The sequence below is a fragment of the Taudactylus pleione genome, unplaced genomic scaffold (genome assembly GCF_031769625.1).
Source record: "Taudactylus pleione unplaced genomic scaffold, aTauple2 ptg000242l, whole genome shotgun sequence".
In the NCBI taxonomy this organism is placed as follows: Eukaryota; Metazoa; Chordata; class Amphibia; order Anura; family Myobatrachidae; genus Taudactylus; species Taudactylus pleione.
In genome coordinates, this window is record NW_028284644.1 from 7,816,872 (window position 1) to 7,938,767 (window position 121,896).

A 121,896-nucleotide genomic window follows, 5' to 3' on the forward strand; every position below is an offset into this window, starting at 1 on the left:
CAAACATATTTATGTTAATAGAATAGTATACCACAATGTAAAATGTTGTGGGGTGCAACAATATATATTACTTGTAAGCATAATATTGTAGAAACATATTTTGCAATCACAACACGTAATTATTGGTGGTAATAGTAAATGTCACCAAAATTTAAGAAATGTACTAATTTTAAATAATTTTCTCCTTTTATGAAGTGGAATCGAAGAGGAAACATCAGGGTATTTCCATGCATAGCAACCATGCATGCAGAGACCATGCCTGGGAGCTGGTTGGTGGTGTGCTGCTGACAGATGTACTAATATGGTTCAGTTATGCAAGCTACAATTTGTGATCCTAAAGACACTATAATATTGTTTAGCTCCCTCAGAGCATTTATTTGTGACTCTTGCATTCTAAGGACAGCATTTGATTGGGATTCTTGCAATCTAATGATAGCAAATGTTTATTGTCTATGGCTGTACACAACCTCTGTAAGCTGTTCTTTATATGACACTAGCTGGAGTACCCGGCGTTGTCCGGGATTTTAAGAATGTTTGTTTACACATTATCCTCCAACCAACCTCTCCTTAGACAGGCCTCATGAAAAGTGTGATAAACTTCCCCATCAACAGTCCTAAGGTCTTCGAAGGAAGTAGGACCTGTAACGGTGTAAAGCAAACTTCGGAGATAGAAGCATATCCAAATTTTGTAGGATGTACAGTGTAAACACAGGCAAGAGCTTCTGTTGCTCTGATACCAGGATGACCATCTACAGCTTAAAAACTTTTTGAGAAGCATTCCATGTGTAATATTTTGGCAGCTCACAGTACAGCAGCAAAGTCATCATTTTGTCACAGTTGGAAGAAAGAAGTGAATGTTGTTGCATAATTTGGTATGGTCAGAGAGCTCAGAATGCTGGCAAAGTCTGCTAAAACTCTCTTCAAAAATAAACATTAAGATCATGACAACACAAAGCACTTGATCCGAGGCCCTACCCATATGCCGTGAGGCCCCACAATGAGCATCCAGGCAAAATTGTGTTTTTTAATTAATTATAAATGAACAGTAATTAATTTCCATTTAAAAAAAATTTTAGTTGCCTCCATCTTGTTTTAATACGCTCGTATATAAAATGTCACAATCTTCGCTTGTAAACTGTGGATTTGTATAGAGAGACAGAAGGACAAATTTTCACTTTTATATAGTAGAGAAGATAGAAAAGAAAAAATAGCAGATAAGCTAAATCCTTTTCTAATTCCGTACCTGACCTGCAGAGAGTGAATGGTATTCAAAAATTGTGGTTTTTAATTAATTAAAAATTAACAGTAATTAACTTCGATTTAGTAGAGAAGATAGAAAAGAAAAAATAGTAGATAAGCTAAATCCTTTTGTAATTCAGTACCTGACCTGTAGAGGGCAAATGCTATGCCAACATTTTTTAGTTGCCTCTGTCATGTTTTAATACGCTCGTATGTAAAATTTCACAATCATGGCTTGTAAACTGTGGATTTGTATAGAAAGACAGAAGGACAAATTTTCGCTTTTGTATAGTAGAATAACATATAAAGTACCCTCCTTATCTGCCTGAACATTTGTTTATTTTGCATCATTTGTGTTCTCAAAAATCCACCTGTGTTCTTTCAAAGGCAACTATGCCCTGAATAATGTCTGCCACTGGATCTCTTGCAGATGTCATTTGTGCGGCAGGTGTAGAGTGAGCTGCTCCTCCATATGGCTGTTGTGCAGGTGGCAAGTCAGGCAAGAAGTGCAAAGTATTATTATTATTACCAGTTATTTATATAGCGCACACATATTCCACAGCGCTTTACAGAGAATATTTGGCTACTCACATCAATCCCTGCCCAAGTGTAGCTTACAATCTATATTCCCCATCACATGCGCACACACATACACACTAGGGTTAATTTTGTGTTGGGAGCCAATTAACCTACCAGTATATTTTTTGGAGTGTGGGAGGAAACCAGAGCACTCAGAGGAAATCCACGTAAGCACAGGGAGAATATACAAACGCTGCACAGGTAGGTGGGAATCTAACCCATGACTTCAGTGCTGTGAGGCAGTAAAACTAAACAACAACACCATCTATACTCCCCAAGTAATCATGATTCCCTCTTCTGTCTCATCAGACCTTTCCTCCTGTTGTAGAAAGCTCATCATGGTGCAATATATCACTTTGTTGAAGTACACAGGTATTAATGTTTATGCTGTAAATATTATGTTCTAACTCTATTGCTACAATGTTAGCTGTAATGTTATCAGTTATCCACAATACCTTTTGTCCTGGGTAGTGTTTGAAGTAAAAATAGCAATCACATTATGACCAAAAATAGCATGAAATCCCCGGATTTGATTAAAAACTTATGTTAAAAATTAAATTTATTAAAAATATTTTGATTTGTTGTGGGAACCTTGACATACCATATGGCTGTACAGGAGCTGTAGATGAATCCTGGACCATTTGCACAGCACAGGAGTGGACATCTGATTTTGGGTTCTCGCGGAGCAAGCACAGGATGACATTACAATTACCCATAATTGACCTTGGAGATAAGGAGAAATTATTGAACTATTTTTTTATCTCTTGAAAACAAAAAATAAAATATACCCGGAACTTCATCATCACAATTTCTGTGGCCCTGGCTTATTTTTTAGGTGGTGATATAAACAAACAATATTTACAATATAATAAATGTGTACTTATTATAATTGGATTGTGTGTGCCTAACTTTATCCTGAATACTTATCAAGGCACATATATTTATTCAGGATTTGTAGGTAAATTTACCCTCGCCCGGCTGTGGTGGCTGTGGGTGGGAATCGCCATCATGCACATTGAAGCTATCTCAGATGGTTTTATCCCCAAATTGGCTCCTCGTATTCCAGGTGCTCCTCGGACAGCTTAACTTTCACCTCTCTCTTGATATCGGAGAAACACTTCCTGCAGTAATCCCCAGTAAACTTGTAATGGCCCACATTGTTCACAGCCTGCACTGCTGCTGCCTGTAACTGCCTTTTCCTCCTTTCTGAGGTCTTTGCTGCCTGCCTGCCTCCCAAACTGAACTTAATAATTAGGAAAAATAAGAGTTATGGTAGATTTACCATTGATAACTCTTTTTCTTCAAGGCCCATAGGGATACCATGGGGATAATGTGATTGGAGTGATCCAGGCACCAACCATCAGTTAAAGCTTTCAACTCCCAGGATGCCTCTGGTCCTCCTCCACATGGCCACAGGCACTCAGTTTTGTAAACAAGCCCAAGGCAGGAGAAAGAGGAGAAGAAAGAACAATCGTACACCAGAAAGAGAGAATCCGTAACCGGAAGAAAGATTACCCAATGCAGCCAGGTGCGTCAGAGTGGGTGCCCTGTGGACACTATGGACCTCAAAGAAAAAAAAGAGAGTTATCCATGGTAAGTCTACCATAACTTTTATTTTCTTCTTCAGGTTCCATAGGGTTCCACAAGGATACCATGGGGATGTCCTAAAGCAGTACCCCTAAGGGTGGGGACATACCTGAGCAGAAAGGAGAACTCGTCGCCCAAAGGAAGCATCCTGAGGCAAAAGTATCAAAGGCGTAGAACCTGAGAAAAGTGTGAACAGAAGACCACATGGCTTCCTTGCACAATTGCTCAACAGAGGTACCACGACTAAACACCCATGATATTAAAGACTGAGTAGAATGTGCTGTCACCGTGTTTGGAACAGGGAGATAAGCCTGTGTGTATACCTGAGAGATAGTCATACATAACCATCTAGCCAGAGTCTGTTTGGTAGCTGGCCATCCTCGTTTGTGAAACCATATAACACAAAAAGTATCTGATTTTCTAAAAGAGTTTGTACAATCCACATAGATACGGAGAGCACGAACAACATCCAGGGAGGCTTCACCTACAGAAAGATCTGGAGACTGAAAATCTGGAACCACAATCTCTTCATTCACATGAAAATAGGACACTCCCTTGTGCGGAGAACAGCTCTATCCTGGTGAAAAATCTAAACTGGGGAGCGACAAGAGAGTGCTGCCAAATCAGAGACCCTGTGTGCAGAAGAGATAGCGAGAAAAAGGGTCCAGAGGTTCAAATGGGGGAGCTTGCAGCCCCTTAAAAACCAGACAAATCCCATGGTGCTACCGCTGGACAAAATAGGCTGTATGTAGAACCCCCTGAAAAACACATTCGAGAATCTGGTAAAGAAGCAATCTTTCTCTGGAACCAGACTGACATTGCAGAAACCTGCACTCTAAGTGGCCAAGCTGAGACCAAGGTCCAGTACAGCCTGGAGAAAAGCCAGTACACAGGAATCCCTAAAACACCTTAGGGTCATATTTTCTGTGGGAACGCCATTGACCAAAAGAATGCCATACTCTGTAATAGAGGAGGGCAGGGGAAGGCTTTCATGCCCTAAGCATTACTTGAATCACAGAGCTGGAGAAATCCTTGGCTCTTAAGATGGAAGACTCAAAAGCCAAGCCATCAAAGACAGGCGAGGTAAGCCCGGATGCAGGCAGGGGCCCTGCGCTAACAGATCCGACCATAGAGGAAGAAAGATAAGGACTGTCTATGGATAGATTCTGTATGTAGGTGAACCAATGATGTCTGGGCCAAGCAAGAGCCACTAGTATTACTGTTCTGCCTTCCTGCTTGAACTTCCTGAGAACCCTTGGGAGGAGGGAAATCGGTGGAAAGAGATATGCCAGCTTGAAGTCCCATCTTACTGCTAGTGCATCCACGAAGGGATCTCTGGTCCTGGACCCGTACCTGGGGACCATGTGGTTGTGACGTGATGCCATGAAGTCTATTCTGGTAGGCCCCATTTCTTCACCAGGAGTTGAAAAAACCCTGTGTGGAGAGACCATTCTCCGGCGTGTATGTCCTGACGACTTAGGAAATCCGCTTCCCAATTGAGGACTCCTGGGATGAATATTGCCGAGATCGCCGGAAGATGACGTTCTGCCCAAATCAGAATGTTTGTCACTTCCCTCATGGCTGTATGACTTTGTGGGCCTCCCTGATGATTGAGATAGGCTACTGTAGTCGCATTGTCAGACTGGATCTGGACCCGCCTGCCCTGGAGCAGGTCCTGTGCCACGATGAGTGCTTTGTATACTGCTCGAAGCTCCAGAATGTTTATGGGCAGATGACTTTCCTGATTTGTCCATCTTCCCTGAAAGGTGTGATGACCTGTCACTGCCCCCCATCCGCAAAGACAGGCGTCCGTAGTGAGAAGCACTCAATTTGGAATGCAGAATGGTCGACCTTTGTCCAGATGATCCTTTTGTAGCCACCTATCACAGCGCAGTCGAACCCGGGTGCCTCTTACCAGGTCCAGCGACGCTGGGGTTCGGGCTGGCAAAGGACAGTGGGCAGGAGATCCTCAGCAACTGCTGTCAGCTGCTCTGTCTCCTCCAGCAGCTCTGTGTGCAGTTGGCCGATTCCGTTTGACCCCTGGTACTGCATTTGATATCTGGTTCGGACCTTGGCTCCCCTGTGACCTGCCTACGTCTGCTCCTTGGTACCGTTTTACCCGTTGGTTCTGACCCGGCCTGTCAACTATGCTACAAGTCTTCTCCACTTCATCCAGAGTTCACCAGCACCTGTATAGGGGAACCTATTCTGAGGGCCGCGACCTGTGTGTCGGACGCAGCCAAGTCCATAGCTTTGTTGTAACGTAATAAAACCTCTATACGCTCCTACCTATACCTTCTAAAAGCCTGCCTATACCTTCTAATATTGACGCTATTTGCATACGCAGTCATACAGTAAAATAAAGACTTTAGACCTTGAACATGTTTCCAAAGCACAAAGTATTATTCAAGTAAAGTACAGTCAGTTACACACTGTGATCTAAGTACAATTTAGTGCAAAGAATTATACAGACCCAAGATACAGTTATACATACGCACGCGCTCTGGACCAGATACCGGCATCAGCAAGAAACCTCCGTCAATCAGCAATCAGCAAGAAGACTCCAGACTCAGGTCACAACACACACATTACAGAAACAGACAACACAATAGAGAGGTTTGTTGCTGATCCCATTGGTTCCCCATCACAGTGAGTTTAAAAGAGCAGATTTCTTACCATTGTTCATTCAGTCAAATTCAAGTGTCTGGGCCATATTACAATTGCCACAGCTACACCTGTCCACATGTGGGGTCTCCTGGTATATTGTTTTTTTTCTAATTCCTTTTCTCAGGAAGATGTTTTTCTAGTTGCTAACTGATACTGTTTGTTTTGGTATATTTCTATGCAAGGTTGTCCCCAGAATGGGCCTGTCATGGCTTCTAAAGGAATTACCAAAAACATTGCCATCTGTACTTAGCTCGTGAGTTGTAACTTAAAATGGCATCGTGCAGATTCTTATTTTTAAGATGGAGTCTGGTTGCCATTCGCAAGATGGCGTCGCTCCAACCCAATTTTACATTGATTCTGTCTCAGCCACTAAACCTGCTTCAACACCTTCTTGCGAGGGTGAATACCGCTGGCACATTATACTCCGCACCTCAGAAATAGGTCACGCCAATCCCTAAATACAGGTTGCATCCTATCTACCCGAGACTTTGTGACACCACCACAAGAGAGAGACGAACCTCTGGAGTGAGAAGGATCCTCTTGGACCTTATTAGATGATACTGTCTGTTCCACCTGGAGCAAATCAATTCTTGCAGAGGCTGGAATGGAACTGAGCATATCCCAACATGCCAAAGGTGGATACCATTGACCCCAGGACCTGCATCGCTGATAAAATAGATACCCTTCGCTTGTGTATTCACAATGATAGGGCCACAATCTTGTCCAATGGCAGAAATACCCTTTGTGTCTGAGAATCCAGAAGTGTCCCCAGATGTACTATCTGCTGTGTTGGAGAAAGAGGATTTCTTCCAATTGATGATCCAACCAAGCTTCTGTAGGCAGGCAATAGTCAGTTGGAGATGGTGTTGTAATACAGCTGGAGACTGTGCTAATATCAGAAGGTCATCCAGATATGGTAGTATTCTGATTCCCTGATGCCTGAGGTAGGCCATCATAATCACCATTATTTTGTTAAAGACCCGAGAGGCCGTTGATATATTGATAGACTAAAGGGTAGTGCCTGAAATTGGTAATGTTGTTGCAGGACAGCAAATCAGAGAAATTGTTGGTGGAATGGTGTAATAGGCACATACAGATACGCATCATGAATGTCCAAGGAAACCATAAAATCCGCAGGCTACATTGGCAAAATAATTGACCGAAGAGTTTCCATACAAAACTTGGGTACAAGGATAAACTTGTTGAGGGTTTTTAGATTTAGAATAGGACAATGAGACCCATTTGGTTTCTGAACCAAAAATTGATTGGAATAATAACCACTTCCTTGCTGAAACACAGGAACTGGGATTAACACCCCTATCTGCAGCAAGTAGTAAATGGCCTCCTGAAGAGCCAAGGCCTTGATCGCATCTGATGGGGGATTTGTACAAAAAAAACTTCTGGGGAAGATGCCTCCGGAAGGTGAGGGCATACCCCTGATAGACCACTTCTCGTATCCAGGCATCTGTTGTTGTTTGATGCCAGTAATCTGCAAATTGAAGAAATCGGCCTCCCACCCTGGGATCCCCCAGGAGGAGGCCCGCTCCATTAGGCAGAAGGTTTGTCGTCCGGCTTAGAAGCTGGACATCTGGCCGGCCCAGAGCTCTTAGTTTGTCGCCTGGTTGTCCTGCAAAAACTAGACTGCCTGGAAGAAGACTTTATCCTTTGCTTATTCCTGGGGACAAAAGGACCGAAAAGAAAACTGCCTAGACTTTAATGTAGCCGTAGATGGCAGACCTGCAGATTTTGAAACCGCCAGAGTAGCTATTATCTTATCTAACTCTGCTCCAAAAAGTATATTTCCATAGAAAGGTAAGGATTCCAGAGCCTTCTTTGACCCTGTATCAGCTTTCCAGGACCTTAACCAAAAGGACCCTATGAGCGACCAATGAGGCTGCTGATGCTTTAGAAGCTAAGAGTCCCGCATCTGTTGCACCTCCTCCCAAATAGGAGGCCGCTTCCCGTATGTGGGAGATATATGTGAGCTGTTTTTTGGTAGCATCTGGTAGAGAATCCACTAATGCCCCCCGTCCATTCTTCAACCGCTTTGGCTACCCAGCCCCCAGCCATAGCTGGACAAGTAACAGCTCCAGATGATGAAAATATTTCCTTAAGACATGTTTAAATTTTCCTGTCTGTAGGATCCTTAAGAGAAGATGCTGACTGAATAGGCAACGTAGCATTCCTGACTAAGTGTGTCAAATGAGCATCCACAGTAGGAGGGATTTGCCACTTAGCACATTCAAAAGCTGTGAAAGGATACAATGATCCTAATCTTTTAGCAATATAAAACAGTTTATACGGGTTACTCCATGCCTCTTCCATGTTCAGTGAGCTGCTTGGATTTAGGAAACTCAGCTTTTACCACCTTCTGGTGTTTAAACCCTGGAGCCTTCTTACTAGGAGCTGGTTCATTATCCAGTATATCTAGGATTGATTTCACTACCCTCACCAAAGAAGGAACATCCACTGTAGAAGGATGGTCCTCTGCCCTGTTAGACCCCATAGAAGAACCCTGCACATCATCTGATTCCTCCGATGATGCGCCTGAATCCATATGCTGAACAGACCGATAAAAAGATAACTTCCATTTAGGTGCCTTAGTGACTACCGGTCTGCTCGCAACAGCTGACTGACTTGAGTGGGCATAAGCATCCATCCAGGAAGGATGTATAGGAAGTGCAAACGTAGCATGCTGTGGGTACCCCATACAAGGAGACAGCGTGGGAGTAGCCAGATGATCCACAAACTGCTTCATTACAGGAGACAAGGAGGACACCCAAGATGGCTCCTGTACAGGGACTGCTATACTGGACTGGTGAGGTGGCTTCTTATAACAGACAGCACACAAACCATCCTTTATAAAGTCCTGAGAGGACAAGCCCGCCAAACAGGATTTACATGAAACCAGTCCAGGGGCCTCCCCCTCCTGAATCCCTTTATTTTTTGACATATCAATTCTAAAGGTAACAATGCAAACTAATGTAATGTGACAACATTTACTTGTTATTTGTGAAGGCTAAGTATAAAGAAAAAAAAATACATACCCCATATACCTGCAACAAAGGGATGAGGAGAAAAACAGTGATAGTCATAACTGACAGTCAGAAATAAAAGGCAGTATCAACACAGCAAACAGCAACTAGCAAACAGTCACATGCAATGCATATGCAATTTAGTTGCAATAGGCCCTGAATCAACTACTCAAAACACGATGCTTGGTAGGATACAGAGCATTATAGATCTGACCCATGGGAGAGGTATACAGGGAGACTGACCCAAAACCTCCTGAGACCAACAGTTACAGCAGCGCACTGATCGTGGACTGTGAGCGTCTCATATACACGAGGCAGGTAGGAAAAGGGACCCAGATGCGTGAAAACCTTTGAAGGAACTGCGTCTGGGTTGGGCATGGAGCTGCCGGGGGAGAGCCTACCTCCCCTAAGCTGCATCAACCAGCTGGGTACGCTGGCCTCATGGCAGCAAAAGCAGCAGCTGCCAATCCCCGGCGTCAGACAATAAGGCCCCGGTGGTTTATTGAGGACGCGGACGCTCCAGGGCCCTCACTGCAGCGGCTTCCGGTGAGTCTCCTGTGTCGGAAGCAAGGACTGCCGCACGTGATTCCCCGTAAGTGAGGAATAGCCTTACCTGACATTTCCGTGCATCTGGTTGCAGTCCGGGCCCCAGCATCGCTGCTAACAAGCTCTGCTGTTACCCGCCGAAATCACCAGAGAGGTTACTTGTGTCGCAGCGGCAGTAGACAGAGTCGCAGTGTATGCGTCTTAATTCAGACGCTCAGCATTGCTAACTCAAAAACATAGAAAATAAAATAAAACCTAAAATAAAAGCTTAGGACTGCCTGAGCAGTCCTGTTACAACAGTGCGTCCGAATCCTGCAGCACCAAACGAACAACTGAATGCCTGTGGCCAGGGGCGGAGTATATGTGGAGGAAGACCAGAGGCATCCTGGGAGCTGAAAGCTTTATCTGTTTGGTGAGAGATACCATGGGGATAATGTGGTTGAAGGATCACTTCAACCACATTAACCCCATGGTATCTCTGAATACCTATGGAACCTGAAGAAGAAAAGCGCATTGACCAAGGCTACATTCTCCTCCAATGAGAAGCGGACATTCTTTCCAGATTGTTTTCCCTGATTCCGGCTCCTCCTCTGACTCCACCTACGGTACTTCCTTCCCTGGGTCCCTATCCTCTTCTTTGCTCCATCTGCACTCACCCTCCACATTAACAAATAACAAAAAAGACAGAAAAGGCAAACACTGGGGAAAAAACCTTACACTAATACTATACACTGCGCAAGCACACCACATACACAAAAATAAACACTGACATGACAGAAATAATGAGACACCAGACAAAAAATAAATAAAAATAGGACAAGCTTTAGAAGGACACAAAGCTACAAGAAAATTCACGAGGAAACTTTCAACATTTGCTTAAATAACTCTAGACTTATATCTCCCTCTCCAACGACCATCTAACTACACCTTAACGCCGCTTTGGTGCAGTTTGGGGCAGTTTAATAAGATATTTGTGATGTAAAAATAGCATGTGCTATGTTTACTTTTAACCAATAGAAAAGCACCTGGAAATAGTCTATGGTTTTTGGTAGATAATCCTACAGAGTTTTAGACAGCAAAAACTGATGGATTTCGACGTTGGATTTCTATTGACAGTCAAATCCGATGGTTAGTAAATCTTGTTTTGTTTTTTTTTAGACAGTAAGCCATCGGCACTTTGGGCGTTTTTTATTTTTATTTTTGGAGCGGCCTCCTGGCCGCTCGCATTGCTGTGGAATATCCACCCACAGCTATAGCGAGCGGCCAGGTTGATGATCGCGATGGTCAAGACCATCGGGCTTGCGACGAGACCCTTGTGGTAGGGTCTCGTGGCCGCAAGCCCAAGAGAGCTTCTGGCTCTAACAGAGCCGGAAGCTCTCCCACTGACATCACTGGTGATGTCAGTGGGGTCGCCCACAAATGGCAGGCGTTTGCTTGGGAACGCCTCAGTTGTGAAGCCACCCACCGGCCACGCCTACCAAACGGGGCGAGCTGTCAATCACCATCGACAGCTCGTCCCCTTTGGTGCGAGACCCGGAGCGACAGCGCATGCCAAAGCCGGAGCTGGCTCCGTCGTGCGCATGCCCAGTGGGCAAACATCAACCCAGTTGTGAGCGCTCAGCGCCTGCGACCGGGTCTGAATCAGGCCCTCTGTCTCCAATAGTTCAACTGCTCAGGTGCCCTCCTCCGTAATTGTAGTAAACATGCAAGCAATAATAGGCGGCACTCCGAGACTTGATTTAATAGGTAAAGCTGTATTTAAAGCATGTCACAGCATCCCAACGTTGCTAGAAAATAAATAACAGTTGTTGTAATTCAATCACAAATAAGAACACAAAACGAAACATACAGCATACAAAAGTACTATCTAATATAGTGGCCTATTCATGGGGGTGCTTTCTCTTTGCTTGTCGCTTGTACTCCTCTTCTGGGGCATCTCTTGTCACTGTCCAACAGTAGTGATTCACCTACCCTGATCTCTTTGTTCCATTGCTGAAATGTCTTGGTGGAATCACTCACTATGCTTGTCACTCAGCGCACCACAGTTATCTCGTGTGGGTAATCCCGTGAATCGCATGTATTTGAATAGGGGAGGGGACAAATAACTGATTCATTTAATTGGGTCATTAGGCCCCGCCCCCTCTGCGCGGAGCGCAGATTGCTGGTAAGATTCTCTCCATTCTGCCCACTTCACTAGGAATACCCCTACATCGTCATAAAAGGGCTATATCTCGGAACTCAGAGCTAACAGTTTTAAATGTCATTCATTCTTTGCATTCTGAAATCAATTAGAATTAACTATTTTCACATCGGAAACATTTTCATTGTTGTGCAGTGTTATCTCAGCCAGGGGGTCGCTTTTCAAGCCAGTCTCACAGCTTCTTGACATTATCCTTAAACCTTACATCCAAAAACAACCTACTTGTTTAAAATATACAACACATTTGTTAACACTCTTGAACAATACAATAGATATCCCGGAGGGGACATTATGTGTTGTAGACATATGCAGCCTCTATACTTATATTCCCTATTAAAGCGGCATGACAAGTATGGAGGAATTTCTCATTGCTAATGATGTAAATAGAGATGGAACATGCTTTGTTCCTACAGCTTCTTAATTTGACATTAAAGAAAAACTACTTCTTGTATAACAATAGTTACTATCTACAGAAGAAGGGATGTGCGATGGGGTTCAATGTGGCCCCATCGTACACCAATGTCTACATGTTCAGGAAGGAGAAACAATTATTCCTGAGCAAACCTGATATCGAAAAACATATCCGCATGTACAAGTGGTACATAGACGATTTGCTTATATTGTGGACAGGGCGTGAAGCTAAGTTCACAGAGGTGATGGAAGACATTAACAACTCTGACACGGAAATTAAATGCACATACCAGCACAGCATGACGGACATCAATTACTTAGATGTACATATTAATATTTGTGAAGGAAAGATTCAGACAGAGGTGTTCACCAAACCGACGGACAGAAATATAATGCTAGCAAAAACAAAGAAAAAGAAAAGATTTGCGTCTGGTGCACTTGAGGGATCCCAGTAGTTTAAATCAATTATTCTGATTTCCTAATAAAACTTAACTTTTATCATTATTACTTAAATTTAAGGTCCTAAAGAGTAAAAGGCGAAATAATTAAAATAATAGAATTAAACGTGATATGTATATATACATATATAAATACAAATAGGAGGAAAAAGTGATGCTTTAAAAATAACACCTGTCGTAGGTCTATTATACGCATAGATAATAATGATCGGGATATATATTGTGTACTGATCGTCTTTTATTTCCTTTATTTATTTCTTCAGTACACTACATATCATGAGGAATGTACTCCCAGGTACTGTCTGTGTTAGTATTAGGTTTCCAATAGCAATTAAACTAGTAACTTTTTATTAGCAGTTCATGTCTCAAAACACTGTAACAATTAAATAAGATATTAAATATTGTTAGTAAGTATCGTTCACAGAGTTGAACATGTATCGGTTCTCACATCTTCATATTCTATTCTACCCAATAGATTTAACAGTCACGTATTAGTTCTTCCTATTTTGAAGCCACTGTGCTGCAGTTATATCTCTGCCTCCAGTTGCTAACACATGTGCTGGATATGTTCCCAGGTTTCAGCTCCCCTTAAAATTAGCTGTGTTTTTATAATCACGGTACAGTTATATCAATGCTGGGGCAGCTGTTCTGTCTACATATCTCTATTGGTATTTAATTCATATATATACACACACGTTGCAGTTACCGATTTTAGCTCCCTTAGGAACTGACTGTATTATATTGTGAGATATTAAATGGTGTTAATTCACAGGTTCTGCTGTTAAATATCAAGTACTGCTATTGGTTACCTATATAGCTCCATATGCAAGCTGTCTATCAATATCAAACACTACTATTGATTACCTATGTAGCTCCGTGTACAAGGATATTGGGAGAGAAGATTGATGTCAGCTGGCGAAGATCAGATAATCTACAAAGAAGATTGGTGCATAGTCACTTTAGAAGAGAAGAAAATAAAATGACCAAAATCTCTGGATGCCACAAATGTGGTAATTGTACCACCTGCAAATATATAATACGGAAGGATAAAAATCACTGACAGATATGGCAAGGACATAGTGATTAGAGATTTTATCAATTGTAAGACCATAGGGGTGATAAATTGCCTCTTCTGTACATGTGGCCTAAATTATATTGGGATGACCAAAAGACAGATGAGGCAGAGAATATCAGAACATGGAAGAAACATAAAGAATGCAAAAGTGGATATTACCAAGTTTAAACCACTAACAACTGTGGCCAAACATTTCTTGAAAAAACATGACGGTAATCCCGATCACCTGAAGGCCTATGGTATAGAAAAAAATCAAACTAGTGATCAGATGAGGTGATATCAATAAAGAACTTCAGAAAAGGGAATCAAAAATGATATTCATGATGAATACTGTAGATCCATATGGTTTGAATGAGTTTAACCAATATGGAGCTTTTTTGTAAATTATTAGACATATGAAGTGGACATCTTTACATGCACAGATTCTTATTATAATATCCTGTGTGATATTAACACATGTACCTTTTATAGGGAATAGATCCCGTGGTAAAGAATCACTATCCCAACTATATGATGGATATATGATAAAAACAAGATACTATTATTAGAACATCTACCTGTTATATTTATTGAATGGGCTCTTTAAAATAATATTTATCTAATCAAAAATAATAAAAAATTCTAATTATTTTGGACATAACTTTCATATTGACAGTATTGCACTTCACTTTTTCACATTATGATTTTATTCACACTAAGGTTGTATGTACGGCACTTTGATTTTTCACATTTGATTACTGTTTAATAAAAAACATAACAATTGTCAATATAAACAGTAATCAAATGTGAAAAATCAAAGTGCCGTACATACAACCTTAGTGTGAATAAAATCATAATGTGAAAAAGTGAAGTGCAATACTGTCAATATGAAAGTTATGTCCAAGTTATGTCCAAAATAATTAGTATTTTTTATTATTTTTGATTAGATAAATATTATTTTAAAGAGCCCATTCAATAAATATAACAGGTAGATGTTCTAATAATAGTATCTTGTTTTTATCATATATCCATCATATAGTTGGGATAGTGATTCTTTACCACGGGATCTATTCCCTATAAAAGGTACATGTGTTAATATCACACAGGATATTATAATAAGAATCTGTGCATGTAAAGATGTCCACTTCATATGTCTAATAATTTACAAAAAAGCTCCATATTGGTTAAACTCATTCAAACCATATGGATCTACAGTATTCATCATGAATATCATTTTTGATTCCCTTTTCTGAAGTTCTTTATTGATATCACCTCATCTGATCACTAGTTTGATTTTTTTCTATACCATAGGCCTTCAGGTGATCGGGATTACCGTCATGTTTTTTCAAGAAATGTTTGGCCACAGTTGTTAGTGGTTTAAACTTGGTAATATCCACTTTTGCATTCTTTATGTTTCTTCCATGTTCTGATATTCTCTGCCTCATCTGTCTTTTGGTCATCCCAATAATTTAGGCCACATGTACAGAAGAGGCAATATATCACCCCTATGGTCTTACAGTTGATAAAATCTCTAATCACTATGTCCTTGCCATATCTGTCAGTGATTTTATCCTTCCGTATTATATATTTGCAGGTGGTACAATTACCACATTTGTGGCATCCAGAGATTTTGGTCATTTTATTTTCTTCTCTTCTAAAGTGACTATGCACCAATCTTCTTTGTAGATTATCTGATCTTCGCCAGCTGACATCAATCTTCTCTCCCAATATCCTTGTACACGGAGCTACATAGGTAATCAATAGTAACGTTTGATATTGATAGACAGCTTGCAGATGGGGCTATATAGGTAACCAATAGCAGTACTTGATATTTAACAGCAGAACCTGTGAATTAACACCATTTAATATCTCACAATATAATACAGTCAGTTCCTAAGGGAGCTAAAATCGGTAACCGCAACGTGTGTATATATATGAATTAAATACCAATAGAGATATGTAGACAGAACAGCTGCCCCAGCATTGATATAACTGTACCGTGATTATAAAAACACAGCTAATTTTAAGGGGAGCTGAAACCTGGGAACATATCCAGCACATGTGTTAGCAACTGGAGGCAGAGATATAACTGCAGCACAGTGGCTTCAAAATAGGAAGAACTAATACGTGACTGTTAAATCTATTGGGTAGAATAGAATATGAAGATGTGAGAACCGATACATGTTCAACTCTGTGAACGATACTTACTAACAATATTTAATATCTTATTTAATTGTTACAGTGTTTTGAGACATGAACTGCTAATAAAAAGTTACTAGTTTAATTGCTATTGGAAACCTAATACTAACACAGACAGTACCTGGGAGTACATTCCTCATGATATGTAGTGTACTGAAGAAATAAATAAAGGAAATAAAAGACGATCAGTACACAATATATATCCCGATCATTATTATCTATGCGTATAATAGACCTACGACAGGTGTTATTTTTAAAGCATCACTTTTTCCTCCTATTTGTATTTATATATGTATATATACATATGTATATACATATGACGTTTATCTAATTCTATTATTTTAATTATTTCGCATTTTACTCTTTAGGACCTTAAATTTAAGTAATAATAATAAAAGTTAAGTTTTATTAGGAAATCAGAATAATTGATTTAAGCTACTGGGATCCCTCAAGTGCACCAGACGCAAATCTTTTCTTTTTCTTTGTTTTTGCAAATTTATTCTTGTCAGGTAGCACCTTCATATATAAACATAACGTTGTCTGAGTAAATATGTATGAAGTGTTAGGGTATGGAAGAATAACCTTTATTCTATTTCAGTAGTGAAGAGACTAATAGATACGGTTGGTGCGAGATCTCATTTTGTGTGTCTTTTTTAGAAATACAATGCTCTGCGCATCAAGCCATCACCCTAGAGCATTAAAGATGGGACTGGCCAGGTCGCAGATGAGGATTTCGCGTATAACCAGCAAGAAGGAGAAACTGAATGAAAAACTGGATAAAGTCATCCATTAGTTCACACAGAGAGGATATGACCCCAGACAACTCACGTAACACAAGAAGGAAATCATGGGTATTCCGAGAGAAAAACAATTTACTTCTAAAAATAGAGAACAGCAAAAGATTATACCCTGGAAAAGTGAGTATACTACAGCCAGTCCAATTATCAACAGAGACACTAAGTCATTATGGCCTATAGTCGTAACAGATAATGATCCAACAGGCTTGAAATATAAAAAACTTCTACATTGTTTTACTAGGTGTAGAAACATCAGGGACATAGTAGTACGTACTGACATTTCAAGTCTCACAAAACCATACTAGGGGTATATATACTAAGCCACCAGGGTGTTACACCTGCCCAAGCTGCTTAACATGCAGATATATGGATACTGGATCGACTTTCAAGAATCCACATACTGGCCGCAAATATAAAATCAGACACACGTTGTCTTGTACCTCATCTTATGTGATATACATAATCATCTGCCTCTGCGGCCTTTATTACACTGGACAAACAACTAGATTGTTCAAGGAAAGAATGGGTCTACACCGCTCTGCCTTAAGAGCTGCGCTTGATGGAAAGAACATGGAACAACCCGTAGCTAGACACTTTCAGGAAACAGGACATACCTTGTCCGTGCTATATAAAGAAACTGTTAATAAATAAATAAAGGAGAATGCTATCTTCTAATATTTAGGGAATGAGGTAATATCTCCCATTAATATTAGTTCCACCTAGCAAACTGCAATTGACCAAGATTTATTATATTTAGTGCTGATGCTTGCATGTAGATTTACTGCTTTGTTAATGTTTTGAAAATATTTCACATATTTGTATTTTACTATACACATTGTGTAATCAACTCCTAGAAGGATCCACAAAGACGTGGTTACCTATTACCATGGTAACCAGCAACATTGTGGGATCCATGACATCATCCCCACCGGACACCGGCACATAGCGGGTGAGCGTCCAGGACCACAAGGTGGATAGCGTGGAGATGGTGGTGGGTGATATAAGATAAGACCTTTTTTATGTCTACATGTTACCTTGAAAAAAAGAGCACAGTGGTGCACTGAAACGTTGGGATGCTGTGACATGCTTTAAATGCAGCTTTACATATTAAATCAAGTGTTGGAGTGCTGCCTTTTATTGCTTGTATATATATTCACTATAGTTGAACAATTTGTTTCTGCTACTCACACTTCCACATTCTGTGTTTTAGTGGAATTTTGTCTTTAACTGGATGTATTAGTCACAAGGTATAGGTACTGTACTTTATTTTTGCCAAAACTCTTTTCACACTGAGGTGAGGGATCAGGAAAGCTCTGAGATTCTCTAAGTTGCTTTGAATTTGCAGTAAAAGCATATATAATGCTCTGCTGCTCTGTTAATGCAGTACAAATTGCAACACCTTAGCTCATGTGTACAAGCCTTAGTAGCTATTATCACTAAGTACTGGAAAGAAACTTCGCATGGATACATGCACACCATGGTAATAGAAAAGTCAACACAACATTGTTAAAGACAAACAATTAAGAGTATACAAAGTAACCACAATGGAAATGCTATCTTTTTGATTAAATAACAAAACTATGAGTCTATCACCTGTTAATATGATCTGCCAAGTACAACAGGAGGAGATGTCTGGAAATTTGACCTTGGTGAAAAATGTAGAACACTGCTAGAAAATCCAATAACTTTCACCCTAATAATTATTTTTGGGTTAATAGTACCCCAAATATATAGCACAATGTAAGTGGATAAAAATAAATATAAATGATGATTAGAGCTGCAGTTTCATAATGTTGAGCTTTTGAGCGCGCAAGAAAAAAAGAAAACTTGAACACTGCGCTAATGACTTAATGTAATGAGATGGTAGAAAATTCGTACAGTCAGCACTCAGTTATATATTCATTAAAATATGTATTTACAAATATGACTAAACATATTTTATAATAGATAATTCAATTAAGTATCTCTTATAAAATGACATACATTATAGATAACATTTTCTCTCTCTAAGATCATTAACGTGAAGTATACTGATTGGATCCAGCGTCCTATGGGCAAAAATAGTTGAATAGTTAGCAGTCCGAACATAAAATGCAGAAATTAATTGTCCGCTATATCTTGTCCCTTCTACCAGTACTTTACCGGCACATTGTGTATCCAAGGGGCACTTGATGAATCTATGTAAAGTATTCCACTGTGTGGTGACTTCCAAAATCATAGCTGTAAATGAAAAGTGAAGCCTGCCGTAACAGTGGTATATTAACTTCAGACAACGGGGATTATTCCAAAGAGTTAAACAGTTCTATGTGCATTTCACATGGTGAAAAATATACCAGGTGCTTAGCATAGGCTACACTGTAGCTAATGTGAAGATTTTCATTAAACCTTATGTTGGGTACAGATTGGGCGATATATCGCTTGTTATATCTATCAGCAATATGTCGCGAGTGCATTGACTGGTGTGTACACCAAATATTTCTGTGAACAACAAATTTAAAAGCCTATCCAATTGTGATGTCAGAACAGATACATCGAGCGGCCGATTGTTAAGGGTGTATAGCTTACCAAGTGCATAACGGTGGGTTTCGTTCTGATCGGAATGAAATAGTACACACATGTGACCAATATGAGTGAGTACAAATGAACACACTTTATTTACAAGTAACAAACAAACAATAAACAAACAACATACAAAGTATACAGTATACTCAACTTTTGTCTATGTATTCAGATGACACCGGTAATTCATCATCTCCAACATAAGATGTACTTCATCTTATCTTCTCTCTGGGGAGCCCTCGTTTTCCAACGCCCAGGTTATTCAATTTACATTGGCAGCATCCTACTGCAGTCTGAGATCTACCATGAGCTAATGGGTCCTTTGTGTACCTCTGGTTTATATACCCTAAAATGGGGTGTTGGCTTTCCGGATATTAAGCCCATATCAGTTACATACAGTGCTAGGTATCAAGCACTCATTGGTCCAGCAAAGCATTGACCAAACTTATCTCTCTTGCACATGCTCCGTAAGCACTAAGATATACTACCAGACAAAGAAATACATTAATGACGTATCCTAATGTCTGGAGATGAACTCTATTTCAAGGCTCCTTTGTATAGAGTCTGGACATCAGTTAATTACCCATAATGCTTAGCATCTCTACACAGCTTACAATGGAATGTAGCTAACTGATAAGAACATGTAGGCTATGAATGGCTCATTATACTTATAGTTGCAATAGAAATGACAGGTAGAGTAGGCCCCTCAAATTATGGCTTATTTGACCCCAAAAGGTCATTTGACCATTCTATGGAAAAACAGCAACTGTATTAAGACAATCTAATTTCAAACCTGAAGAGGCCTAGCAAGGGGTATATATGTGTGTTACAACTTACAATTTATATGCCTATGTAGAAATTAACTATTTAACCCACTGATTACATTCCACCCTTTGATTTCTACATATCAAATATAATGAACATAATCCCCATTGCATAATCTAAACCTCCATTGTACTTTCACTACTTATCCTAACACACTATGTAACAACATATAATATAACAAAGTTAATACTATGATTACATATAACAAGTAATATAAAGTCACTAAAGCAACATTTCCATTCAGGACTTGACCACTCTGGCTGTATTGCAGAATCCGTGAATAAGCATCACTGAACTCTTGTTTCATTTCTAACTCTCTACATATATATTCCTTTATATCATGTGAATATTCTAATAACACAGTGAATAATACATATGATTATATCAAATATATCGGTTACTTGTTATAAGATAATATCAGTAAAGTAAAGCAAAGTTCAGTTCAGTTCAATGAAATCTTGAAAAAGTCTTGAGAATATTGGTGTGTGTGGATCCAACCAATATAAGGCACAAGTTCAGTTTTGCACAATACACATAGATGTATGTAATGGCTGTGCTGTCAGATCTTATAACTCTTTTATCCTCTTGGACTCTCTCCTGTATAAGAAATCACTCTCAGGTCATCGTCATCTCAGGCACGCCTCCAGCGATGTTCTCTCACCTCCAGCGACGATCATCAACCTGTTGGCTTAAACAAATAAACAGTGTGAGATAAACCATAATAACAACACAAAATAAGCATTTACTTATCCTGCTGCAATTATCTATTACACCTGTCTATATTCTCTTCCTACTAAACATTTCTTCAACCTGATCATAAGTGTTTGTGTCTGTGCACCAGATATCTTAATTAAAAGTTCAACCTTTTACCACCCTCCGGTTATCAAAATATATATACTGTATACAGCCTGCTCTAAAAACCCAACATTGTATATATATGAACATTCCTGTTTCCTAAACAACACATCCAATCATTCAATCATACTGATGTCAGTTTTGTGAATGGTATGAAGCATAGAAAACCCAATATACTCCATGTTGTGTCTGTAGAATGGGTGTCTTTGTCTGCTTGAATGCTCTCAGACATCCCATAATATCAACAAATCAGTCTGTGTCACATCTTCAGGAAAGTCTCTTATCTTGTATCACTCTGCTTGAGACAACTTCACTCCTGAATGACAGTGTTTTGTAGCTGTTCAGTACACCACTCGTCCTCCATCTTCTTGGTGGCAAACGATGAATTCAAATTGCCAGACTTGTGCAGTCATTTCACAGTATATGAGGCCTTTATCAGTAACAAGCAAGGTAGGCCACATTTCCAGCTGTTGGCAAATGTAACAGGTTTTTGCAATGTCTCTGACCATGGTTTGGATATAAGGAATCCCTTTGATTTGAGCTTGCTCGAATGCAGCGTCAGCTCCGTCATGGCTTAACAGTTCTAGCACCGTCAGTGCTGTCTTTGCGGTGAATTGCACACCATGTTCTGTGCTCAGTTCACTTGTGCACACACCATTGAAGCTGTAGGTGTGTGTATCAGCATGTCCCACGTCGATCTTCCAGCTTTGGACAGCAGCACATATAGACTTTGTGTCAAATGTCAATTTCTCAGTGTGAAGACTTACAGGGCATCCAGTCTTGTCAGTGACTTGGAAAACAGTCATAGATGCAACAAGTTCGCTAGCCCCTTCTTCTGGCTGTCTGCTGTCAGCTTGTAAAGATAGCTGCTTTGCTTCAGCAATGGGCAACAAAAGTCCTGTGTGCGTGCAGAATGCACCATAGTCCATGAACCAATAGTGCTCTCTGTCTTGGAAATCTTCCCACCACCGTGGAGCTGTGATCATAAAGAAAACCAGTATGGACAGTTCAAACATTGGTTTAAATTTCACTCGGCCAGCAAGTAGTGCTTTGATCTCCTTAATTAGCATGAGAGTTTCTGCCGTTGTCGTTAGCAACTGTGTGTCTTTCAGCTGCTTCAAAACCTTTGGCTGGTAAGGCTTTGTAAGGAAATACACTGGGATGCGAATTTCATTACCAAACACAAAATCTGCAACTTTGTCACTACACAAACCCACAGTCAGTGTGTCTGTACTGCATGTATGCCCCTTGTGGTTAGTCAGTGTGTACCCACCAACCACTCCTTCACAATGAGCAAGTAAACCATGAACATCATTTGCAATGGATGTTTCATCAGAAAACACATCTTGTTCACTTTTTGCATTCTCAAACTCAACAATGACACGCTGATCATGCCATGTAAAAGTAATGTTGTCATGGGGGAAGTCTTCAGTCTCAGGGGCATGGTCTATAACTGCAATCCTGCCCATTTCCCACCCCTTGGCTTTGGGCAATGCCCATGTCTCATTGGGCAAGGCAAAAGGCATCATCACCACCCCTTCACTCAGCGACACCCCTTCGAATGGCCATGCAAACACATCTTTTTTTTCAATCAGTTCACAGTGTATAGCAAACGGGACAGTCCAAGACAATTCAAGCATGTTATCAGAAACCTCATTTGCATTCAATTTTGAATCTGATTTCTGGACATATTCCCTGCATTCATGGATTTCAACATTTTGTTCATATTTTATGAAATCATCAGAAATTGTAATCACACAATCACTGCTCTGATCAAATATATTTTCTGTAGTGTGAATACATTGTTTAATTTCTGTCTTAAGTTCTTTCTGCGTAACTTCACATACTTCTCTTTGTATTTCAAGCTCACTAATTTCTACACTTTCTGTGTGTAATAAATCAGCACTTATATCTGCGCTAGCTGGCATCTTCACTCTCGCTTGTGAGGATTCCCTCCCCCTCCCTATGGAATTTCTTAAAGGCAGACTGGCAGAATCAGAAACACGTAAAACTTCATCTGATTCGAAATCATTAGCTTTTAAAAATCTCACATCACTACATTGTAAAGGTGTCCCTAAACATGTTGGATTAATCCGAGATTTTTTAACATATTTCTGAAATTTCACCAACTTTTTCTGTAATCTACCCTTAGCATTTTTCACATGTTTCAAAAGTTTGTAAAACATTTTTCTCAATTTTCTTTCTTTTTTTTTAAAAGAAAAAGACAAAACAACATACAATGTGATTTAAGCTAAAAACAATTTTTTTTCTCATAGGAATGAGACAGAGAAAACATACACAATGCAATATACAGGTCAGCAGAGAAAAAGCAAAACATCATTTTGCACTTTTTTTTTTTTAACAGAATCAATCAATTGGTCACAAATTATTTAACCCTTCCGATCCCACTTCTCGACACCAAGTGCATAACGGTGGGTTTCGTTCTGATCGGAATGAAATAGTACACACATGTGACCAATATGAGTGAGTACAAATGAACACACTTTGTTTATTGTTTGTTTGTTACTTGTAAATAAACAACATACAAAGTATACAGTATACTCAACTTTTGTCTATGTATTCAGATGACACCGGTAATTCATCATCTCCAACATAAGATGTACTTCATCTTATCTTCTCTCTGGGGAGCCCTCGTTTTCCAACGCCCAGGTTATTCAATTTACATTGGCAGCATCCTACTGCAGTCTCAGATCTACCATGAGCTAATGGGTCCTTTGTGTACCTCTGGTTTATATACCCTAAAATGGGGTGTTGGCTTTCCGGATATTAAGCCCATATCAGTTACATACAGTGCTAGGTATCAAGCACTCATTGGTCCAGCAAAGCATTGACCAAACTTATCTCTCTTGCACATGCTCCGTAAGCACTAAGATATACTACCAAAGAAATACATTAATGACGTATCCTAATGTCTGGAGATGAACTCTATTTCAAGGCTCCTTTGTATAGAGTCTGGACATCAGTTAATTACCCATAATGCTTAGCATCTCTACACAGCTTACAATGGAATGTAGCTAACTGATAAGAACATGTAGGCTATGAATGGCTCATTATACTTATAGTTGCAATAGAAATGACAGGTAGAGTAGGCCCCTCAAATTATGGCTTATTTGACCCCAAAAGGTCATTTGACCATTCTATGGAAAAACAGCAACTGTATTAAGACAATCTAATTTCAAACCTGAAGAGGCCTAGCAAGGGGTATATATGTGTGTTACAACTTACAATTTATATGCCTATGTAGAAATTAACTATTTAACCCACTGATTACACCAATCGGCCACTCTGACGGCAGATCAACCTGCTGATTGATCAGTCGTCAAAGTGCGTACCCAGCTTTAGAGAGTTTCCTGAAAAGAATGACAAAGTATAAAATCTTGTATGACAAACTGGTAATGTATATGAGTGTCTCAGAATCACTTACTTCTGCTCAAGTGTTGAAATTCCAGTCCCACTCGCTTTAGGCAGTCCCAATGGAGTGAAGAGGTAGGGAAGTGAATCCAACTAGGGAACAATTACACTTACAGTAATTATGATTACATTTATTAAAACTTACAATATTCGGTTAAGAATCACAAGTTTAACTAATCACAATCCATCCAACATTACTTACAATAGTAACTTATTATCTTAGTTGATATGAAATAAAAAAAAAAAGTTATTGTACAGGAACTGGACAAGGGATCTTCAGTATTCAGATCAGCGTCAAATACCTGTGAAATAGGGAAGACTTCCTACTAGCTCTGCAATTTTTCTACAGCGCTTTAACTAAAAACTAACATCACTATCCCTAAAACTATTTTATTTACCTTACATATGAACCCTATTGTGTATAGACACTTTATATGCTCTTAAATACTAACTTAAGTAATATAACATTTCTTTCAACAAATACACCTTTTGTTTAGAGTCCCTTTTGTAATTTCCCTTCCCCTAGCATGCATGTTACATGTCACTGTCAATACTTTCAGTCTTGTCTTCATAGGTGGTGCACATATGGAACATTAACATAGGTTTCTACTGAGCACTATTACGTTGCCCGGGTTAACTTTGTCAAAGGAAACTTTCCTATTCAAACTCCAGTTCGAGTCCTCCTGGCTAGGCAAAAATATCTGCAAGCAGTGTATCTTTTTTATAAGTTTGTAGCCTTTAGCGGCCCATACTGGGTGCGATAAAGCAGCCAATCCGACTGATTGCACGTCCATCCGGGATGTTCGCGCTCCACAAGCTGGAGCTCTCGTCATATCCGGCTTGCGTGCATGGTCCGGATTGATTCTATTTACTTTGTGTCCGTTTACACATCTGAGCTATACTGGTTAGTACTGTTTATTTAATAACTACAGAGCGCTCAATATGTGTATATGATCAGGAGTTGTGTCAATCTTTTTCCATTACATCCTTGGCCATTCATTGGATTATTAGTGGGCGTGGCCTTTTTAATTAGATGGGCTATTTCAGTCGGCTTCAGATGATGTGGGTTATGGGTGCTGTTGGCGGTAGCCTTGCTATGGTTGTACTGTCTTGACAAAGGACCTTTGTGGTCCCAAACGTTGACTTGGTTATGGAAATTTTGTGAGTAAAATATCAATTTTCTACTGAATGGTGAGTGCCTATCTCTTGTTTGCTATACACAGGACTTCAGTGTCTCTAATGGAGCACCCCAATTTTTTGTCTGGATTTATCAGTGAGTGCAGTCTTTTTGGATCTCTGGATTTTGGGACAATTTTTTTGTACCTCTAGACTGGCACCTAAGTATTGATTGACATCTATGTGTTTGGAGTAACCTGGATAAAGGTTTGCAAAAGCATTTTAGCAACCCAGCAATGGACACCATGCACCCATCTATCACAGGTGGACATTTCACTACATGGTGTTTTATTATTTGATAAATTTTGGTTAAATGCAATAAAATATTTTTTCATATATCTAGAGTTTTTCTAGGGTACCAACATTTAGGTGCTATCCTTTTTGTATCAGGGCTGTTGATTTATGATATGTGGGGACTCTGAGCAATATATTTTATGTGCTTGCTATTTCTCTGCATAGTGATTTAGGGCCTGATTCAGACCCACTCGCAAGTGGCTGTCCGCTCGCAAGTGGGTCGATGTTGTGGTCTGTGCATGCGCACGACGGCGGGAGCTCCGTCATGCGCATGCGCCAGACATGACGAGCGAAGGACTTTCCTTCGCTCGTTGTGTCTGATCAAAGGGGGCGTGCTGTCGATGTTGATTGACAGCACGCCCCCTTTGGTGGGCGTGCCAGGGGCGTGCCTCCCTGACGGGGGCGTTCCCACGGGAACGCCTCCCGTCAGAAGCCGGCCCACTGACATCACTAGTGATGTCAGTGGGAGTGATTTTGGCTCTGATAGAGCCAAAATCACTCCGGGGCTTGCGGTTGAAAACCTCAACCGCAGGCTCTGGCTCGCAGTTTCGATGGTCGCGATGGTCAAGACCATCGCGGCCATCAAACTGCACGCTCGTATAGGCTGTGGGTGGTGAACCACAGCTATATGAGCGTCCAGGAGGACGCTCCATTTTTATGGAGGGCGGCCCTCATTCAGAGCGTGCGCTCTGCTCAGAGCGTACGGCTCTGAATGAGGGCCTTAGATACAATATATCCAAGGGTGTGTGATTATGGCTAATGAACATGCCCCTATGGTTGATGAAGCCACTTTTGAATTGGCTCAGAATATATTTGTATCATTAACCGATGATGATGATGCCGATAAAGTTTTATTTGATCACACAGAATTTGCAAGCTTACCAGAGGAATCCAATATTGATTTGTATCATAAATTACTGCGACTTAGAAAGCGTGAAGTTGATTTAACTTTACATGGGCAGTTCCTTTCAGACTATTATCGTAATAAACGTATTCCACGTGGGTTTAGGGTCAACAATACTCCCACCATTGGGCGCAATAACTCGGCATTCTGTGCTAGATGATGTGGAGTGTTGAATAAGTGCTCTTTGGATTTGCTTTTGCTTGTGATTGAGGAAGTGGGGGTGGAGTTGGTTAAGGTCCGTGAGGAGATTAAATTGTTTAACTCAGGCTACCTCAACTCCTTAACAGTTGATACCTCTGAAAGTTGGCTCGTGAAGCTACAAGAGCAGATCAATACCTACCAGCGTGATTTGATTACGTTCAAACGGAAAAACTTGCTATAGTTAATTCTGATTATAGCAACCATAACGTATACAGGTGGTTAAGAGGTGATAACTTTCCATGCCGTGGGGCGGGTTTTCCACGATCAAGACCCCCTAACCCAGTTTGATAAATCCTCCTCACAGTCCAACTCGGAGGGTGAGTCTAGTAGCCAGAGACCACCCAGTGGTTCTACTTTTTTAGGCAAAGGTTTGGAATCAAGCCACAGACGAGCCCCAAATACCCAAGCAGACGTGGTGGCAAAAACCGTAGGAAGGGGAAAGGACCGCCCCAAGAGGTAGATTCTATTTACAACTTATCTAGTAAATTCCTCTCGACTGCCGAATGTGAAGTGCTCTCACTCAGCTTATCAATTGTACCTACGGTTCCATTGAATAAATTTCAGTGGTCAATTGACCATTTTAAAATTGGGCGCAAATTGCGTTTACGCCAGTTTTTTGCCAATTCTAAAGATATGATTACTACAACCAGATTTAGGAATCCTAGCCTCTTTGATCCACAGTCTAACAATGCGAGTATCAAAACGTACCTCCGTCTGGTTGAGCATGATGTGTCCTCCAATCAGGTCTATAAGAAATATGATAATTTAACCAGGCCACAGAGGGCAGCATTAAAAAACTTGATGCATGATGATTCTATAGTAATACGCCAAGCTGACAAAGGTGGAGCAGTGGTTATACAGGACTGGCAAGCGTATGATCAAGAGGTTCATCGCCAATTGAATGATACGCATATCTATACAAAATTGGATTCAAATCCTATGCTTGAGGTGAAACGAGAGGTTGATGGGATTATCGACCGGGCTGTACTGCATGGGTGGATCGATGAAGGGATAGCGACATATCTTAAAGTGCAACACCCTGTATGTCCCATTATTTATTACCCAAGATCCATAAAACCCTTGTAGACCCACCCGGTCGACCAATTATATCCGCAAGAGGGTCAGTATTGCAACTGCTGGCCATCTTTGTGGATGAGTTTTTGCAACCGCATGTTAAATCAATGGGGAGCTACCTACGTGGCACCACTGACTTTCTTGACAAGGCCCTATTGGTTCATGATCTGACAGATGAACTGTGGCTTGCCACTATGGATGTGGCATCACTATATACTGTAATACCTCATGAAGCAGGGATCGAGTCAGTTAGATGTGTTTTGAGCAGTGGAGTTCACGTGGGTCCTCCTACTGAGTTTTTATGTGAGCTTATCTCAGTGATACTTGGGTCTAATCATTTCATGTATAGCAGCAAGTACTATGTCCAACGATCTGGCACAGCGATGGGGTCCAATTTGGCCCAATCCTACGCTAATTTGTACATGTATCTATACGAGCAGAGATATATTTTGGTTCCCTTCGATGCGAATATTGTTTTTTTCAAGAGATACATTGATGACCTGTTCCTCATTTGGAACAGGTCTGATGTTGAGTTTTTTGCAATGGTCACAGCCCTGAACACTCTGGATAGCCCTCTACGCTTTCCGCATGTATTGACAATCTGTCAATTTTCTCAATTTTACTATTGCTCGAAAGGGTGATGGTTTAAGCTCCACCTTATTCCGTAAGGAGACTGATCGTAATACGCTATTACACGCAACCAGTCATCATGCTAGTAGTTTAAAGGAATCCTTGCCGATATCACAATTTATCAGAGTGCTACGTAATAATACCTCTGTGGAACAGGCCGAGGTACAGATCATTGAGATGTATGAGAGATTTAGTGCAAGAGGGTACTCACCATCAGTTATAGACAGATGTCTCGTTAAGGCACGACAGCGATTCTCGCATTCCACTTACAAGAAAAAAGTTGACCCTACACGGATGATTTATCCAACTACGTACGATTTGGCAGCCAAGACAACTAGCAAGGCTATTAAAAAACATTGGCCTATCATTACATCCGATCCCATGTTTGAGGGGATTAATAAATGACCACCTATGATGGCGTACCGTCGTGGTCCAAATTTGAGTCAACTGCTGATGCGCCCATTACAACATCCTTCAGAAGTGAAGACACATTGGCTTCGCAGTCGACAAATGGGGTGCTACAAATGTGCGGATTGCACAACTTGTCGTGGAATGTTGACAGGAACTCACTTTTCTCAACCTCATACGGGTAGGAAGATTGCGATTAGACATTGACTATATTGCACCCTGGATTATGTAATTTACATACTGATCTGTCCGTGCGGTCTCTATTATGTCGGTATGACTACAAGGGCATTTCGAGACCGCATGGCTAACCACCGGTCTACAATACGTGCGGCACTATCATCTAAATGTTCGGACAGGCCAGTGGCTAAACATTTCGCCACAATGGGACACCCGGCAGCTATGCTAAGGTGCATGCTTATTGATCACATCCCACAACCGATACGTGGTGGCGACAGAGAACGTCTATTGAAGAAGCGTGAGGCACAGTGGATATACCAACTGGACACTGTGGCACCTAGAGGCCTTAACGAGCATCATCCTTATAGTATTTTTTTACAATAAAATGAACACATAAAAAAATGTTTTCTTTTTTTTAATGTGGTGCTCGTCATGGAACCCTTTCCTTTTTTGTGTCACACGCCATAAATAGTAATAACATAGAAATATATAATACCTTTTTTGCGGTGTACTTAGCAATGTTGGTACCCTATTTGTACACAGGGTTTCTAGTGCCTGTGGCATATGTATTTGTTGATGTGATTTTTTATGTAATGTGTGTTTTATTTATATTTTTATTTTTTCATTTGCACTAATATCTATATTTGACTATGTGGGGTTTGTCTTCTGAAGCTGACTGTGATCGCCATTTTTACCAGTAAAAATTTTGTTTTTGTTATTTCCATGGCAACTAGATTGGGAATAGTTATATTACCATGGCAACCAATCTAAGCTTTTTGCATGCTGTATTGCACGGCGTTCTCAGGCAGCCGTGGCTGTGCTTTTGATTATGCCCTCTATGTTGGCTGGTTATTGTTGCTTCCGGCAGTGATGCGCTCCACGGGTTGGAGCGCATGACACTTCCTGGTGGCGCGTCTGTGCACGTCCATCCGGGATGTTTGCGCTCCACAAGCTGGAGCTCTTGTCATATCTGGCTTGCGTGCATGGTCCGGATTGATTCTATTTACTTTGTGTCCGTTTACACATCTGAGCTATACTGGTTAGTACTGTTTATTTAATAACTACTGATCATATACACATATTGAGCGCTCCGGAGTTGTGTCAATCTTTTTCCATTACATCCTTGGCCATTCATTGGATTATTGGTGGGCGTGGCCTTTTTAATTAGATGGGCTATTTCAGTCGGATTCAGATGATGTGGGTTATGGGTGCTGTTGGTGGTAGCCTTGCTATGGTTGTACTGTCTTGACAAAGGACCTTTGTGGTCCGAAACGTCGACTTGGTTATGGAAATTTTGTGAGTAAAATATCAATTTTCTACTGAATGGTGAGTGCCTATCTCTTGTTTGCTATACACAGGACTTCAGTGTCTCTAATTGAGCACCCCAATTTTTTGTCTGGATTTATCAGTGAGTGCAGTCTTTTTATATATATATATATATATATATATATATATATATATAAAATCTCTCTCTCTCTCTCTATATATATATATATATATATATATATATATATACACATATATATATATATAAAAAAAAACTCACTATGCCTATGAATTTAATGATAAATTACAACATCGCCTTTACATCACTGTAACCAAGCTCCTGAAGCTAATATGATACTCCCAGGTTCTGGGGTATCACTCTTGCAATATATAAAAAGCAAATAAACAAAACAAAAAAAATGCCTGGTATATGGTCATTGCTGTACTTGTTGCATTCACATAAATGTATTGAACAATGTGTGAATACGGATTCCAGTCTCCTTTGAATAAAAACCACGACAACATTCTGGGAGATGGCAGTGGAAACCAGTGTCCTAATTAAAAAGGAAAGAATAAGCATTATTTCAATACCCAGGAGTGCAACTAGGAAGGGCAGATGAAGCACGTGACAGTAGGAGGGAGGCGCCATCGGAAGTGCCAGACTTGTAGTTGCGATCCTGGAGAACAGGTGATCAGAGAGGGCAGTCAGCTAACACTGTTATCCCCTCCCAGGGCCCATGTGCTACAGCATTAAGGGATGGGTAGTATAGTTTATGGTAGGGAGCAGTAATATGAGGTAAATACTTTAATGGGGATAATTAAGATGAAGGCTTTTTTATGAAACTAAGGGGGTTAAATGTACCTAAATAGAATTATTTGAAGATGATGGGGATAATTAATGTGTATTACGTAGATAATTATTGTAATGCGTTTAATTATATTACATTGAATAGGGTTATTACCATGATGGTGAAGTAGTTAATGGATTGGATGAGGGAATGATATTGTAAGGTAATTAAAATACTCTATTAAATGGTGGTCACTGATGCGCTCTGTAATATATGGCGGTCACTGCAAAGCGGTCTGCATTATACTGCAGCACTGCAATGCTCTATGTATGGGGGCCACTGTATGTTCTCTGCGTTATATGATGGTCATATTGGTAGAGGGTGACTATCATCTGCTGGGAGAGGTAGGGGACTGAGTCTTTTGCATCAGGTGGCAGAAATCCTGCTCCTGTCAACACTTCAATCTAAAGCACAGGTTTTCAAACTTGGTCCTCAGAACCCCAAACAGTGCATGTTTTCCAGGTCTCTTCACAGAATCACAAGTGAAATAATTAGCTCCACCTGTGGATTTTTCAAAATGTGTCAGTGAGTAACAAATACACCTGTGCACCTGCTAGGTGACATGAAAAATGTGAACCACTGATAAGCAGCCCTCCAGCTGCTGTTGAACTACATATCCCAGCATGCCCTATCAGTTTTAGCATGCCCTAAATGCAAAACTGTGGCAGGGCATACTGGAATGTGTCATCCTACAGCAGAGCAGCTACTTGCCCACCCCTTTCTAAGCATGTTTAATATCTCACAGAACACCCCAACTGAGCTACACCTATTCTCCACTGCTTGCAAATGTAGAGTGGGTATCTGTACTATTTCCCCCACATCCATGAAGAATGCTTAAAGCAGTCCCATGCACCTGCAGGCGTTAATCCCAACTGCATAATGTCCATTCCCGCACTAAGGGAACACTGCTTCACTCATCCGTCTTATCATCAGATAGTGCTCAATTCTATTTGATGCCACCCAAGCAATTAAATTCAATCTACTGTATTTTAGGCTTATCTGTGCAATACAGTACAACAACCTTTCACAAACTTGCTTACTTCAACTAAACAGAGTACTTAAACTATCTCAAGTGTCTATGCTAATTTGACCATGCTGTGGTTCACGGCTGGCACAAAACACACCTGTAATGTATAAAAAAATTATTATTTTTTGACTGCATGGCAACCCAGACTATTAAAATAGTTGTATATTTCATGCGTCAGGCTTCTAATGATACTGTGATTTTGGCAACCAAGGAAAAATCTTCCACCACTGTAGCCAGAAAGCACATGGATGGCATATTAACAGTACAAGAATAGTTTGCACAGGTGTGCTCACATCCCCCATATATATTTTTTTTTTATCTTGGAGAGTGAAAGTACCAACCAATCAGCCCCTGTCATTTTACGGGCTGTGTTTGAAAAATTACAGACGCTGATTAGTTGGAACTTTATCACTCTCCAAGATAGGATAGGATTCTTCTTCTCCCTGTGAGGTAATGAGAGTGTTAATGATTATTAAATGAAATTAATTTATGATGCAGGGAGAAATTAATTATTAGGATGAAGGAGTTAATTAATGATGAAGGGATGCTTTGTGTGGCAACCAATAATGTTCTCTGCTTTGTATGGCACTTACTGCATGGGGATCACCAGGATGCTGTGTGTACTGTATGGCCATCAGTTCTGCCTGTGTTGCTTTATACTGTTTCTGTAGTGTGTGTGTGTGTGTGTGTGTGTGTGGGCAGAGGGGGGGCATTAGTGTAATATCAGGGGTACTTATTTATGTCATTTGGAAGTGCAAATAGTGCAATTAGATGTTGATATTTGAATTATGAAACATCTGGGCCTGGGGGGACTATTTTTCAAACTTCACTCTTCCTCGTATCAAAAGGGGGCTACGCAACTGCTGGCAGTAGTATAAGGTCTGCCTTACTTCTCACTGTACACTAAAGTAATGAGGTGTTAACGAATACTCCATGACTTAACCTCGCACTCCTTTGCAACTAAACACTTGTAATGAAATAATAAATTACAAAGTTAAAAGAACAGTGTAAATATTGGTGCTCCAAATTTTACCCAAGTTTTAATACATTTCAGCCAAAACTAATATTTGTATAACCTTCGTTCTTATATATTCTTTTTACGATAATATCTTAATGTTCTTTGAAGTTTACTTCCAAAAATGACGATACCTCAAAAAATTCTATAATAAATGTCAGTAAGTAAGTTTACTTCCTCATCTCAGGTTTACAAATGACAGTGATATCAAACACCAAACATATCGGTGACTCTCACCTCACCCAGTGATACTTTCACTATGAACAGTGATACGTCTTCCTTTCAGAACCATAAAAGGAAGAAAACATGCATAGTATAGTGGTAGGCAATCAAATAGTCACTCATGTCATTCACTCATGTCATTATACATTCAGAATGTGTCACTGGACCCAATAGTCACTATAGGCCTCACGACAGGATTTTACCAGGTTCTCAAACTGGCTACAGAAGTCTGTTGATAAGCGAGAATGCCACTGTGAAGACTCCATTTTGTCCCCCCAAGGAGGCTTCATTTCCTGTTCCAAGATGGCAGTCAAGGTTGGTACTGATGTGCGGTGCCATCTTGTTTTTACTGTGAGTGACCTCTTCCAATTAGTTTTGAAAGACCCTGCCTATTATCATGCAATTACTGCTGTTCCAGCATCCTACACCACTATCCGCAAGCTTTATACAGTCACCAGCTGGTGAGCTGTATTCTACCCCGCTACGTTCAAGCTCTGCTCCATCATAACCAGTGCATCACTGTAAGTACGGCTGTACCTCATATATCTTTCAATAAATCAAACTACTGGTTAAACAACTTGGCTGTCTGTAGTAATAAGGCATTCCTCTGTTGTGTACATAACTCTGCCATACCATCGCACCTGTACACATATATTTCCAACAATGACAGCGCTATGTCTTCAGGCTAATAGGTAGCATAATCTACCAGGCTCAAGATGTACTTCTTCCCTGACTTGAGTTTGTGTATGGAGGCTACTTTTTCGATGGATTGCTAATAAACGTCATGCATTGTAAGGATGTACATCAAAGAGGGCCCTTAAAATGCTGGTATACACTGTACATATCAGAGGAATTTCATGTAACCATCATCATGTTCTAGTCCCACTAACGGAGGAATGTTACCTTTGTCAGCCCTTGTGCATTTTAATAAAGTAGAATCTCTCTCCCCGTCTTCCCAATAGGGAAAATCTGGAAAAATCTCTCACCCTACTCATTCACAAGAAGACCCCACAGTTTTGGACAATCGGGTGTGGTATGAAAGGTCAACATTCAGAATGTTGACACCAGAGTGTCATCAGGTTCAGAATGTCAACATGGACTTTAGGTCGATGAGCAATATGTCGATATTCAAAAATGTCAACATGGTCATAATGTGGACATTGAACATGTCGACACCAGAATGTTGAGTTTTATGCTTATTTTTAGGGTTAGACTAAATTAAAATACAAACCTGTCAACATTCTGGCGTCAACATGTTCAATGTCCACATTATGACCATGTTGACATTTCTGAATGTCGACATATTGCTCATCGACCTAAAGTTCATCTTGACATTCTGACCATATTCCAGCCAATCATCTCCATCCACAAAGTCCCAGGCCCTTCATGTTGGCCTACACACCCAAGCACACAGCTCCAGGGCAAAATCGCAGAGATCCTCCAGAGCCAAATGCAGGACTTCTACATGGGGGTTTCCAAATGATTGATTTTAGAGCAAGTGTGGCCAACACAAGAAGAGGACATAATTAGCACTTAATAGCTTTGGTCTGCCTCATACAAAAAGTGCAGTTTATGTAAAGCTTTTGACATGTACTTGGACAGTGATCACAGTAAACTGTTAGATGCAGCAGCAGAACAAACTCAACTGAGTTGAATTTTTTATTTTTTAGGTTGTGGGCACCAGTCCACAATCCAAGTACTTTGGAGCAAATCCAGGAGTCTTGGGGAATGGCAAAACCTAGCACTAACACTGGACATACATGTACAAAAGTTAAACAAACAAGACATTCAGGTTCTGGAGGCCTGACTACAAAAATATCCGCTACCTATGTAATAACCTCAATAAATGTATCCAGGTTTGATACAACTGGATTATCTATAACATTTCCACACCTAAGGGCTTTCTGAACATTCTTTCCTGTACCATTGTTGGTTATGTCATTGGTTTGTTCTCTTTGACCATACTGACCAGATACATACATTAACTGCACACTGTACAATGTACACTTTTTTGTTTCACTCCTACTATTATATGTTTTAGTACCTCCTTATCCATCTTTATTTTGCTAGTTTTACGGCCTCTTAACCAGATTTTTCAATTGTATTTTGAAAACTTAAAATACATAAAAAAGGTATCATTTAAATCTAAAGCAGTAAAATATTAACATGATTCAACAAAGTATTATTTCTGTATTTCTTTATTCTTTATACACTCCAAGTGCACATTAAGACATTAGCTTTCTCCAGTTTCAAATCACTGGTCAGTTTTATTTTGCATTAATAACTTCATAGATGGAATATAAAGAGGTATGGAATGAAAAATGTTCCACATTGAGCCTGAAATGGAATTGCAACAGGAAGAGTATAAGAATCTTTTCTCCACCTGTGTCAGAAAAAGTCAATATTTAAAACGCACAACCACAGATAGGTACAACAGAGTCACATAATTTATCTGGGAACGCCCAGTGGGCCATTAATTCACACAAGTGATTGGAATAGAATAAAAAATAACGTAAAGAAAAGAATACACACATTTTAGGGAATATGAATGTACACTATTGCATAAATGCAACCACTAGAAAAAAAAAAAAAAAAAATCTTCAAATTCACAAGCCACTCACAAACCAAAACATTTGGTGTTGGTGCACGGTCCTTGTGCTTGCCTCATATGTCTTACACAATAGGTGGGGCACCTCTCCAACCCTTTTTACGGTTTGCTAGGATTTCACCAAAACCACATTTAGCTAGTATCTTGTACATTGTTATCATGCCCCAGGTTATTTATCTTATGGTGTGGATGACAATAAATTTGCCTCTGTACATTCTGAACATGTGGTGAAATTTTGTTTTACACTTTGCTCCAAAAACGCAATCAAAAGGACTCTTCAGTTACAATGCCATAAACCTAATATAATTATTATTAGAATACAGTGTTATGTAAAATTAATGCACAGTAGTTAGGTCTGTCTGAAAACATGTTGTTTAACCACGTCACTAGATACAAACTAAAAAAAAATGTGACAATGTTATAGTACCCCATAAAAAAAATTGTGTCTTTAGGACAAAGTGGAACAGAAATAGCCCAAGTAGTAAAAGGTCCTGCTCCATCTATACAACCCAATAGGATTTTAAAGCTTTTAACCCAAACATAACCAATTACCATATATTAAGTATTCCAATGTCCTTCTCGTAATACAAATGACAGAACAACAAATCAACATGGATAAGCTGCTTTTTCTTCTCCACACCTGAACATATGACACACAAGAGGCAATTGTACGATTCTCTAACAAATGAGTATAGAGTTTAAAATTACAGGTAATAGCATTTATGTAATTGCATTCTGTTCAACCTGTATCACCGAAGAATAATCTAATTCAGGGAGACACAACCGGAGGCTCTCAAGCTGCTGAAATAAAGCTCAGCGTTTAATAGCTGGACAGCCACATCAAGTCTAGCTCCGATTTAACAAACAATAAAAGGCTCAGATAGGTCTGGTGTAAAGTGCAACTAATACTGTGCTCCAGTAGGAAGAGACTCTTACACCCATTTAATCCCATAGTGGAAACAATTACAATATGGAGATTAACAGCTGCTCACAGCACACATAATTAAGTGTTATGTCACATTAACGTATAAGTACTGCATTAGCTTTCACATTTATAAGTTGCCAAACAAGTCCTACTTGAAACTACAACTTTTTCCCCATTTTTCATTTAAACTACGGCGCTACAGCTCCTGTTAAAGTGCAGATTGCCAGACGTGGTACAAGACATTAGCAGGGTGATACCATTCGGTTTGTAACAATTGTAATGGAAGAATACACTTGTACAATGACCATACCTGAATGAACACATTAATTTTGCCTGCACTGGTGAACTTGTTAAAGTATATATTATATAATATAGCAACAAGATCAAAAAATCAACCTTTGTAAAATGAAGTTGTGGAAAGAATTGTTTTTGGAACTTGTAAACACAATAACAAAGTAGTGTAACAGGATACAAACTGTCTTGACATCAGTGTAAACAGCCAGCAACAGACCATTTTACATACAAGTCCCTATAAGACAAGATTAACAAAATGGTGATCTATGCAGATATGTGTGACAGATAATAATAAAAAAAAAAAAAAAAAAACTTTTCCCACGGATACATACTAAACCTGAACCAGAATGGTCAGTACAAAATTAGTCAACAAATAAATGTAGCAGCATCTGCCGCTTCCAGTATACTACAATCTCAATAGTCCCGAAAAAAAGCGAATAAAAAACGAGGCTGCACCATAAAAGAAAAAAAAAAAAAAAAACTGTTGTAAACTTACATTTTCAACATAATGGTAATGATAGGGTTAATACATAGAGAAACCAACCTGCATTTTTATTTATGTATTTAGTGCTCCCCCTCAGTTTGGCTAGAAGTGCATATAGACAAGTGTAGTCGTAACGTTACCAAAAACAAAATTCCCCAAAGACTACGAGAAAAGTATGGATGAGCCATTGCCACAGTGCTTCATGCCTACTTGTCTCCTAGTATTTCAGGACGTTTTATGGTATATTATGGACAACCTGCCACAAGTTATCTTCTCTAGGTTAGTCCTTTAATTACACTTTATTAGGTATCCTACTGTCCTATGTAATGAATCATAGCTTGAATGACTGCCCTTTAGAAACATTGGTGCACAATGCTTACAAGTGTAAATTATAGAACTACCACGGCCTCCAGTGCTGTGTCAGCATGATTCACATTGGCCACACATTCCAGTTGTACTGTACGTACAGTTGGTAGATCTAAATAATGAGGAGTGACATTATCAATACACTATCCTAAGGAGATTGTGTGTGTAAAATATATATATATATAATATTTTACACACACACACATACATACACACGGGTATATTAAAATCTATATCTACCATGGCACAGGTTAAAATATTTGGCACTTTTCATTCAAGTAATGCATAAAACAGGCCTGTTGTGAAACTACAAGTGCCAGTGGCTGAGCATGCTGTGGCACATAGTTTCAAAACATGTGGAGGGCGAGAGGTTACCCCGGCCTGGCATAAAATATAGTCTCATTAATTCCCATAAATATCCTTCAGTATCTGAAAGTTGATAGCTTTCCCTCAAATATTTATATATATATAATTTTTTTTTTTATCTATATCAAAGGCCCATCATTTTTCAATATTAGCACCTACACACAACCTAGATTCTGCAAAAAATGCAATAAAGGGGTATGTACATTACTTCATGACACATGCTAATGTCCTGATGGTATCACAAGAGGTACAAGGTTCAAAATCAGTAATGTGCGTAGGTCAACAGAAGTGACCTTAAGCATCTGCTCTGATGCAGGACTGAACAATGATTCCTTAGGGCACAATATGGCATGGAATGTTTACAAAAATAAATAGAGAAAAAAATAAGTTAAATAAATTAATCAGCAAATGCAAAAATATTATCTACAAAAGTAAATAAAAGATCTAAATAAATAAGAAAAAAAAAAAAAAAAAAAAAAAGATGAAAATGTTTTTTTTGACACTGAGCGTTTTCAGCAAGATGCCCTCACGGCCATAGTTTTCAGTCAAGCATTTAATTGGCCATAGCTGCACAACAGTGTATTCTCTGTGGCTGTCACTCAATGTTTATCCTCCTGAAAAGCTAGCCTTCACATTCTATGCAGTGCAAGAAATTTTGCTCTGCAGGGGGCCATAAACAAATCTGGAGAGGCAAGTGTACAAGGAGGAGTCGCAAATGGAGAACAAAGAAAAGCCATGGTAAGAGCCGCAGAAATGGCTTTTGTAAAACAGAGAGAAATACAGGGTTAGAACAAGCAGCTTTACAGGGGAAGGTCTGTGCTGTTATGTCTGGTTTTTCTTGAGGTGCCATCGTCCCGGGGCATAGCTCTCTGTAGGCTGGACATAGCAGCTGTTTTTTTAAGGTCAATAACAGCATAAGAGTCTGCACGGCGAGCTGGGTGATTTGGTGCAGGGGTACAGGTGATTTGGGGAATCATCCTCCCTTTGCCTTCATTCTTACCCTCCAATTCCACCTGGATATAGTTGAGTTGCCTCTGCTCTGAGCGTGGGCGTCGGAAGTCAAAGCTGAACACATTGGTTGGGCAGCTTCTACGTGGCTGGCAGTCTGGACGATGGTGGTGGTACCCACCGCACGCATTGGCGCTGTCAGCATTCATGTAATTTTGCACAGGATCATCATGGTACCCATTAAGAGATGGTGTCATGGCATCAGTGGAATCCTCCTCTTCTTCATCATCCTCATCCTCTTCATCATGATGCAATGACTGGCACTCCCAAACAGGAGGTAGCGGGGGTAGATTCTCATAATGTAACATTGCCGTCCTGCGGTGTGAGCAGCTGTTGTATGGCAGACCTTCTGCTGACAGTTTGATGCCCCTGCTGGCAGTCCCCCTACGAAGAGCAATGCTTCCTGGTGGCACCAAGCCATTTATGTTCTCATAGGCACACTTGTGTGAACCCCACTGTTCCTTGCACTCATTATTATTGTTATGTGGTGGCAAAGGCTCGCGCTCTCCAGCACAGACATGGCCCTCACAGTCCCTGTGGTGCCGGCAGAAGCTATCTCCTCTCAGAGGCAGTCGTCTGTAGGCCGGTGCTGGGCCGAGCACAAACTTTACTTCCCCTGGCTGTAAAAAGACCTGGGGATTCCGCTCTTCCATGGAACACCCTGGGCCAAGCATGTGCCTTGGTGGATCATGGTATGACGCATGTGCCTCAGGCAAGGAGTGCATGCAATGCCGACCTCGCATTTCCTCTTCTCCACTGGCAGTATTCACATAGGTATGAGACTGAGAATACATAAGAAAATAAAAGAGATACTTGAAAGACATGATCTAAATAACAGATACATTTAAGATCATTCACCACTTAATTGACTACGCAACCCAGGCATTGTTCATTTTCACAAATAAATGTAAGATTAGTAAGTATATTACAAATATTTTGGTGCAGAACAAGGATATAAAGGGAAAGGAACATTTTGTGTACAAAGACATTATAGCATATTAGAAACCAGCAATATAATGCTTTGTAAAACAGTTCAGTGTAAAACATGATACTTGAATATTTTCTCAGTAGAAGTTATTTCTATTTAAAGCTTGTCCTATACAATATATAAAATAGCAAGAAACAGTGCACAAACAAGCAGACAGGAGTTAAACCAATTCTGCTCTAAAAATGCATCCTGGCAACAATAAGTCTTAAGTCGGGGACAATAAATGAGTGTGCTGCTTGTAGAGGAAGAAGGTGGGGGGCAAAGACTACCTGCTTGTTATTACACAGCAGAACTAGCATCTTCTATTTCATACATTTCCCATGTGTCCCTTAGTACTTTACCACTTCTCAAAATGCTATGTTATTTAAATTCTAAAATCATCAAGCCCACTGTCTCAATATATTTCTCCCCTTGTGAAACTGTAAGCTCTCATGCATGTGTTTTGTGGTTAGGCGTCTAATATATCTGCTTTTTACAATTGTCTTTGCGATACGCTGATATGAAATGCAGAACATGTCCACTACACTGCAGATTTTTGGGACATGTTATACTGTATGTAGCCAATAATAAGATCAACATATAACAAGTATTTTAAAGTACAAAAATGTTGTTTGCTGTAGTACCAATGTAGGCTGCAATTAAATTTTGTTTACTGGTGCATACACACAGTCAGATCTGTCAGACGAATGATAAACGACGAACGATTTCACCAACGATTTCATGATCTACGAACGATTTTGGACAGTATTAAAATGAATGCAGTCAGATTTGGTCGATTTTCAAACACATCAGATATAATTTTCTGACAAACGGGAACGCGCATCGTTCATCATTGCAGGGACACGTCAGTTTTTCTTTCAGATATGAAAGATTTTTAAAATAGTTAAGGTGCGTACACACGGGATGATGTGCGCCCTGAACGAACATCGTCCCGTGTGTCCCCGGCAGTTTGTGCTCAGTGTCGTTAACGACACTGAGCACAAACACTGAACGAAATCAAGATCGATTTCGTTCAGTGCCGGGCCCCCTCTTCATCCCCGAACATGTACAACTTGACAAAATCGTCAGGTTGTACAGCCAGATCAAACGATGAACGAAAACTACAAACGGGAGCGCGCATCTGTAGTTTTCGTTCATCGTTTTGGGGCAAATCCTGAATTATTTTTTTTGTACGATTTGTCGTTAACGACAAATCGTTCAACAAATCGTCCCGTGTGTACACACCATGCTTATCATAGTGTTGAAGGAGGATTTGATTGGGGGAAAATTATCAAAGGGCCGGCCTCTTATCGCATGCACTGTGTCAGAATAACTTCAATGATAAATAGACACGGTAATCAATCTTCTCTCTCTGTGATTAGCTGCAATAAATGATACAAATTGTGACATTAATAAATAGACCCCTAAATAACAGTGCCAGGGCAAATTGCAGTCAGTGGTGAACCTGCTGCTTAAGTTGTGCATACATGAGGCTCCCTATAACCCTGAAGAGAAAAAAAAGGTCAGCAAATAACTATTGTTGGGGAAAGTAAAGATACATACAGGTTGAGTCTCCGAGATCCAAAATACTTAGGACCAGGGGTATTTTGGATAACGGAATATTCCGTACTTTGGAATAATTGCATATCATAATTAAATATCTTGGGAATGGGACCCAAATATACACACAGAATGCATTTATGTGTTATATACAGCTTATACACACAGCCTGCAGGTAATTTATACAATATTTTTAATAATTTGTACCTTAGACAAAGTTGGTGTACATTGAACCATCAAAAACAAAAGGTTTCATTATCTCAGTCAAGCCGAAAAAATTCAGTATTTCGGAATATTTGGATATGGGAGACTCCGCAGTAAATATTTACATCATGCATTATAAGCATGACACTTGTGTTTTAATGTAAGCATCTATAGGTCTATATTTTGTAATATGAAGTACATTACTTGGTCATTTTTATACTATATGGTATTGTATACAGAACAAATTTCATTAACTGCACACACACACAATTATCTAGATCACTAGGTACCTGGTCATCTGGCGTTATTAAGCCATGTGTAGAATCCTCCCCAACAGAAGGGTGTCTAAGGTTTCCCATAGATGGGTGACGTACTGATGGGTAGGATGGTCCGTCACGCGGAAAATTGTGGAACCCGTTGGGAAAACCAGTATATCCTAAAGCTTCAATATGAGGAGATAAACATTAAATATATATTAAATAACAAATTAAAGATCAAATATATACAAGATCAAATAAATCCTAGAAGGAAAGTGCGGCTTCCTTCTAGGATTTATTTGATATTGACAAAGGTCCGCCTCAGGGCCAAAACGTCGACATTTTCTATTTTCAGTATGTTGCTGGTGAGTGCTCGCTAATTACCCATTGTTTCTACATTAAGGCTACCGGCTTTAGGTTGTCCTTGAGACACCGCACCTCAGCAAAATCTATCCCAGGAGTTTGTGAATGCTGTTCTTTATCTTGAAAAAAAAAAAAAAATATATATATATATATATATATATATAAAAAACAGGTGAAGCGCTTGTTCCTTGATGTGTATATAAGTTCTTTCATTGCCTCACAGTCCTCTGTAGCAAATTTCCAATATAATAAAATCTGTTTTTCACACTAGTGTCCTTTCTGTGGTTAGGACCGTTGCACCTTTAACCCCGTAGTCCTGCAGGTATTAGATCTGAAAATAGCAGGTGGATAAGAGGGCGCTCTATAGTGCATTAAACGTATTTATTGCATAAAATGGTAATCAACATACATCATGTACGATAAGACATGCACCGCTACCGCTCTCCTCTGTCTGATTCAGACCCTTGTATCCAGCCACCGATGGAAACTGTCTCGAGTTGGATCACGCCAGTCCGGATGCAGCACTAGAATCACCAAGGGGTTGTTGAATGTTTAAAGAACATGTAGCATTGAAAGAAATTAAGGTAACGTAAATTTGTTAAAAAGGCTCTTTTATAGTACAACTATGTTTTAAATATGATTTGTGGATTCAATCTTTTTAAAGGAATGGTACAGGTCACGAAAGCCAGCCCTCTGACGAAGACTCTGATGAAACGAGTTAGGGTGGGGCTTCTTGACGTGTCTATCTCGTGGCGTCCCTAGTGCTGCATCCGGAGTGGTGTGATCCAACTCGAGATAGCTTCCATCGACGGCTGGATACGAGAGTCTGAATCCGACAGAGGAGAGCGGTAGCGGTGCATGCCTTATGGGGTCTGTAAAGAACCATGTGGTAACCAGCCCACAACGTTTTTATTTAGGTATAAGCATTGACGTATCGTACATGATGTATGCGGATTACCATTTTAAGCAATACATAAGTTTAATGCACAATAGAGCGCCCTCTTGTCCACTTGCCATTTTCATATTCATGATAATAATATACAGTGCATCCGGAAAATATTCACAGCACTTCACTTTTTCCACATTTTATGTTACAGCCTTATTCCAAAATGGAATTAATTCATTTTTGTCCTCAAATTTCTACACACAATACCCCATAATGACAACATGTAAAAAGTTTTTTTGAGATTCTTGCAAATTTAATAAAAAAAAAAAACAAACAAAAAAAAACTAAGAAATTACACGTACATAAGTATTCACAGCCTTTGCTCAATACATTGTTGATGCAGCTTTGGCAGCAATTACAGCCTCAAGTCTTTTTGAAAATGATGCCACAAGCTTGGCACACCTATCTTTGGGCAGTTTCGCCCATTCCTCTTTGCAGCACCTCTCAAGCTCCATCAGGATGGATGGGAAGCGTCGGTGCACAGCCATTTTCAGATCTCTCCAGAGATGTTCAATTGGATTCAAGTCTGGGAGTTATCCTGAAGCCACTCCTTCGATATCTTGGCTGTGTGGTTAGGGTCGTTGTCCTGCTCATAGATGAACAGTCGCCCCAGTCTGAGGTCAAGAGTGCTCTGGAGCAGGTTTCATCCAGGATGTCTCTGTACATTGCTGCATTCATCTTTCCCTCTATCCTGACTAGTCTCCCAGTTCCTGCAGCTGAAAAACATCCCCACAGCATGATGCTGCCACCACCATGCTTCACTGTAGGAATGGTATTGGCCTGATGATGAGCGGTGCCTGGTTTGCTCCAAACATAACGCCTGGCATTCACGCCAAAGAGTTCAATCTTTGTCTCTTCAGACCAGAGAATTTTGTTTCTCATGGTCTGATAGTCCTTCAGGTGCATTTTTGGCAAACTCCAGGCAGGCTGCCATGTGCTTTTTACGAAGGAGTGGCTTCAGTCTGTCCACTCTACCATACAGGTCTGATTGGTGGATTGCTGCAGAGATAGTTGTCCTTCTAGAAGGTTCTCCTTTCTCCACAGAGGAATGCTGTAGCTCTAACAAAGTAACCATCGGGTTCTTGGTCACCTCCCTGACTAGGGCCCTTCTCTTCCGAATGCACAGTTTAGACGGCTGGCCTGTGCTCATTGGGACCTTCAAAATAGCATATATTTTTCTGTACCCTCCCCCAGATTTGTGCCTCGAAACAATCCTGTCTCACAGGTCTGCAGACAATTCCTTGGACTTCATGCTTGGTTTGTGCTCTGACATGCACTGTCAAGTGTGGGACCTTATATAGGACAGGTGTATACCTTTTAAAATCATGTCCAAATCAACTGAATTTACCACAGATGGACTCCAATTTAGCTGTAGGAACATCTCAAGGATGATCAGTGGATACGGGATGCACCTGAGCTCAATTTAGAGCTTCATGGCAAAGGCTGTGAATACTTATGTACATGTGATTTCTTAGTTTTTTCTTTAATTAAATTTGCAAAAATCTCAAAAAAACTTTACACGTTGTCATTATGGGGTATTGTGTGTAGAATTTTGAGGACAAAAATGTATTTATTCCATTCTGGAATAAGGCTGTTCCAGCACGTCTGCATACTCTGCCAGTATGAATGACCTAGTTGTTTAAAGGGAACATGAAAATTTGCTTCTAATCAAGTGTCCATATCATTTTCTAAGCAAATGTAACCATATGACAAGGACATATCCACATTTGTGCATTTCACCGAGTTGTAATTTAGAGTTTGTGTTGCCCAATATCAATCAAAAATGTTTTAAGTTAGTAAAATCAATATGCACACTTAGGGGTATATTTACTAAAGTGCGGGTTTCTAAAAGTGGAATTGTTGCTCATAGCAACCAATCAGATTCTACCTATTTATCTAGCACCTTCTAGAAGATGATAACTATAATCTGATTGGTTGCTATAGGCAACAACTACACTTCTAAAAACCCACACTTTAGTAAATATATCCCTCACAGCACAGCGCTTATGCTTATATTGAAAAGTCAAGCAAGCAAGAAAATTCCACTGGGCTGTGGTTCACCTGCCAAATGTAGTTTAGTGTGCAAAAATATCCTTCTACCCATCAGATACTTAACAAGCAACTTAGATTAATGTTTCTTGTCATATGTACAGATTACCCCTTGCCAATATATTTTAACTTGCAAGGCTGCCTGTACCTTGTTACAGCCTGCAGATGTCACTGTTACAACAGTCTAGTTAAAATATCTAATTAACATACAGGAAAAGTATCCACTTATGCTTCATACGGTTATGAACGTGCTGTGAGTGATCAGAGCTATAAACATCTGCAAACAGATGTATTCCTCAATAGGTTGGAAATAAAGATTTTTTTATGGGGGAATTGGTAATGGATTATCATATTAAATGAACAAAAACTATCTGCGTATCAATGAATGTAGAAGTCTAACGATTATGTCACTCCTCTTCTGATCTTTCTGTCATTGATATGTATGAAGCTTCTGTACAATAAATGTTATTGCTTACATACTTTTACCAGATGCTGTAATGCTTTACAAGTATAAGTTCTTTAGAAGTCTTCAAGCTTCTGTACTTCCACTGTTCAGTTTCTCAAAATGACTATGTCTGTGACAATAAAATTGGACTCTGTCCTGTCTCACCTCCAGGGGTCTGCGGGGTGCGGGGCAGGTCCAATTCTGCTGGATGGCCGGTCCTGGTGATCATGACTGGCTCTTCAACAACACTGATGCTGTTTTGTTGCATTAGTTCCTGCAGCAGGTTGAAGATTTCTTCAGCACGTGAGCATTTAAATGCGAAGATACCTGAGCAGAAAAAAAAAAGTTTAGAAATTAACAAGGAACCAAACTCTACTGGAAAAAGATGTCAGTAGGAACATAACAATCAGCATTCAATGAAAGCATTTTTCCTCCAATCACATACATGACTTACTGGTTTTCAGCTATCAGAAGATATACAATTTTATGTTTTTGGCTTCCATTTATGCATTTCAGTCTTACCCATTTAACTGAATATTACTGTTGCTATAGAGAAGCTTTGTATGGTTTCCAAGGGAAGCATAAATTTACAATTAAGTCAGATGATCTAGACATGTCTGAGGAGCACAGTATGGTGTCAAACCATGCCTAAAACATACTAAAATCAATAACAAAAAATGAAAGTTGTATTTCTGCAGAGCCCCTGGCATTATCCTGGTCATTATACTGCTTCTGACACATCCTTCTCTCTACTCCCACTTATCATCTAGGATCTGTAAAGGTCACTTGTTCAAACCTCTGCTTTTTGCTCTGTATAGCTCTTCTCACAGTACTTATGTGCTCCTTTGGTCTCCACTTACAAACACATGTGAAAAATACCCACTCACCTTCTCTTATCCTGTGCCTCTAAATGCCACCCATAAACATCACAATGTCCCTATGCTATGCAAAACTCAACATGTCCAAAACAGAGCTGCTTATCTTCCCACCTCTCAGTGTCCCGTTCTCTTCCCCATCTAGTCTCTATCACATCAAGCTAACCCCAGTTGCCCATGCTTGCTACTTTTGTGTCATTCTCAATTCTGTACTAGACTCCACACATCCAGTCTATCATATTGCTACAGTGTCTCATCTCCTCCTTTAAAACATTGCCAGAATACATCCCTCTTTCACTCTGGATATAAAAAGATCCTTAAACAATCTTGCATGATCTCCCATACTGACCACTGCAACCCTCCTTCTATCTACGCTTATTTTTAGCAGTCTATCCCTGCTACAATCTGATCTAAAACTCGTGGCAAGACTCTTCCTCTCACCACTACGCAAATCAATACACAGGATAGCCAAAATTTTTTAGAATGTTATGCAAATTACTCAACCTCACCAACAATTCCCCATAATACACATATGACATGCTCATCATTTGATCACCCCTCTGTTCCCTTAGATTGGCCTCTGACTCGCATCTTAACTCTACTCCTCAAGATAACCACCTCTCAGATTTCTCTTTTGCAGCTCCCTACCACTCCTGACCATAGACTCACTCATCTTGCTCACAAAAAAGCACTTCTTCACAATACTACCCACTCCTGACACTCCTACCTCTCGGTGTACTACCAACTACAGCTCACGTCTCCGTTCTAAGCCACACTAGCTTTAATTGCCTCAGCATTGTCCCCAGTGTCTAGACTGCAACCTCTAAGGCCCTCCCTACCCTCTGTCTTGTGTTTGCACTAGGGATGTGCAGGCTCGGATAGGTTCGAGTTTGCACGCCGAGTTCAGATTTTTCCCTCCAAAAAAACGGAACTCAGAAAAAGGCTAAACGTCATCTTGCATGGACAAACATCATCATTCCTGGACAAGGAAGGAAGGGAAAAATCCAAACTCGGCGTGCAAACTCGAACCTATCCGAGCCTGCACATCCCTAGTTTGCACCAACTTTAATCGACACTGTATGCACTTGCTCTGTTTTTCTGTACACTTTTTGTCTTATCAATTTATTTAACCAACTATAATGGTGGTAGAGGGGGATTGCAGTTAGTACTGACGCTCACCATCGCAAATACCATATACTGTATAGACCAGGGCTGTAAGAGGAAAGGAGAGGAAGGGGCACCTTAGTAAAAACATTTACTAGGTGGTAGTGCAGATTTAAAGGAGAACCACATGAACTATTATTTCATAAACAATACCCCTTTCCACCAACTAGAAAGGGTCATGGTGGCTCCAATTCCAGAACGGCCAATCATTGTACACTGTATGGTAACACCTGCCCCATTTGTCAATGAAAACCTGTATTTAACCAGTGTGTAAGAGAAGCTGACAGAGCAAGTCCGCATTGCATGTCCAAAATACATCAGCAGATAAGAACATCTTACTGCAAGCTCTTCTGTAACAAACAAATTTTACTAGAAGCCTCTAAGCCTGTTGCAAGGTGTCTTTTTTTTTTTTTTTTTTTTTTTAAGGGTAACGAAAGTATATTTTGCAGATGTATGTTACTCCTAAAGAAGAGAGAATACAATCCATACCCTGACCAGTCTGACAGCGCCGCCCGCTCTCAAAAGAAAAGAGGTTAGAGTCATATCCATAGCGGCGAAGACAGAGATAAGGCCATCTCACAGCATCACGCTTCCGAGTGTGTAGGACCAGATCAGTCTGTGTCAGCTCCATGATTCCTGAGCCCAGCTCCGTCCCCTCATCATCCACATTGGTGACCTGCAACCAATAGGATGTAGGGCTTCATTTTCAGTATAACTTATGTGTTAGTAGAGTCCATTAAAGGGGATTTCCACAATACTAATGTAACTGTAAACACCACTTAGTCAGAACTACCTTTGTGGGGGGTCTTTTCTCATCAGCCTTTGCAATTATCTACAAGTACTTTATTTGTAAAGTGGAAAATCTCTTTAATGTATGTTTAGAAAGATATAACTACCTACATAATATTATAGCCTTGTTTCAGTATGCAATAAGAAAAAAAAAAAAATTCAAACAATCTGCCATATAGCAGGAGAAACCAACAAAACGATATGCCTGCTATTATTCTATAATAAATATGAAGCTATAGCATCTGAAGTGCAACAAACAAGTGCACATTGCACACGCGGCACAGTTTGAACACTGGATGCAATGTAGTATTTTACTTTGAACTTGGTGGGATGATTGTCTGGGAGTCCGTCTCGACAGCTGCAGCAGCTTCCCATGATATTAGCACATCAGTTTTCCTCTGCAAAAAAAAAAAAAAGATATATACAGATGTATTGAAATAGGTTTTAAAATGCAAAAATACGAACTTTGTCTTATATTTTTATACACATGGGGCTCAATCTAATTAGGTGCGAATGGCGAGTTTGTTTTTTGAAACTCGCACACTTCGCAGCGAAGCACGCTCCCGAGAATTCTCCAATCCAATTGAAAATGCCTATTCGCAGCGGAGGGGTGCGAATTGACTGCCAAATGAGATTTGCGAGAAATGCATGAAAATGTGGGGAGACCATCCTGGACCTCCAAAATGGATAATTTCGTTAGCAGGACCATATAGAAGGCTGCTTGTGGGCATTAGGAAGGTACTGTAGGTTTTTAAACGGTGTCAAATGGCTGATTTGTGTTTTGTTTTATAATGCAAGAAAATGAAAAAAAAGAAAAAACTTTTTTTCGTTTAATCTCAAACAATTTAAACGAAAAAAAGGGTGATTTTGGGGTACTTTGAGGGCACCTTGAAATATTGAAAAAAAGTTATAAAGATAATTATTTTTCAACTAAAAAATGATTGTAATTAAATTTGGGTGCCTAAACTAACGAAAAAGTTGATTTTTGGGGTAATTTGAGAATTTTATTTTTTTACCCCCAAAAATGACATGTAATTATTGGATTAATTAAGAACTTCCAAATGCCCACTTAGTCTTAGGGGGGGAGGGGGGATTGTGTCCAAGGGGTTCAGCACGGTGTCCCGACATTTTGACCTTAAAATAAAGATTTTCCTTTCCATCTCTCACCCTCAGGGAGGTGCAAGTGGAAAGTTGTGAATTCAGTCTGACTGATTCAGTGCGAGTTGCTAATTGGATTGCAAAATGCATTCGCTATGCGAATTCGAAGTGAAAATAGCAACTCGCAATTTGCACCTAATAGGATTGACCCCATGGATTGAATAGTCAAAACTAATATAGTCTTCATTGATTCTAATGCTGATTAGATCATTACTCGGCGTGCTGTAACCCAATACGACTGGATAGATCAAATTGTTATATACAAATGTTCAGTTACCTTCCCAACCAAATTGCACGAGATATCCCGTGATCTAATTTCTTCTCTGCCAGACTTCAGCATAAGGGATCTGTGGAATACTGCTCACCACATTGGTTTGGTGATCAACTTCATATATTAACATGAGAGAGTATATCGAAGTTTAGAAAACCATTTCAATGTAATATTTTTTTATTTTTAAACATATAGGGCGGAATTCAATTCAACACGAATTGAATAGCGCCGGGACTTAACCTGGGTGTTTAGGCGCAGGAACCTGCATTCTCTGACTAAAGTGCCAGGCGCACGGCTGTTAGCGCCGCGCTAAGAAGGAAAACAGCTGCGCGCCCGGAACTTTTGTCGGATTTCTCCTTGCATCCCCAGGGAGGTACGAGAAGAAATCCTTAGTCCACCCAAACACCGCATTGAATAGCTTCGGGAGTTCTCTCTCACGGCTATTCAACATCGCTTTGAATTGAATACCCCCATACAGAGAGCGGAAGTTTAAAATTGGTAATAGAGCCCTATACACAAAAGTAAAAAAATAATTCTTAATGCAGGCAATACACTGGGCAATCCAGCTGCTCCTCTAGGCTAGAGCACCAAGCCAAAAGACCAGTTTCTAATGAGGCACCTGGATCCAGTGGCCAAATTGGACACATCCATTCAGTACTCAAGATCGTAGCAGAAACACAAGGGGTTCTGCTAGTACGTTTTACAGATATCATAGACACAGTAATCAGTGTTTCCACTTAAAAGTTTTTTTTTTTCCGGTTTACATGGAAATCAGACAATGTTAAGGTATAGGGTTTCTTCTTCTGGCTTTTTTTCCATGGTCACAAGGAAATATGAGTCTTGAAAGGTCTTTAAATCGGATAAAATTACCGTTTCAGTTTTGAATTTTTGTTATCTGTATCTAGTTTTGTTTGTGCTGCCAACCAAGTCAGCATTCATAGTCTAGAGCAGTGGTTCCCAAACTTTTTTGAATCACGGCGCCCTAGAGTATCAGTATTGTTTTCACGGCACCCCTAAGTATGTTATTGAGAAATTCAGAAAAAAAAAATGAAGTGAAGTAAATTGTACTTACCTGTCATCCTTAGGCTCAGTTATGTGGTGGTGGACAGGTTTGCACTTCTGTTTGCCCATAAATAATTTGATTTGGTGCTGGACCACCAACCTGAGGCACCCCAAGGTGCCACTGCGCACAGTTTGGGAACCACTGGGCTAGAGTATGTTGAACATCAGAGAAACCAATCAATTTCCTAATACTCACTTCCTATCATAGCTCCATACAGTACATGATACATAAGTGGTCAAACTGAATAAGATCTGTATTCTATCAGCATTCTGAAAAGATCTATAAAATTTATTTTGCTTAGCAGGCGATGATATTAAGGACTCTTGCTGGTTTTACCTTGCTGAGGCCATGGGTGAGGAATCTCCTATGTGCTCAAGGCCCATAAATGCCACTCTGCTGCATCACCTCCCTGCTTGTTAACAGGGAACCAGTTGGGCCACCAATTACTACATGACATCCATCTGCCCAAGTGTCACCTGTTATAGATAAAATAATCACAAGATCTAAATACAGGTCAATAAATTACCAGTTTACCAGAAAAACTGTCATTTAGGATAGAAACAAAGTCTATGAAAGAGCATACGCTGGGTGTTTATTTTCCTTTCCTTTTCTATAAACAGTCACACTGATAGCCATATGTCTCATTATAGATTAATACAGATATACAAGAGGGAGCTGCCAAATTGCTTGCTTGGCGAACACAAAAAGACATCTTTCCAAAAATTGCACCAAGGCACGCTGCTCTTCTGCAAACAACTACTTTTGAAACCATTACTTATTAAAAAAAGAACATTTTAGATTTTAGCTTAATGCTCTTTTTTTCACAAGTATTAAAAGGTCATTATGAGAACAGCATAATTTCTACAGCAAGAGCTGTCTTGTTAGTGCTTTACATAGAGGAGGGAAGGGGAGTACTGACAGATCACCTACAGCATAGCTGCATAAAGCACATACCATGTGTGTGTGTGTGTGTATATATATATATATATATATATATATATATATATATATATATATATATCACACACACGTTCATCCATCCATGTATGCGCGCAGGGAGTGAGGCATATAGACACATGAGGAAAGCACAGCCGCACAGATCTGTATCACGGCTATGTATACATACGTACATCCATACATGTCTGCCGTCATTTCCAGCTGTTTTTCCCCCTGCGGCTCCGTCTTCGACGGGTTCCCCCTGACTCACAGCTCTCATGGAGCCGCTTCCCCCCTCCTCGGGCACAGCCACAGATCACATTCCCGGAGCCCGTACTCCCCCCCCCTGCAGGACAGCGCAGGCCTACCCGCCGAGGTCAGAGGTTACAGACGGAGGACCAACAATACGAGCAAGGGATAGAGCGGCTCCACCTGGAGGACCGGCCGGAACGGGCTGCAGTGACGTCACTGTCCCCACTGCTCACACCTCCACTTGGCTGACGTCAGCAATGTTCCTCACATAGGTTGTATATATTGTAGATGGCTTCTAAGGTTGTACCCTGAACATATGGTCACTGGATTATTATTGCAGAGGTTGTGCTTCCTATACATTTCTACCTGTTTATTTTGCAGCTGTCAGAGAATTTTTTTTCAATGAGTTGCATATTTACAGATTTGCAAACAGATATTGGCTTAGGAACATTTCACTGTTATTTATTTGACATATATTGGAATACCTTGATTTTATTGCATTTTCACATGACTAGTGTAAATCATGTATATTTCTGTGTTGTAAAGCTCCCTATTTGTACAGGGTATTCCCTAACAACTGAGTTGCCAGGGAGATATGTCATAATAACAGTACCTCAACAAAGGCTCTCTATATGAACTGTATATTGAAAACATACGTCAGTTTTGATTTTTTTTATATTTATCCTAGTATATTGACTATGCCAATTTACTTATGTTAATTATTAACCACAGATGCTGCAATAAAGGTGATTGACACCGTATTTGTACGAAAGAATCCAAAAACGATCTTATGAATGAAAGCAATCCAATAAGAATCCACTGGGGAAATGGTTGTAAATCATACTTACCTACTTTTGGTACCTCATCTTCAGGAGTGGGGATATTATTATTATTATTTATTTGTAACATTCCCAAGTCAAATTATGGTATTGCTAGTTTAAACCAACAACCTCTTTGCATCTGGTGATGATAGAGGTGGATACAACATTATTAAGTGATTTGCTTATTTACTGCAATCACTGTCCAGGTTGCAGGCAGTAAGGGTATATTTACTAAAGTGTGGGTTTTTAGATGTTGAGTTGTTGCCCATAGGAACCAATCAGATTCTAGCTATTATCTTCTAGAAGGAGCTAGATAAATGATAAGTAGAATCTGATTGGTTGCTTTTGGCAACATCTCCACTTCTAAAAACCTGCACTTTAGTAAATATACCACTAAGCCCCTTTGTTGGAGAATTGCCAAGATGATCACAGATGACCACTACTGCCTGTGGTCACTTGAAAATTTTTCTGATAATATTAACATGCCCCTGTAACACTGAAAGAAATCTGGACCTCATTCAGAGTCGGTCGAATCGGCCACACGGTCGTACGGGAAAAGGGGCCGAATATTCAAATGATTCCCTCGCAAGTTGCGTCCCTAAGTTCGGATCGGTAGCTGGCCGACCAAGGGGAGGAAGCTGTCGGAATTCAAAAAAATACGCCCCCTTCTCGTACACATTGCACGTCATCTCCGGGCATATAAGGATTAATCGAGACCATCGGGAACCATCGGAACTGGTCGTAGAGCTTAAGGTTGACCATACCCTCTCTTAAGCTCTACGATCATGTCAGTGTAAAAACCTCCCATGTCACATGTGCCATGATGCTACTTTGTTAATTATGCACTCCCATAAACCGTATGCACTCCCATAAAACGCCGTTCGCATAATTAGGCACGCCTGCGTTCGGATCTCCACTCCCCCGTTTTCAAGCACTTTCCCTTGTTACCACCCACAAATGCCTCATTCTGTCACTCAAACTACCGACCTGGCTGTGTTCAAGGAGAGAGAAATTTCTGATCCTTGCGGCTAGTTTGCGCACGCGCATTGCGAACTTTACACATGCGCAGTATAGCGAACATCGGTGGCGTACGACCGTGCGGCCGCAACGACCGGCTCTGAATGAGGTCCTCTGTCTCTTTGATCTGAGGGCCCGATTCAGACCCGGTCACTAAGCCGTGGACGCACGCTATGGGCGATTATTACCCGTCTGCGCATGCGTATGCGGCAAAATACACATGCGTGAACCAGTCACTGCGTCCGGGAATCGTGCGCTCGTAGTACACAGACTGGACGCTACTTTGAGTGACAGAATGTGCCATTTGTGGGTGGTAATAGGGGAAGGTGCTTGTGAACGGGGGAGTGGTGCTGCAAACGCAGGCGTGTCTGGGCGTCAAAACAGAGTTTTATGGGTGCTCATAATTAGCATGGAAGCGTCATTGTACATGTCACTTGGTTGTATTTTAGTCTACAGTGATCACAGTGCTTGCGCGCGGGGTAGGGTCTACGTGAAGCGCTGCGTGCAGCTCCGATGGCTCTCGATGGTTCTGATTAATCATACACTTCCTGGAGATGACGGGTGTTGAGAAAGACAAGTGAGCATCTTTAGACCGGCGTGCGTTTGCTCTGCCGTCGCTCTCTAAGACATAGAGGGCGTCCTTACACCAGACAGTGCGATCGAGGAATTTGCATACCCGACCCCTTTTGGCTGCGAGAGAGCGCAGCTTAGCATCCAGTTCTGAATCGCCCCCTGAGTTCCAATCACCTTGTTAATCTGGGGTTCATGCACAACACTGACACATGAGTAGTAGTCCTTATTTAAATGATTTTAAGTATAGAACAAAGTTGCTGGTTTGTCAAAGGGCAAAAAGTCCTATTGCTGAAGAAAATGGGTGTTTTACAATGGTAGGACTTGTTTTATGCATCTTTCTGTATATTACTGGGGTCCAGAGGCGTAGCATGGGACCATGGCTCCTGCAGCAAGTACAAGCAATGGTGCCCCCATTCCTCCCCACCGTACTGAAGTGTGCCTTGTATTTGCATTACAATAAATGTTAAAAAAGTAATAAAGCATTTTAAAATTAATTTTAATCCTTTGTTAATAGAAGAGATATTTTGGCACTACAAGTACTGCCAATTCACATGAGGAAGCCTTCACTGAGGAGACTCTTACTGCCATCTGTGTTATTGTTGACGGTAAATTTGTTGGACCTATAGGGCAAAAAATATAAAAATATGAAGATTGCATTTACCTGCCATCTCTAACTTGGTCCATGTTGCTTCAGGTTGACAGCCAGCAGTATCCCAGCGACGTCAGCAGGTGTGGAAGGTAAGTTGTGAATAGGTACATTGGCAGAAAGGGGTGGTGGAAGAAGGTGCAGGGCATGAGGATAAGTGTGCTGGTTTAGGCACAGGGGAAAGCGTGCAGTGGATGATAGCTTGATGTAATAGGGGTCAAGGGATACTCATAGAAAGGTCAGGCACAAATAAATAGAAGACAGGGATATACAGTAAATGTATAGATGTAGTCGTTAATGTCTAACGACTACTATCCTTGTGCTAGGTTCACCTACCTAAGCTGCTGAAAGTCCAAATGGTCACTTACCAGCAAACATATATGTACATAGATAAACATATACACAGACGTGTACACATATACACCTGTACATATATATATATAGGACTGCGCCAAGGTGGTGAATATATGCATAAAAAAAAAAGTTGCGTGGGTGTAAAGGTATTGGTTGACTGATAACTTAATATAACAAGGCTTCTCTCAATAAAAGAATAGTATATTTAATATCAACATAATACACATGTAAAAAACACTCAACAAAAAAAAAACCAATACGATCCAATTGTTAAATATATGCAATGAGATAAAAATGATTGCTGGTAGCACTTGTGGTTCAGTGTGTATAAGTGGAATGATAATCCTTATTAGTCCAAGAAACCTTTGATCCTTAAAAGTGTTGAGAGTCTCTCATAATAAAAGATATAAAGGTATCACAAAGTTTCCAATCTGCTCATCGGCCGCGGTAGCCAAATAGTATTGTTCTCTTTCCCGTAAGTATACTTGTGAGTCTGTGTTATGGTGGGCTGAAACAGCCTGTGTGTACTCCGCACTGGGTAACCCAAGCTGGCTTTATACCATATGCTCTGTGCTCCTGTGTGCTGTGCGTCCTCTGGCAATGTGGAAAACCCCGGGCTGCAATGTAGGTAGATCTGATCCAGGTACACTGTGCTCTGCACGAGTAACGGGTGTCCTTGTAATTAGGCAGATTGATGGCACAGATTGGTAACTGAGCAGAAGGACTTGGACTCACACAAGTGGTTAGGGAGCGATATGGGGGCTCCCTAACCACTTGTGGGAGTCCAAGTCATACTTGCCGACATTCAGCTCCCTCCTTCCGGGAGGGAACGGAATGCCTGCACACAGTGGGGGGCATGGCCGGGCAATGGGTCCGTGTTGGGGGTGGGGCCAGGTGCGGAGCCTCACGATTGCGTCATCATGGCCCTGCCCCCTCCTCACAATGCCGAAAATAAAGGCATTGTGAAGCAGGGGGCGGAGAAACAATGACGCAATTCTAGTAGGTAGTCGGGGGGCAGGTGGCAGCCGGGAGGCTTGGCTGCCTTTCCAGGGGGTCGGAAGCGGCACCCTATATTTGGGAGACTCTTTACCAAATCGGGAGGGTAGCCAAGCCTGGTCCAAGTCCTTCTGCTCAGTTACCGATCTGTGACACTGATTTGCCTAATTACAAGGATTTCGAAAATGTCAGAGTTTACCAGTAAACTCGCCCAATGTAATAGAGTCCGAGAACAGGCAAACTTGCATATTTTTCAGACTCAAAAAACTCTCACGATTTAAACTCTCATCCAGATGGTTACCCACTTTAAAGATAAAACTCGACCAATGTGAGAGTTTACTGCTAAACTCTAAAATTTTCGAAACCCTCACCTGGGGGACCTTGGGGTGGAAGACCTGTTTCTGCTTTTTTCCGAAGTTTGGATTGTGACCATGACAGATGCCTGGGTCAGAGGTGTCGTTTCTCAAGGTTACACTGTGACTTCAGCCTGGGTCTTTTTCACTGATCTTCCAGCAGATCCGAAAAAGGCAGGAGCTTTTGAAGCATCAATTTTCTCTAACCAGGACTCCAGAGTCATCATCCCAGTGCCCTCAGTCTAAGAGAGGTGGCGCTGCAGAGCAACAAATATCACTGGGAAAATGGCAGTGGCCATTTTTACCAGTGACTTGCACATGCGCAGTTCTGCTATCCCCGGGCAAACGGCGCGGGCACCATTTTCCCGGAGGCCCGCACATGCACAGTAGATTCTGGCACTTAGCCAGAATCTACTGCACCCGCGGCCGCCACGGCACCGCCGGATAGGGGAGGGGCCCCATACTGAGTCTGCACACGGGCCCCCTCCTCTCTTAAAACGCCCCTGACTTTTACGGTAGATCTCCCTGCCCCTGCCGTGGTGACTGCCCATTTCACACGGTCAGTGGGAGCCTCTTGAAGGGCTCAACGTGGAGCATCTGCGGAACAGCTTTAAAAAGCTGCGATGTGGTCTTCCACCCACACTTTTGTTCACTTCTATGCATTTGATACCGTCGCATCTTCAGACGCAACCTTTGGGCAATGGTTTCTCAGTGCAGCCCAGGAGCATACCCTTCCATACCGAGGCAGGCTTGGAAAGTCCCAGAGTGATCCCTCTGCCCCCTAGTGGAGGTAGAAGAAAAGGAGATTCCTTTTTGGAGGGAACCTGGGTTCCCAGAATCTCCTCTCTTCAGGCTATACCCAGAGTGATCCCTGTGCCCCCTTTGGAGTCGAACAAAAGGATTTAACAGGTAAGAAAGAAATATCGACATTCATCATTCAACTCTGCTGAAATGTCGACACAATACCAGCTTGAGGAAGCAGACGTAGGATCTGAAAAATGCGTTACTAGCACTACATGTGGGAGAATTGAAGACCTCTCCTTAAAGACCAGCGTTGCATTTTGCAACCACCGCAGGACCACGGTGAAAATTGGGTCCAACGTCTATAACTCACTCTATATCTCACTTCTAAAGGATTGTTGAGCTGGGAGAAGCAGCTGTCTTGGCGAACACATCCCAAGTCTTGTCTTTCACAGCTGACTTACCGCACCTGAAAATCTTCCACAATATATATATGCAGTAGACGGCCCAGCAGAGCACTTGTGAAGCTCCTTTGAGAATGGAGGAAACGCTCCCAAAACGCGTTGGCCATGTGCAGGACTGACCACAAGAAGGAATTTTCCAGAGGGACCTCAACAAGGCTCCATATAGAGGTAGTCCGGAAACTTCCAACTAAACATCTACATGCTCTGTTTTAAGGGACTTCTGGTAATTCCCCATCTATTAAAAACTTGGATATACCTGAAAGTGTATAGTGTTTGCCACCGAAAGTACACAATTTTACTACATGTGTTTTGGATGTGAATAAATGTGTTTTGCTTTTATATGAAAATACTACACTATGGTTGTGACATTCATTTTTGTTTTTCATGTATTGGATGATTGCCATTTGTGAAAGAACCATCCACTCATAAGACAAACCATCTACTTCGTAAGGGAAGTATTTATTAGACACTAGCGCACTTTAGCGATCAATATCTGTCGTAATTTTAATGTTTCTAGGTTCTATGGGTAGAACCATTTTTTGATTGCTTATCTGCTGCTCAATCAGTGTTCACGTGCCCAAAGTTACTACTAAATTACATTTAATATACCTCCCAACCGTCCCAATGTTGGGACAGTTCCGCTTTTTGGATACTTCCCACCTCCCGCGATGGATGTGTGGGAGGTGGGAAGTGGTGAATAGATGCCATGCGCAAGCCCTCTTTTCACAGGAGAGAGAGACTGGGGGCATGCCCATGAAGCAACACCCTCTGTCATAAGGCCACGGCAATGTCCCACTTTCCATTTCAAAGCAGTTGGGAGGTATGATGATAGAATGTCGACAAACCTTCTCTGGAGATCTAGTAGTGTCTTACCTGGTCCCGACGGCAGGGGAGGCTTCTGAGTCACAGCGTTCAGAGTCAACTCATGCGCCAGTGCTTCGGTGACTACAGTCTCCCTATACCTAATCCCTACCCTTAACTCTAACCATGCCTATAGTGCCTAACCCTAACCTCCCAGTAGTCTAATCCTAACCTTAATTCCTGTCAACATTTCAACAATGTCGACATAATAACTATTGACATTGTGAATGTCAACCAACTGCATCACGGTAAAAGCATAGACATAAAAAGGGATATGTTTACTAAATAGTGGGGTTTCAAAGCTTGACTGCTGAATTTAAAACAGAAACAAGAGTAAGGGGCAAGGGGCATATTTATCAAAAAATATTTGAGGGATATCTCCTGGAAACACCCATTTTCAGGGGGTACCAGCAAATATTAAGTACTACCTGGATCATATTTGCCGACTATTTAATATTCCTCCCCGGGAGACGCCCAGGGAGGTGAAGCAGGTAGGAAGAGTTGGGGGCGGGGCTGGACGGATCGTGCCATTAAGACCCGCCTCTCACGGTACTTGCACTGTTAAGCCCTACCCCCTTGCGGGAATTCACTGTGATTATGCATATTTTAACTAGGGACGGGGCTAAATTACGTGATTCTCATAGAATCGCATCATTAGGCACTGCCCCCAACGCTCAGAACCGCCCATCCCCGCTAACGTTCTCCCCATTCTGCCCACTTCACTAGGAAGTGGGCAGAATGCGGGAGAAGTGCCTATCCTTCCGGGGGTGCGGGGGGTTACCCAAAAAATCGTGAGCCTCCCGCGAGAACTGGGAGGGTAGGCATGTATGACCTGGATGTACAGTATGTCAGGGGGACTGCAGAAGATTTGGGAGATATCTACAGCGATCCCTTTTTAGATTGCAAAAGCAGACCCCATAGGTTAATATAGGGGCTGATAAAGTGCCAAATTTACTAAGCTCAAGAACCCAGAAGTAAAGTTATCACATTGCTTTATTTTTTACACATTTTAAAGGAGCCCCTGTCACTGCATTTGAATGTTAATACATCCGGAGGAATACTTCATTTGTTATTGCGGCGATAAAAAAATATTATTATCGGGACCAAGTCCCAATAATTAATAAATATGCCCCTAAATCAGGCTTGTTTTTCATTTATTGTTATCATTTTAAAACCAGCTGTCAATGTCACTTTAAATAGCGGCTTTGAGAACCCGTTCTTTAGTAAACATACCCCATAGCTTTTGAGCAAAGAGTTTGACCTATGTAACCGTGTACTCAGACTTCCTGCAATATGATGTACTATGGGCCTGATTGGGAATAAAGCAAGAAAGAGCAAGTAATTGTGGGCCTGATTCAGAGATGGACGCTAATGTTATTGCAGCAATAATTTCTCACAGATCGCAATTGCAAAAATTTGCTAGTGACCCATTTGCCATCCAGTGTTTAGAGACGTCCACTGAAAGCATCTCACATCTGCTGCTCACGCACAAAACCAGAAACATCGCACACAGGCCAGGCAGCCATCAGACTTCTGAATAAGTCGCACGCATAGCGGGTCTCCAGACACGCAGAGGGCTCTCCTGCTGCGATTAGGAACGCCCAGAAAACAGTGTTTAAACGGTCCGACACGCCTGCATTTTTATAACCACCCCGTTACCTCCCCCCAATGCTGACTACCTGTCACTCACTTTGCCAATGGATCTTCTATGTGAGAGTAATTGTGATACAATTGCCGCGCGGTGCAGCTTTCACGAATGCGCAATGGCTAACAAACGCTCAAACTGCGTAAATATCGGCATTGCATGCAGATCAGAATCAGGCCCTGTGCACCCTAGAAAACCATGTTGCACTGCAGGTGGGGCAGATGTAAGATGTGCAGAGAGATATTGAATTGGGAGGGGTACGTCCAGTGTAAAAATAACGCTGTCCAGCATTTGTGGGCTACATGCAACAGCAGCCAGTATTTACCACACAGAAATGTATGTATTTGCACTGATTGCATTGCTACATGTTTTGGCCAGGTGTATAGTTACTTGCTCTTTTTTGCTTTATTCCCTATTTAAAATCAGGCCCTTTATACTTAATTAGTGTTCCTATAGAATTCCAATATATTGTACTGAGTAGTATTGCTCTGAATGTTACCACAACATTGATATTATCATTATCCTTTATTTATAAACTGCTGACATAGGGCCTTATTCAGCAGTGCACGCAAGTGACTTTACAATCTATTTTATATGAAGAATACTTGATACATACAGTGATAAAATAACAATTTTAGGTGATGAGTGTGCATTTGGCTTTTGTAAGTCAATAAACATAATGCAAACGCTTGTCTGAAAGTGTGTGCTTGTTCTTACAGGTCCATTCTTTCAGACGTGTTGAATGCATGAAATAAACACCTGTATATTCAAGCCTTACAGCTGCAGAAAATATTCTAACAATTCTTCCAGAAAAATGAACTTATATAATCCCGCATGTGCTCCTCCTTTGTCCCTTTCACATCTCAAACCCGGGTCCGACCAGGGATATTGAACCCGGGTCCGACCCGGGTCAAACCACTGCACTTTCGAACCGGGTTACTCCCGGGTTGGTCTATTTTCACTGCACTTTCGACCCGGGTTATTCCCGGTTTGGCCCTTTTCCAAAACTCCATGGATGTCATTTTAAATGGACTCTTAGGCTCAGAAAAATGAGGTGCCAGAATGGAACAAAAGGAGAGGGGTGGGGACAGGTTGGGTGGCAGAGCTGGCAGGTTGGGTGGCACATGCCTGGCTGCTTTCCTTGGCTGCAAGGCTGGAAGAAAGGCTTAACGGCGTGGTTAAAGCTGTGTACCCCAAAACACCAGCACAAAGGTCAAAAAATTCCCACTCAACCCTGGCTGCCACACTTTTATTTTTATTGCGGTCATGAATTTTTAGGTAGTTTTTCTTAAGTGATTTTAATTTATTTACTACCTGCTGCTGAGTCCTGTGACAGCAATTGTGCTATATTTTTATATAAAACAGAGGGCCTGATTCAGAGCCGGACGCTATTTGCACTCGCTCATTCAGAAAAAGGGGCCGGCTATTTAAATTGAGCGCTCGCTCTTTGCGGTCTGTTGACGCCTCTATGTCTGAGCGAGCGAATGAAACATTCTCTCACTATTTTGTAAAGACACCCTGGCCGCTCGCATCCTACGTCATCTCCGCTATTTATTAGATTAATCGAGTACATCGAAAGGCGTCTGAACTGCTCGCAGTGCTTGTGGTTGGATTTTCCTACCGCAATCATGCGAGCAGTTCAGGCTAAGAAACAACCAAGTGACGTGGTCGAGGACGCTGCTTTGTTAATTATGCACACCCTTAAAACGCCCGTTTTGACCGTTTGGCACGCCTGCGTTTGGATCTCCACTCCCCGTTTTCAAGCACCTTCCCCTGTTACCACCCACAAACGCCTCATCCTGTCACTCAAATTAGCAGGCACTCGCTATTTTGCGAGCGCTCGATTTCCGACCGCAATGACTGGTTGGCGCATGCGCATTACGACCCATACACATGCGCAGTTGTGCGCACATCGCTCAGAGCGAACGAGCGGCCGCTTACGAGCGACTCTGAATCAGGCCCTGAATCCGTTACAGTTCCTGTCAGCTGTCTGGCAATCTCTGCCTTACCCCTAATTCTCAGAAGCTGCTTCACCTCGTCAGTACTCCAATTTGCCATGGTGCTGAAAATCAGAGAGCTCACTCTTTCTGTGTAGTGTGCTGGCAGGGCTCAGGCTGCTGACATCATCAAGGCATAAAAAAAGCGGCCAATCAGCATTTTTCCCGAGTCCCAGGTTGAATAACCCGGGTCAGAAACTTTTAAGTGCACATAGACCCGAGTCCGACCCGTGTGTAAAACTGCTTGTAATCCGCTTTGAAATGCCGGGTTGCTTGACCTGGGTTATTCCAAAGTGGTGCTTTTAGACTGCACCTCGACCCGGGTCGAGCCGCCTCAACATGGCAATAACCCGGGTTATTTTGGAGATGTGAAAGGGACATAACTTTTACTCCCTAGAATGGCACCTAACCTTTGGTTGCTGCTGCCCTGCTGCTTATTGTAGTGTTATTATCACGGATGCAGCAATATTTATAAACCGGAATGTAATGCCGGCTGTCGGGATGCCTCCTGTCAGAATACCGACAGCATCATCCCGATGGCTGGTATCCCGACAGGGGTCGGGTAACTATACTTACCCTCATCCATTCCCCCCATACCCTATCCCTCCCTTATTGTAGCCTAACCCTCCCCGTTAGTGCCTAAAAATAACCCCCCCAGTGGTGCCTAACCCTGCCCCTAGGGGTGCCTAACCTAAACCTCCCCAAAACCTAACCCCGCTACACTCCCTAAAACTAACCCTCCCCCCCCCGGCTAACGCTAAAGGGCGCCCTGGACTTACCTCTTTCGGACTGGCGTCCTTCAGTGTTCACGCGTCGGGATTAAGATAGGTGTCGGCATTTCAACGCCTATCTTAAGTCCCTTGTCGGGATTTGGATGTCGGTATTGAGATCGGCGGCATCGGTCTCATAACTACATTCCTTAGAAACCATGTTCTTGTCCTGCATTGTTTTGTACTGTAAGGTGCTGTATTCTTGTTTTGTTCATTTGTAAGGCACTGTGGAACCCTTGTGGCGCCATAAAAATAGGATAATACAAATAATCTTAAACTGCACATTTAAAATTGTTAGTTTACCAAAAAAAAGTTGTGTATGGTATAGTCCAAATATATATTTTAATTATGCCTGAAATTTTTCTTTTAATCATTGGAATCTGGACTGTACCATGATAAACAAAACAGTGGGTGGGTCCAAATATAGAAAACTACAGGTTATATACTAAAAGTGCACATTTACTGCCAATGCGACCTGTTTGCGAAAGAGAAGAGAACCTATTCAGCAACATTCTAGTAATGTAGACTACACATTAGGGAGATATGAAAATGTTTTAGCAATGTAGACTTATCTAATCCTAAAACAGACCTCCTACAACATTCAATTCGAGGAATTGCTTTTTGGATTTTGCCATGAACTGCAAATCAAGTTGTGACTGTGTGCTAGTGACCTGTAACTCAAGGGTCAGTGCACTGTAATAAGGTGGATTGACTGCTCTAGTGAGCAGAAAGCAATAAGCTAAACTTCAGAGAGGCCCTAATCTTATTTACTAACTCTTTCATTACCTCACAACTTAACAACCAAAGTCAAATGACAACTTACATACTCAAGAGTGAAAATGCACAATGACTGACCTCTTTCTGACATGGTCATCACTGCACATCTACTGTACAGTGGTGCTTGAAAGTTTGTGAACCCTTCACAATTTTCTATATTTCTGCTGAAATTAAGCCTAAAACTACCTCAGATTTTCACACAAGTCCTAAAAGTAGATAACGAGAACCAAATCAAACCAATGAGAAAAGAAATTAGACGTCTTCATTTTTTTTAATTTATTTTTTTTAGGAAAATGATCCATTATCGTTTTAACTGAAGGCCTTTCTCTCATTAGCTAATGTTAATGTTCATGAGTCCACCAATCAGGACACTTAACAATAATGGTGTGCATGGCAGGATTTCAAGGAGAAAGCCACTGCTCTAAAAAGAACATTGCTGCCCGTCTGCAATTTGCTAAAAATCACGTGGACAAGCCAGAAGACTATTGGAACAATGTTTTGTGGACAGATGAGTCCAAAATAGAGCTTTTTGGTTTACATGAGGAGAAGCGTTCTGTTTGGAGAAAGGAGAACACTGCATTCCAGCATAAAAACCTCATACCATCTGTGAAACACGGTGGTGATGGTATCATAGTTTGGGCCTGTTTTGCTGCATCTGGCACGGGACGACTTGCCATCATTGATGGGATAATGAATTCTGAATTATACCAGAATATTCTAAAGGAAAATTTCAGGACATCTGTCCATGAGCTGCATCTCAAGAGAACGACCCAAGGCACATAAGTCATTCGACCAAAGAATGGTTAAAGAAGAATAAATTAAGTTTTGGAATGGCCAAATCAAAGTCCTGACCTTAAATCAATCAAAATGTTATGGAAGGACCTAAAGCGAGCAGTTCATGGGAGGAAACCCACCAACATAACAGAGTTTAAGCTGTTTTGTATGGAGGAATGGGGTAAAATTCCTCCAAGCCGATGTTCAGGACTAATCAACAATTACCGGAAACGTTTAGAAGCAGTTATTGCTGGACAAGGGAGTCATACCAAATACTGAAAACCACTCACAGATATGTGATATTTGATCATTTTCCCCAATAAAAAAATGAGCACGTCTAATTTTTTTTGTCTTATTTGTTTGATTTGGTTATCTTTATCTACTTTTAGGGCTTGTGTGAAAACCTGAGGTAGTTTTAGGCCAAATTTCAGCAGAAATATAGAAAATTCTGAAGGGTTCACAAACTTTCAAGCACCACTGTAAATGTAGTTTAATTCCAATTTAGTTACTCCGTTGAAGTAGGGATTGTCAATGAATGGTTCACCAATGATAACGGCATCAATACTTTACATCAGTGTCATCAACAGAATACCATGATGCTCATGTGCATCACTAGTTGGGGATACGTGACTGCGGCAGGCCAATCAAAGAAGGGGGGCTAAGTGGTGCGCAGTGTGTGGGAGGGCTAAGTGCCATGTGACTGAAAAAAAACATCCCCACGCCACCATTGGATCTCAGCCATTGATGGCAGAGAGACAACGATAGCAAAACCATCGAACATTGATGGCAATATACGGATGGTCAATAGCCATCTCTACACTGTAGCAGGGCCGGCTCGAGGCACATTCGACCAGTGCAGTCGAACAGTGCCGCCACCCCATAAAGGGCACACCCCTCCCAACCATTCCCAATTTCAGCGGGATAGTCCCGACTTTTGGGCACTGCCCCGCCGTTCCACCTGCCGGCCAAAGTGTCCCGCAGGTGGTCGGGAGGTTGGGCACCTCCACCGCCACAGCTGTGCGGCGGTGCCGGACCCCGGAGAAGAGAATGGATGCCATGCGCATGTCTGTGCCATCCATTCAGTGCAGGAAGAGGGCTGGGGGAAGCCCAACTACTGATGAAGTGCTGGGCTCGCCCCCCAGCATGACGTTAAACGGGAGGCGTGCCATACTGTCTCGGCATTGTGTAGCGGGGCGGGGCAAAAATGATGCAATCACGTGGCCACATCCCCGCTCCGTCCACAAACATCAGCCCTTCCCCCCCGATTTTGCCAATCTGGCTGCTCCCTCCTGGAAGAGGCAGCCAGAATGTCGGCATCTCTGGTACAGCATACCTCCCAACATTTGTCAAGGAGGATTCGGGATGCGCGCGCCCGAAAAGGGGGCATGGCCTGATAGTAAAGGGGGCGTGGCCTGATAACACGCCCCATTTACATCTTTAAGGGGCATGCCCAGCATCTCTGAGAAGCTGGGCTACCCCCAGGCTTTCCCCCATACTGTGAATAATATTCTCGCTCTGCATGCACGCTGCTCTGCTATGCAGAGCAGCGGTGTACGATTCCCCCAACTCCCCCCCCACTGCGGGACACTGCGGGACATTTGGGAGGGCATCGGTATGAAATACTGGTGGACCTATGTCCGGTGGTTGAAATCCTGACGCTGGAAGACTGGCAGCAGTGAAGATCCCGACAGATCAAAAGTTAAGTATAACTAACCCTACTTCCCCCCCCTAATCCTAACCCTCCTTTAAGGGTGCCTACCCCTAACTTCCCCCCTAGTGCCTAACCCTAACCCACCCCTAAGTGCCTAAATCTAACCCCCCTCGTCCCCGCAGCCTAAACCTAAGAATCCGGGGGGGGTGCCTAACCCTAACCTCCCCCCAGTCGTGCCTAACCCTAACCCCCCCTTCCCGTAGCCTAACCCCCCGAGGGGGGTACCTAACCCTAAGTTCCCCAGGGAGCCCCTACTCCCCCCTGTGGCTGTCCTCACCCGGCTTACCTTCGTTAGGTATAATGACGTCTGCCGGGTTTTGACAGCCGGATGCTGGTGGTCGGCATTTCGACCGTCGGCTTCTTGACTGCATCCCGTTGGGAGGTATGGGTACAGTAATGTTCATTTACATTTATTTTTATACCTTTAGAAACACTGCTGTAGATAATGCTTTTCAAGCCTTTGGACACTACACCTGAGTGCGTTGCGAGTTGGTGCCTGGTGTGTTGTGTACAATGCCATCCCTGGTATGTAGCACATAATGACAGCAGGGTGAAAGGTCAGGTCCCGCATGAGGATGCACTCCAGCCACACAATAGTGTAAGGGAAGAAGAGTGTGCTTTCCTGAATAAGCAGACAGCTGCAGCAGTACAGACGTGTTCGTATCTGGAGAGTAGACTGCAGACTCAGTAGGAGGAGGAGGAAATTAAGGAAATTGGGTAAGTAAACTACAATGGTTAAAGAGAATGTGGGGGTGTTTTTTTTTTTGGTACAGTATGTAAAAAAACGCTGACAGTGTGTTCTTTTGGTAGTTATAGAGGTGTTGCCGGGTTAGTGGTATTATTGGTGTTTTCAGAGCCAGCCCAAACCAATTTGGTGCCCCCTACAGGGTCGGCTTAAGGGGGGGGCGACAGGGCCGGTCATCCCTGGGTCCCCACACACGGAGGGCCCCTACTAGCAACGGTGCGCTGTCTGCCCCTGCCGCTAGTGTCCCCACCACTAGTGTAGTGTGGACCACAGGGAGTGCGGCCACACTACACAGTGACAAACACACAGCCGCCGGCGGCAGGCAGAGTCAGACAGACTCTCATTGACTGCTGCACAACGGAGGGAGCCGGCTGGAGCTCACTCATGAGCTCCGTCTTCCAGCTCCCCCCACAGCATGTGATGGGAGAGACATCATGACGCTGACGTCTCTACCATAGTGAAGGAGAAGAGCCAGGACCCAGAGCTGAATGCGGCGGTTGCGTCAGGAGCAGGGATTCAGGTAAGTTGTGATTTTTTTTTGTGTGTGTGTGTAAGGGGAACTGCATAGGGGGGGGGCGCTACAGAGGGCACTGCATAGGGGGGCCCGTTACAGGGGGCACTGCATAGGGGGGCACGCTACAGAGGGCACTACATAGGGGGGGCCACTTCATGGGGGCACTGGGGGGGCGCTACTAGGGTCAGTGCCTAAGGGGACTACTACTAGGGGCACTGTATAGGGGGACTACTACTGGGGGCAGTGCATAGGGGGGACTACTACTGGGGGCACTATATAGGGGGCACTGCATGGGGGGGACCACTACTGGGTCTGGGGGCACTATATAAGGGACAGTACTGGGGGACTGTATAGGGAGACCATTACTGGGGGCATTGTTGCTACATAAAAGGACCACTACAGGGGCACTGCATAGGGGGGGACCACTACTGGGTCTGTGGCACTATATAAGGACCACTACTGGGGACATTATATAAGGGGCACTGCATAGGGGGACCACTACTGGGGGCACTGCATAATGGGGCATTACTACAGATGGCACTGCATAGTGGGGACTACTACAGTGGGCACTGCATAAGGGGGACCATTACTGGGGGCACTGCATAAGGGGCACTACTACAGTGGGCATTGCAAGAGGGGCACTACTACTGAGGTGAATAAAAAGGAAAAAAGATGTTCCTAGGGTTACGAGAAACTGTGGTATATAGGGGCCCCCACAAGTTTGTTGCCCAGGGGCCCCCACAGACCTTAATCCGGCCCTGGCCTCCTATCAGATAATCCCACCAGCAAGCATAGTGCTCAAACCTTTTTCAAACATGACACTCTATTCACTTACCTCTTATGTGTTCCTCCCTTTTCTTTCTCCCTCTTCTTTCTTCCCTTAGGAGTCTGGCGGAGGACACAAAATTGTGATTAATTTATCCCCATTTTAACACCTCTCTCTCTCTCTACACACACACACACTATAAATAAATATTGACACATAGTTATATATCTAGATACTGTATATAGCTACATATACATATATAAATAATAACGCACACACACACATATATATGGGAGTAAAGAGGTTGTGAGATCCTTTATATGGATACACAATCGAACTCTGAACCCTAGAATAAGGGTGGAAGAATCTTATACTTTGAGTGTGGAACGTTTGCAAACAACTGTGATGTAATTTGTATTGTGAAAAGTGTGTTTTATAAAAATAAAAAATAAATATTTCAAATTGTAGTATTGGCTTTACAGCCCTATAGTATTATGTATTTTGGGTATAGCACCATTGGTATCTTGTTTGTTCAGGCAGGTTTGTAACTTCTAATCTAAACACTAGATATCCTCTAGAACAATTTAATCATTCACCAAAAAATCTTCAGATAATCAGCTAGGAAACAGAGAATACCAGTTCTATTGATATGCCCCCTTTAGTGGTTTGTTTGTGAATGCCATTTTGGTAGGCCCTCACTAACAGGGGTCTCACAGAGAGGTGCAGCTGACTTGTACATATAGGCATCGTAGGCAAAAAATTTGATTTGGAAAACATGCACTGCTATAGACCATCAATAGGGTTATAATAATACACTATCCAGTGCATGACAAGACCAATATGTACATATATGTCCAGGGCAGTACTAGGTTATTCTGCTGCTCCCCCAGACTTGGTCCAGTGCTCTGGAATGGAGCCCACATCTGAAATAAAAACATTCAGCTCAGACAGGATGGCCCTACTGCCGTATTTAATGGCTTACTGTGATCACTGGTCATGTATATGCTGGAATTATGGCATACAATACACTTTGTATGATGCATATAAAAGCTGCTAATTGTGCCCTCTTCATGGACTGGCTACACTGGCTGAAAAATCAAGCATTTGGAAACCCCCCTCTAGAAATCCTGCGTTTGCCACTGGGCTTACATGCCGACATTGTGGCTGCCTCCTCCTCCAGGAGGAGGAGGCAGCCACAATGTACAGCATAACTGTACAGCATGGGAGCATGGAGCTAATTTTGGGGCAGATTGGGGGCGTGGCTCAGTGACCGCATCATCACGGCCACGGCCCCTCCACACACGTCATCGGCTCCTCCGGACTGCCCACTTCAGCAGTTACATTTTGTGGATAGATAGATACATAGCACACACCCTGACCCAGTTACTGCCCACCTCACAGCGCTCACTGACCATCTTCACTGCTCTCCTCACAATACAGCACCCCTGTCAACACTCCTCCCCTTATCCAGCACCCCTCTCCCAACACAGCACTCCACATCCAACACCCCTTTCCCAACACAGTACCCCTCATCCAGCACAGCACCCCAGGCCCATCCAGCACCACTCTGCCAGCAAAGCACCCCTGGCCTCATCCAGCACCCCTTTCCCAGCACTGTACCCCTCATCTAGCACCCCTCTCCCAGCACAGCACCCCTGGCCTCATCCAGCAACCCTCTCCCAGCACAGCACCCTTGGCCTCATCCAACAACCCTTTACCAGCACAGCACCCTTGGCCTCATCCAGCAGCCCTTTCCCAGCACAGTCAGCACCCAGCACCTCTCAGTCAGATACCCAGTGCCCTCTCCAAGCTAACTTACTATGCTAGACAGACTCAATTTCGTCTGTCTCTTCTCTTCAGCCAGGCAGAGAGGCAGTCACAGGAAATATTCCAGCTCCTGGGACCGTCCCTGCTGCTGTACTTGATGGGTGCTGGGCAGCGGCGAGTGATGGGCGCGGAACCATGATTTGTGACTCACAACTCAGGCCCATGGGAGGAGTGGCTATGACTGGGCATGCGCAGCATGCCTTCCCATGGCCGTTTTACTTGTAGCCAGAGTGAGCTTCTGCACATGTGCAACAGCTCATTCTAAATGCTGCCCAACCACAGCTGAGCTCAGATTGCAGTAGTGGTGGGTAGCAGGTAGTCGTCGCGCCCGGCTGGCGCCGTCACTATGCCACACCTGCCGTTGAACCGTGGGATGTCCCTTAGGCATTGCAGATGTCCTAGGCATTTGCCTAGAATGCCTATGCCTATGTCCGGCTCTGGGTGTTATATGTAAAGAACTACTGGGAGAGTGTGCTTTACTCAGGTATTTCTAGCAGCTTTTAATACAATAATGTTAATTAACTTCTATTTTATATATTTTAAATTTTGTGTCACATAAATTATGTGGATGTCACTCTTCAGTGTGTCACGAGAGAAAAAAGTTTTGAGAAACACTGGTCCAGGTTTATGTGCTGCCTAAAACACTGAATTACGTCACTCATTCTGTGTTATTACTGTTCCTGTGACACCCCCACACTGAGCACTGGCCACTAACATGGAGTGGCTGTCACAGCCCAGCACCGCATTCCTCTGTTCCTATTATAGTGAGAATATTCCCCTTCATCTCCAATGGCGTAGGCATGGATATTTAATATTGATATATAGCAAATATTGATACTTAGGGGTAGATGTCAGGTTTACAAAGCCGCCTATATAATCGGCGGTTTTGACTGATGTTTTTCAATGGGCAATAGTAATTAATGCTAAACTACTCTGATTTAATATTAATTACTATTGCCCTTTAAAAAACATTGGTCAGTGGCCGCTATGTACATCTGACATTTAGTAAATCTACTCCTTGTAAATCTGACATTTAGTAAATCTACTCCTTAGGTGGGTACATATTAGGAGATATATTGGACAATATATTGTCCATGTCGCCCAGTGTGTACTCTCAATTGATTGTCCCAGGAATGTCTGATGTGTTGCATGTCACATGTGCCAACCACGCTGACGACAGCATGCAGGTGAATGCAAGATGGAAGGGTATATTGCGCGGTCATAAACTGGATCGTGTATTGTCTATGGCCGTCTGACATATCCTTCCATCAGACGCCGGGTCAGTTTGGGATATGCGTTGTTCTTAGCCTTAAGGTCCAATCTTGGCCCGATTTCCAGTTGATACAGGCAACATAAAAAGGGTCTCTTGTGTGCATGTGCAGAATAGCTTTACCCTGATGATAACTGTGTTGCACCGATGAACAAGCAGCACAGTCAAACTGCTCCAACAGATCGGTCCGTACCCTCCAATAATCGATCCTCTACAATGGAGGAGTAGAGGCTCAGCGCACAAATGAGACTTTCCACGTGCCCTGCTTTTATTAGGTTTAAAATGCACAAACTCACTAAGCTAGCAGCTAGAGACAAAGACCAGGAAAGTGTAAGAGTGATAAAGGCAGCATAGTGTGGATTACAGTTCAGGCACAGCAGGGTTACAGCCCTCAGCTGCTATTGGTTGGAGGATAAATACCGTCCCAGTGAGGAGGGAGTAGGGACTGGGCAGGTAAAGAGTTGTTCCTGCTCTCACAGATCCTGTTTTTCTTTCACTTACAGTTTGTGATAGCAGCCACACAGCCCTCCATTTCTGCTGTGTCATCTACTATTTCCAGTTTACAAATCAGGTCAGTAAATCTCACAAAAAAGACTTTTATACTGTGGCTTAGCATCAGAGAACAAAAGTGGGATATCTGTGCCTGTGGCTGTAATATAAATGGCACTAGGAAATGGTAGAGATGAGGGAGAGTTTCTGCTACAAGCAGTCACCTGAGGCTCTGGAGGTACTGTAGGGAAACCTATGAACATTTGCACTTTAGTTGTAACCAGCATACAGTACCAGGACGTTTTCTATCACTATAGTACTGTTACAGACATATGAGTAATATAGCCAACAAGGCATGGCACACACTTTGAGTGTGAAGTTTTTATGTTGCTTGTTGTTTGTTAAACTTTTGGCATTGTTTCTTAATATAAATACTTCCCAGAACTAAGATTATCATTATGGAAATATGTTGGTTCTGGATTTAATGATCATCTAAAAATGTGGATCAACTTGTTGAAAATATAGTTTGCTACATATATCACTGATGTCTGTACAGTTTTTTATATGCATTCAAGATAAGGACAATTTGTGAACATCCGACTAAATCTTAAATTGTTTGTAAGGGGACGTTAGGGATTTGTTTTGGTAGCATGTTGCTATTCCTATTGTAAGTGTCAATAATCAGTTTAATGACAATCAAACCACTAAAGTGACATTGCCAATCTAGCTTCAACGTATTGGGCAACAGCCGACCCAATATTGTATATACATCGGCTCAAAAGAGAGCTTGTCACAGACGTATCCTCCCAATATTGTATATACATCGGCTCAAAAGAGAGCCAGTCACAGACGTATGTGCATGCATACTGTGGTGGCAGCTATTTATTAGATTATTATTATGCTTTATTTATAAAGTGACAACATTATAGTAGTGCTGTTCAGTAGGTGGATAGTGCCAGCGACATATTACATAAAGTGATATGCATAAATAATTGCAGTCAGAACTCAGTTTAATGAGCGTTCATAGATAACATTTATACAATGTCAAATAATGTAATAACAAATCCCAAGTGTTATGATTCATTATGTTGCATAGAGCATTCGTACATTAACAATTTTGTATGTTGCTAAAATAGATGTGTCCAGGAGCATATTTGTCTAGGGCAACACGTCAAATGCACAGACTGTTCTAGTGTACCAAATTAAGGTGGGTACACACTAGAACGATATAGGGATGATTCACCGTATTGGAACGACAAACCGTCTACATCATCTAGTGTTTATGCACAATTGCGCGCTACCGCAGATGATATACAAGATCGTTTTATTGACCATTCTGCGCGGTCAAGCAAACAATATTGTGTGTGTGCATGGCATTGCATTTTAATGAAGGATAGAACGAGGTAATGTTTCATCATTCATTACATCGTCTAGTGTGTGCCGGCAGTCTGTGATGGTCCGGGGTGAAGGGAAATCGCCCCGAACATCTGCACGATTGCCGGTCATCCTAATGTGTATCCACCTTGAGTGTCATCAATTGATGATTATTACTGGGACTCCCATCTAGGTGAATGGATGTGTAACTCCATATACCAGCAAAAGATAACAGTAATAAAGTTAAAAGTTCAGAAACCGCTTTGGTAAAAAGGTTAGACTGTATTTTCTTTATTTAAATATAAATCATGAATGTTCTTCCTTGGTGGGCACCAGGGCTAGTATTGGATGAATAGAGGAGCACCAGTCCTTTGGATGATGTATTCATGTAAAAATTAGCCTTATTATTTGAAATATGTAAGCTGCAATCACTTTCCTGCTTTAAAGTTTAACTTACATTTTAAGAATACAGTTTATTTTTTTTACCTGTGACTAAATGGTTTCTGGAGTGCTGGCTTTCTTGTTCTTAAAAAAAAAGTAAAAAATGTACAAATAAACTGGACATAATCAAGTAGCACAAATTTCGTAGTAACAGAAACAAAGAACTAGTGTAAATTGTCAGTTGACTCTTTACAAAACATGGCATCAATTTAAAAAAGTAGCCAGTCTCCAGATATTTGTTTTTGTTTTCCAAAAAGAGCTTTCTGAGCTGTATTGAGGAGACGCTCAATATTTGTTATACCTGATAATAGGATCACAAGATTCTTTTTTAATGTTATACACTAGAGGGCATGGATGTTCCTATGGTAGATGTGGATCCATTCTTCTGGCCTTTGGACCACTGCTCAGACAACAGCTGAGCTGCCTTCTTGTAGGGTTTGGCATGGCCATTAAATGTAAGAATTGCAGCAAAAGCCATTTAGACTTATGTATTATATGATGCACTCAAAAACAATGCCAAAAAAAGAACATTCTGAATTCAGATAGACATTGAAAATGTTTTCCTATTGTTCTCTAATGTTCACTATACGATGTTGAACTATTTATATGTAAAGGTTGAATGAATTTTCACTCTCAACACAAAGATGAGAATAGTTTAAATGAATTTGTTAGACTTTGACGAAGAATGTTGTTAGTTGACTTTGTTGCTAAAAAAAGAAACACAAAATAATGCAACACAGAACCTACACAGAACTAAATAAAGTGTGCATATTGAAATTGCTCTGAGAGCACTTGGGCACTATTCTACCAATTATCAGGTCTTGACCTGAAAAGCTCTGTGGCGTAGGCTTGCTGATAACAAAAAGAACTATAATACTTGTTAATGTACACTTCCAAGAAAATGTATTTACTAAACATGAAACTAGTATGATATTAATATGTGATAATATTTTCTGAATTTTATATGTTTTAAATGAATGGACCACACTCACTGATTAACACTAAAATATTTTTGGTCCGCGAACATATGCTAATCAATGCATACGTACGGTAACCGCAGCATAAGATGCAGACGCCCAGCACTATATAATGCCGACCCCTTGACTCTCCGCTAACGTCCGTACTGATGTGCAAGGCTGAGAATATATCGGGAACATCAAGTAACATCGGATCCGCACGCAGACTAAAGGTAGACCTTACCCTGCCGCAGGAGTTGAGAGACTTCCTACACGCAGAGGGACGCCAGGCTGCGTCTGGCATCTCAGTGGCTAATTTATGCACACCCTGTAATGGCCTGCGTTCAGCCGACCACTCCCCATATCCACCCACAAACGGCACTTCCTGTCAATCACTTTTCCCTGGGTCTGAGTATCCACTGCGCTCGCTTTTGCGGACGCAATGAGTAGTTTCTACATGCGCATTGTGACCCAGACGCATGCGCAGACTGCGGACATCGGCTGGTTGCGTGCGTCTGCATCCATGCATTCCTTGCTGAATCAGACCCTACTGTGCCTTGCAGAAGTATTCACCCCCTTTGCTTTTTTCATGTTTTGATGCCTCACAATCTGGAAAGCCTTGCAGAAGTATTCACCCCCCTTTGCTTTTTTCATGTTTTGATGCCTCACAATCTGGAATTAAAATGGATTGTTTGAAGGTGTGTATCATTTAATTCACAGAACATGCCTACAACTGTGAAGTTGTGTGTTTTTTTATATTGTGAATCAAACAACATTTAGGACAACATAACAGAAAAGTTCAGCGTGCATAAATATTCACCCTCCTAAAGTCAGTACTTTGTCGAGCCACCTTTCACGGCAAATACAGCTGCAAGTCGCTTTGGATAAGTCTCTATGAGCTTGCCACATCTTGCCCCGGGGATTTTTGGCCATTCCTCAAGGCACAACTGTTCCAGCTCCTTCATGTTGGATGGTTTCCTCTTGTGAACAGCAATCTTCAAGTCTGACCACAGATTCTCAAATGGATTGAGATCTGGGCTTTGACTAGGCCATTCCAACACATTTAAATGTTTCCCCTTAAACCATTCGAGTGTAGCCCTAGCAGTATGCTTCGGGTCATTGTCCTGCTGGAAAGTGAACCTCCGTCCCAGTCTCAAATCACAGGCAGACTGAAACAGGTTTTGCTCAAGAATATCCCTGTATTTAGCACCATCCATTTTTCCTTCGACTCAAATCAGTTTCCCAATCCCTGCTGCAAAAAACATCCCCACAGCATGATGCTGCCACCACCATATTTCACTGTGGGGATGGTGTTCTTGGGGTGAAGGGATGTGTTGGGTTTGTGCTAGACATACTGTTTTCCTTGGTGGCCGAAAAGTAAAATTTTAGTCTCATCTGACCAGAGCACCTTCCTCCATACATTTGGGGAGTCGCCCACATGCCTTTTGGCAAACTCAAATCGTGTCTTCTTATTTTTTTTTTTAAATCGTTTATTAGTTTTATAGGACTAGATATATAAAACAGTATTACATCTCAATGGACATAGAATCTAGAGATAAACAATAAATCTCTAATACATAACAATTGTACATATCAAAAAATATAATAAACAACAAAAAAAGAAAGGTTCCTCTATGTTACAATAATTGAAAAAAAACAACCTCATAAATTGCAATAAAACTATAGTAGAATAACTGTGATATAGTAAAAGAAAAAGGTACAGAGATAAAGCAGGAAAATAGGGTGACTAAAAAAAGGGAAAAGATGGGGAAGGGAGAAAAATATAAGTATAAATATAAGCGAGCTGGGGGGACAGAATAATAACGGAAAAAAAGTAGATAAATCAAATAAAAAATAATGAATAAATAAAGAGAAAATAATGAAACCGGGTCAAAATTATGAATCATAGTTCACATGAGACCAGGAAGGGTAACCGCCTGAGAGGAGTACCAGGAGGACCAAATAGAGTGAAACTTCTCCACTGAGTTATTCAAAAGGCTGTTAGTGTACTCCATTTTAGATAAAAACCAAATTCTGTTCAAGAGTTCTTGACGAGTTGGAGTATCAGGTTTTTTCCAGTTACATGCTATTTGATATTTAGCTGCACATGAGATGCGAAGAATCAATTTGTTCGTATTTTTAGAAACCTGGTCTACCGAAGCACACAGTAACAGGTTGGCAGGTGATAGAGAGAAAGTTATATTTACAACTGATGATATAAGGGTACGGACCATGTTCCAGAATGGGATAATTTTTGGACATGTCGACCAAGTATGATAAAATGTGCCAATGTGCCAGCATTGTCTCCAACACTCGTAGCAAAATGTCGGAGTTGTAGATATTGGTAGTGACAGGAGTCAGGGATGTTATATGTCTGCTGAAAATCACCAAAGTTTTGTGGAGCAAATTGTCCCACAATATGATGGATGCGTGTGATACCTGCTGCAGACTAGATAGATGCCACAGCAGACAAGAGCCCCAGTGTAAAGGAAGGATTGTGCCACAGGGGGTCTGAGGAGAAGGGTACTTGGAAAGAGCAAATTTTTTGTTAAGAGTGTTCCATGTAGAGAGTGTTAAAGCTACTGCCGGGGCTGAAAGTAGGGACCTAGGTTGGTGTTTACATGGTAGCCAGGGTAAGTATGAAATTAAGTCCACCCCCACCAAAGCTCCCTCTAGGTCTACCCATCGTTTAGTGAAAATAGGGGCATGCCAAGCCACCACTTGGCTCAAACGAGAGGTGTTATAGTACCGTAGGAGCATTGGTAATCCTAGTCCCCCGTTCGATGATTGTCTAGCTAAGACTTCCCTTCTTATTCAAGGTTTTTTATAATTCCAGACGAAATCACAGTACAAAGATTGAAGCTGATAAAGAACTCGGGTCGGTACTGCGACCGGGAGCGTCTGAAACAAATACAACAACTTAGGTAAAACGTTCATTTTAATAGCGTTTATACGTCCAATCCATGATATAAATTAGGTCTTCCACTGTAGTAAGTCATGTTCAATAGACTTAAACAGTGGAGGATAATTAGTCTGATACATACGATCATATGTTTTAGTAATATTAACCCCAAGATATGACAAGGAGTTTTTTCTCCAATTGAATTCAAAATTCAGCTGTAGCAGTTGTCTCAGATCTCTCGGGAGATGAAGAGGAAGAGCTTCCGATTTGCTATTATTAATTTTGTAGCCTGATAAATCTCCATGGATAGATAGTTTACGAAACAAATTTGGTAGTGAGATAAGCGGTTTAGTCAAGGTAAGAAGGATATCGTCCGCAAATAATGAGAGTTTATATTGAGAGGTCCCAACAGTCACACCAGTAATATCGGGATTTATACGTATCCTTCTAGCAAGTGGTTCTATGATCAGCGCAAAAATAAGAGGCGACAATGGGCACCCTTGCCGCGTTCCATTGGTTATGGTGAATGGGTCTGAAAGCAGTCCCCCAGCAAGAACAGAAGCAGTAGGGTTATAATATAGGGCTTTAATGGCTTGTAAGAATTTACCTCTAAAACCAAAGGCGGAGAGCGTGTGTCTTCTTATTTTTATCACTAAAGGGGCCTATCCATTAGCAGATAAAATGAACGATTGAATGACATATCGTTCAATCATTTATTATATCTGCTAATGGATAAGCCCTGAACGATGACAGATGCACACTCCAGCAGCTGATAAATCGCATCTATCATCTCTCCAACATGTTGGTCAATTATCGCATATAGCTGTACGATATTAGCAATCTCGTGCAGTTTATATGTGGTAAACGACGAACGGTGAAAGATATTAGCAGCAGCTACAAAGCGCTGCAGAGAAAAAAATCCACTTCCTGAATGATGTCATGCGATATCGTTCATCGTTTGCCAAAATCTGTCATGTACATGACAGATATCGTTCAGCACAGCCACCAGTATTTTCAAGGGATATCTTTTGTCTTTCATCGCTCAGAAATACATCTGCTAATGGATAGGCCCCAGTCGTTTTTTTCTGAACACTCTTCCATAAAGCTCAGCTCTATGGAGTGTACGGCTTATTGTGGTCACATGCACAGATACACCAGTCTCTGCTGTGGAACTCTGCAGCTCCTTCAGGGTTACCTTTGGTCTCTGTGCTGTGTCTCTGATTAATGCCCTCCTTGCCCGGTCTGTGAGTTTTGGTGGGTGGCCCTCTCTTGGCAGGTTTGTTGTGGTGCCATGTTCATTCCATTTGATGATGATGGATTTGATGGTGCTCTGGGGGATCATCAAAGATTTGGATATATTTTCATAACCCAATCCAGAATTATACTTCTCAACAACTTTGTCCCTGACTTGTTTGGAGAGCTACTTGGTGTTCATGGTGTGATGCCTCTTGCTTAGTGGTGTTGCAGCCTCTGGGGCCTTTCAGAAAAGATGTGTTTATACTGACAGAACATGTGACACTTAGATTTCACACAGGTGGACTTCATTTCACTAATTATGTAACTTCTGAAGGTAATTAGTTGCACCAGAACTTTTGAGGGGCTTCATAGCAAAAGGGGTGATTACATATGCACATGCCAATTTTCAGAATTTTATTTATAAAGATTCTTTTTTAAATATATTTTTCTCATTTCACTACACCAAATTAGACTATTTTGTGCAGATCCATCACATAAAATTCAGATTAAAAAAAAAAAAAATTACAGGTTGTAATGTAACAAAAAAGGGAAAAAGCCAAGGGAGGTGAATACTTTTGCAAGGCACTGTATGTCTGTCAGTCACCAGAGAATAGGGACATGGCCTCCCACCAACTCTGTCTGTGCAACTGCTAGATGGACACATTAGCAGATTATATAATACATAACATTTCTGCCTAGCTGGTCTAAAGGTGCGTATCCACTAAGCGATTAAAATGAGTGATTGAACAATAACGACATCGTTATCGTTCAGTCGCTCATTAATCACTCGCAAAACAGGCATTAAAAATGTCGAATACGACCAGCAATGCACGCTCCCGCTGGTCATTTTCGACATCAATCATCTCCTGAACATGCCGGTCAATCTGCCGATAACGACAGATTGTGCATGTTCGGGGATGAGGGAGGGTGCCTGCACTGAACGACATATCGTTCAGTGTAGGCACTATACAGGATGAGGAACGACTGTACAATTACAATGTTGTCAAGTGGATACACACCTTAAGGCATTAGATACACTCTCTAGTAAAGTGTAGCTAACATGAATGTGAATTCTTGATCTCTGTATTTTAAAAAATTGCTTACTGTCCACCCTGGTGCCAGCATAATTTGACTGATGCCATAACATTATCCAGTGTTATGTAATGTTGAAAGTGAAATCCCATGACATCTGAAAAATGGTGTGGCTCTATGGAGAAACATTTTGGTAATACACTCTAATGGAAAATATATGTATTAATCTAGAGAAGCTAGGCAAGGAGCTTAATTCTGTCTGCTATATCACTATAGGAGTTTGAGTGACCGTGGAAAATGGGCAATGTGTGTATACAGTCAGGTGCATAAATATTGGGACATTGACAGAATTTTCATATTTTGGCCTCTATTCACCACCACAATGGCTTTGAAGTGAAATAAACAAGATGTGCTTTAACTGTAGACTTTCAGATTTAATTTGAGGGTAATTACATCCAAATCAGGTGAATGGTGTAGGAATTACAACGGTTTCTATATGTGCCTCCCACTTTTTAAGGGGCCAAAAGTAATGGGACTATCAACTCAAAAGCTATTTCATGGACAGGTGTGGGCTATTCCCTCATTATTTGATTATCAATTAAGCAGGTAAAAGGTCTGGAGTTGATTCTAGGTGTGACATTTGCATTTGGAATCAGTTGATGTCGACTCTCAATATGAGATCCAAAGAGCTGTCACTATCAGTGAAGCAAGCCATCATTAGGCTGAAAAATCAAAACAAACCCATCACAGAGATAGCAAAAACATTAGGTGTGGCCAAATCAACTGTTTGGAACATTCTTAAAAAGAAAGAACGCACCGGAGAGCTCAGCAAGACCAAAAGACCCGGAAGACCACGGAAAACAACTGTGGTGGATGACAGAAGAATTATTTCCCTGGTGAAGAAAAACCCCTTTACAACAGTTGGCCAAATCAAGAACACTCTCCAGGAGGTAGGTGTATATGTGTCAAAGTCAACAATCAAGAGAAGACTTCACAAGAGTGAATATAGAGGGTTCACCACAAGATGTAAACCATTGGTGAGCCACAAAAACAGGAAGACCAGATTAGAGTTTGCCAAACAACATCTAAAAAAGCCATTACAGTTCTAGAACAACATCCTATGGACAGATGAGACAAAGATCAACTTATAACAGAGTGATGGGAAGAGAAGAGTATGGAGAAGGAAAGGAACTGCTCATGATCCAAAACATTCCACCTCATCAGTGAAGCATGGTGGTGGTAGTGTCATGGCGTGGGCATGTATGGCTGCCAATGGAACTGGTTCCCTTGTATTTATTTATGATGTGACTGCTGACAAAAGTAGCAGAATGAATTCTGAAGTGTTTCGGGCAATATTATATGCTCATATTCAGTCAAATGCTTCAGAACTCATTGGACGGCGCTTCACAGTGCAGATGGACAATGACCTGAAGCATACTGCAAAAGCAACCAAAGAGTTTTTTAAGGCTAAAAAGTGGAATGTTATGCAAAGGCCAAGTCAATCCCTTGACCTGAATCCGATTGAGCATGCATTTCACTTGATGAAGACAAAACTGAAGGGAAAATGCCCCAAGAACAAGCAGGAACTGAAGACATTTGCAGTAGAGGCTTGGCAGAGCATCACCAGGGATGAAACCCAGCGTCTGGTGATGTCTATGTGTTCCAGACTTCAGGCTGTAATTGCCTGCAAAGGATTTGCAACAAAGTATTAAAAAGTGAAAGTTAGATTTAGGATTGTTTAGTTGGTCCCATTACTTTTGGCCCCTTAAAAAGTGGGAGGCACATATAGAAACCGTTGTAATTCCTACACCGTTCACCTTATTTGCATGTAATTACCCTCAAATTAAATCTGAAAGTCTGCAGTTAAAGCACATCTTGTTTGTTTAATTTCAAATCCATTGTGGTGGTGAAAAGAGGCCAAAATATGAAAATTCTGTCAATGTCCCAATAGTTATGCACCTGACTGTATGTTTATGGGAGCAATAATATACAAATATAACGATTGGTACTCTTCAACCCAGAATTGAAAATAGAGTGGCTAATTTAGATTTGCATGCACCTGTTTTGCAAAGGGAGCTTATGATTGTTTCTTAACCGGGCATATAGGGCTTGGAGCAACTACAGGCACTTTAGAAATGTAGTGATCTTATCCACCTTCCACTCATGGCTAAATGGCTGTAGATGGTTGGCAAATGGGCAGTCGCACATAGGCTGAGTGTTCTGAAGCTGTGTGGTTAGCATGTATGTGGTTGTTCAGGGTTGTGTGTACGCAGCAATTTATCTGATTTCAGACCGATTTATTGCACCATGTATAGGGCTGGTGCAAATGTTCCTCTGAGAGTGATAATGGCTACTTTCACAAGCGAATGGAAGGGGACGGTGCTGCTGCATAGTTATGACCAGCTCCTGCAGCATTGCATGCTTATTGGTTGATTGAATCAGAGTCTGATTATTCTGATGTTTCAGATTTTTTTTTTAGATCTTTTGTCCTTATTTATTGTATTATTTAATTTTGCTGAATTCTCAATAGCATGAATAATAATTTAAAATGGAACCAATTCAATTTTCTATAGGTGACAGAATCTACTACCTTTTTCATCCCAAATTAAGTTATAGGAACATTTTCTCACTTGTCCATTGTTTTGGGTCTATCAGAATTCAGAATTGGGGGAAAATAAGTATTCTCAGATAGATGTTTGAGGTGGAAAAAAAAAATTGGACTGTGCTGGGAAAAGCATCCCCTGGACTTTTATGGCTAAATCTCAGTTTGTTTTCCATTCACTGCAGGTTTTTATTCTGCCTTTAGATATCAGCAAGACTTAGATCGGTAAGGCATCCTGAGTCAGGAAGGAAGTGTGTGCTGTCAGCAAGGTATCGGAAAGGACACCCAGCAGAGAGAGTGGGCGAAGCAGCGGGAGGTGTATAGGCTGTTACACAGACAGAGCTAGCTCTGTAGTAGGAGATGTGTTGGCTGTATGTTGTTACACAGACAGGACTAGCTGATCTGTTGTAGGAGGTGTGTAGGCTGTATGTTGTCACGCAGACAGGACTAGCTGCTCTGTAGTAGGAGATGTGTAGGCTGTATGTTGTCACACAGACAGGACTAGCTGCTATGTAGTAGGAGGTGTGTAGGCTGTATGTTGTCACACAGACAGGACTAGCTGCTCTGTAGTAGGAGATGTGTAGGCTGTATGTTGTCACACAGACAGGACTAGCTGCTATGTAGTAGGAGGTGTGTAGGCTGCATGTTGTCACACAGACAGGACTAGCTGCTCTGTAGTAGGAGGTATGTTGTCACACAGACAGAGCTAGCTCTGTAGTAGGAGATGTGTAGGCTGTATGTTGTCACACAGACAGGACTAGCTGCTCTGTAGTAGGAGGTGTGTAGGCTGTATGTTGTCACACAGACAGGACTAGCTGCTCTGTAGTAGGAGATGTGTAGGCTGTATGTTGTCACACAGACAGAGCTAGCTCTGTAGTAGGGGGTGTGTAGGCTGTATGTTGTCACACAGACAGGACTAGCTGCTATGTAGTAGGAGGTGTGTAGGCTGTATGTTGTCACACAGACAGGACTAGCTGCTCTGTAGTAGGAGATGTGTAGGCTGTATGTTGTCACACAGACAGGACTAGCTGCTATGTAGTAGGAGGTGTGTAGGCTGCATGTTGTCACACAGACAGGACTAGCTGCTCTGTAGAAGGAGGTATGTTGTCACACAGACAGAGCTAGCTCTGTAGTAGGAGATGTGTAGGCTGTATGTTGTCACACAGACAGGACTAGCTGCTCTGTAGTAGGAGATGTGTAGGCTGTATGTTGTCACACAGACAGGACTAGCTGCTATGTAGTAGGAGGTGTGTAGGCTGTATGTTGTCACACAGACAGAGCTAGCTCTATAGTAGGAGGTGTGTAGGCTGTATGTTGTCACACAGACAGGGCTAGCTCTGTAGTAAGAGGTGTCGCATTTAGGATCAAAGTAAACTAATGACACATTAGCAAGTGAAATATAAACATGATTATTGCCTTTTTAGCTAACACTGTATTATGATAAGGGAAATGTAATGCATAAATATGTAAATAATAAATGTAAGAAAAGACATAAACATCATGTAATTGGGTTGCTAATATAACAGGAAAGCATACTGTTCTACATTTCCCTGTGGCTTTTTGTTTTAAACTACCATACTGCTGTTATATAACTACTGTCCCATGGAACTTACAATTAAATGATCATGTTTTAAGAATGGAAAGCTTTTAAGAAACATTAAACTATATGATTATCTATACTGACTAATGTAGGTAAGTAGTAAGGTCATGTTACAGATTAGCAAACTGAAGTTATTAATCTTTATTTGAAAGCTTGTGCATACCTATAGCAGTTGTGGCTGATCATTGTCTTCCACTGTTAATCTCTGTCTGCTTTGCAGCCGTTCCTTTCATTGGATGCCCTTCTGCGTTTTCCCCAATGGCACCAGATAGTCCAGCCCAGGGGGCTACTTCACTAGTGCACACAGCATCATCTGACAATGATTCAGGCTGTGCCTTGGAAGAGTACCTTGATCTTAAGGTGAGAGGAAAAGTCAATTTCTAGCATACAACCCTCCTTTTTTCAAGCCTCCATGGAAGGTTCATAATTGTGTTTTGAACACCGTAGTGATTGTGAAGAGGGACACTACAAACAGCTATGTGTAAAAGAGAAAGGCATTCAGTGCTTACTGTACATAGGGCCTGATTCACTACGGAACGCTATTGTGATTGCAGATGTGATTACGCACACAGACCCACTGCGATAATATGCTAATGTTTGCAATCGCTATGCCGTCGTAGCCCAACATAAGGGCGCACACTTCCCCTTTCTCACATCCATAATACTTTGCAAAACAGCAAAACCATTGGTAACATGGTTGGGGCCTGATTCGGTACTGATCGCAACTGCTATTGCAGCTGCAATTATGCATACAGTCTCACTGCAAAGATATGCTAATCCATTGCAATTGCTATGCCATCACAGCACAACACATCCTTAATGTTTAGCAAGACTGTGAAACCATCGGTACAATCGAGTGCCATCGCAGCCTCACCCACACTTGCACAAGGTCAGACCTTACTCAGAAATTGCTAACTTCAGCGAGTGCTATGAGCCCTCAACAGGGGCACAACAAGAGGTATGGGGGCCCCCATAGGTCTACTTATACAGTGCCCCTGTAGTTGTGCTAATTATGAAATACCCCCTGTAGTTGTGCCCCTTATGCAGTCCCCATTATGCAATGCCCCCTATATTTCTGCCATGTCCTACATCTGTCACATGCATGGCTCTGCCATGTCCTACTTCTGTCACATGCATGGCTCTGCCATTAACTACATCTGTCACATGCATGGCTTTGCCATGTCCAACATCTGTCACATGCATGCCTCTGCCATTTTCTCCACCTGTCACATGCATGGCTCTGCCATGTCCTACATCTGTCACATGCATGGCTCTGCCATGTCCAACATCTGTCACATGCATGCCTCTGCCATTTTCTCCACCTGTGAAATTCAAAACTGTATGTATTTAAAATACTCTGAGAATGTAGTCAGTTCAAGCAGAAGTGCTCCTGTCATTTTCAATGACTGATTCAGAGATGTACGCTGTTGGCACCGCAGCTGCAAACCTGTATGTAGCTACGGTGCGAATATATGCAAATGTTCCAGCCACCAAGATATGAATTGAATTGCCCACTGGCATCTTTGCAAATCCAAGCATCTGCATACAAAAGTCGCAGCATCGATCGATCAGCCGTCCTGAGTAACTCTATGGTTGCACAAAATGGCCGTGGAATAGATGCCGGGGCCATATTTCTTGTGTTCAGGATCGCAGACGCAGGATGTGACACATCCCTGAAACGGTTGCGGCACGCCTGCGTTTTTAGCCGACACTCTTAATTTCCACCACCAAACACTCCCTTACTGCGAATAAATCCTCAGCGTGAGCAACTATGGTAATGTACCTTGATGTATGCGCAGTGTGACTTAGACGCATGTGGAGATGGCCGATAATCGCTCAACTGCATAAACATCGACATAGCGTACATCTCTGTATCAGGCCCATAGTGCATTGGAGTTAAACATATAAAGGTAAAAACTGATGGGCTATTCCACGCTAATGATCTACAAAAAAGATCTTCTATGCAAACACAGTTAATGTTTCATTGATTGTAACTTATTTTTAATGTATTATGTTGCACTTTACAGAGAATATTTTGGTTATTGTTATCAGTCCTCTTGGAACTTACAATACTAAGGGCCAGATGCAGAGATGGACACCGCGCCGCCGCGTCTGCTATGCTATAAAATGCAAAAGCTTCAGACGGCTTCTTTAGTAATAAAACACTGACTTCTCTGATTCAATTCTGCATCCAGAGACCAACTGCGTGACCATCGGACATCTAAGTAACCCTCAGGGTATCCTGGAAAATCACGCTGCCGGGGCCAGTGAAGAGACGCAGCCACTGGCTTCTGCACCCCCAAAAAACGGGGCCGACACTCAACCATTTTCTGGGATGCTCTGTGTCGCCACCCCCAAATGCCAGCAGCATGTCAGTCATGCTGTTGATTTTTGGGGGGGCACTGCGAGCGTAATTGCAGCCACAGATCTGCACATCAGAGATGTGAGTAACATTGGATTTACGTACATCTCTGAATTAGGCCCTATGGGCCTGATTCAGAGCCGCTCGTAAGCGGCCGCTCGTTCGTTCCGAGCGATGTTTGCACAACTGCGCATGCATACGGATCGTAATACGCATGCGCGAACCAGTCAGTGTGGCCGAAAATCGTTTGTTCGCTAATTAGCGAATGCCTGCTATTTTGAGTGACAGGAGGAGGCGTATGTGGGTGGTAACAGGGGAAGGTGCTTGAAAACGGGGAGTGGAGATCAGAACGCAGGCGTGCTTAAAGGTCAAAACGGGCGTTTTATGGGTGTGCATAATTTAAACAGCAGCGTCATTGACCACGTCACTGGGTTATTTTATAGTCAGAACTGCTCGCAAGATTGCGGTAGGAAAAACCAACCACAAGCACTGCGAGCAGTTCATATGCTGGTCGATGTACTCGATTAATCTAATAAATAGCGGACATGACGTAGGATGAGAGCGGCAAGGGGGCGTAGCTTTCCAAAAAACGACCGCATGTTTTGTACGCTCGTTCAGACCTAGAGGCGTGAACAGACCGCAAAGAGCGAACGGTTCATTTGAATAGCCACCCATTTTTTCTGAATGAGCGAGCGCAAATAGCGTCCGGCTCTGAATCAGGCCCTATATTCCCTATCATGTACACAAATACTCACTGAGGTTATTTTTTTGTCAAAAGCCAATTTTACCAGTATGTTTTTAAAGTGGGAGGAGACTGGAGCACACGGAGGAAACTCCCCCACACACGGGGCGGGATGCATCATTGCAGATATTGCGGTCAATCCAAAATGAAGTTTTCAGAGCTTTGACCGCTCACCTGACCACATATGCACCAAGCTCTGGAATGCAATACATCCTGGTGCTTGGATGCAGTGGGCAACACCATCTATAGATGGCATTGCCCAACAGAAGCCTATAGGCTTCTATTCGCACCTCCCCCTGAGAGAGATCCAATCGGATCCCTCCCAGCACCCCCGTGGCGCATGCATCACTCTACACGACTATCACAAAGGACCAGGAGAGCTGTCCTTTGTTATATTATTCATGCATAACGGCGATATTTACGCCAGCATTGATGCGATGAGTGACAGGATGCATAGCTGTAAATGTGATGCTTAATGCATCCCACCTGCAGAGAGAATTGAACCTCAGAACTGTGAGAGAATAATGCTAACCACTGCTGCTATCTTAACATTGCCTTACAAATTAAGGGGTATATTTACTAAAGTACGGGTTTTTAGAAGTGTAGTTGTTGCCCAATCAGATTCTAGCTGTTATCTTATAAAAGGAGCTAGATAAATTATAGGTAGAATCTGATTGGTTGCTGTAGGCAACAACTCCACTTCTAAAAACCTGCAGCTTAGTAAATATCTATCTATCTATTTCATAGTTTAACCTTTGAAATAAGATGTTATGACCTCATCCAATTGAGGTACCAGTATCTCGGTTTGTCCCTCTGCCAGTTACAGTAGAAGCTTGTTGCTTACAGCAGATATCATTATCACCAATGATTTTTTGGCCATTTTAAGTATAGTTTAAATTATATGTTTTAATTTTTTGAAAAAAAAATACATTAGTATGGGTAAGTACCAATATAAAAAAAAAATCTATATATGTATATATATATATATATATGTATATATATATATATATTCTATATGTGCCTCCCTCTGTATTCACTCTTGTGAAGTCTTCTCTTGATTGTTGACTTTGACACATATACACCTACCTCCTGGAGAGTGTTCTTGATTTGGCCAACTGTTGTGAAGGGGTTTTTCTTCACCAGGGAAATAATTCTTCTGTCATCCACCACAGTTGTTTTCCGTGGTCTTCCGGGTCTTTTGATCTTGCTGAGCTCTCCGGTGCGTTCTTTCTTTTTAAGAATGTTCCAAACAGTTGATTTGGCCACACCTAATATTTTTGCTATCTCTGTGATGGGTTTGTTTTGATTTTTCAGCCTAATGATGGCTTGCTTCACTGATAGTGACAGCTCTTTGGATCTCATATTGAGAGTTGACAGCAACTGATTCCAAATGCAAATGTCACACCTAGAATCAACTCCAGACCTTTTACCTGCTTAATTGATAATGAAATAATGAGGGAATAGCCCACACCTGTCCATGTAATAGCTTTTGAGCTGATAGTCCCATTACTTTTGGCCCCTTAAAAAGTGGGAGGCACATATAGAAACCATTGTAATTCCTACACCGTTCACCTGATTTGGATGTAATTACCCTCAAATTAAAGCTGAAAGTCTGCAGTTAAAGCACATCTTGTTTATTTCACTTCAAAGCCATTGTGGTGGTGAATAGAGGCCAAAATATGAAAATTCTGTTAATGTCCCAATATTTATGCACCTGACTGTGTATATATATATATATATATATATATATGTTCCATATCGAGTGGCACTCCCAACACTACACACCAAAAAAGGCCCTGGTGCCCTCCGTCAGAGACCAACTCGAGAAGGTCCCAATATATCATCCACACCGGCGGCACTCAGGTACATAAAGGCGTCTCAACACAGGGGTATATACCGACGTTTCGGAGCCATTTATTGCTCCATCATCAAGGTCACAAATACAATACAAACATCACATATTTATACAAACACCTCACCTAAGTGGACCCACGTGTTCCCACGTCCGGTTCCGGGTCTCATCCGAGTGACGTCCACCAGCCACCGCCGGCACCCACGTGTCAGCCGCTGGAGAGAGGGGGCGTTCCCAGGATGAGTCACCGTTACCCAGACAACAAGCATAGGCCAAATGCCCATGCCCGATATCCGTCTAGGACAGACTCTAGTCCTGGCCACGTCATCCCACACCTCCAACATAACACACCCACGCGAGCACAATCAGCCGGAAATCTGGTTACACACATCTCAACGGACCTCATACCCAGATAACCAGGGAAACTATATCCACACACATATAAATATACATACATATAACATCATATCATAAAGAATACATACATTTATTAATAAACATCTATACAGAAAATACTAACTCATAGATAGTAGTTAGAACAAATTCCTGCTCGCAATTTAGTATATAATCCCCAGATACATTAACACATAAGCACATTAGCACAATCAAGGGACCCATCACTCTCAGCCCCATATACCAAATCTATTCAAGTATACATAGGTACCCAATAGATTCACCCAATCTATCATATATATATAACAAACTATGCCTGTATAACTAATGTGCCACTTAAATACCTACCACAAAGAACCTAGATATTACTCCATATCGCAACCCTAGTTGCAATAGGTCAATTATAGAAAGCAGTGGAGCCCAAGATTCTCATTTAGACCCCGTGGTGCCAAGGAATCCAACCTGTAGATCCACCGCGCCTCACACTGTAGAAGCTTAAGTGATCTATTGCCACCTCGAAGGGCTTTTGGCACATGATCAATGATCATATAACGTAACGACGACACATTGTGTCCACTTTTTGCGAAATGGCGTGCCACCGGTTGATCACTACTGCCAGAAGAAATGGCAGCACGGATCGCTGACCGGTGTAACGCCATTCGCTCTCTTAGTGTTCTATCGGTCTTTCCCACATATGTGAGTCCACAGGGACAGGTAATAAGATAAATAATAAACCTAGTAGTACAGGTTACTCTATGCCATATCGAATACTTATGGCCACTATAGGGGTGACAGAAGCTGCTACCTGTAGTCAATGAGCGACAAGTCAGGCAGTCTAAACACTTAAAACATCCCAGCTTAGGACGAAGAAAAACGATCAACATTAGTCAATCCTAATCCTGTAACATCAGTTCTCATCACCAAGTCACGAATATTGCGTCCCCTACTATAGCAAGACATGATACGAGTGTCCTGTAGATTTAAATCAGGGTCAGTACCCACAATAGTTCACAATTCCTTGGTAACATTACGGATCCTATTACTGTGAACATTGTAGTGGTTTACCCATGGTATGCATTGTTCAGTCTTATCTGTCACTTTCCGTGATTTAAGTAACTCAGCCCTAGGAATCGTAAGTGCTCTGTCTTTAGCCTGACAGAGACTCTCCTCCGAGTATCCTCGTTCTCTAAATTTTACCATCATCTGTTCTATTTCTTGAATGGCTATCGACTCATTGCTACAAATTCTGCGAGCACGCAGAAATTGCGAAAAGGGCAGACCATATTTTAGAGGTTTAGGGTGAAAACTCCCACTATGTAGAATAGTATTCCTGTCTGTGGGTTTACTGTATAGCCGAGTAGCAATCCTATTATCTACCAGTGTTACCTGAACATCCAAAAAATTAACACTACTATCATCAACAGAAAAGGTAAACTTAATGGGACTGTTAGATAAGTTATGCTGCTCAATGAAACTGAGTATTTCTAACCTAGTGCCCGTCCATATGAGAAAGATATCGTCTATGTATCTGGCATAAAACAGAATTCTGCCAGACACATAGACGTTCTGAAAAAAGATCTCATCTTCTGCCTGAAACATGTAAGCGTTGGCGTACGAAGGGGCCACATTTGACCCCATCGCCACGCCAACGAGCTGAAGATACAAGTCACCATCGTACATAAAAAAATTCCTAGTAAGAATCATTTCAAGCAGATCGATCACAAGGTTAACATCTGGACCAATATATACTGTACTCTCATTGATCAACTTCCTCACTGCCCTTAAACCTTCTTCATTAGGAATTATCGTGTATAAGCTGCTTAGTATAAGCTGCTTATGTCAATGCTGCATAACAAACTACCGGTGGGTATCTCAGAAAGCTCAGAAATTCTGTGATCCAAGATTTGTCATTGTATAAACAAGAGATAGAGAGGCAACTCTCAGATGCACTGGTGTATAGGAAATTAGACAGGGACCCCACAGATATATTCCTTAAACAGCTACGTGAGAAATTGCTAAGTGCAGTTGATCAAGGGATTATTTCTAATGAGTTGTGTGAAGCTTTGATTCCACAGTGTCCTATCACAGCTTTATTGTATACGTTACCTAAGATACACAAGTGCCTGGACAACCCCCCCGGATGACCGATTATTTCGGCCAGGGGGTCGTTGTTTCAGACACTAGCTGTGTATCTAGACACACTATTGCAGCCGTGCATCAAGGAACACCCCAAGTTCCTGTTGGACACCACTACTTTTTTAAATAGAATTTCTGAGCTTTCTGAGATACCCACCGGTAGTTTGTTATGCAGCATTGACATAAGCAGCTTATACACGATAATTCCTAATGAAGAAGGTTTAAGGGCAGTGAGGAAGTTGATCAATGAGAGTACAGTATATATTGGTCCAGATGTTAACCTTGTGATCGATCTGCTTGAAATGATTCTTACTAGGAATTTTTTTATGTACGATGGTGACTTGTATCTTCAGCTCGTTGGCGTGGCGATGGGGTCAAATGTGGCCCCTTCGTACGCCAACGCTTACATGTTTCAGGCAGAAGATGAGATCTTTTTTCAGAACGTCTATGTGTCTGGCAGAATTCTGTTTTATGCCAGATACATAGACGATATCTTTCTCATATGGACGGGCACTAGGTTAGAAATACTCAGTTTCATTGAGCAGCATAACTTATCTAACAGTCCCATTAAGTTTACCTTTTCTGTTGATGATAGTAGTGTTAATTTTTTGGATGTTCAGGTAACACTGGTAGATAATAGGATTGCTACTCGGCTATACAGTAAACCCACAGACAGGAATACTATTCTACATAGTGGGAGTTTTCACCCTAAACCTCTAAAATATGGTCTGCCCTTTTCGCAATTTCTGCGTGCTCGCAGAATTTGTAGCGATGAGTCGATAGCCATTCAAGAAATAAAACAGATGATGGTAAAATTTAGAGAACGAGGATACTCGGAGGAGAGTCTCTGTCAGGCTAAAGACAGAGCACTTACGATTCCTAGGGCTGAGTTACTTAAATCACGGAAAGTGACAGATAAGACTGAACAATGCATACCATGGGTAAACCACTACAATGTTCACAGTAATAGGATCCGTAATGTTACCAAGGAATTGTGGCCTATTGTGGGTACTGACCCTGATTTAAATCTACAGGACACTCGTATCATGTCTTGCTATAGTAGGGGACGCAATATTCGTGACTTGGTGATGAGAACTGATGTTACAGGATTAGGATTGACTAATGTTGATCGTTTTCTTCGTCCTAAGCTGGGATGTTTTAAGTGTTTAGACTGTCTGACTTGTCGCTCATTGACTACAGGTAGCAGCTTCTGTCACCCCTATAGTGGCCATAAGTATTCGATACGGCATAGAGTAACCTGTACTACTAGGTTTATTATTTATCTTATTACCTGTCCCTGTGGACTCACATATGTGGGAAAGACCGATAGAACACTAAGAGAGCGAATGGCGTTACACCGGTCAGCGATCCGTGCTGCCATTTCTTCTGGCAGTAGTGATCAACCGGTGGCACGCCATTTCGCACAAAGTGGACACAATGTGTCGTCGTTACGTTATATGATCATTGATCATGTGCCAAAAGCCCTTCGCGGTGGCAATAGATCACTTAAGCTTCTACAGTGTGAGGTGTGGTGGACCTACAGGTTGGATTCCTTGGCACCACGGGGTCTAAATGAGAATCTTGGGCTCCACTGCTTTCTATAATTGACCTATTGCAACTAGGGTTGCGATATGGAGTAATATCTAGGTTCTTTGTGGTAGGTATTTAAGTGGCACATTAGTTATACAGGCATAGTTTGTTATATATATATGATAGATTGGGTGAATCTATTGGGTACCTATGTATACTTGAATAGATTTGGTATATGGGGCTGAGAGTGATGGGTCCCTTGATTGTGCTAATGTGCTTATGTGTTAATGTATCTGGGGATTATATACTAAATTGCGAGCAGGAATTTGTTATAACTACCTTCTATGAGTTAGTATTTTCTATATAGATGTTTATTAATAAATGTATGTATTCTTTATGATATGATGTTATATGTATGTATATTTATATGTGTGTGGATATAGTTTCCCTGGTTATCTGGGTATGAGGTCCGTTGAGATGTGTGTAACCAGATTTCCGGCTGATTGTGCTCGCGTGGGTGTGTTATGTTGGAGGTGTGGGATGACGTGGCCAGGATTAGAGTCTGTCCTAGACGGATATCGGGCATGGGCATTTGGCCTATGCTTGTTGTCTGGGTAACGGTGACTCATCCTGGGAACGCCCCCTCTCTCCAGCGGCTGACACGTGGGCGCCGGCGGTGGCTGGTGGACGTCACTCGGATGCGACCCGGAACCGGACGTGGGAACACGTGGGTCCACTTAGGTGAGATGTTTGTATAAATATGTGATGTTTGTATTGTATTTGTGACCTTGATGATGGAGCAATAAATGGCTCCGAAACGTCGGTATATACCCCTGTGTTGAGACGCCTTTATGTACCTGAGTGCCGCCGGTGTGGATGATATATATATATATATATATATATATAAAGTATGTCCTGATGACGAGTTTGCCAGTAAACTTGAAACGTTGACTGCTCAGATTCAGATGTGATGCATTTTATTAAAAGACTGGAGAGTGACACCATACTGCTTTGTTATCTAGCTATTGGGTGAGCACCACGGCAAATACTACTACAGAATGGAAGTGCCTACACCGCAGATCTGTATATATATATATATATATATATGTATATATATTCTTTGTATCAGATATTGAAAGAGCTGCTTACGGAAGTTTCAATATAGCATTACATAATATGTGAGTGACAATGAAACATCCTCCTTAAAGAAGCGATTATCACATCCCCTCATATATGGTACTGTTGCAACAAGTCCAGATGTAGACCACTTTATGCTGGTCTTAACCAGTACCTCATACAAGAGAGTAATGAACTTCAATTCAAGAGTGTTACGACTCCCAGGCTAGTCTGGCTAGGTAACTGTTAACAAAAAGGAGAGTAATGTATACAGGCTGGGTCAGAGATGGTGACTGAAGTGCAAAAATCAGGATCAAATACCAGGTCAGGGGCAGGCATGAATTTAAATAGGCTGAAAGTTGAAAGTCTTGGTTACAAGCAAACAATTATAGTCAGACAAGCCTGATCGGAATCTAATAAATACACACAACTAATGGTACAGAAGCTATTGCTCTATTTAAATAATTGTGTCCTTTTGGCTAGTGCCTGAGCCTCAGGCACTAGCCAAAAGGACACAATTATTTAAATAGAGGTTGAATGACATCATGAACATGTTCTTGAATGCACGCACCAGTGACCACTGATGCTCTTCACTGGATGCCATGATAAAACTGGGAGCACACAGCAGCAAGACAAGCCAAAGCAGAGCGTCTAACACACTAGACGATATGTCGCCCAATCCAGCATGGCCCCCGCCATCGCTCAGTCACTGCCAGGATCGCCAAGTGTGTATGCAATTGCCGATGCCAGCTCCACTGCCGGGTCCCTTTGCTGAAGATGTCGGGCACACTAGACATCATCTAGTTTGTACCCGGCTTGAGGTTCTTGTCCAGAATAGTTTCCAAGCATATATATATATTTATTTACAGTTTATATAGTGCACACATATTCTGCAGTGCTTTATAGAGAATAATTGTGCTGAATAATTGTCCCTGCCCCAGTGGTGTTTCTTACTACATGTATGAGACACTAGGGTTAATGTTTTTGTCAGAATCCAGCAAACCTACCAGTATGATTTTGGAAGGAAGCAGGTGCACCTGGAAGAAACCCAGAGGGGACTACATACAACCTCCACACTGTGAGGGCCTTGGTGGGGATTGAACCCAAGACCTCAGTGCATATGAGGCAGTAATGCTAACCTCCACATCACCCATGCTGCTTATATATAAAACATTCACAACAGTAATGTATAAATCATCTATAAGCGATCTGTTTAAGAAAAATGCCCTATTCACAAGCACTGAGAGCATTCATTAGGAAACTGCATCACAGCATGGCAGCTGGCATGTCATGGAAAATCACTTTTGTGATATCAAGCCATACATGCCTGCCATTCCGGAATGGCCGGGAGGCACCTGAAAATTTAGTGGTGCTCCTGGACACCCAGAAAGGTGGACAAGTCTCCCAGTGAAGTGAGTGGCACAGGTGGCCGCTGACGCAATTTGCGTTGAATCGCATCATCATGGCTCCACCTCCTGCTTCACAATGCGGTACTTGTTGTATTGCCTAGCAGGGGGCGGGGCTATGAAGACACAAGCATGACATCACGCCCCCAGACCTGCCCACTTCCACCAAGCCCTGCCGTGTCGACTTGGCTGCCTCCTTCCGGAGGAGGACGCCAAAAGGTCGGCAAGTATGCATCAGGGGCCTGATTCAGCAAGGATCACAACAGCGATTACACACGCGATCGGCCAATTGTTGCGTTCTGCGCATGCATATGCATCACAGTGCGCGGGCGCGAACCAGCCGCAGTGATCGGAACTGCGACCGCAGTGACTACGTAGACCCGTCGCAGAGTGATTGCAAGGAAGTACCGTTTGGGGGTGGTGACGGGGGGGTGGTTGGTGAAACGCAGGCATTTAAAGGGGTGTGCATAAATGAACCACTGTGATGCCATATGTAGCCTGAGCTCTCACTGCATAGTGGAAGGTTACCAATTTCTGAGTAAAGTCTGACCTTGTGTAAGTGTGTGTGAGGCTGCGATGGTACTCGATGTTACCAATGGTCTTGTAGTCTTGCTGAGTATTACGGATGTGTGTAAGGTAAGGTGGGCGTCCTTATGTTGTGCTGCGGTGGCGATTGCAGTGGATTAGCATACAGTGGCCCTCATTCAGAGCCGCACGTTACCAACAGTACGCTCGTTGCGTTCCGATGTTGACTAACCGCGCATGCGTCGGTGTTACACCGCGCATGTGCGTACGGCAGATTGCGAGCTTTTTTTCTCTCGTTCCTAAAATAGCGTACAGGAAGTGACATGTCAAATGTGATTGACAGAACAGGGCGTTTTTGGGTGTTGACGGGGGTGGAGATGAAAAAACGCAGGCGTGGCGAGGCGTTTTTGGGGCGTACATACATTAGCAGATGCGAACGTCAAATGTGTTCGGACCGTCTCATACGTCACTGAAACATCCGCTTTCCCTTCAAAATGCTCGCACAGCTTAGGGTCAGGATTACTCGACCACATTGGCGATGGCCTTCTCCTCCGTCCCGGGACTCCACGATGGTGCAGCGATTAATCGTGGCTGGTCAGTAAAGTAATTAGTGTTGGATTGAAATCCGGCTTGGTATGTGTTTGGAAAGCACTTTATTGGGATAGCACAAAAGCGTACGCAGGTGGAAATCAGAGCTGCTAATGTCATGATTACATAATCAATTAGCGTACATTTTTGGGCTTTTATTTTGGCCACAATTTGGTGGTTATGGCCTATTGTAACAATAATGTCATCATCTTTTAATTAGTTCCCCTTTTTTTTTGTTTACTGTGGAATTTGCATCGCTATGTGTTTTTTTTAACGTTCCTTAAAGAGGCCTTTTTTTAAAAAAAAGAGGGTCAGTTTTTGCGTTTAAGGCCAGGATTAAATGTAACCCATTTGTACAATAATGTCACAATACAATGTCAGTGTTTTTTTTTTAATTTATTGTTTACACACAAACAAATTGTCATAATATTGTATTGCCTTTTTTTGTGGCCAAGATATTTGATAATAAAAAAAACAAAACATAACTACTAACATAAGCGTAAATACAAAATTTAAAAACATTTCACAAGAAAGGAGAGGGAAGTTTTGACCAGAAAGGAATATGAGCCAAGCACAGAAGGAAAGTGGGAAAAGTCGCCATTGCTGTCACCGTTTTCTCGCCCGTTTGGCTGGGTGAGGGTGGGCGCCAGACCGGGTCCGGGATGCCATCGGGCTGGCCTGTCCAGAGGCAGATGTTGTGGCCTCTGGACTAGGCACAGGGCTAGGCACATTTGGAGGATTGCCTGATGTTGTGCCAGAGGTAGAGGATCTGGATGTTCCGGCAGGAAGGGAGGTCGGCTCCACCATGTGCTGGCGAACGAGCTGCTCCAGGGCATCGGCGATGCGGATGTTGGCCCTGGTATTTTCCGCCAGGGCCTGACCAATGGTCACGTTGGCCGCAGCATTTTGCTCCAGGGCCTCAGCCACCCGTATCAGACTGGCGTCCATCCTCTGCAGAATCTCCGTATGGCAATCCGATTTAAAATTGAGTTCTGTGAGGAGGCCCACTGCCTGCGAGGGGGCACGCCCTGGACTGGCTTCTGCAGGGTCCTCAGCCGGATGTACTGGTTCCTCCCCTGCAGAGTCAGCAGAAATTCTGCGGCCAAGGCTCCCCTCTGGAGCAGACTCATCCGCCTCTGTCTCTGTTAGGAAATTGGAGAAAAGACTCACATTAGAATCTACATATTGGCACAATAGCATTTCTGAGTTGGTGACATCACAAGACTTACCTTGGCCAACATGAGGAGCCGCAAAGTCTGGCATGTCCGTATCCATGTTGGACACGCCAAACACCTCCACAGCCTGCACACACCCCTGTGCCATCTCTTCTAAGTCTGTCAACTCCAATGACACAGGGGTGGGACCCCCACCTGTCCCCCTTGCATGCCTAGCCCTGTCGGCAAGTTTTTGCTTTAGACGATATTTGAAGTCTGCCCATCTGTGGAATGAATTTGGAACCATTATCCTTTTTTTAACAATGGGGTTTGTTTATAGGATGGGAGAGTGTTTACTTACCGCCGTTTGACATCCCGGGCTAGACGGACATAATCACCCACCCTATTGACAGCAACGGCGACCTCCTCCCACATTCTCCACTTCTGGCTTTGGCTCATATTCCTGGCTGCCTGGGGCAGGATGTCAACGCACTTCTGGATCAAAACCTCCATCTCCTTGCTTGTGAAATGTGGCTGCCTTTTTTTTTTTGCAGCTTTGGCGGGTTGACTGGGGCCAGCAGTCTCTTCCATGTCATCCTCCTCACCTATTTGGGTAAATATGCAGATTTAGCCACTTCACAACTTGCACAATATTATGTTTTAAAATACTCATTGACACAAAATGCATGAAGGCCTTACCGCCGCAATTTTGACCATTGTTTCCCTGGTTTGAAGCCATGTCTCTGCTTCCAGCATGAAATCATCCAGAAATTCTATGTGATTTCGTGACGTATTTATACATGCGTCGTTAGTTTGCGGCCGCATCATTGATTGTGCGTCCCTATGATTCATCCTTAATTTGTGCGGGAAAATAAACACTATTTATGGCTTGGTGTTTGTGGATTCGAGGTAGGGTTGTTGGAGTGTTGTCGGTGAAGTGGTTTGGATTTGGTTGGTTGGTTGCGTTTGGAGGATTTTGGAGAGTTGTTTTTTTGTTTGTTTTTGCTACATTTCTTTGGTTTTTCCGTTCGCATTTTTTTCATTTTTTCAACATCCTTTCCTGATTTGGTAAGTTTTGTGCATTCAAATTTGTGGCCAATTGGTGTATTCTTCTGTTTTGTGGTTAGTTAATTTGTTTAACACTCATTTCATCTTTTTTAGTTTTTTTTTGTTTTCGGACCCAAAGAAGTTTTTTGAGGACATCTTATATATTCGAGTTGGGTAAGTCCATTTTTTGTCTTGCATTTGCGAATGAATTACGGCATTTTTGACTGTTGGTGTAGTGACTTGCATTTGCGAATAATTTACCGCATTTTGGGCTGTTGGTGTAGCGCCTTGCATTTGCGAATAATTTACCGCATTTTGGACTGTTGGTGTAGCGCCTTGCATTTGCGAATAATTTACCGCATTTTTGACTGTTGGTGTAGTGACTTGCATTTGCGAATAATTTACCGCATTTTTGACTGTTGGTGTAGTGACTTGCATTTGCGAATAATTTACCGCATTTTTGACTGTTGGTGTAGTGACTTGCATTTGCGAATAATTTACCGCATTTTTGACGGCTTATTCATCATATAATCCAGTTTTGCTTTTCCCTTTCCCATTTTTTGGGTCCATTTGAACCCTATTTGACGTACGGTGTGCAATGTAGTTTTCATCGATGGCCAAATGTGTTTTTCCGCTATTTTCTGTGTTGGCTTGCAACAATTTTTAAACAAAAAAAACACCCTCTAAATTTTTGAAGTCTCATTGTTGCCTTTTTTACAGTTTATACGTATCATGACAATACCCCGGCATGTAAGCAGCTATGGATGGTATCAGAAAGCTAAGTTGTTTTTTCTTACTTTTGGGGTGGGTCAAAAGCCTTACATTGTAAACTTTGAATTTCAGGTAGATCTGGGGCGAATTGTTCTGGCCCTGCTCCCGGAAGACGACCAACCTCAAACTCGTCCCAGGCGTAGGCATCGTAGGCATGCAAGGCCCCAGATATTTCGAACACGTGTCACCCTTTTTGGAATGCCCGATGATGAGGTTTTAAGACGCTACCGTCTACCTCCCAAAATCATCATAGACACTCTCTCATTAATAGAAAGTGATCTTGAGCGGCAAATTGACAGTCCAACAGCAATACCACCACTGACGCAATTTATGGCGGTGTTACATTTCTGTGCCTCAGGATCGTTTCAAACAACGGTGGGAATAGTGGCGGGCATCTCCCAATCCTCCTTTTCCCGGATCCTGAGGGCAGTGATGGAGGCACTTTTCAAGCACCTCCATCATTTTATTAAAATGCCTTTGGATATGGGTGCCCTTAGTGTGGCCAAGGCCAATTTTTACCAAATAGCTGGCTTCCCACACATCATAGGGGTTGTGGATGGTACTCACATACCACTTCAGCCTCCAGCACGGCTGGAGGCAATATTTAGAAACAGGAAACACTATCACTCCCTGAATGTAATGGTGGTATGTGATGCCTCCCTCCAGATCCTGTCCCTGAATGCTAAATTACCCGGAAGTGCACATGACTCCTTCGTCATCCGGCAATCAGGGATATGGCAGAAATTAACCAACCTACAAGCTGGTGATGCGTGGCTTCTGGGTAAGTGGAGACCTTTAGTACATAACAATGTTAAGCTTGATACACAGTGTTCCTGATGTGGTCTATTTTTGTTCACAGGAGACAGTGGATACCCTTGCATGTCCTGGCTGCTCACTCCTTATTTGGCTCCCACACCAGGGCCACAAAGTGCGTATAATTCCGCACTTACAGCCACCAGGCAAGTGGTGGAGCGCTGTATCGGCCTTTTAAAAGGCCGATTCAGATGCCTCCACCGCTCTGGTGGCGAGCTCATGTATGTGCCGGATATGGTGTCTAAAATTGTGGTCCTGTGTGGGATATTTCACAACATTGCCATAAGGAGTGGTGTCCCAATGCAGCCAGAGGATGCCTTACCTGAGGATGGCCCCCCCGAGGTTGGTCGAAGGTCAGTATGTGGGGGGGCCATACGCGATGATGTGGTGGCCAGATTTTTTAGGTAAGTTTGTTCAAAACTCCAGTGTTTATACCTAATGTGTTTGTTTTTTTTGGCAAACATCTAATTTTTTTTTAATTTTCTCACCATCTTCTGTTTGTTCACATAATCTTTGGCACTCCAACGCTCACTACTTCCTGCTACCCTTACCAAACCTGGATCTGGTCCTTTTGGGCATATATTCTGGAACCCATATCGCAACGCCATGTTTGTGGAATCATGTTGGCATGGTCCTTCGTCAACCAGTTCTTGATTTTGTGTTTTTATTTATTTTTTTCTTGGTATGTGTTGTATTTGAATTTATCACTGTGTATTTTTTTTGGGAGTGACCACTTTGTTTTCTCTGTTATGTGGTGAATAAATGTTTGAAGAGTGAAATGGTCTTCCTTTTTTGGGACGTTAACAGCAAGTGTAACCAGGTTAACACAAGTTACATTTGACTAAGGGGTAAACCAGTACTGACGCCAGTTGAGCAAAACTGAAATATGTTTTCAGCTTTCCAATCCACACCAAAAGGAAGCCTGGCCCAACCTTGGGATTTGTAAGATTGGCCTAAGCAGCTTGCGCACCAAGTAGCAACCTGGAAAATGTAGAAATCTGAAATTGACACTACACCCAAAAAGGGAAATTACATTGTTACTGTTATGTGTTTCTGGTGTCTGTTTGACATACAAAGACAAAACACAATCTAACTTTTAAAAAAGGGAAATCCTTGCAGGAACTTATGTCAGGCTAAACTATCTTGCTTTTGGTTTTTAAAAATGAGCCACAACGTATATTTGTCTTTAAAAATTTATTTGGCAAATACAACAAAAAAAAAAAAACTAATGCCGAAGGAGGCCAGACAGCCGGTCGAGGGCCACCAGAAGGCCGATTACATGGTGGCGCATCTGCCCCACAACATCCGCCACCTCTTGCCGACGCCTCTGTTCCTTTGTGGGTGAGAAAAGTGTGTGGGTTAATACAACAATAGGGAATCCACAGAAAAACATTCAAAAAAAAACAAATCACTCCTAAACCCAAAAACATAAATAAAAAGGTTGGGCTGGCAAAAATACAAGGCCTAGGTACAAATTCCCACAGGTATGATATGTGTATGCTTAAATCACCAGGAAGAGGTAAAGGCAAACCTTCACAATCAACAAAAGTCAAGCCACAAAAACACGAAGAAAGGCACGACACATGATTACATACAGTTTGTGGTTTAAAAAAAAATAATAAAAAACATACCGGGAAACAAATCGGGAGCTCCGGCAAAACCTCCATGATCCTCCTCGGAGGATCCGTCATTCCCCAAAGAATGGGGCGGAGTTATGCTGGACTCCGGGGAGGGGGTAATTGGAAGAGGGGTGGGTGGAGGAGAGGGGGAAGTGGGACGGAGGGGAAGGAGGCCCGACATTTCCGGGAGAGGGTCTGGGAAGGATGGGGAGGAGTGGGGAATAGGCGAAAGATTTGGGGTGGAGTGTTGGCTGGGGGTTGGGGAGAGTGGGCGGGAACGCCGACGTTGACGGCGGAGTCTTGGCTGTCCCCCTAAAATATGTCAAATACATTGCGTTTAGTTTATGGACAAATCCGGACAAACAAACAAAACAAAAAAAAAAAAAAAAACCTAAAAAAATAGCAGTAGAATTAAAAATTCATAAAAAGAGGGAAAACATGCAGACACAGATATGAGTACAAATAATAAATAGAACAGACAGGAAAACATGCAGACGCAGATATGAGTACAAATAATAAATAGAACAGACAGGAAAACATGCAGACGCAGATATGAGTACAAATAATAAATAGAACAGACAGGAAAACATGCACACGCAGTTTGCCCCACAAACACAAACATTCAAACCACAATACATAACACTTACTTGCCAGGATCTGCATGCGAAAGCATGCCAGCAAGCGGGGCGTGCGCCGTTGCAGGTCGGACCACCTGCGCTCCAGCTGCCCGATGTTGCGGCGTGATCCGAAGGACCGCAGGCGGGACCGTACCTCCGCATACGCGGAGCGCTTCTGCCGGTTGGTCATGGGTTCTGGCTGGCTGGTGATCCGGCGATCCATGACCTCCGTAAGCACCAGCAGCTCACGCCTGGTGAATGCGGAGGCTCTCATGATGGCAATGGTGTTTTTCTTAAAAATCATTTTTGATAAAGTGTGTAAAAATTTTCTGATTGGCTAATGTATTTTGGAAATTAACAGGAGCAATTTTATTGGTTAGTGTATGAGTCATGTGTTCGACAGGGCCAGAAATCTCTGGAGAGTTAGGATAGGCTTGATGCAGTGACATGCGTAAGCAAATTTAAATAAAGAAATGAACCCAGGGAAATATGCGGGGATACACAGCAATAGTACAATTGTTTAATTGTGGTTCACATGTTTTTTAAACAATAAAAGCGAATGTTTCATCCGTACGTATTCTGCGGGTAAACACAAACACAGACAAGAGTAAAGTTTCTTGCATTGTGTTGAAAAAAAACAAACAATTAAGCTAATTGATACATTGATTGGCATGATACGATTGATGGAGGTAGGCAGAATAAAGGAGCAGGTAATCGACATCTGACAAGGCCACTTCCTGTTTATACTTGTGCGTGCGTTCCTTTCAAGCCATTTCGGGGATGTACGCTCGTTATTTCGTACGCTCGTTAGTTAGAGGAGGGGTCGTCAGAGTTTAGGGAGGAATTTTAGATGCGAACGAAAATACGAGCGAGCCATTGAATTTAAATATTTTTGTACGTACGCCTAACGTACGTGCGCCCGCTTGCGTGCGGCTCTGAATGAGGGCCTGTATCTTCGCAGTGAGACTGTGTGCGTAATTGCAGCTGCGATCCGTACTGAATCAGGCCCCAAGTCCTAACCCTAAAGGGGCAGACTAGATGGGACAAATGGTTCTGATCTCTCATCAAATTCTTGTCCAGGTGATGTCTGATTTTTTTTATAATCTACTATTAACATTGTGGCCCTTTGAGCATTGGATTTGATTCTAATTGACACAACTAATGTGACTGATAACATGAAATACTACTGTTAGTGTTGGGCTTTGATCATTTATTTATACTTTTTCCTCTACACTTAGGGGCATATTCAATTAGCGCGGCTAATTGGCGCGCTGGACGGGATTCATTTAGCGGGGATTCCAAGCGCGGGTGACCCTGAGACCCCGCGCGCGAGTCCCCGCTGTTTGATTTTACCTCGCACCTCATATAGGTGCGAGGTAAAATCAGCGTGAGTCCGCCCTATACGGCCTCGCGCAAGCAAGAATAACACACTGATTCCGCAGTTCTCGCGGAATCAGTGTGTTCTCGCGTGGAAGTCCTGTTTTTTGACAGGGGAAAAAAGCTATTCTATTGAATAGCTTAACCCCGCACCGCGGGACTTTCACCACTCAATTACTCGCGGGAGAAGTCCCGCGGGTGATTGAATATGCCCCTTAATCAATACAAAAAAAAGTGTTGAAATACAGTTACTGTTTTTATTATTATTATGCATTCATTTAGTGTTTTCCTCTTGTCTCCTCAGACTCACCTCAGTGCTCTGAGATTTACCTTGTCCAACAGTGACACAAAAGAACTGAAGTTTGTCCAGACTCTGCTCCAGTTGTTGCCCCCACAAGACTGTGATGTAAGATATTGTGACTGCCCAGCACATCGCTCTTTCTTTTAGAGTAGGGTGCGCAAAAAGTGCCCCCCCCAAATGTTGTAAAACTACACATCCCACGATGCCCTGCCACAGTTTTGCTATTTGCTCATGCTAAAACTGTTGCAGTGCATGATGGGATTTGTAGTTCAACAACAGCTGGAGGGCTGCTTATTGCCCACCCCTGTTTTAGCGCAATAGGATTTTATCAGTCAGTGGCTGCTTGGTCAGTAATATTTAGAAACTGCCAATAGATCATGCTTGCTATTTGTTCCAGAAATACTAACCTTCTTAATTAAATTGAAGCACTTTTGCTTGTTTCGTAAATCACTTTTGTTAAGTGGTTTAATTAATTAATGAAACTAAATGAAATAAAACCAGTAGTAAAGGCATGAAACAGCTGGTGGGAGTGTGGCAGCTTCCTGGTATTAATATCTGAGCAGAATTTGTTATTTAGTTTCCTAGGTGAAACTATGCCAATTTTATGGTGCACTTGTGAGCAATCGCTCAGGAATGCATCTCTAAGCGTCACCCTTCTGAAATTGTGCACCAATCAGAACACAGGGCCGTAGCTAGGGTAGTGCGGCCGGTGCCATCGCACAGGGCACCACAGGTCAGGGGGCGCTGTTTGGGCCTGTCAAATTTCTGTTTATTATCATTCTTGCTTGTAGCTTCCTCTTATTTCATCCCCGGCATCTCCTGGCCTCCCCTATCTCTTCCCTGGCCCTTCCCATGAGGCAATTCCCCTTTTTTAGGTGTCCATTTGAAAAATGAGGGGGGCGCCAATGCTCTTTCTGGCACAGGGCACCAAAAAGTCTAGTTAAGGCTCTGCACAGGGCCTAAAAGTGTTAAGAAGTGAGAAGCCCTAATTTCCACAGTTTTCATCAGATAAAAGTTTAACTCCCTTTGACAATGAGGGACCTAAGGGGCAGATGCAATTAGCTGCAGAATCCGCCAGAACTTCTTCTGGGGGAGAAGCCATAGGCGTACGCTGATGCCGGCACAGGGGGTGCAGCTTTGGCACTTCCCTCTACACCAGCTCATGGATGACCCCCGCCCTCCCCTCTCCGGTTCATACATTACTCACCTGGACTCACCTGCACACCCAGGTGAGTACTCTGTGTCCCTGAGATAGCGGTGGAAGTAGTATTTCTGTAGAGAAGGAAGTGCCAGTACTGTATCTGTGCACGCCTATGGTCACAGCCTATGAAGGTGCTAATAAAATCATCCTACCATAACTGCCCAATAAATGCACAAGTATGCATTCATCTTCCATATCCATTGGGTCAAATTTCTGGCTGACAATTTTCACCACAGTTGGAATGGCAAAATGATGGAGTAGAAAAAAATGTTTATGAGGAAGAAGAGACATTTAGGTCAACTACAGACTTTAAAAAGAGTAATGGTGCGTACACACGGCATGATAAAAATGCACGATATGAACAACTTATATCTTTCATATTGTGCATTTTTTGGTACCTTCCAACCCACAAACGACCAGCAATGCGGTGGCACATATGGACGATAACGATATCGACCATCAACCGTGTATGCAGGCCAACCTGGTTGATATCGACCAGGTTACATAGGGACCGTTGATCGTGGGTCGCTGGCCCGTCATTGGTGGGTTGGTGGTGTGCTGGATGATCGATATCGAATAGGTTACATAGGGACCATTGATCGCGGTGCGCTGGCCCGTCGTCGGTGGGTTGGTGGTGTGCTGGATGATCGATATCGATCATCCAGCACTCCAGGAAGGTGCAGGGAGATCGTTATCGATCGTCCCGTGTGTATGCACCATAAGAGAATATTCTGCAGCAAGATAGTTGTCACCAAGGGAAGAGCTTTACACACAGAGATGTGAGCCTGATTCAGAGGTGGACGCTTATACGTGAGTGGCTGTGAATGTTTGTGGAGTCACAACGGTGGTAATATGCAAATACTAATTTCAGCCTCACTCGTGTACTAGCGTATGTCCGACTCTGGAAGCTCTGAGACAGCCACTTTCGATGTTCGTGGACAGTGCAACTCCGCCAGTGGTTGTAAACACTCCACCATCAGTGCACCATCACTTACATCATCAACACTTACGACACCATAGCCTCTGAGATAGGGGATCTGTGTTTGATAACTCAGTCGCGTTCACTGACACGCCCATGACACTCCTGTAAAGCCCCCTGAGATGGCCTTTTTTTACATTCACTTCAGGCCACCGCCTATGGCTTTCTGCCGCCAACTCAATGGGAGCGATTCCATACACAACAGCGATCTCTGTGTACACTCAGTGGTACACAAATGTGTGCAAACATCAACACTGCGTCCACCTTTATCAGGTCCCATGTTCCTCCCGCTCTGATATCACAGTTGTCTTGTCTGTGTGGACTTGTCTGACTTTAAAGTTAGTCTTAAAGGTGAGATGTTTTAGAAGGGACCAATCCTACCTTGGCAGAAAAGCGTTTGTAATGCTGGGCATACACTCTACAATTATTGGGCCGATCCACCCGATATCCACGGATCGCCTGGATAATTGTAGTGCGTGTGTGGCCGACCAAGGGTTAAATATCGATCGGTCGGGCATGCCGGATCATCCAGCATGCCCATCCGATGCGGTATCTGCAAGGTAAAATGTCGGCCACATCGGGCAGTGTATGCCGAGCCGCGGCCGACAGACAGACATTTCCCCTGTTCCTTCCCATGGAAGGAACGGGGAAATGTCTCCTTCCACGGGGGCGGAGCGCAGATATCAGGGCCAATACACCGTGTTATATTTCACAGTGTATGCCCGCGATATCTGACAGGCTGCCAGATAAAATGTCTGTCTGATAGGCATTTTAACTGACAATGTATGCCCAGCATTAAGAGTTACATTTCTTTGCAATATCAATATAAAGCTGGATTTAGTGCTATTTCCTATAATCACTGCCAGCGTTCTTAATTATATATTTCTTTTTTTGTACCCCAGGTTGAATAAACGTTTCTATAAAAGTAAATGTTGGCTCTGACGGAGTAGTTTTCGGTCCAGGTCAAAACCCAGAACTGTCATTTCCTGAGATGGAATTTAGCCATATAATAATAGGAAAATTATTTGTTTAATCAGACAAATCAGCTAGATATGACGTAAATATGGGACTATTTATGCACAATCATACATCCATATACTGTATATCCAGTATGTTATAAAATGATTGCTCATCATTTCTGGCTCTTTAATTAGCACTATATCCTCAGGAAGAGATTGTTTTTAATAGTATAAAATATAGATACTGTAGTACAAAGTTTGATACAAATAAGATAATCCCTTTGCTAAGTGGCTACTTAGCAAAGGTTAAGTATGATTCATAACCTACTATGAGAAACTTATGTATTAAAGAATACTCATAAAAGTTATGTTTTAATATTTTTTGCACCATTATAATTTGAGAAATGACGTACACTAAGGGGTCATTTAGAATACTGAATAGTGAAAAGATAACTAGCGCAGAGGATCAACCAAACCTCTCGTCCAAGTATGAGATACACCCTGTCTTGTTATCTGGGCTATACTCCCTATTAAAAGGCTTATACACCGATATTGTACGTGTTAATCTAATGACCGCAAAAAATGTCCTGCCTACATATTGTGGCTTAAGCTTCAACTTCAAATTTTCAGCCAACTATTGTGTGAAAATTAGAGGATTTGGGTAGCTTGGAACAATTATTATACTAGTTATACCAGTCAGCTGCCTATAACAGGAAGTGGTGGGGCATGTAACACATGCTGCTGGGTTAGCACATACATTCTAAAAGTACTTATTTCACCAGGGAGGCATTGCTTTCCAAATATATGAACCTGTTCTGTAGTAAATAATTGTCATCTTAATGTATAAAACAATAGTAGCTGGCTCATGTTGGGAGATGTATTCTTATCATACAGATACAAATAAACACTCTGTCCTAAATTCACCAAAAGCACCTTGAGCAAGGATGAAACCTTTTAGGTACACGTATGGGTCACTGAGAATAGAGGGTAAATTAATTCTACCACTAGCTCAGGTTTGATTGGTCACTGACATGGTAAACATCACGTCATTTGGAGATAACCAACCCTAGTAAGCTCTGAAAACATAAGTTAGAAAAAATCCAATTGAAAAGTAGTGGTGGATAGAGATGGGGCGTACTGTATAATTCATCTTCTGTCCTTAAAGAGGTTCTATCAAATACCTGTTGCTGAATGTGACATGGATGTGACTTCCCTACCTTTCTGTGTGGCAGGAGAGGTTCTGTACAGCTTTGGGAGACTTAGAGAGGAGAGAGCTGCAAGTATTCAGTGCACAGCGGAGACTACATTCAATGAGACATGGGAGCATTGTGCTTGTCACTCCAGACTCTCCTGATAGCTGCTGTATGAGGGTAAGAAAATCAAGTACACTTTTTATTTGCAGTCCCCCAGCTAAATGTGGGAGTTCTATACCACCACACACTAAAGTCTGACAAGATTATCACATGTTTTTTTAATGTCAATTACAAATTCAGGAACAAACAGTGTGGATAGTGTCCTGTATTCATATTGAATCCTGGGATCTCTTTAAGCATACATATTATGTAGTCACTGCAATTCTTTTTGTTTTCTGTAAAAGACTGTATTTGGTGATTCATGAAATTCCATGACTAACGCAGCTGCTGTGGCGGTAACTCCCACTGTTTTGCTGTAGAACTACTGTATAGCTGGATACAATGAAGTGTGATGAGCTATAGAGGTACTTTCCAAGGTCAGTGCTCTGGAGAATGGCTCTACATCATTATATCTGTACATCTTAGCAAACAACTGTGACTAATTAAACCATATTTATTTTTAAAGTGGTATACATTTGCTGTGCACGTTTTGTTTGGTGTTTTATTCTTATTCCTAGACACAGCCTTCATGTATTTTTTTGTCAGTCCCTTAAAATTCCCCAACAACAAATACAACTAGCTGTAGCATCCCAGTGCTCTTAAACCGAGCAAAACGGGTTAGTAAAAATTCTACTGAATCTTCTGGCATGAAGGGTCGCCATTATAGAGATGCTAGTGGGTTTAATATCATATTTTAAAATAGGTGGTTCCCAGACACCCAAACCCCCCCTTTTTTTGTGAGAGAATGGGGCTTACCACTGTACTGCAATTTAGAGTCAGGTAGAATCTTCCTTAAAGTCTCTAAAACCAATGAACTTGGGCTACTGGGTACAGTCTCCAACACACAGACACAACTATTTAAGTTTTCAATGCACTGCATTCATAAGTGGTAATGCTTTAGTACAGGGGCTGGCTGGCAACTTTCAACCTGGGGGGCAAACACAAGCAAGTGGCCCCGGCTTTAAGCACTGTCTAGACCACCTTCTCTCTCACATGCCCAACCATTCAATTGCATGGTCCACCTACCCTCAAAATGCTATATGAGCCCAGGTACCCCCTTACATGCCCCCTCCACAGCCGGCAATTTCCCACCTGTTTGCCCGAGCATCTACCACTCTCCAGCACCATGTTCGTAACATGCCCCCAAGTGCCCAAAATGTCTGACATGCTCCACTTTGTGCCCTGAAAAACCTTTAGCATCTGCTCCGCAGCAGCGTTATCCCCACATGCCCCCTTGTTGCCACAATTGCTCATAGTGTCTGTCTGTTTCACCCCCAGCAGGATCTGCAGCACATGCCCCCTGTGGCCAAAATTCTCCCAGCTGTGCCCCCCAACAGCATATTTCACATATGTCCCATGCCCTAAATGCCCCAGCGTCTAACCATTAGCATTTTCCGTACATGCTTCCTTGTGCCCCAATTGTCTGACGTGCCCCCTCCACATTAGTCACTTTGTGCCCCAAATGCCCCCATCTTCTGCCATCCCCCAGAAGCATGCTCCCCACATGTCTCCTGTGTGCCCCCAGCCTCTCCCTGGCATGTTCCATTTGCCTATCAGCTTCTTACCTTCATTGTGATGAATTTGCAAGCAGCCAGCTGCCCGCAAAAACTATGCTGCTGCAGGACCTGGGGACACTGTAACATGGATCGGTCACATGGGCTGATCACATGATCAGAACTCATAACGACATCAGGGGATATATTTCCTGCAGGTGGTCTATCCTCTACCTGCCCCCTAGGATCCGGCACCCGACCTGCTGGATCATCGTATCTCTCACTATCCTCCTGTGACCAGGGCCGGCAACAGATATCCTGGGGCCCAGCACACTAATTTTTTGGGGGCCCCCTATCCCCTCGCAGTATGTATATGCAGGTCAGCTATTGGCTCATCCCCTGTGTTTCAATCTCTCAGTTTAATCATCCCCCAGCCCCTCTGTCTCTCATCTTAATCATTCCGCAGCCCCTGCCTGTATAATCATCACCCTGCCCTTCAGTTTAATCATCACCCAGCCCAGTCTCATTTCCCAGTCCCTTTGTGTCTCAGTCTAATTCCCTAAGCTCCATCTCCCCAACCTATCATGTGCATACCTCCATCTCCCCCCATCACCTGCATACCTCCACCCCCCCTTCATCTGCATACCTCCATCTCCCACCCATCATGTGCATACCTCCATCTCCCCCCCATCATGTGCATGCCTCCATCTCCCCCCATCATGTGCATACCTCCAGCTCCCCCCATCATGTGCATACCTCCATCTCCCCCCCATCATGTGCATACCTCCATCCCCCCCCATCATGTGCATACCTCCACCCCCCCATCATGTGCATACCTCCATCCCCCCTCCTCCCCCTAGCCCAGCCCAGCCCACACTTACCTGAGGCGGCTCTCTGTCCGGCTATGTATGTTGTTCTTCTTCCTGGGTGGTCAGCCCAGAGCCAGCCCCGGTTCCATTGTGTTCCAGCGGCGCAACGTTATGACGTCATGCGCCTGCGCCGGGCTGCATCACCCGTCAGCTCCGGCTATTCTGCTCTGCGCCGGACAGCTGGCCCCGGGCTTATTTGAATATGTTGCTGCTTAAAGCAGCAGGCCAGCGGCAGAGGTAAGGGATGGGGGGACACATGGACGGGGCCTGATACAAGTGTCCCCTTTCTACCCCCCTGTCGCCGGGCCTGCCTGTGACTGTAGGGCTGCGGCACTCTCCTCACCGTAGCGTGTACCCGGCGTAATGGTCGGGCAGCCTCACAGTGACAGCCGGGAGGCAGGCACAGGAACCTCCGCGGCTGTCACTGGTATATGGTTACAGAGCGCAGCGGCGGCCCTAGTGCTTCACAATTATACCGGCCCGGGGGGCAGATGGCACCCTGCCCCCCGGCCCAGCCCGCCACTGCTTTAGTAGGTAGCACCTGTTCAGTAATAGAATAGGTCCATCACTGATTGATTCCACTTTGTTTAAAAATGAGGCATTGTAAGCCTGCAGTATTTAAAGGAAAGTTTATGACTGTGATAAAGGACCTCCGTTCCTACCATTGTTGTTTAAAGAATGTTCCTAATGATGCACAAGTAAATGAATGTGACTGGAAAGTAGTTTTTACCAAATGTTTTCACAGAGCAAAATCCACAAAATGTGACCTATTGAACATACATATTTATATATCCAGTTATAGAGAATACAGAAAATAGATACATTCTTCTATAATAAAATCCCCTGTGATACAGCTGCTGAATTTGAATATTGTTTTCTTTAGTCTTGAACTTTGTATAGTTGGTTTATGATGTTTTTTTGTCTTTTTTAGTGTGGTGAGAAGATTTTAGTGGGTGATACTGCTGTACATACAGAAAGGTTTCAAGATGAGGGGCTTCGCTGGCATCTCAGGTGCTTTGTCTGTGAGACATGCCACATGCCTTTGTCACAGTTTATCTACTTCCTGCAGGACAGGAGAATTTACTGTGGACGCCATCACGCAGAACTTACTAGAGCTCGTTGCGCAGCCTGTGACCAGGTAATAGCACCATTGTACTTGTGGGAAAACGAACACTAAGGGCTATATTTACTGCCAGTTTTGCGTGCAGTATTGAATACATGATACTCAGGGCCGGATTAAGGTGGGGGCGACAGGGGCGGTCGTCCCTGGGCCCCCACATACTAAATGCAAAACTATTATTGAGGTTTTAAATACTGCTAGCAAAATCGCCAACAGTCGGCAAATATAGCTCCAAGTCTGGAGGATAACTATTGTTTCTCTAACTTGGAAAAGGCAAAAAAAAAACCCAATACCTATGCAGGAGAGAACACCTCTACTACGGTTAAAACCATATCCTCTGTAGTTGTAGGCATGCTAAAATTATTAGACACCTATGAACCAATTTCTTTTTAGATGTAATCATGCGAGTAGGACCCTTACCTCTTTGGGGAGGAATTAATTTAGCTGCTGTAATTTACCGAATGCTAATTGGACTCCCCCGGGGATATCCAATTAGCCCCGAAGGCAGGCTGCCCCTAAATGGAATTTTTTGGGGGGTTCTGATCAGACCTGAAAAGAAATCCCAGAAAAGTAGCATGCTAATGGGTGAAAAGACCTCGGTAACCCATAGGTCCGTGAACTGTTTATGGATTCTATGTGTTAATGCCTATTAACATGTTAATTTACCGGGCATTAAAAAAGGTCTCTGTTGAAAAAGTGCCTCTAATTGAATAGCCCCGGGTGATAAATCCCAAGGCTATCACCCTTTTTCACCCCTGTTAAGTTAACGGGTCTACTTGAATTCCCCCTTTGTCTGTCTCGCAATGCCGACCGCCGGCTCCCCGACTGTCAAATCCCGGCAAGGTACTAATGACAGGCGTCGAAATCCCGACGCCTGTCATTAGACCTACCGACCTACCCTCCCCCCCCCCCTCCGGGAGACTTAGGTTTAGGCTGCGGGGAAGGGGGGGTTAGGTTTAGGCACTTAGAGGGGGGTTAGGGTAGGGAGTAGGGTTAGGGGTACTTACCAGAATTAGCGATCGGGATCTTCATCCCTGCCGGCCTTCCGCTGTCGGGATATGAACATGCGGCCGGTGGTATTACATACTGATTCCCACTCCGTTGCACTTTACAGGTAACTGTTAATAAATATGTTGCTGCATGTTACTCCTGTGGCTTACCAGCAGAGGGAGCTGTGGCATTTTAAGCAACATTTACTTCACTGCAGTTTTTCAAATAAACATATAAATTAACTCTACATTACTGGTAAACATGTCTTTTTTATTCTGGGGACATGATTATCACTAAGATATCTTGAAGGACATACTACAGTACTTTTTACATGTTTTCTCAATGCTTTTGCTATACACTGATATACACTTTCATCTGTAGGTGAATGAGAATCAATGCTCCCTCCCTGTCAGAATACACATGACACAACTATAGCCATGAATTTCTGCATTCCAAAAACTCTCCTTAAGTACTACAATCCCTGCAGCTTCCTCTGCCATTTTGCCTTATTGTATCAGAAGAATGTTGCTATAACTTTTTCTGTAAATGCTCCATACACCACACAAGCACAATGTGTAGTGCACAGTCCTGTGTCCTAGTTCTTGCCTTTCTGACTATGGATGACAGAGTAGACGGTGGACAAGGATAGTCTCAGGGGAAGATTTACTATACGTTGATTTTTCAAAGCTGCTGATTTAGCATGTATTTCTTTTGATGCTTTAAATCCATTGGCCAAAGTCTCCGAACGTCGGTGGCTTTGAAAAACCAATGCATAGTAAATCTGTCCCTCAGACTCTTACAGATCCAAGAGAGAGTGAAATGATTATATACTGGAGGTACCTATACCTGTAGGGATTTTACTAGACTCTATATAATGCTGTACCTGCAAAGCAAGTGCTGTGAAAAAAAAAATATATATAATTTGTCACAAAAATAAAGTAACAAAAGTAAATTAAAAAAGGTGTATACTATATTATGTACGGAAAGCAAGTTAGGCACCTATCATACTTATTCTTGAATGTGCACACAGTACAAAAGTGCACCAACAGCCATCTCCTGTGGCCATGCGCATACAGTATATGGATGCAAATGACAAATCAGATGTCAATCTGGCTATACGATAAATCCATAAGGATGATGACCGCGTCTGACTGTGTCTGAGGCAGCTTGGTGTCATATCCCAGATCAAGCATCTCTGCATGGTGATAATAATATGTCTGAATGGGCCAAAGGGAAGATAGAAGATACAATGCATTCAGTAAAAGTGCTTGTACAAGTAAATGAATGTCATCTGCAGGTAGAATATACAGGAGAAAAATTTGTTTCAAAATAATATAAAACACTTTCCTTCTATTAGTAGAAGATCAGTACAGTTAAATAATTATGATATTATGTCGCCTGTAGAGAGTTAGTGAACCACTACACCAATTCCTGGTTAGTCCACTGTACTTCTATTCAGTTTTGATGCATTGCTGCAAATAATGTAATATTTCTAAGACATTAAAATTAAATATATATTAAACCTTTATTGTAAATGTAATTTCTGGATTTCTATGGCTGTAGCTGATTCTGTCGGAGAGATGCACCGTGGCTGAAGGACACCATTGGCACGTGGAACATTTCTGTTGCTGGGAATGCGAGATGGTGCTGGGTGGGAGCCGATATGTGATGAAAGGTGCAAGACCGTTTTGTAGGGGCTGTTTCCAGCGTCTTTACGCTGAGAGTTGTGAAGCTTGTGGGGAGCCTGTTGGTGAGTGTTCAGCAAGGTGATATAATAACTAAGCTACATGATTTTCCTATTGCAAACTGACTGGAACCTGTGGTAGAACTAAAGTAATTTTCTGAAGATTGCTGAAATGAACATGACGTATGTGGCTTCCCTTGTACTGATCCTCAAATGTAGAAATATTTTTCTCTTAAGTTCAACTTTCTAACCAGAAGCCCGAAAGCTGGATGCAGCACTTCTTTGCTGAATATTGGCCTCACTTTCCCTCACAAGCCCAATAAACTTGTATTTTTAACAGTGTTCAAGCATTCATATACTGTAGTTAGAATCTAAATTTGGATTTGTTCACGTAACGGCTTATGGAGAGATACTATAAGAAGGGCAGTCTGCAGTATGATCATATTCCATCTATATTTACCAGAAGTAATAAAAAAATAAAAAAGTTGCCCAGTTTATGCAACAAATATTTGCCAGTTTTCCTCATATTTTAAATCATGTTATTTTATTCAGGTTTTGGCAATTATAAAGAGAAATCACATTCTAACAATACGTTACCTAGTAAGATACGTTTTCTTACAGCAACTACTGAACAGGAATATGAAAACGAATCTGAGTATATGCAAAGTATATTGTACAATACATAGTTTGCTAGACTTTCCTAAAGGGTTGGGTATTGGAGGCATGCAGCCGGGATGCCGGCCGTCAAAACACTGACAGCGGCCTCCCGATGTTCTGTAAGTACTGTAACCCTCCCCCCTTCACCTCCTAACCCTTTCTTCCTGCATCCTAACCCCCCCTGCACCCTATCCCTCCCGTTAGTGCCTAAAGCTAACCCTAACCCTCGCCCCTTAGTGCCCAACCCCCCCTTTCCGCAGCCTAACCCTAACCTCCCCCCTCCCAGCAGCCTAACCCTCCCCCCCCCTGCTACAAGCTAACCCGGCTCGCTATAATTGCGTTCAGGATTCCAGCATCAGCATCTCAACTGATGTCAGGATTCCGGCGCCGGAGTTCTGCCCGCGTGTCAGGATTCCGGTGCCAGGATTTCGACCACCGGCATACCTTGCGGTGGCAAGGTAAATACGGGTTGGGTATGGGATGCCGGCCGTCGAAACACCAACAGCTGCATTTCGATGCTTAGAATCCCGACAGAGGATCAGTAAGTATTCTAACCCTCCCCCCTTCACCTTTTAATCTAACCCTTCCTTCCTGCTTTCTAAACCTAACCCTCCCCCACCCGTTGCATAAAGCTACTGTAACCTGGCCCGCTATACTTACATTCAGGATGCTGGCTGTCGGGAGTCCGGAGTCGGCATCTCAACTGATGTCGGGATTCTGGTACCGAGATATCGACCGCCTACATCCTGTGCGGCGTCAAGGTGACTACATCCCGTCCTAAATATATTGATCAAAATATAACAAAGTGGTATTTCTCTGATTTCAGTTTATACCTAGAGCTTATTGAGAATTCACCCACCTTGACTATAAACGTTCATCATATTTAGTACAATAATACATTTTTATTCCTGGTGCCATATTTTGGCAGAATATACTGTATAATTGCTTGTATTTTAATATAATTTGAAGGGACAATTTGATCTATGGCTGGTAAATTAGGAAACGTCACCTCTCCCCACACATGATCTGACTATAGATTATGACCATAATACAATAGGATTGTACTTTGCATACGTTTCTTGTGTATCTTAAAGTGCATACAGAATAAGACCATACAGGACAGAGAAAATGGCATTGTGTGATTGGCCAAAAGGTAAAAAGACTTATAGTGACAAAACCTTGAAAACATAGAAAATTAGGGACAGTGAGTAAATATACTTGCATGGGGGGAGATGTACTAAGTTCTGGAAAGTGATATATTGGAGAGTAATAAACTACCGACCAATCAGCTCATAACTGACATTTTTCAAACACAGCCTGTAACATGACACTTAGAAGCTGAGTGGCTGGTACTTTATCACTCTCCACTTGATCACTTTCCAGAGCTTAGTACATCTCGGCCATGGTCTGATAAATATTTTCTTTTCTTATAGATCCGGATGGAGATCTGGTGACCTTAAAAGGGCAATACTGGCATTCATTGCCCACCTGCTTCTGCTGCTTCAGTTGCAGGACACCTCTTCGTATGGCAGAGTTTATGGTTCATGACGACCATCTTTATTGCTCCCAGCACTGTTTATCTTTTGGCCCTCAGATGCATCATACATCCAGCTTCCGGAGAAGTCCACAATGCGACTCTCATTGGGGAAGATCTCATTTGCACTGCACTACTTTAAGAGAAACAGAGACCGGATGGAGCAGCAAACGAATAAACACCTCACTGCATGGATCACCGGTCACTAGATGTCAAGAAGGAATCCCAAGACTATTTAGTAGCACAGACATGGAGACAGCAGACATTTGGATGCCAGGACACCGCCAGGTTACACAACATGAGGACACATCATGCTCATCATCGGACTCTGAGCCAGAGGGATATTTCCTAGGAAGGCCTATCCCAAACTACTCGCTGAATAGAGGAACAGACTCACCAGTCCGTGCAAAGAGTAATTCTCTAAAAAGACATCAGAGAAGAAAGAACTGCAAGGTGTCTTAAAATGATAACTCCCAATCCAATCATTTGTAAGGGCAGAAGTTTATAGCTCATGTGTTCATTTGTGGACATTTATTTCCTCTAATTTATGTGCAATAGACTTAAAGTGCCGGCTTTTAGAAGTGGAGTTGTTGCCCATAGCAACCAATCAGATTCTAGCTATTAACTTCTAGAAGGCGCTAGATAAATGATAAGTAGAATCTGATTGGTTGCTATGAGCAACAACTCCCCTTCTAAAAACCCGTACTTTAGTAAATATACCCCTTAGGGTCTGTTCTGTAAATATTAGACCCTATAGAAACACTCTCCTGTAGAGAATCTATATAACTATATACCTTATTATACAGCAAATGAAGAACCAGCTCTGTGTTTACTGTGTAATCATTATTACCTTTATTTTGTGAGAAGACTAATCAAATTAAATGCAATTAATGCACATTCAACCCGGGCATTATTCTAAGTGAAAAGACCTGCTATATACTGTACAGTGAGAATCCTGTGAGCGATGTTATTTATTTGTTTCCCTCCACTATACCATCACAATGGCTGAAGGTCATGTCATGTTAACATAATATGCCAATTAATCTTGTTAACTTCCTATTCATATATACTGTAAACTTGCATTAAAATATATTCACGTATGTTGGGTAAAATGATTAACTTTGGAGAAGTGCCATTAATAATGAAAACATTGCTTCCTTTCACTATTGCATCTATACCAGTGGTTCCCAAAGTGTGGCCGCGGCACCCTGGTGTGCAGTGGCGCTGCCACCAGGGAGCCGCGGCTGGAGGGGGAAGCAAGTGTCGGGTTTTTTTTCCCTCAGGGCATAGTGTATGGAGCTGGAGCGGAGGCGGCGGTCAGGCGCTGTCAGTGGGGTTCCGGAAGGAAGCTGCTGTCTTTTTTTTTTTTGTTAGTGCCTTGTAATTGGAACCGAAGCTGGAGCGGGGGCGGGGGTTAGATTTGATCACACGTGAGCCTGCAGTGAGCTGGGCTGCCTGTGTTGATGCTGCAGCTGGAGGATCTGAGAAGCTGAAGGACCGCCCGAGGCACTGGATCTCTGTAGGACAGGTGGGTGGGCTACTAAGGGAGACACATGGAGGGTAATATTAAGGGAGACACATGGAAGGGTGCTATTAAGGGAGACACATGGAGGGGGCTACTAAGGGAAACACATGGAGGGTAATATTAAGGGAGAGACATGGAAGGGTGCTATTAAGCGAGACACATGGAAGGGGCTGCATAGGGAGTAAGGATACTGCCTTTGAACCTCTATATACCCCTGCCTATACCTTCTAATATCCTTCCTATAAACCTCTAAGGATGACGCTAATTTGCGTACGCAGTCATACAGTAAATAAAGACTCCAGATCTAGAACATGTGGTTCCAACGCACAAAGTATTATTCAAGTAAAAGTACAGCAGTTACACGCTATGATCCTCATATAAGCTTAGCGCAAAGAGATTATACAGACCCAAGTACAATTATACATATCCAGCGCTCTCTGGTCCAGATGTTAGGCATCAGCAAGAAACCCTTCGTCAATCAGCATTCAGCACAAAGACTAGGAACCCAGGGTCAGAGCACACATATTTATACCCCCCGAAATAAACAACACAATTGAGAAGTTTGTTGCTAATACCATTGGTCCTAAAGGAGAGGGCATATGTTACAAGGCATTTAACAAGTTGATTCAAATAGACACAACCCAGCCTCTAACAACTGGGGGTCTCTGGTTTCCTGCCTCATGCAACATCCTAACAGTTGTTCATATAATGTACATTTTGTTGCTTGAAGTCTCTGCGGTCCAATAGTTGAGAATGCATGATGCGATCTCCACACCGATGGTACCGGAATACTGTTGAAAGAGTACGCATCAGTACAATACCAATCACAGCTTACTTATCATGTATAAAACCTTAGTTACCAAATAATCTTTATTTCACAGCATTTATGCTAAATGAACAAACTTAATTCTTATACTTTAAAGCTTATTAAATCTTTTATGTGAATATGTAATATGTAAGTATGCGGGGTGTGATGTAAAGACGCTAGTTAACTTGGGGCAGATGCGTGCGCATGAAGCTAATAAACAGCGTTTTCATACAGGATCTTATGCATTCGCTAATATGTGATTAGTTAACAGCGCAATTGTGCGTATTAATGTGTGTATGAGAAATGGTGCACTTAAATCTCACTTAAACTAAGTGAACACCTAGCAGTGTGGAATGCTGAGCATTATAGTTCCACACGCCCCCCTCTCTCAGCAGCCCCCACCCTTCCCAGGCTCAAAAGTACAGTCCTTTGTTCTCCCAGGTTCTTGTGTAAATGCAAATTAGCACAGCTACAAGACCCAAACCTCAGATAACACTCTTAGCTTTGAAGGTATTTTATTGTAGGAAGCCTGCTAATGTAAGGTGCTACAAACGACCCTCTTGCTGTATTCGAGCAAGGCCACCTGGAGTGAGAGCAGACGTTATGTCCAGGAAGCTTGTCTACACAGGCTAGTTGTCACGTGGCCATTTGCTCTATTTAGCTAATGCAATCCAATTTTGAGATACTGTACAGCCATTTCTGAAATATATCCTTTAGGGGAATTATAATAATATACACTTTATCCAGAGCACCCAAACTACGTAAAGTCATGAAATGGGCTTTTGATGAATCGCCGTAACTTATGGTGATGGTCACAGATGCAATCGCATGATGCTAATAGTAATATCGCCACATGTACTAAAGTGTGAGTTTATCTAAAATGAGACTTAGGCGGCCATTCGCAAAATGGCGTCTTGCGATCTCATTTCCAAGATGGCGTCTGCGGCCAGTCGCAAGATGGTGTCGCTGCGATTCAATTTTAAACTGATCTCGTCTCAGCCAATAATCCAGCTTCGACATGAGACATACGGAGGGTGCTACTAAGGGAGACACATGGAGGGGGCTGCACAGGGAGACACATGGAGGG

The 121,896-nt window shown here is 42.2% G+C and overlaps 2 protein-coding genes across 2 annotated transcripts; one reads left to right on the forward strand and one right to left on the reverse strand.

Annotated features, from left to right (window-relative positions):
* Window positions 1–35,900: 35,900 nt before the first annotated feature.
* On the reverse strand, window positions 35,901–53,056 carry FRS3 (fibroblast growth factor receptor substrate 3). Its single transcript, XM_088479605.1, has 7 exons — window positions 52,978–53,056; window positions 52,184–52,323; window positions 49,671–49,753; window positions 49,056–49,242; window positions 46,693–46,854; window positions 42,758–42,909; window positions 35,901–40,518 (listed from the first exon to the last, which is right to left on the reverse strand). Exons 3-7 carry the CDS (start codon window positions 49,728–49,730, stop codon window positions 39,529–39,531), a joined length of 1,551 nt encoding a protein of 516 aa, XP_088335731.1. The 5' UTR covers window positions 49,731–49,753; window positions 52,184–52,323; window positions 52,978–53,056; the 3' UTR covers window positions 35,901–39,528.
* A 3,094-nt stretch (window positions 53,057–56,150) lies between these two features.
* PRICKLE4 (prickle planar cell polarity protein 4) lies at window positions 56,151–119,110 on the forward strand. The gene is made up of 8 exons (XM_088479649.1): window positions 56,151–56,184; window positions 73,161–73,228; window positions 85,510–85,649; window positions 105,642–105,743; window positions 110,010–110,147; window positions 113,423–113,629; window positions 116,165–116,351; window positions 118,376–119,110. Exons 3-8 carry the CDS (start codon window positions 85,548–85,550, stop codon window positions 118,936–118,938), a joined length of 1,299 nt encoding a protein of 432 aa, XP_088335775.1. The 5' UTR covers window positions 56,151–56,184; window positions 73,161–73,228; window positions 85,510–85,547; the 3' UTR covers window positions 118,939–119,110.
* The last annotated feature ends 2,786 nt before the right edge of the window (window positions 119,111–121,896 follow it).

Bases quoted from the DNA above. Each gene is read 5' to 3' on its own strand.
- FRS3 (XM_088479605.1), bottom strand. From the start codon at position 49,730: ATGGGAAGCTGCTGCAGCTGTCGAGACGGACTCCCAGACAATCATCCC. The intron at 46,855-49,055 runs GTATGGATTGTA...TTTTCTGCTCAG, and splicing joins GCGCTGTCAGACTGGTCAGG to GTATCTTCGCATTTAAATGC. The intron at 42,910-46,692 runs GTGAGACAGGAC...CTCATATTGAAG, and splicing joins CACCCCGCAGACCCCTGGAG to CTTTAGGATATACTGGTTTT.
- PRICKLE4 (XM_088479649.1), top strand. From the start codon at position 85,548: ATGGCACCAGATAGTCCAGCCCAGGGGGCTACTTCACTAGTGCACACA. The intron at 85,650-105,641 runs GTGAGAGGAAAA...TTGTCTCCTCAG, and splicing joins AAGAGTACCTTGATCTTAAG to ACTCACCTCAGTGCTCTGAG. The intron at 116,352-118,375 runs GTGAGTGTTCAG...CTTTTCTTATAG, and splicing joins AGCTTGTGGGGAGCCTGTTG to ATCCGGATGGAGATCTGGTG.